This window comes from Mercenaria mercenaria, chromosome 1 (assembly GCF_021730395.1).
Source record: "Mercenaria mercenaria strain notata chromosome 1, MADL_Memer_1, whole genome shotgun sequence".
In the NCBI taxonomy this organism is placed as follows: Eukaryota; Metazoa; Mollusca; class Bivalvia; order Venerida; family Veneridae; genus Mercenaria; species Mercenaria mercenaria.
The window spans coordinates 4542963-4687141 of NC_069361.1; the positions used below are offsets into that span (position 1 = coordinate 4542963).

The 144179-nt window shown below is 32.7% G+C and overlaps 1 protein-coding gene across 1 annotated transcript; it reads right to left on the reverse strand.

Moving 5' to 3' along the window:
- Nucleotides 1–49476: 49476 nt before the first annotated feature.
- On the reverse strand, nt 49477–115006 carry LOC128555605 (uncharacterized). Its single transcript, XM_053538406.1, has 13 exons — nt 114542–115006; nt 110502–110624; nt 64768–64978; nt 62129–62344; nt 60845–60967; nt 59085–59291; nt 58571–58728; nt 57432–57562; nt 56627–56789; nt 56104–56308; nt 54132–54300; nt 53021–53213; nt 49477–51751 (listed from the first exon to the last, which is right to left on the reverse strand). The coding sequence occupies exons 1-13, from the start codon at nt 114725–114727 to the stop codon at nt 51470–51472; spliced, it is 2367 nt and encodes a 788-aa protein (XP_053394381.1). The 5' UTR covers nt 114728–115006; the 3' UTR covers nt 49477–51469.
- Between the last annotated feature and the right edge of the window lie 29173 nt (nt 115007–144179).

A 144179-nucleotide genomic window follows, 5' to 3' on the forward strand; every position in this document is an offset into this window, starting at 1 on the left:
ATAAAGAATGATGATAACGAATGTTTTAGATGGTGTCATTTAGCTTACAAATTTCCTGTTGAAAAAAATCCTCAATGAGTTTCAAATTATAAAAAACATATAAACGATCTTGATTATACTGGAATTAAATTTCCTGTTACATTAAATCAAATACCTAAAATTGAAGTTTTAAATGATATTTCATTTAATATATTTGGATATGAAGAAAATAGTATTTATCCATTGTACATATCAAAATATCAATACGAAGAACACTGTGACATGTTGCTAATTACTAATGATAAAATAAATGATAAAATAAATGATGATGACTGTAAGCCCTCAAGAACTGTAGTCCAACATTATGTTTGGATAAAAGACTTTAATAGATTAATGAATAACAAAACAAAAAATACAAACAAGAAACATTTTTGTAGATCTTGTCTGTAACACTTTACTCAAGAAAGAATATTAAATGAACATATTCCAAATTGTTTAGCTATTAATGGTATCCAAGGCGTAAAAATGCCAAAAGAGGGAAGTAAAGTACAATTTAAAAATTATGATAAAGGTTTAGCAGTACCTTTTGTAATTTATGCTGATTTTGAATCAATAACTAAAAAAGTTTTAACTGCTTTACCATCAACTGAATCTTCATTTACTGAACCATATCAAAATCATATAGATTGTGGTTACGGCTATAAAGTTGTTTGTTGTTATGACGATAAATATACTAAACCAACCCAGATTTATAGAGGCCCTAATGCAGTTTACAAGTTTATTGAAAAAATGCTTGAGGAAGAGGAATATTGTAAAGAAATATTTAAAGAGCACTTTAACAAAGAACTAAGAATGTCTAAAAAAGATGAAAGTGAATTTAAAAAACAAAAGACGATGGAGAATTTACGCAAGAGGGTTAATATTAAATTAACTCATGATGAAAATATTTTATTAAAATACATAGCCAAACCTTCATTTGTTAGTTCAACGATGTTTAACAAGCATTTGTTTGGTATTCATAGAATAAAAGAAAGTTTGTTATTAAACAGACCTTGTTATGTTGGAATGTGCATTCTAGATTTATCAAAATATTTAATGTATGATTTTCATTATAATTACATTAAAGAAAAGTACGAGGGTAATTGTAAATTACTATTCACTGACACTGATTCATTATGTTATGAAATAAAAACCAAAGATGCATATGAGGATTTTTATAAGGACAAAGATTTATTTGATAATAGTGATTACGATAGTAATTCAAAATTTTATTTTGATAATAATAAAAAAGTAATTGGAAAATTTAAAGATGAAGCTGCTGGCATTCCCATTGTTGAATTTGTCGGATTAAGAAGTAAAATGTATTCATATTTATTAGAAAACGAAGTTAATATTAAAAAAATGTAAAGGAATTAAAAAACTTGTTGTTAAGGAAACAATAGTTCATAAAAATTATAAGGATACTTTGTTTAATTCAACCCAAAGTAATCACACCTTTAAAGTTATTCGTTCTAATAAACACAATCTTTCCAGTTATGTTATAAATAAAACATCTTTATCATGTTATGACGATAAAAGATATATTCTTGATAATGGTATTGATACATTAGCTTATTCTTAAATTAATTAACTCTTAAATTATAGAACCATAAATTGTTAACTGAATATTCATAACGTTTAAAGAATTAATATAAATAACATCATTTATTTTAAATTCATTTGCATAATTAATAGAAATAGATTCATTTTTTCTACTATTTTTTACATTATAACTTTGAAGAATTACATTTTCTTTATTTTTTAGTTGTAATTTAGCTTCTTCTTTATCTAATTTAATTGCATCAACAAGAATAATTAAGATGCAATTTTGTTTAATTGTTACATTATTACCATTTTGAACTAAACCAGGACTAGCATTTACAGTTTTCCATTGAAATAATCCACCATCAGTATCTTGGGTATAACATGTTAAAAACAATGGAGGTTTTCTTTTAATTTGTGTGAGCTTCCAGCTCTCAAGGACTGACGTCCATCTTTCTATTTTATTTACTTTTTCATTTATATTATTGAATATTCCCATTATATTAATTATTCCAGTTAATTTACATGTCCTTATTAGTTAAAATAATTTATAATAGTTTGTTCATTTTGTTTTACATTATTAATTTTTAGTATTTTATACAATAAATCATACAACGGTACTTTATCTTGTAACATTTTAATGAAAAATAAACAATAATATCCGCAAAGCATACTTGTTTTGTCTTGATATTGAACATTGTTGTATTTTACATTTGGTATATACTTAATTACTTCTTTCGGCGGAGGAAGTCCAAATGGATCGAAATACAAAGCATTTCTCAGAAAACCTCTGGTTTTATCGAAGTACATATTATTTAAGTAACAAACCCAATGTGTTCCAGGACCAACAGAGTCATCTAAATTGATTATTCCACACTCGTCCTTTACTTTTAATTTTAGTAAATTATTTCTACTAAATACACCCCTAAAGTTTTTAATTTTTAATTGTTTTACCCATTGTTCAATTTCAAAGTTAGATATTGGTTTGTTTATAAATTTTTTTTTTTTTACTATAGGAATTCGTCTGTAAGGTCTCCGTTGTGAATCAATCTGTAGTCCTTTTTCACTTAACAAAGATGTAATCAAAGGTATTCCTAGACTAGCAGCCAACATACCTAAAAAGCCGCCATTTTGTTTTTGTTTTTGTGTTAATTTAATCACTCCAGATCCTACTAATTGCTTTCTTTGATTAGGTGTAAGATATGGTGATATCATATTTCTCTTATCATTAGCTACTGAAATTCTTCCCCCTGGGAGAAGAGAGGACCCATTGGGTCCGATCATACCATTTCCAAGTATTTTACTAACACCAGTACTGGCCAGTCCAGAAAGGGCTCCAATGCCTAGAGGGGCTAATATTTTTGGAGCTATTTTTGCTGCCATTGGAAGAATTGTTTTTCCTAACAAACCAGCCAAAGCTCCTAAAAATCCACCATTTTGACCTTGACTGGACATTTGTTTTTTTGAAATTGTAGTTTCTAATCCCTTATTATTTGCAACAGCTTTTTTAATTTGATTAATTTGTGTTTTTGTTAAAAGTAAAGGGAAGTTTCCACGTAATTGTTCATGTTTTAATCTAAAAGTATGTGGAATTTTATTATTATAAGCTTGTGCTAAATTTTTCTTTTGTCCATCTGTTAGGTTAACTTTATATTCAATATAATTTGATGTCATTATATATAATTTATATTTATTTTATTTAAACAATAACAAGTTCATTTCCAATAGTATTTATTTCAACTGTTTCCTCATATAATACAATTGCGTAAATACGATATCTTGCAGTGGGAAGTGTAGTTAACTTAATTGTTAATGTAATCTGCTTAGGATCTTCTGTTATTACTTCCTTTTTATATTCCAAGTTAAAATGAACAAATCCATACAAACTCTGAAAATTAAATCTATTTAAGAGACTTCCAGTAGTTTTGTTATTTTGTTTATAATAATAATTAATTACATCATCATATATTCTTGATATACTTGTATATTCTGTTTCTGGATAAAAAACACCATTACCAACTTCAAGACGACAAGAACTCAAAGTACAATTATAATCATCATTTGCTGCATTAAGTTTAAATGTATCTAATAAATGTGGATTATGTTCTTGTGAATTACTTTTATCAGGTCGTTGTAAATAAATAAATACATGTTGTGGTTTTGTTACACCAGCCGTTATTCTAAAAGTTGTATTAATCTGTTGTGTATCAGTTGATTGCGTCATCATTTCCCGAAGGTATGACCATCTTGCTTTTGTAAATCTTTCAGAAATTAAATTAAGTCCAAATTCATTAAAAACCAAACGTGGAACTCATAGAATTAATTTTGTTACAATAACCCTACCTGGATCAGCAGCATTAGCTCTAAAAATTAATTCATCATCATCTGTCAGCTGCAGTGTTATTTGAATTTGACTTGGAGGTAAAATATTAGTTTCTAAACCCTGAAAAAATGAATAATTATTTAATGGAATTTTAGTATTTACCTCAGCACCACCTTGGATTAATCCTTTTCTAAAAGCAAAACCTGAATTATCAGCAGTAGCAGCAGTAGCAGTAGTATCTAAATAGATAAATTCATTTGTTCCAGTTGATTTTGCATAATCCTCAGACAATTCAACCAAACTCTTTACATTTACTACCTTATATAAATTATTACAATCATAAACAATTTTTCCATTTTGTTTAACCACTAACTGATCAATTAATGAAGCTGCATTATTAATTAGAGCAATTTGATCTCCGCCAGCATAATTATTACCATTAGCAAGTTTATTTACTTTAAAACTTAGTTCAAAATAACCATTAAACCAATCAAAATATGAACTTCTATCATTAATTGTAAAGTGATATCCGTTTTTTTGCTGCTTAACATTATTTCCCAGGACAGATATTAAAGCTGTATCTAATTGAATAGGAGTTAATTCATATCTTTCACAATATTGTTTTGTTCTAAACATGTATATATTATATATTATTTTATTTTTCATTTTATTTTTTATTAAAGTTAAAACTTTAGTTTTTATTAAAGTTAAAACTTTAGTTTTTATAAATTAATCTGTTAATACGTTTATGTGTTCCAGATCCTGACAATAATCTATTTAGTCTTATATTAATATCCTCCTCCTTCTTACTATTTTTACTGTTATTCTTTTCTTGTAATTCCTTAACAATTAAATCACCAACTGCCGGAGCAGGTTTCTTTTTAAATTTTTCAACAATTTTATCAGCAGCTAAATTTCCAACTTCTGTTCCAACCTTTTTTGTTCCACTTTCTAGTGCTGCTTTTCCTGCTGTTTCCAAAGCTTTTTTTCCAGCTGTGCTAATTGAAGATGCAACTCCACTTGAAAGCAATTTTGTTAAAGTGTCAAAGATACCTGTTCCAAGGACCGCGTCCTCGGAGACCACAGGTATTCCATGTATGATTTCTTTTCCCGTGTGAGCATCAACATAAATAAATATTCCTTTATTTTTGTCATAAATTTTTGTACATTATATAAAACTAAAATTTATAATTTCATAATAAAAGTTTTAAAACTTTAGTTTTAATTAATTTCTTTTAAAATTAGTGTAAAACTTGTTTCAACCTCATTAAAATTAATTATTCTACCAAATACATCTGTAATATATATTCTAATTGAATTTATAATATATTTATTAATTTCAGAATATCCAACTCTTTGTGGTTCTTTTGTAAAAGGATAAGCTCTTGTTAAATCTGCAGTACTTAAAGCATAGATAATATCACTGAAATTACCATCAACAAGTGAATTATCAATAAGATCACAATGAATGTAAATTGTATCCACAGAGTTAGTTATATTTGGTGTTGTAGTTCCCCATTCAGTATTTTCCAATTTTATTTCTCAAATCCAAGTAATGTGTGAAAATTTGATATCCCCAAATCCAACTTAAAATTATCTGTAATTGAAATCAAAATCTTAAAACTACTTAAATCAAATTCCAAACTTATTGGAGCAATTTCTGATTTATCAAATTCATAATCACCATTACTTATTAATGTTTCCCTAATATAATTATTAATATCTGTGTAACTGTAAGAACCATTTGTAAATATGATATCTTTCCAATCCTTACCATTATAATAATGAATTCTTTTATTCTCATATTCATCACTAATATTATGCCAAGAGTAGGTCATAGTGTTAATACTATCCAAACCAACAACATAAGTTTTATTTTTATCTAAAATTAAAGAACGACTAAATCTGATTGTAAAATCACTCGGTTTATTTTTATCATCTTTAACTGTTTCAGAACTTAATACTATTTTTTGTTCCATTTATATATAATAAAAATTTAAATTCAAGAAAAATAATTTTTATATAACTTTTCATGTTGTTCTGGTAAAAGGGAATTCATTTTTAATAGTTCATCAATTATTCTAATACCTTCATTTTTTAGTTCTTCATTATTATTTCTAGCATCAATTGAACCACAAATTAACTCCAAGTCATTAACCAATTCTTTTGGATTACATGGACAAACGTCATAACCTTGTCCCCTAATTACTTTTTTAAATTTCATAGATCTTTTATTGATAGGTAATCCTGACTTTTCTGTTAATTCTTTAAATATTTTTCTTGAATGAATTGAATGCTTTTTATTATTGTTATATCTTTTATTAATCAAATCAATTAAATCATCATCTACTTTAGTGTTAATGACTTCTTTTCCAGTTATTCTATCCTTAGCAATTAATTTGTTTTGACTATAAAGTTTATTTAAGTTAATAATTAAATTACCATATTGTCCATTTGGCGAAACTTTATATGGGTTATGATGTTTTATTTCTTGTCCGTATGTAGAAGCCATACCAAGAATATTATTTAACCGGTCTTTGTACTTTATAAGTTCACCTTGATCATGTTTTAATTCTTTTACTTCTTTTTGCTTATTTGGATTTTTTGAATTTGATTTGCCAGTTATTGAACCATTTAATTTTTTAATATCTTCAGTAACATTATTTATTGTATCTTTAAGATCGTCTTTATTTATCTTATTAGGATGAAGTATATTTGCATTTAAAAGATCAAATATTTCAGACGGTTTGGAATATTCATATTTTTCTATAACATTATTATCCAGAAAAGCATCTAAATCTACTGTAGGTATTTCCTTTGCTTTCGGTCTTGTTCCAACAATTTCAGGAAATTCTTCAGGAAATTCTTTAGTGTCTTCAAACTCATCATCTTCATCATCCAAACCCATATGATCTTTCGGTGGTAATAATCGTATTGGTTCTTGGAATAGCTGTGGTAAACCCTGGTATGTTTGTATGTCTTTCATTTCATCACCTAGTAATGCTAATTGTTGTTTTATTCCAGGTAATGCTTTTAACTGACTTGATAATTGTTCTTTTTGACTTTCTATTCCTTCAGTAATTGGCTTATAAATTTCAGTGTACATATCCCGATTTGTAGCTTTTCTTATTTTTTCTCTCATTATTTCTTCTCTAAGAGCTCTCATCTTTTGTCCGACTAATTTTTTTTCTTATTCTTATTTCATTAAGTTTTGATTGCATTTATATAATAATGTAAGATAATGTAAGATATTGTAAAATAATGTAAAATAATGTAATATTATATAAATGGAAATTCCAAATTATGATACAAAAAGTGATAAATCCAATAACTTTAAACAATTTAAGCAATATCCTTTTATGCCAGATTCATGTTTTAGAATGTTAATATGTGGATCTTCTGGATCTGGAAAAACAAATACATTAATGCATATACTTCGAAAACCTCTTATATATTATGATAAATTATACTTGTATGCTAAAAACCTAGAACAATCTATATATCAAGATTTAATTAACAACTTAAGCCAAATTGCAAAAAAAATTAAAGTAGATCCAAATGAAATACTTGAATATTCGGCTGATTCCAACCAAATTGAACCTTGTGAGAATCTTGAATCAGAAAAACAAAAAGTAGTAATATTTGATGATTTTGTTTGTGAAGATAAAAAAGTTCAAAATGAAATAACAAAATACTTTATTCAAGGACGACACAAAAACTGTTGTGTTATTTATTTAAGTCAGTCTTACTATAAAACACCAAAAGATATTCGAATAACCGGTTCACATTATATTTTATTTGAAAGTCCAGGTAAACGAGAAAATGATATGATCTGTAATGAACAAAATATTAACCCTAACTCTTTTGCTAATGCAACAAATCAAAAATATGATTTCTTATATATTGACAAACCAAGGAAGTTTTTAAGAAAAAACTTTACAGGAATTATATAGATGGGAGTTTTTAATGATGTAAAACAAATAAGTGAACCTGAAAGTATAAGTAAAGTTAAATTTGATATTGATTTAAGTGAATATGCTACTATAAAACAATTCAAAAAGCTTAGAAAGGACATGGAATCATATCTTCACAGAAATAAGGAACTTGATAACACAATGAACAGAGCATTAGATATGGGAGGTAATAAAATAATCAACCTAGGAAACCCAGATAAATCCACCGATGTAGTTCCGAGACGGTTTTTGTATAAAAAAATTCAAAGTGTAATAGATGACTATAAACTTGAAGATGTCAAAAGTATAAAACAAACACTAGAAGCAGAAGTAAAGAATATTGAAGAATTAACAAAAGATTTTAAAAAGAATTCATTATTAATAGTTGAATTACAAGGTAAAATTGAAGAAGAAATGAAAGCTATGGTTGATTCTATTAAAGAACTTCAAGAGAAATCTGATTTGACAGATGATAACATGAAAGAAGTATTTCGAGTTAATTTAAACATTTTATTCACCCAAATTCAAGAATTAAAAGATAGTATGATTAAACATGAAGAACTAAAAGACAAGATTATTGAAGCTGAGAAAAAGTTACAAAATATGTATCAGTAAGAAATCAGAACAGAAATAAATAAACTAAATACTGAAACTGAAAATAAGCATAAAGATTTATTAGAATTAATTTCAAATAAACTTGCAGAATATAAATCTGAACTGGAAAAGGCAGCTTCACAAAGAGGTGATGATCATGACACAGCATTAGAGGACTTTAAAAAAGAGCTAAATTCTAAAATAGATGACTTTAAAAAACAAATTCGAAATTGGATAAGTATTGTTGACAACCGTCACAATTTAGAGTATGCAGACTTAAGTAATATTACAAAAAATTACAAGAAGATATGGCGCAGCTTAATGCTAAAGTTGAAGAACATAAAAATGAACTGGACTTTGTAGTTGAAAAATCAGTTAAACAAGGAGAGTTAATTACTGCTAATACTGAAGCAATTAACATAATTAATGATCAGCTAGAAAATTTGAAGAAACAACTTGTAGACATGATTAATAATGTTGATGCACGTCACAATATAAAATAAGAAGAGTTAAGTAAACTTAAAGGTTTATTACAAAAAGATATTAATGAATTTAATGATAAATTTAATGATAAAATTAAAATAATAATAAATGATTTGGACTCTGTAGTTGAAATATCAGCTAAACAAGGAGAATCAATCACTGCTAATACCCAAGTAATTACTGCTAATACTAAAGCAATAACCGCTAATGTCGAAGAAATTTCTACTAATGCTGAAGAAATTACAAAAGTAAAAAATGTTTTCTTAAAACAAGAAACACAATTAGCTAGAACAAAGAATACTATTGATAGTTTATCTGCTTCTGAAGTTGCTACAACAAAACGGCTTGATGATTTAGCTGAAATAATTCTTAAACTTAAAAAGAAAGACAGGAAAAAAGAAGAAAAAATAGAAAAAGTAAAACGTGAAGTGTTTCTTTTTGGATACTATTATAAACATACTTTTGATTACATACAAATGAAAAAGTATTTTGACCGTCGTGGTGCCTGGATATATTCAACATATAAAAATATGGCCGGTTTGAACTATTTAAATATATTTCAATTAAGACCTGGAATTATCGTAGATTATAAAGATTTTATACACATAGACCAACAATATAAAATAGATGTACTAGATGTGCTTTTGAAGGATGTGTTTATAGTCAGAAAAACCGGAACTTATATAATAGATATTAAGATTTTATTAAAGGGTGCGAGCCCTATAGGTGAACCGGATAAACCGACTAAAAGCCCAATATCACATTTTATATTTAGGTGGCGGAATTATAGGCCTCAGGATGATGCTTTATTTTTTGATATATTTGATAATGTAAATATAGCAGCTGAGGCAGCTGAGGACTTTGACACTGATCAGTTAATATCTATGTATAAGAAAAAAATTAAAATTTATCTAAAACAAGGGACAATGTTTGACATTCATCCTTATAACGATTCAACATCTACAGAAGTAACATTTATGCTTTTGATGGGTAGTTACATCAGATTCTACATATTGGATGAACCTGTACCGGATGAATATGCTATAAGCAAACTTTTGAATTAAAAGCTTAATTAAAGTTTTAATTACTATGTGTACCCTAATAATATACTTATTAATTGAAAATAAGATCAAATACATTACATTTTATTAATAAAAATAATCTGCCAAAGTTTTGCCAAAAGTCTGCCAAGTGGCAGGAATGTGGCAGTGTCTGCCAAGTTGGCAGAAAAATGGCAGGCTTTTGATTGGTTGAATTTGTGGTTTCCCACATTATCATTTTTAAAAAATGCACTTAATTTACCTTTGACACTTATATTAAATCAGCTGTAAAACGTAAATCGATCACAAGGAAGTTTAAACGAATTGTACTACAAATGTAAACATATCGGTTTTATGAATGAAAATAAATCCAATAAAGCGACACCGGTGTCGCTTTACAAACGATATTGATTGATAAGCTTGTTAAAGAAAACGACACCGGTGTCGTTAGATTTTGAGGGTACAAGTGTACCGAGTGCAACCGAAGACTGTAGGTCTGACTGGATCAAAGACCCCGAAGGTTTTAGCTTCGCGAGTTAGTATTATAAGTTTAGGGTTGGGTTAATTGCTGGGTTTAAAACCTGTGGATTTTAAATTGTCCGGCATTGGTCAGTCCGGACCAAAGACTAAATCTTTTTTTGGTTAAACCAAAGGTTTTCATTCGGTTTAACTAAAGATTTAAAAGATTTTCAGCTTGTATCTTTGATAAAACCTGTGGGTTTTAAAGTGTCCGGCATTGGATTTTTTAGAATAGGGGCAAGGGGTCAGGGGGGGGGTCAAGGTTGTTTTCGCACAAACAATTACTATACTACTGACAAACATTGACTGTCAATATTACAGAGACCACTACAATTATTTCATCGAATAAATGCTAGTTTCATTTAATTAGAGGTACGCACAATATTTAATAAGAATAACATATCAAGGATGACTCTCTGTCAAAAGGGGACGAGTGGTTAGTCGTTGGCTTTGAATCTTTTGCCTTTACCGCTTTTGGTTCATTTTCTCGCAAACGATTCTATGTGAGGAAGACATACAGGGCTGTGGTGCTATTTTTGCTGCCACCCGAGCTTAAAATAATGGCCCGGCGGGAACTTGGGGTTTTCCCCCGTCAATGGAAAGCTGCTGTACAATAAAAAGTCGTGTCATTGTGACGTAAAACCGAATGAAACAACAGAGACGACAATAAGGCTATTGCATTGTCTTACATTTGAAATAAATCGATTTAACTAAGTCCCTTGTGCAAATAGAACGCTACAAAATAAATAGCATTACACAAACATATAAAGGATGGCGCAAACATGAGTTATTGTCGTCCAAAATATAACGCACTATTGGCATTTTTTAGTACGTGGGCTTTTCGTTCAGCAATGTTCATTATTACTCCGTTTTGGACATGTGTCAGGAACAGGAAGAATTCCTGATAATCTGTTCCTTCCTATACATAACAGCTTTTACTATATTATAGTATGTATCTAGTTATCAAGTACACATTATAGATATTCAGTGCTGGTAAAAACATACCAACACTGAAACTAGACCAATGGTCAAACTCAAAAGGCCATTACAACAAAAAAGTCGAAATCTGAGACTGTGTACATGGGCTAACTTCAATATCACAACCGTCAACAAATCCTGGAAAAAATTGCCCAGTGGTCATAGTGTGAAATATAAAATGAGAAACGCAGTTTCAGATTTACGGAACTCTTATTGCGGAGTTTCTTATTATTTTCAGTAAACATTGAGTAGCCTGGTTATTTGCACATTGATAAAGATGCCGAATTCCCCGGAAGAACGTTGGGCGTCCGAAACACCACGAACTGCAGACCAGCAAACGTCCTTATACATACACATGGCATTTCTGACGCATAGGCAGGCATGTTGATCTGTAAATTAAAAACAAACAACGAATTATTCACTCTTGAATAGTGAGAGCGCAGATCTATGGATCGCGGGTAATGAGTTCGACTCAGTGCGAGGCGTATGAAAATGAGAAACTAAAAAAGAAGAAACATTACAAGAGTTGGTATAGGCTGACCCCCACCCCCTCCGTTTGAAGAAAGCACCATGTCAGTGAAAGAGACATAGGATTCAGCCTCTTTTCTGAATGTGCAATTGACATTGGTGCCTACATTTGTGAATATAAAGGAGAAGTTTTGACTGCAGATGAAGCAGAGAAGAAAAGTCACCTTAATTATCAATTCTTTTTTTCAACATGATGGCTGGTTTAGCTCGATATGCAAATGATGAGTGGAGAAAACTTCTGTGTTAAGTATGAAAACTGTAATTTTTGTCTTTTTGGAGATTTTAATGCCAAAAGTGGTAAATTGTCTGATTTTTGTGATTTTGTCAATTACGTCATAGACGATATTATTGATGTTAATACCAAGCAGAGTCTTGGGTTTAACAATTATGTTGATTTCGGGATACCGACCGAGCACATTTCTAGTGATCTTCATCGCTGTAATAATTATGGTCGTAGACTTAAAGATACGAATTTACGTATTGCCAACGGTCGTTGTGGTTCAGATACTTACGTAGGAAAATGTTCTTGTATCAGTAGTTGTGTTATTGTTTATGTTTTATTGTCTGAAATAAATTTCCCAAAAGTTAAACATTTCGATATTTTAGATTTTGGCCCATTGTTATCTGATGTGCATCGTGCACTTGAACTATGTTTAACAGTTGAGTCTATTAAAGTAAATGACTCTATATTGAATCAGGATGAGTTCCTGATGTGAACTTATTGTATACAAGTCCTGTTTGGGATAAAACCTTAAAAGAAAATTTTACTGGTCACTTCAACGTAAATGACATCAATAATGTGATTTCTGAAATGGATGATATTGTACATGATAGAAATTATAGTAATATTGTTATAAGTGATATAACAGAATCAGTTTCAAATATTATTATTCAACTTTACAATATTACACACTGTATTAAATCAATTGCAAACATTATATGAAACAGACAGAGCTAATACAAAACATAACTGAGCCAATATGTGAAAAACAGGGCCAATACGAGAAAAACAGGGCCAATACAAAATTTAAGCATTTTGATTGGTTCAAAAGGGAGGGCCAATACGGAGAAGCCACTTCCGTTAGATTTTTAAATGACGCCATTATGTTTGACATCAGAGTTATAGATTACATTTTTTTCACATTTTGACAAAAAAGTCATCTAACATGTTCATTTAATAACCAAGTATGACTGAGAGGGATGTACGTCTTCAGAGATTACAACGATACTTTCGCTTATTCGGTATTGTGTAAAATGCAGGTGTTTCTTGTCAGAAATTCTGTCAGTTGTCAAGGAAAATAATAAGAAAATATGGAAACTCAGATTAATTAAAAGGATGAGACTTATCTTTAACAGACATTTTGATAGTGTGGACTATTTGTGCAATGAAAAATAGCGATTCAAATGCTGCAAAGTGGATGAATAAATTGGCAAACAAGAGTGTCAGTTGTGAACTGCAAACAATTTCGGATCAGAATTAAACGAGGCATGTGACTATATAATATGTGCTTTGTTGGTTGTTTTATCTTGATCAACACGTATGTGTATAATTTTGTGTCTCGTTGCTTGCAGCTTAAAAGGAAATGACTTTTAAAGTAGTTTTTATCACAGTTCGCTAAAGGAAATAAAAAGGAATTCCAAAAGATAAGGTAAGTTCAAGTTACTCTTGATTATGTCGCATTAAAAATATTTCTCAAAATTTTTCTCAAGTACCTACATACAACTCATTCTGTTTTACTGGCGAAAATGATCATGATTTCTAAAATACGTCTAAACAAATTGTCAAGATTTTCACCTCAACGTAAATAGCTGTCATAAGGTAACTCACAGAGTTCTTACGGTGTTACCGTCAACAGTTGAAAGTTGAATAATAATATTATCATTAATCAAGCAATTTCATATTGGCCTACTTATTTGTCTTTGGGCAGTCGTATTGGCCCGAGGACAACGGCCTTGGGTCAATACGATAACCCTTGGACAAATAACAAGGCCAATATGAAATCGCTTGATTAATAACATTATATTATCGTTAATGATGCTGAAACATGTAATTTAATTCAGCAAAAAAAGGTTTACCAGAAGAATAAGTTTTCGAATTCTCATAAACCATGGTTTGATGATTGTTGCAAAAACAATGAGACTTATTATAATAGTAAAAATGTTTATAGACGATCTAAATCAGATGTGAATAAGAATAATATGATAGCAATGAGTAAGCAGTATTAAAAGGAAATCAATAAAACATTTAAGTCATTTAATGATCAAATAGTTAAAAAAACTCAGAGGTCTTAAGAATTCTGATCCTAAATCTTATTTGAGTATGTTAAATAGATATTTTGTACACAAAATTTCTAGTGAAGTGTTTTATGAACATTTCAGTTATTTGAGTACAGATTTTGCTATGCAGATACTTTAAAAAAGGTGGATTTGGATAATATTCCTGAATATAATAAGATGCTTAACTTTCCTTTTCCTGAACCTGAAGTTGAAAAGGCAATAAAAAAAATTGCTAAAGAATAACGAGTCATCTTCTATTTTTGATACTATTTTGAATGAATACCTTAAAAATCTTCATCCACTCATGTTACCGGTGCGTAAACTGTTTAATATTATTCTAGATTCTGGTATTTTTCCAGACCTTTGGAGTAAGGGTATTTTTTTACCGTTGTATAAAAATAAAGGCGATGTTAACGATCCAGATAATTATAGAGGAATTACAATACTTAGCTTCTTTGGTAAATTATTTACATCTCATTTAAAAGGATTGTTAACTTAGGCTTAACGACCAGTTTATACAAAACTGGAACGGTATTTTAAATAATTCTAGTAAATGTTTGAATTACAGAATGTACAAACAAGAATTTATATTTGAAAAATATTTCAAACTTCTGCCAAATGATCTTGCTGTTACACTATGTAAATTCAGGTGCATGAATCATAAACTACCTATAGAAAAAGGAAGATCTTATAATATTGCTAGTGAACAAAGAATCTGTCAATTATGTAATGATAACCTGTTAGGCGATGGATTTCATTACCTCTTCAATTGTACATTCTTTAATAACGATAGAAAAAGTATATTGATGACTATTACTTTAAACAGTTAACGTCCTAATGCTTTTAAATTCTCCAAACTTTGAATTGTGAAAATAGAACGACTTTACTTAAATTGGCAGACTTTTGTAAAAACATGTCTAGTTTTAGATAATTTGGTAGTTTTGGCGTGATGGACCCATAATCAAATTTATAATAACCCAGTGTTTGCTTGTTCTTCTTGGGCGGCTCGGCATAATTTGGGTGCAGATTATTTAGAGGGTTTATAATTTGCCAATTGTGTTTCCGGGCCCAGTACCTGAATAACATTTCTCTTCCTGGACTTTACTTAAATTGGTAGTCTTTTTTAAAAAAAATATATAATGTCTAGTTTTAGATAATTTGCTAGTTTTGTGGTGATGGACCCGTAATCAAACTTGGTAATAACCGAGTGTCTGCTTTTTTTTCTTGGGCTTGTAGATTATTTAGAGGATTTATAGTTTACCAATTGTGATTCTGGGTCCACTACCTTAACATTTCTCATCCTCCTTGTACATTGTTCACAATAATGACATCTTGTTTAATATGCCATGTTTTTGTATGTTAGATTATATGTTATGTTTATGTCAGATACCCATAAGGGCCTTGACTTCAAAATAAACTTGAAAACTTGAAACATGACAGAAACGACTCTCTTAAAACTACATAATGCAGGATTTTTTGTTTATCCAGGACCACTGATGAGGTTAATTTCCCGCCGTTAAATAACTGAAATATACTGTTGAGAAACAAAACAATCATAACAAACCCAAAACAAACAGATAACTACCATCAGGCGGCTTGTACCTTGTATAAGGTTTAAACAGTTATCACTTTTGATTTACCCAAAAGCAATTATGGTGAAATTGGCTTGTATTTACACGAGATACACCACAAGCCAGGACATGTTCATGCTGTACACCGATATAATTTATTACATAAAAGAAAAGCCAAACGTGGAAAGAGCATACCAAAAATACATCATAATGCACCAGCTGCCCATCAACCCATTTTTCATGAGAGCATGCCTCCCCCACCCCCACCCTACCAAAATAATTTGTTCCTGTCAAAATGTAGTTTTGGCTGAGTGAGTGAGTTGGGTTTTACGGCGAATCGACACAAAATGGTCAAATATCGCCGAGAAGAAGCCACATTGCAAACGCCAACTGTAAAGCATAAACATTTATGTAAAAATGTAAAACATACCTAAAAACATCCATGTAAAAATGTAAAGCACATTGCATAATGTAAAGCATATCTAAAATCATCCATGTAAAAATGTAAAGCATATATAAAATCAGTTACGTAAAAATTTATATACGTATGTGTTAAAATATCAGCTGCAAACATAATAATATTGCAAAAGATGTAAAAAAAAAAAATATGAAATGTTAGATTTTTTGATAAATTCCTATCTGCTTCAAGTTTTGGCTGGCTTTGCCCCTTGGGCTATTTATCTTTAAGGTATCAAGTTATATATATCCTGCGAAGATCACGTTTTTGTTCTAAACAGTATAGTTCGTAATAACCCTTCCGTGTTCACAGCGTATATCGACCTCCGGAAGTGTTTTGACTTTATTGACAGGGACATGATGTTATACAAGCTTCTTTTAAATGGTATTGACGGGAAAATGTATAGTACTGTTAAGAGCATCTATCAGCATACGGTTTCATGCGTTAAAATAAACAACAAAGTTACTAACTGGTTCGATTGCATGACAGGGGTAAAACAGGGAGACAATATTTCGCCGACAATCTTTTCCATCTTCATCAATGACCTAGTGAAGGAGGTCAATGACCTTGACCTCGGTTTTGACTTTGGAGAAAGAAAAGTTTCTATGCTGCTCTATGCAGACGACATAGTCATGTTTGTTAAAACCGAGGAAGATTTACAAAGCATGTTAAACGTCTTACACAACTGGTGTAAGCGGTGGCGTGTCCTCATAAATACTGACAAATCCAAGTGCATGCACTTCAGAAAAGGTCGCACATCACAAACTGATCAGATATTTACTGTTGGTGGAAACGTTCTAGAAATGGTTGAGACATACAAGTACTTGGGTGTTACATTTCATTATAAAGGTGATTTCTCCATAAACGCCGAGATTCTTGCTAAGGGCGCGGGTAGAGCACTGGGAAAGATTATTTCGAAAATTCATAATTTAAAGGATATCGGTCTGAAAACATTTGAAAAATTATACGTATCTGGCGTTACACCCATTTTGGACTACTGCTCTGGAGTTTGGGGATACCGGAAGTTCCAGACTATAGATAACATTCAACACAAAGCTATACGTTATTTTCTTGGTGTACACAGGTTTGCTCCCCTGATTGCTATTAATGGAGATATTGGATGGCTTCCCAGCAACTACCGTCGATGGTTGAACATGATCCGATACTGGAATAGACTTATAAACTTTGATGACCACCGTTTAACTAAATATGTTTTCAAACTTGACTATACGAACGGTCGTAGTAACTGGTGCAGTGAGTTAAAAGACGTTTTAATCAAATTAAACCTAAATGTTCACTACGAAAACAAAAGCGCCGTTAATCTACAGACAGTAAGTGAAAAGCTGAACAATTATTTCAGTAACATATGGAGAGAAAGTTTGCCGAATGTATCAAAATTGAGGACATATGCTAAATTTAAAAACGTTTTTAAGACTGAGAATTATACAATGCTTAATCAGAAAAAATATGAACGCTCTATGTTCGCTCAATTTAGATGTGGTATTTTGCCCCTTAGGATTGAAACTGGATGGTACATTGGTGAACTCCCGGAGGATAGACTTTGTTCATTCTGTCAATCACGTTGCATTGAAGACGAGTGTCATTTTCTCATTAACTGTACATTCTACAGGGATATACGAACTGATATGTTCAGTGACCAACTTAACAACAATAACTTTACCGTATTGAGTGATAGTGATAAACTGGTACATCTCGTAAGCAATTATCCTCGTAAAGTTGCAAAATTTATTGTTAAAAGCTACTTAAGGAGGAGAAAAGCAATATATAACACCAGATAAATTAAAACTAAATAATATGAGTAGAAAATTTACTTATTTTTCAGTTTATTTATTTATATGTATTTCTGTATATTTGCATTTACTTTCAAGATACGGTGATAAGTGCTTGTTATTACTATGTTGTAGTAGGGGTGATATTTAAATTATTGATTGTCTCTCTTTAAAGTTTCAGAAAAATGCTCATTTCATGTGACATTACGCATGTTCTTTGTATTACATTGATTGGTGACTTATAGGCCCATTGGGCCGGGTGTGTTTAACTGTTAAATATTGTATGTTATTATGTTTATATGCTCACACAGGTCACGTTAATAAACAAATTTCTTATCTTATCTTATCTTATATAATTTATACATATGAACATTAAAAGAATACTAGACCCAAATTTCATATTTGAAAACATGGACAAATGCTATATATAGTTTATGTAAATTATAAATCAAACAAGTTTAATTGTATTAACAGTACTATGCATACGGTTAATTATAGCACACTCAGTCAACATGTATAGCACAAATGTGTACCACCACGCAAAGAAATAGATCGGTTTTTTTTAAAAACAATCGACTGTTATTGCATGATATTTAATTATGAATGTAGCTCTACATACATAATTGATTTATATGTTTAGTAAAGTTGAATATATTTGATAAGGATTTTCTTGAAGAAAATCGCTAAATTTAAACTATTTTAGTGAAAGATCGCCATTGGATATCTTTAAAAGTAATTATTTTACTTTTTTTCCTTAGAGAAGTATTTACTGTGCTGTACTGAAAATTAGGAAATATAATTTGGGCCAGATTAATTCTTATTTAAAAATTTAATCAATTTAGCTATTTCATGTGTATTTAAATTGATTGTTTTTCTTTATCGCGCTTGTTAGTTTTGAATGGCATAAAAAAAGATCTTTGGTTTACTATGAAAAAACGATATTCTGGCATTCAAGCTCTGAGTGAGTGAGTGAGTGAGTTGGGTTTTATGGCGAATCGACACAAAATGGTCATATATCGCCGAGAAGAAGTCACATTGCAAACGCCAACTGTAAAGCATAAACATTGATGTAAAGATGTAAAGCATACCTAAAAGCACCCATGTAAAAATGTAAAGAACAATGTAAAACATATCTAAAATCATATATAAAAACAGTTATGTAAAAATGTATGTACGTGTGTGTTAAAATATCAACTGCAAACATAATAATATTGCAAGATGTAAATAAAAATAAGAAGTGTTAGATCTTTTGTTATTTATACTATCTGCTTTAAAAACGATAAAATATTTCCGACTGAAACGTTGTCAAATAACTCTTTCAAAAACTGAACGTCATAATATGTACTGCGTTGTGTAGCAAAGTCCACATAGTCGATTAAAATATGTTTAATAGTTAGCGGTGTTTGACATGGTACACATTCGGGTTGATCTTCTTTATTCAAAAGATAAGAATGAGTCAAACGTGTATGACCTATTCGGCAGCGAGAAAGGACAACTTCCCCCCGCAAACAGATCTGTTACCTTGGTGCCATTCCCCTAGAGTAGGTTTGATATCATGAAGTTTATTGAATGAAGCATTGTTCCATGACGATTGCCATTTTGATAAAATGTATTTGTTTATAGTGGGCCTAAAATCGCTATGTGGTAATTTCAATTGGATTGTGATAATGAAAGGGATTTCTTTGCTGCAATATCAGCATCCTCATTTCCATGAATACCAACATGACTGAGAATCCAACAAAATATGATATATTTTTTTAAAGATAGCTCATGAACCCTGAAAAGAATATTTTGAATAAATGGATTTTCCATATTTCGGTTATGAATTGACTGTAAAACAGAAAGCGAGTCGGAAAAGATAATAAATTTTTCTTCACTATTTTTGGATATAAAATTTAGAGCTAAATCAATACCTTTGGCCTCGGCTGAAAATATTGTTGCATTATTTGGCAAACGTAATTTTGATTGATCAAGTTCTGAAAAAAAAAATTCTGACTTTTATAGAAGGCAGTAAAATTCCACCGTCCGTACCCCGCAGAAGTTCAAACAGTCGTCCACCTCACCAGTTTATTTTTTATAGGTGATGTCAGTGCTGCACTTTAAATCAAATTTGGGAAATAATTAGACTTTTATTGTATAAGACGTTGTCGTGACATTTTACAGACTTTTAATAACAACTTGAATGCCACTTGTTGGGTGAATATTTAATTTAATTAAAGCTCATGTGCGGATGTCATTAGTTCTTAAGTAAAAAAAAAAAACCACCATGATTATAGAAACTCGTACATATTGTGAATTACATAATGATTTATGGCTTCTTGACCTTTGTTTCCCTGATCAAGCAACCAAGAGCGTTTATATAACTTCATTAACTATGTAATTGAAAAATATCTAAAGCAAGTCGCATCTCACTTTCATCTGAAATGAGATCAAAGGATATTAAACGTGGTATGTAGACTAAATAGAAAATCTGGGTTTCTCTTGCACTTCGAGTTTTCTACAGCTACACGTTGTTTTTTTGTTGTCGCCATTTCTGAAATTTCTTCGTTTTGGAGATTAACGGGAAATTCCACGTACTATGTTTCGAAATAACACATTCGACAGATAGTTGTTGCTCCTAGAAAAGTTAATGAGGGCCGGAATCCATGTCACCTGCTACCCCAGCTGCAGGGACATGTTTATGCGTTCGCAGGTAAGAGTATGACAGATTATATACATGTAAAATTTTGGGTGCCCTAAATGGCTTCTCTGTATAAAATGTGTGCTTCACAGGAGTTTGATATATTTTAAAAGATTCAACATTGGGATGTTTCTCTGACAGTGCATGAAGTATTTACAAAGTTGTTACAACAAGCATCAACATCACTCAAACATGTATTATTATTACATGACTGTATTCTATTGTTTCTCTGATTGGCTGAAAACGGTTCGAAACGTACTGAGTACATATCATATCAACTTATCTTGGGTTATAAATAGAAAACAAAGACAAATATCAAACAGGGAATGCCACGTACCAAAATCGCAGCCTCCCCAAAACGAAACCTACAGCACGCAGACGTGCACATCACAAACACACACACACATACACGCGCACACACACAAAGTCAACACACGACAACAAAAGTAACAAACAAAGGAACACAGTGGGGCACCGTCTTGAAACGGTCAGTGGCAAAAACACCACTGGGGAGCTTAAACCGGTTTATGGTGCACACCCAACCTCACTCTTACCCCCACCATGTTCCAAAGACACGAGACAGTGTAAATAAAAGTAATCCGCTCCAGGTGAATCTCTAACACACGTAATGGAAACAAAAAGGCATGGCATGTAAAACACAAAAATGCTCTTGTATAAATATATAAAAAGCAAACCTTTAGAACCAAAAACATATGAACCAAATGTCTTTTCAGAAGACAGAGCAACAAGAGAAACACCCTTAAGGGCCCGACGAAACAGGCCAGAAGACAGATATCAAAACAGTTCAGTCCTGGTGGGATTTAAAAACTGCTTATCATAGAGTCCTCCCCCTCTTCCGTCAGACACAATCAAAGAGGGAATCGTAGTACGAAAATAAAAATAGATCAAAGTAGGTGCTTGGAAAACCAATATCAACCTGATTTGGTCTAAATTTATTCCTTATTTCTTTATTAAAGATACAGTTGTAATAACAAGACTGACTATACATTTATTCATGTAATAAAACAATTATTGACTTTTTCATAGGTTGATATAAGGATTTATCAACCCGCAAAAAGTTATATTCAACGAGCCGAACGATAATTGTATAATATCATTAATTACAAGTATAATAATAACACCAACTGTGAATATTCACTTTCAATGTAATCTTTTCCTCACAGTGCCCATCTAATCCGCAGCTATGGCTCAATTAAGCTAAAGCTGTTTTACTTTCATTGAGTATATGTACTTACTAGCGCTCTTTTAATAATAGGTGAAAATACACAAATTTCCCACACAAATTTTAGTAATATCATTGCAGTGATAAATGTCAAGTAACACACCACATAACACGACTGTGGATGTATTGCATGTACTAAATTTTAGAGTGAGTCAGTTGGATTTTACGGTAAACAGACACAAAAAGGATATATATCGTCGAAAATAAATTATATGTAAACATGTAAATTGTACAGCCTCTGTAGAAATTATTATATATAACTATTATACATATAAATGGCAAACAATAATATTGAAATGTTACTCAAATATTGAATGTTCAGATTTGGAAATGACTGCCTATATGCTTTAGAAAGGATGAAATATTGCCGACTGATACCTACTCAAACAACTCTTACATAGATTGAACGTCATACTGTGCTGTGGAGAGAAGGCTACACATTCGACCAAAACATGTTTAATGGTAAGCAGTGTATGAGTCTGTGAAATGTTAGTACAGATAGGTTTGGTACGGCATCTTTCAGTGCAAGAAAATCGTCATTTCTGAGGACACACTTTTATGAAAGAAACGTTGAAATAGGTGCAGCAATTAGGTGAAACCATGTTAAATTGAGTGTAAGTATTTCGTTATATTGTTAACAACGTCTAGACCACTGCAACCATAGCTGGTTTATGGAAGCAGAAGCATATAGAAAGAACTCGAATGCCTCAGAACATTCTGCAAATTGTTGTACGGAACGACTACACAATGACCGAATTTTGCAGGTTTCCAAACTTTTGAAAATGCGTTAACAATATCAGAGATATTTTTGCAAATGTTTCTCAATTACAAAACTTTTAAAGCAAGACAAAACAAAAGCTGCGCAAACAGCACCGGGAGAAGTTTAAATACAGTTGTCCTGTTTCTCAAATATGGAAACTCGAAAGATATAATTAAACAAAATCACAACATTCAATTGAAGCCCATACCGTATAATAAGCAAACCACAACATATTGAACAACTGCTAAGAACAGGTCACATGATTACATCATTTTCGTCTGGTTTGTTCAAAATGAGAATTTGGAAATAAAATCATTTTCTACATTTTGACTTGCAACAATCTGAAGCTGTACATTAATTGCACATTGAAAGAAATTGCATGACTTGATACATCTAGACTCCGAGAAGAAAATTTGATAGCAAACGCTCTTTATTTTTCTTCTAAAAAAATGGACTATGAAATTATGGCGACGATCTGTATTAAATACGTTTTATTTTTATTTACAGCAATTACTTCAGATATATACATATATGGACAATTTGGTATTATGGGTTAGCAAGCCGATTTTTTTATGTTTCATTTGAACCAAACCAAATGTAATAAATATCAACAAAATAATGAAAGTTTAGACGTTTCTGAACAACCAAGTCTATTTACAGTGTTATATGCTTTCTTGGACAATTTAAGTCAATTACTAGTTTCAGTTATATTTGTTAATGCATGTGTATGGTCTACAATACTGTGGCCTTCCATAAAACCATTTTGTCCTTCAAAAATGATATTTGTAAACATCCGCCAACTCAGTAAAAGTCTTTTGTTTAACTAGGTATAATACACAATAACTTGAGTTATTGCAATTCCTCTGTTAGATAATGGATCCTTTGATACACTAATAGAACACTAAACAATTGATTTTATGAACTTAACAGTATATTCACTATACTAGATCCCACACCTCCTTGGAAACAAGTATAACATAACTTATGCAGCAAAGCCACTACTGCATCATTTTCAAAACCGCTCCAGATATTTCGTAAATGCCAAAAATGCCAACGTATCTTTCTTTCGACATAAAAGAACGGCTTTTGTTACTTCACTTATGGACAACTATTGTGAAAAATACTTTAATTTTGTGAAGTGGTACTAACATCAAGGGGTATCCGTGGCCAAGTGGTTAAGGTAACTGACTTCAAATCAATTGCTCCACACCGATTTGGGTTTAAACGGAATGTCGGTGTTCTACCAAAGTGCCTACCGTTGATAATATCTGGATGGATAACTGGACAAGTGCCTACCGTTGATAATGTCTGGATGGATAACTGGACAAGTGCCTACCGTTGATAATGTCTGGATGGATAACTGGAAGTATTCCGCTACCATGAAAAGCTAGAAAGTCGCCATATGGTCTGACATTAAAAAACTGATAAAACGGCGCCCAAAGGCCAAAACTTCCGTGTGGCTCAAAGGTTTAGAGTGTCTAAAACATATTGATTATGCCAGTGAACTGGAACTAAGCTCCATACAATAATTATCCAATGCGGAATAAAACAAAAGCTATAGACATGAACATGGATTGACATTCACAATATCATCTGACCGTAAATTTACGGTTATACCTGTCTGCGTGTAGAAGAAACAGGTATGTTTGCTAATAAGTGATCTTCACTTTGACAATTGTATTTTTATAGGTACACGGGAACGATAATTTGTGACCTATCTCGACAATTTGTGGATTGGGTTTACCCGCTGCCAGCGTTATAAGTATACTTTTGACAATCATAAAATCTTTATCTTACTCCTAATAAAATCAAAAAGATATTCATGCACTACACAAAGTAGTTCCATTCATGAACATTGCGGAAGAAATTATCAATGATTAAGCTGCCCTAATTTTATACTGACCATTTAGATTATGTTAAATCTATCCATGATAAGACTGTCTAGCAATTGGTTGCACCACTATATTTCAGCTACTTCAATAATACTTAATCATGGTTCATCACAGATTTAATGTACAAGTGAATTTGTTTCCCTTACATGTATATTTGTTTTGTTACAAATAGTGTTAAAATAGAACAGATGTATGTGATTAATAACACAATTTATAAGCGATATATTTGTAGTTAATATTTCACGGTAAAGTCGTTGCTTTTTCTCATTTTGGTGCAATTTGTTTGTTTTTTCGAGATAGAATGTGCCGTCTGCTATGTTTTTTTTTTTTACAAATGGTAGGATATAATGTGAGCTCGGCTCAGTCCAGCAAATAGCATCTTGATGTACAATCACTGTCATAAAATAAACCTATCAAAACCAGCCCCCTACAGCCATCTTATATCTTATAACAATCTACCATTACCTTTAATCTTTGATATTCTTTACTAAAAGTGTGAGTGTACCTTTGAAAGTTATTCAATTAAGCGTACAAAAAGAAAAAGCCCAGAAGCACAGAGCAACACGAAGACGATAAAAGCAATTATTTTAAAGTGTGGTGCCATGATTAATCTAGATGCCGAATAGATAAACTTTATTGAACGTTTCGCACTTTTAAATCTTTTGAGATACTCATGTCATGCAACTTGCCTTTGTCGGATTAATAATTGCATGTATAGCAAACTCGACAAAACATTATTGCGACATTCACCTTTTAAAGTATTTAAGAAATGTAGTCCTTATATTTCACAATACATATGATAACACAATTTTGTATTTATAAATGGCAGCTTAGTACTGGATTTTTGCACCAACACCATGCTAGAGTAAATATTGCAGGAACCGGAGGACCCACCGCAACCTAGTGACCTACTCCTCCCCACCCATATAATTTAGGTAATTCACAAGAATGACGTCAGACATTGTTCAGAAACATGCCCCTCTGAAGGAAAGAATTATTTTTTTATTTTCAGAATGAGATAAGCATGATGACTTTTAGCAAAGAAATTTGTAAATCTTAAATTATTTAGCATTATTTAGCATTATTTTTGCGTGATTGTCTTTTTTTCTATTTCTGTTATTGAACTAAATTATCAGTTTTATTTGAGGCTTATTAATATGATGTGATGTGATATGTTTGTATAAAATTGTATTGCACTATATAAATTTTTGTTGTATGATATCATCATATAATTAATTGCAGTGTAGTTATATTATTATAACTTTAACATCCACATGGACAATAAGTCAGATTGCTACACTAAACAATTCCATCAATGAAATCTTTTGGACTTTCTCAACATGTCTATGCTCCAACTCACAAAGCTAGAAGACAAACGTGTGAATGTCTCAGAACCTTTTTCAGACTTTTACATCTCTGACCACTGCTTTGTTTGTTTGTTGTAGCATTGAACAGTGTCGTCCTCCCTTGGTCAGGAAAGAAATCAAATCTAGCAACTGGAAATCTGTACCCAGTCACATCTTACAAGCAGAATTCAGCCAATTTCAACATTGAAGTAAACTCGACCAATGTCATTGATCTTGTGTCTGAATTCACAAGAATGACGTCAGACATTGTTCAGAAACATGCTCCTCTGAAAGAAAGAATTATTTTTTATTTTTTTTTATTTTCAGAATGAAATAAGCATGATGACTTTTAGCAATGAAAAGCTGCGTGCTGCGGTTCCACTAATTTGAATTTACCCTGGTAACATAGTAACCTACCTCCTTAACAATGCATAAAATAACTAGAAAATTCGATCGTTTTAGTATAAGATCGAAATATATTTCACTCGTGAACACCATGATTGACATTTTCACTCGTGGCTGCGCCACTCGTGAAAATATTGCATTATAGTGTTCACTCGGTGAAATATATTTCGATCTTAGAAACAAATATCCTCTATGTAATAATAATGCTTTACTTAGAACGGAATAAAAATCAATATCTAGTTTCTCTTTTTTCCTTATGACATATTTCTCGATTAAAAAAAAACGTCATTTTTTACGAAATTATTTTTTTCGGTGTTCATGCGAAATGGACGACAGAAGGATCGGCAAATCACATTTTAATGCAGTTAACATTTAATTCAGCTTCTCGGCCATTCTGTTCACCACCAGACGGAACAACTGCGACCCCATTTAAGGAATGTTTTCCCTGACAATACCGGATGTCAAAACAGCGGCCCGTTATCACTAAGCAGCGTTGACGTAACTTTCGCGTCTCTCCTTTTGCTGTTCATACGAAATGAGCGTAATGAGCGTAAAAATTTCCAATGAACCAGAATAGAGCGAATGTAAATGTAGGGATAAGGCATGTTTTTTCGTGTTATAACATCTGCAGAAACCCGAGGGATAGGTTTGTGCCAAAGCATGTTAGGGCGAGGGTACCAATGTATCCCGAGGGATTCTGAAGTTGTTATAACACAAAATGAAATGCGCTAACGCTATTCTAGCATAATATGTGTAAAATAAATGAAAATATTGTTCCTCGACGTCCTTAAATATCCATAAATGCACGGGAATGTTGGCGCTGTTTTATAACGTTGACGCCATTTCCTTTTGAAATATACGTTGTGGGACTGTAATACGTTAACGCTTTGCCACGGAACGCGCAATATATAGAAATGTGTTTGAACAGCACGTGAGCGCGAGAATCTCTCTGTTAACACATGTTTACTCTCTTTGTGAACTTCAACTGAAAAATGACAAAAACAGCAGTTTTATGCTAGAATATACGGAAATATTAAAGTTTCACTGCAGATGATAAACAAAACCGGAACTATTACGTTGTGTTTGTTATCATTTGTTTTTCAAATATCGTAGAATTTGTTCGTCTTGAATAACTAAAATACAGAGTACTAGCGTCTAGTTTCTGTAGGAGCGCAACAAACACAATGATTTCAAAGTATTTTTAACTATTGAAAAAGGAAACAAACGCCACAAGCTTTGTCATATCTCCTATATAATTTTGAAAAAAATAAAAAGAAATGAGATACAGACAAATTAGGAAATAAATTTCGCCATTTCAATTTAGTTACGTCGGCGGAATTAATCCAAGAATAAACTAATGCAGTTGTCTTACTCAATTTCCCTCTAATAGAAATATATAAATTCCAGCGTGTTTAGAATAATCTGATAAGTATATATGAGATACTTAACTCTTGTGCTGTTCTGGTGGCGATTGATTCAATTACTATATCACCTTTTTATGATAGCCACTGCATTTTTTCTCTAAGAATGATAAAAAAAAGATAAGAAAACAATTTATTTCACTTTTCTGCTACCATGGAAAAAGAAAGGAATTATTAACATTATACAAGGATCAACTTGGAGTTATTTAAACAACTAATTGCCAATGGCAAATGGTAAGCTGACACTGAGATGCACTTATTCTAGGCCAGAGCAATGAGTATATAATTAGATATATACATAAAAAGTCATGATCCTATTAACTCAGCGTGATAATTTCGCTGTCTATACTATATAGATTCATTATTGCTTAATCTAGCATCAATAACGCTAATATTGCAGCTTTTTTATATCACCAGTTCATATAGTGGTTGTTGGGAACGACTTTGTTTTTGTTGGGTTAAACGTCGAACCCCAACGATGAGGGGTCACCGGCCTTAACCACTCGGCCATAGAGGCCCCAGTTGTTGGGATCGAAAGAATTCGGCTGAGAAACATGTAAACAATACATGGCCGCCTTTTACAATTATTTTATCAATGGACCGTATATAACAGGGAATGACAGCAGCCATTAGCAAGACGCAAAATCATCGGCCATTTTAAAAGAAACCAAGAATAAATTTATTAATGACTGATGTTAATATCATCATTTCGTTGGCAGATGAGTTAGCGTCCGACCATATACGTCTGTCATACTCACTACAACTAAATTATCAGTATAATTGAAAAGTACAACACAGTTTAGTGGGAAAAGGCCGCGACTTTATTTAAAGATTTCTCATGGCAACTGGCAAGGTGAGATAATGTTTAAAATGCACATACTATACAAACAGCTAAAGATGTACATTGAAAATAACCTAATTTCATTTGCCCCAGCGACACTGCAAACGTACAAACAAAATACATTAAATAAATAGGAATAAAATTTGAATCAATCGAAAGAACAATTATCCCCAGCAATGGCTGCAAAAGGGGGAAAAATTAACTGTACATAAAAGTTATTAGAGTACAAAAGTATCTTTCTTATAACAGAAAACAGTAATCAACAATTTTACATTCTGATAATAGAAAAGAAAATATACGACATCAAAATGTAAATGTTATTCAAATATGAACAAATGTTCATCACACTGAGACGAAGTGCAGAGCGAATGTTTCGGATGACTTGCTTCAAGGTCAAGGTCACATTTAGGGGTCAAAGGTCATATATGACTTTACTGTGTCCGCTCTTGAACTGCTTGAAGGATTTCAAAGAAACTTGGCACAAATGTAGATCTTTTTTTTTTGTTCACTTACAATAATTCTTTTTTGATTTACTTCCCTTTCTTGTTACTATAAATAGCTTATTTTGTAACTCTTTTATTATAGAATGTAGGGAAAAACTGAGACGACTTTTCTGTGGTACAATATGGATGGTAACTCCAATTTTAGGTGTATTTTGACATACCTTTTCCTGGTAAGGAGTTTTTTGTTGACTTAGAATTATTTTTTTTTTGGAATTTCTTCCTTTTGTTGTTCAACTTTGCTCCCAATCCTCTGATGTCACCCTTCGGACGTATATTGCCCCACTTGGCGAAGCTATTGTTATAAAACGGTTGATAAGATGGGATTCATCAATGTTTATTGGTGAAGTTGTTAGGGAAAGCTTTTATTGCCGAGACAACCCGTGGTTGATTCTCAACAAAGACATGTTTATTTTTCTTTTGTTTTTGAAATAGCCACAACAAAACGCAATTTGAATTCAAATGAAAGGAGACCTGTAAGCGTACTCATCATACTACATGCATTTCCGAGTTATTTTCTTAGCTTGCAAATATAGAGCACTAAGGTTATACTCCCTCGAATTGTCTATTTTTCCGTTTTACTTTTCTTTGGTTTATGTAGCCATAGATGAAAAGTAAACTGTGAGTGAAAAAAAGAATTGGAAGACACATTTCTCTGTATATAGAACGCATTCAAAGTGTGAAAGTACTGGCTGTTTCTACCACAAAAATCAGTAACACATGTAAGCAATTTTATCCATCACAACTTATCAAGTTTCAAGTAAATATCGCGAACTTCCATTGGCAGTGAAGTAGACTTTTTGCTCTGCGCTGTAAAACAAGTAAAATTAGGGGAAAACGAATTTCAGCAAAATTTAGAGGTAGAAATTATTCCAATTACTTTCATTCAAAAGAATCATTTCATTGATTATCTCAAAATTCAGGTTTAGTCTTTCCTTCTACACAAGTACTGTTTTTTTTTCAGACTGAATCAAATAGGCTTATAGCTTTCATCACAATCGAGCTAAAATAAATAAGTATAAACCGCACGGTTCCCATGGTACCGGAAATCGGGTAAGGTCATTGATTCTTAAATCTACGTCCTTCAATTTCAAAAGTAGAGCAGAACAGATAAATGGAAAATTTTGCCAAATTTAGGTCGCTCATTTTTTATCTGTACTTGCTTATTACATATGCATGGTCGTGCAACATATTTCCAGTACACGTCACTAACAGGCCGATGGCATAATTAAAAAAAGCCTACTTGAAGTAATAATGATATTTTCACGAGAAGTGGGAAAGTGAATTAAAATATCAGTTATTTAAGAAGTGACTGTACTCAACCAGAAAGCATTGCAGTTACGCCTTTGACATTTCGCGCATTATGACTGCATTTATTGTTTTAATTATTTAGTAGTGTTCAGCCTTCCTTTTAGTATAGAATTTTCGTTCGTTAATATTTTACGTCTGCAACCGTGTAATGATAACATGTTGACCCAGAAACCTTCACGCCGCTGATATTTAAACGCAGTGGTAAGGTTTCGTTTTGGGGAGGCTGCGATTTTGGTACGTGGCATTCCCTGTTTGATATTTGTCTTTGTTTTTTTATCAATATCAAATGTTTTCTAAATGAATAATTTGGTCAATCTTTAACCCTTATCTTTCTAAATTTCTAGAATGAACTTGTCCATCTTCCAATTTGGACAGTGCCATTAACTTTTAAAAGGGGAGCTTACCAAAACGGTACTGACTGAATAGCAAACAGTGCAGCTCATCAGACTGCACTGTTGTGCAGGCTATCATGATCTACACTGGTTGCAAAGGCAAAACCAATCGTGTCCAGCATGGTAAGGGTTAAGGAAATGCATAATCGGGCCAAAGCTACTCCCTATCTTGATTTTGTGATGGTTTAATTGGGTCATACTAATTTGTTTTAGCTCGGTTGTGATGAAAGCTTCAAGCGTATTAGAACCATTCTCGAGTCCGCTTCCTGGAGAAACCAGTACTGGTGTCATATGAGAAGTCATGGTCGTGACCCCAGTCGGGCTCGAACCCACGACCCCTGGATTGAGCGGCCGACACCTTATCCACTAGACCACCGCTCCCCTGACGGTTTAAGTGATTGGAGAGATACATATCTCACTTTCAATAAATCAAGAAAAATAACAAATATTTACAGAAAATACAAGTTAAAAAAACAACTTTGAATAGAATTTATGTTATAGATTTAAATTTATTGTTTTTTTTATTGTCAAAACGTAAAGAAAGGAAATCTGAATGTTTACCTCGGAAGTAAAAGCTCCACTTGTTTGTCCAAACATTGCAAATCTGAATTGAATGACTTAAAGGGATGGTAAGAAGTAGCACACTTTTTGTTTTACAAATCAGAATAAAATCATTAAACTGTCCGTCTGTAATACAACAAATCAATAAGGTATTTTAAGATTACTTGGCATAAAGTACCCTATAATAAGACGACGTGTCATGCTCCAATACCCCTACCTCAAAGGTCAATGTCACACTTTGAGGTCAAAGGTCAATAGGCATTTTTTTCTGTCCTGCCCATTGAAGGTATTGTAATATTACTTGTCACAAATGTTTCCCGTAATGTGATAAAGTGTGTTGATATGGGGCCTGCTTTTTTTTTCTTTTGGCAGTTTCTGTGATATGCAGGCTCCATAACGACAGATCCTCTCTCTAAATTCCAGTTTGTTTAGTTTTGCCCCTTCTTTTCATGTTTAGGGCACAGTCATTATTTTATCTGGTAACCATACGCCGCTTTTTATGGAATTTCACTCTGTGCATCATTGAAGTTTCCATGTGCATTGCCGTATGAAAACATCTGCGGATGTCTCTAAATTACATTATGGTACTTGTAACATGTGTAAATATTGAATTCTGCTCAACCCGGGGCTAGAGGGCATGGGCGGTAGCTTGCACTTCCACTACCGTCCATGAACAGGCTCAATCAAACCGAGCCTGCAACACTTTCGTTTATGTTGTGTTGAGCGACCTGTGGTAATCCACATTTTTATTGTAAAACAAATTTATCCCTAACTCAGGGTTTAAAATCACGATCAGAGGTCGAATGTTAGTATGTTTTTTGCTATCTGATCAATAACTCTGTCATTCATTAAGGGATTTTAATATTACTTTACAAAAAATATTTCCCATAATAAGACAATTTGTTCTTCGCAATACCCAGAACCTTAGCTCAAAGGTCAGGATCACACTTAAGCATCAAAAGTCAACATGGATCTTTTCTTGTCCAGTCTGTAAAATTTTAATATAAGCTCGTATGTCGTATGGACCAAGTAAAAACACTGTTGCTGTATTTTCTCCAGAATGTCCCCCTTTAATATCATCATATCTTCCTACCAAAATCAATATGCCATGTTATCAAGATTGACATTAAATACTTTTATGCACTTATAGATGTTATAAGCAATCATTATCTGTAGAATTTCATATATGCCAAGGACTTCGAGCCCTTTCTATATGAATTTGCCTACTACAAAAGTGAAAAATAAACCACTCAGAAATAAATATTTAATTACAAATACCTTCAAAATACATACTTGAGATTATTTCTTAAACTCACATTTTCAGTATGCGTTTCGCAAAACGGTGATTGTTTGCTCTAAATGGAATTACGTACCCTGTTATATACATATAAAAGCTATTATTCTTTATATAACATTGCTCCCCCCGTGCATCAAAACCATATTTTGCCAGCATATGTAGATATTAACTATACACATTTTCTGTAATTGTGTTGATGCAAGGAGGGGAACAATACTTTTAAACAAAAAATATAACTACAGGGTGTTCCCAAGTGTAAACTAACCAGTACCATTTATATTCATTTTAAATAATTTGATAGTCACATATTTTTACATTTGTTTGTTACTTAAATAACATACAAATATTTGCAAAGCATGCACATAGGTATGTTATACACGTATGGTAGTGAGAGATGCATATACTGTGAATTTCAAACTATTATTATTCATTTGGTTGAATTTTCATTGAATTTGACTTATCCTAGTTGTTTGTTGCATTAGATTGGCAAATGTGTGTTGTAAAATACTAGCAACACACCTGCATGCCCTTCTCGCGACGCGCACTAGCGATGAGGAAGATATTTGTTTTCCAGTGTTTTACTTTTTTTCTGTTTTTATATATTTTTCTTTTTTTTTTTTTTCATCTTTTTTCGTGCGTTCATATTCATTTCTTTTAGACACACGCATTCATTAGTTCATGTTCTTTCTTTTGTGAAAACTTAACTGAACATTGTTCTTTGAGGCGGACTAGGCCTAAACACCACAACAAAGATGCAATATGTGCACAGCAGTTAATCTGATCCTGACTATAGTCAATCAAACAGGAAAAATAACGTTTGGCTGTGATGCATAGGTCAAGAACAGTAGCTTCTTGGCAGGTCATATCAGTGACAGTTTCACATTCAGCGTGATGCCATGAAAGTGATGTGTCAAGTTGCTTTCCTTGCAGATGGCATATACAAATACGGCTAGACTCGAAAATGAGCTAAAAGGTCCAGCCGAGCTTCAAGTTGAATTTTTATGCAGTGGTATGCTTCTACTTTAGCCCTACAAATGACAATTTCGAATGTGTTTTGCCCACAACTTCAGCCCTGATTTGCACAACATTATCTTTAGCGGGGTTGCAGTCAGACTTACTATGAATTATCTTTTTCCGATACAGCTTCCTTAGGCAAGCCCCACAAAGAACTGTCATTTCATATACATTATTATTTATTTGCATGATTTAGCCAAATATTGTCTGTGCCACTGGTACTTATCTCCAGCGAGAACCCTACGGCCTTGATAAGGTGACTGCCTTTTTTTAATATTAAAGTTATACACCACACACATATCTGCCATCACAATTATAACAGAGCTATACAGACATGTACATGTACTTGAATAACCAAGTGCCCACTGTAGTAAAACTGACCGGTCACTTTTACATGTATATCTGAAGCATTCCTATACACACATGTAATACATCAGTAACCTTACATTATGAACAGTGTACAGATAAGAAAGTCAAGTAAGTTTAAATCAAGTACAGGTTGTTTGCAAAAATATTGTTCTCTTTTTAGCTCACCTGTCACACAGTGACAAGGTGAGCTTTTGTGATCACCCTTCGTCCGTCGTCAGTCCGTGCGTCCGTCAACAATTTCTTGTCTGCACGATAGAGGTTTCATTTATGATTTTATTTTAACCAAACTTGCACACAACTTGTATCACCATAAGGTCTCGATTCCTTTCTTGAACTGGCCAGATCCCGTTATGGGTTCCAGAGTTATGGCCCCTGAAAGGGCCAAAATTAGCCATTTTGACCTTGTCTTCACAATAGCAGCTTTATTTAGGATTTGATTTTTACTAAACTTGCACACAACTTATATCACCATAAGATCTTGGTTTCTTTTTTGAACTGGCCAGATTTCCTTATGGGTTCCAGAGTTATAGCCCCTCAAAGGGCCATAATTAGCTATTTTGACCTTGTCTGCACAATAGCAGCTTCATTTATGATTTTATTTTAACCAAACTTGCACACAACTTGTATCACCATAAGATCTCGATTCTTTTCTTGAACTGGTCAGATCCCATTATGGGTTCCAGAGGTATGGCCCCTGAAAGGGCCAAAATTAGCTATTTTGACCTTGTCTGCACAACAGCAGCTTCATTTATGATTTGATTTTAACCAAACTTGCACACAACTTGTATCACCATTAGGTCTTGGTTCCTTTCTTGAACTGGCCAGATTCCTTTATGGGTTGCAGAGTTATGGCCCCTTAAAGGTCCAAAATTTGCTATTTTGTCTTTTGCAGCCATATAGAGACTTCATTTATGGTTTGATTTGATTCAAATATCTTCAACAACTATATATCTGGATTCCATGATGAATCTGTCAGATCCAATCGTAGGTTCCAGAGTTATTTTATATCTGATAACCTCCCCTGGTTGTAATCAATATGGATTTATACCAGTAAGTACTTACAGACTTACATGAAATTTCATTATTGTCATTAGTTGGACTGAGACAATCAGGGTAGATAACTATGGACTGATTTTATTTATCAAATTACCTCCCTTTATTTCAAATTAAAATGGGTATATCTCCGTAACTATTGAAGATACTGATCTGAAATTTCATTTATGTCAACAGATGGACTTCGACAATCATTGAAGATACATATTGACTGAATTTATGACAAATCACCTCCCTTTATTTTTTATCTAAATGAATACACCTTATATAGCTTCTAATGAGATTGGTTTGAAACGTTATTTATGTCTTCCATGGTAAGAAATAGTCATATTAGATAACTCTTGATTGAACATTTATCAATATGAATACTTTACTAATATATTGTTGTATAGGATTGTACTCTGTATCTTCTACATGCATATACCGATGCATGATTACCTCCCCTGATTTTAATAAAAATGGATTTATCTTGGTAAATATTTATGGTACTCATTTGAATTTTCACTATTGTCTTTAGTTGGACTGAGGCAATTTGGGTAGATAGCTATGGACTGATTTTATGTCAAATTACCTCCCTTTGTTTCAAATTAAAATGGGTGTATCTCAGTAACCAATGATTTGAAATGTCATTTGTGCCATCAGATGGACTCAGACAATCAGGGTAGATAACTTTTGACCGAATTTATGACAAATTACCTCCCTTTATTTTATGTAAATGAATATATATCAACAGATGAGATTGGTTTTTAAATGTTATTTCAGTCTTCCAGGATAAAGAATAGTCATGTTAGTACAAAAATGCAGCATTTGAGCCTAGGACCCTCAAACTTAGTATGGAAATTGGCCCTTACTAGGTCAAAAGGGACTGTTACAAGAAAATGTTTATCCTGATGATATTTAGTGTGTATGCCTATGTGCTCTATGTCAAAACTTGATCATATCATTTTGAGCAATGGTACTCAGGTGAGCGATACAGGACCATCATGGCCCTCTTGTTATTTATTTATAGGATTTTAATCTTAAATTAAATAAACAGATTTTGCCACTTTTTTCAATTGGAATTCATATATTTGAAACTTCCGTAAAGTGATGACATCATATTTTTACGGAAATTAAACATTTTATTTTTTCAAAAAAAAATATACCCTGGCCTAGATTAAATAAACAAAAACCATCTTGATAAGAACGGATACAAACCAGTTTCTGCTGTAATATGTTAACTAACACATTGGTTTATATGTGATTCGAAACGATTCGGGTATTGTATAAATACTTAATGAGAATTTTGCATTCAAAATGTAGGCCAGAAGCATATGATAGTATCCAAAGTCCTTTTAATCCAAAGGTTGTTTTATAGAATACAATATTGTTTATACAGATCAATATAAGTAGAGAAAATTAGTTGCCTTCCAATAGGGGACTTTGTATCGCATGGCAATACATCATTCACTTGTCCCCATGAAATAAAAAGCACATTTGTTACAATAGCATCTGAACAGTGTTCTAGAAAACTCAGACACTAACTCGTAAGTAGATTCAAGCATGCTGCAGGACTCCAATTTCACTTTTCTAACAAGCACACACTTTTGATTAAAAATTCAGTATTTAACTACTAGATATCATTCTCATAAAGACTCGGTATTGATCTTTTTTGAAAAGATGAATAAGTCATACAATTCAATCCTGCTGTGATTATGCTTAAAGGCAACTGTTATCTTTTTCATCTATCAGTATACAGTTGATTACTCAAATTAGAAATACTTAGTAGATTAAAGCTCAAAAGCTATCATCATTATATACTGAAAATTAAAGGTGGTATGTAGTTTATGTAAACTGGTTTCCTGATATTTCATTCATCTATTAGTACTGCGTTGAGTTTGAGCAGACCTGTTCTCTTTAGTTCAACATAACTCTAATGCAACTTTGATGTTAAGTTGTACCGGAAGCTTATATATTTAGGTTAACACAAGTAAACGTTCATAAAGGCAATATACCAAAAGGACTCTGCATTGAGTATGCAAATTTAAAAAAATGGAACTTTTATTTTTAAATTTGTTAAACAGCAGTAGAAAAGTAGAAAAAAGCGATTATTTGTAGTTGTGAGCAATAAGAAGTTACTGCAAAAGTAACAGATATATACATAGATACTGCTATATGACTAGCGTTCAAAATTATCTGTAAATCAAAACGATGCAAGCAGATTTTAGCATGCTTTACTGCCGTCAGTCATGTGCGTTATACCTGCTTTGCTACAATACAGTTTCAGATATTCAGATAAAAATCTAATTTCATTAAAAGCCGCTTCAATCATTATTATGTTAACGTGGTTGACATGAAAGGTTATTGCGCTTAAGGAGGTTGGTTACCTTAATTTTTGTATGTGCACATGCCCAACCGGAAGCTAAAGTAAGGATTTACGACAACGTTTACGACAAACTAAATGTGTTTCTGAAACAAAATCAATAACCTGTCTTTGATCTAATGCTTAATGGTTTGATAATGCTGAATTAATGAATAAATCACCGCAGCAGAAAAGCTTCAAAACATTATTGCCTATAAATGACGTCATCGACGTCATGACGTTACGTGTCAGTTACCGCGAAAAATTAATAGCTTTTATCTTGAAAGAACGTAATTCTAAGCATATGTTTTTATATGAACTATTTTTAAACAACCATTATTTGCCAAAATATTTTTATGGGAATATAGCTGGGTGAAAGGTTACTTATTACGGCTGGTTTCAGACAAAAATTGGGACGTTTGATTTTTGATACCTTTTTCCCGTTTCCATTGATAACTTGGTACTTATATACTCAAACTATGCTCTAAAATAGATTCAAATTTCAGTAGAAAATAGTGATTTCTTGAATTAAATTAATGTTACCATAGAAACGAATCCTATAACCTATATATCTAAATGTAAAATTCAAAGGCGTCGACACTGGTCTATTTAAGGAACACAGCTTCAGCGTTTCATCTGTATTTCGACACTAGCCATGAGAATAATAATTGCAAGCACAATGATTTTTCCATAAAAAAAGATGAGATGTACTGCTGTAAGAATTTTAAGCTTTGAAATTTGTTTAAATATTAAATGCAAATAACACGAACATATTACTTACTTTAGAAATAAAATATTTTGAGGCTAAATTAAACGAGAAAGGTAATTTTATTTAATCATTTTTTAAATAAATTGCGATAAAAAGCAAGATATAAGATATTTTAAACATCTCTGTTGCCATGGTTAGTTTAAACGTTAAGATGAATAGGGTACCATGTAAAGTGTTGAGTAGTCTGCTAATAATATTACCTTAATATTCCATGTTGGTCATTAACAGAATGGCATTGGAGCCGTCGAAAAACCCGTTATCATATATAGTTGTTTAAATATGAGAAAATGCGTTACCATGGAAACACGAGCCCCGAGACGTTTACATTTCAAGCCTATTTTAGAAAGCTAGCGCGCATGCTAATGAAATTATAAACTACGCAGACTTCTACGGATAAACAGTGAAACCGAAATGCACTGAAAAGTGTTAAATATCCGTATTTTCCTTCCTTCTTTCAAAATAAAATACCTCTGGAGGGTCATGTACTTCAAACCTGGATAAAAGTTGCACTCAAAGGGACAGCTAAAACATTAACTTACACGAACTACAATAAATTGCTACGGTTCACCTAATTTGAATTTACCCTGGTAACAAGGTAAACTACCTCCTTAACACAGTATACTGCATTCTAAATGTGTTTTGGCTTATTCCTCTGTCAATATTTGACTTTTCATTTACTATTGTCGTTCTTAATGGAGTAGGTGCTTAATAAGTAAGTAGATTCAAAAAACCTTCGATCCTTTAGATAAAATAAGTGGGAAGATAGGCTAAGCCGGAACTTTATTGTACAAATATCTCATTTGTCAAGCATAATGCGTTTTCAGTATCAATTTATGAAGTAAAAGAATTATCAGGATATCGTACAGTCGAGAAGCTATCGCATACAATTCTATTTTATATGTTTTATTCTGTAGACAACATGGTATTATAAAAGAATGAGAAGACGTAACAATTATTGCGCCAAGGTATCTCTTAATAAGTAAAGTAATAATAGGAGGTCCGCAATTATGAGCTATAAAAGATTTTCACCAGGAAAAGGCCAATTATTCTAGTATCTAGTACACCTGTTCAAGTGTTCAATTAATTCAGTTTACATTTTCTTACAGTTTAGAAAATATTTCTATATGGACAATGTATATAATGATTATCTAAGATGTATTCGGGAAGAGCGTTTGTTAGGAATGTTTATGAAAAAAAGATTTGACTTTTGAGAATCTACAATTTTTTATGACTGTTGATCGCTTTGCAATTATTTTATCCAGTGTTGCTGACAAGCCTAGGAAATGAAACATATGAATAAACCATGGTATAATGATATTGTAAGACTACTGCTTGGAAACTTAGAACGTCAATTAAAAAATAACTGCACGGCTTACAAAAGAAAATCTACAGTCAGTTATGACTTTGAGAGCTAAAGCGCGCAGAGAATTTAAACAAGTGACCGAGTATTGCAGTTGCAATACCGAAGGCACCTTCCGGTGGCCTTGACCTTTAACCGTCAAGCATAGAACATGTGTTGACACATTGTCTCATCATGGGGAACGTTTGTGTGTAGCACTTAGATAATCCATCAATGCACATAAAGGTTATGGAGTAGAAACAAGTTTTACTTGACCTTCAATAGTGACCTTGACCTTTGACCTACAAGCTAAAGTCATGATGTGCATAATCTACATATTGCCCGCTATTCACATAACAAGTGTAATGAGCCTAGCTTGAATACTTTTTGAGTAATTGAAGGATTCAGATTTGCAGACGGACGGTGGACATTCCTATAGTCCCCTCCGGTGTTCCACCAGTAGGGGACTAACAAGCGAAGAAAATGTTTTGAATTCATACGTTACTAAACTAAATTCAACGTCAGCGGTAAACTAGAAATATATTTTGAAAAGATGGTCGACGCAGTGGTACGATGACTTATAAGACTTCTTGATGCTTTTCTCCTAAATCCTACAAAAAAAAAACGGACAGAGGGAGTGGAATTTGTCTTGCAGCTTGCTTAGTCGTGCCCTTAAAAAGTTAGGCTTTGGTGCTCTGACTTCAGACAGGTTGTTGAGTACATTGGTGTAATTATACCTTAGATTGACCCTATTTTTATGTTTTATATGATCTGGTATTTTGTCACTGATGTTAGAGCTTTTCTTAGCAGGGAGTGATTTTATTTACACTGTCTTGTCTAACTTGTTTCAGATAGGGTAAGTGCGAGGTTGGCATGCCGTAAACGCGTTTAAACCCCTAGTTTCCTTTTTAAAGGTTACTGACCGTTCTAAGGCCCTATTCTCAACTTGTTTTCAGTCCGTCTCGTACTCTGTGTTGTTAGCGTTTCTTTCCTCTTTCTCCTCAATACCCCATGTGTGTGTATGTGTATTTGTGCGTGTTTGTTATGGGCGGTGCCCCACAGTGTTGTTTTTTCTTACTTTTCTGTGTGTGTGTGTGCGTGCGTGCGTGCGTGCGTGCGTGCGAGCGTGCGTGTGCGTGCGTGCGTGTGTGTGTGTGTGTTTGCGACGTTATAGGAATACTGCGTGTAAGTAACGTGGCTTTCCCTGTTGAATATTCAAACTTGCTCCCCTACATCCGGCCCTTTTATTTACCCCTTACCACCCAACCCCCATTTTTCTGTTTTTTACATATATTTATAATGTTTGGATTTTTGAAGCAATACATCTACAATATTGTTCCGTTACAGCTTCTTTTTGTTGTGGGCCTACTTTGCATGGCTCTATGGCTGTGTTTGGGGTACTCTGTCCTTCCGGGAAATCTAGCCTTACATCTTATCTTTTTGAAAATAAGTTTTATATAAATTCATGAAAAACTTGAATTTGAAGGTCTGTTTCTAAAAAAGGGATCTGTCCATAAAGAAATGGAAACGTTACGTCCAAAATTGGAAAATGTAGTGTTTGAACGTCAATGTGAAATAAATGATTATATCAGTGCTTTTGAATAACTTTGTACAGTTTTCGTTTTTCCATTATTTGTAGTAAAACTAAAAGAGATTATTAAGTCGGCTCGATATTAAAGCGGCCGCGATACATTGATAAAGAGATCACAGCGTTTTACATATTAAGTTATAATTTTTCCAAAGAATGACTTTTAGTAATTGCATAAACTGAGGGAAACAACCTCAGTATCAAAGCGTTAAAGTGATAACAGAAGCTTTCGAACATTTCCTGTGCTCGAATCTAGTTGCGAGTTAGTACCGCTTTCTATTCAATCGGCGTATAAGTACCACGCAGTATCATGGCGTTTTATTTGTAGCAGTATGTAAATACACAACCGGTAGCATTCCCGTCCAAAATAAAATAATACGAAGATCGATCTTTAGTTGGTTTGTTGGCACAGCCGGTAAGCAGAAGGAATTTTGATCTTTTTGTAATGGTGCTTTTTGCAAAATCAATTTATTTTGTATACATACTTTGTGTAAGTTTTTTTTTGTTTTTGTGTGTGTGTGTGTGTGTGTGTGTTAGTTTGCTTTTTCCTTATTTTTAATCCACTGCTTGTTTTTATTTTCGCATAAAATCGACAGTACCTTTACATTTCTGAAAACAGAAATAACGACCGGGCAATGTTGTTATAGTGGAAATACAAAATTTCAACTAACTGAATTATCACAGTAGCTCAAAAACATATACCTTATTTAAGGCAGTGTATTTAAACAAAACATCGCGCTGGGAATCGAACTCATGATGAGAATTTTGTTTGCTTGCATCAGAATAGTATGTTTATGAATAAAATCTGAAAAGTAGATCCCTCGGAAGCGCCGAGAACAAGGCAAACAGTGAAAATTGCAGACTCGATTTGATTGAGTCTGTTCCTGAGCAGTAATGGAAAATGCAACATTGCCCACACGCACCCTAGCACCGGCTTAAGCAGTTTTTAATCTTCAAATCTAAATTAGTTAAACTCAATGATCCCGAAAGACCAGAAAATAATGAAGTTAATGCAAGAAAACTGCGCAATAACATTTTATTTGTTCACATAGATAGGTCACACACATTGAATGAATAAATGACAAAATTATTTTCAAAAGAAGGGTTTAAATTTCTGTAATATGAAAAGTGGTAACATGGAAAGTGGATACTGCTTTTTACGCGTTATATGTGTATGTTGACTGAGTATGTCTATACCGGATTGCTATTAATTCTTATTGCCTTAGCTTCTACTTGAATCTTCAAAAGTCTATCTTTGCGTGTGACCTATGAAAATTCATACAAAATATTACAAATACAGCAGTTCCATTAAATAAGTAATAAATGAATTAAATAAAGCAACACAATGACATTAAAGTGTATTTCAAAGAGCGTCATGTTGTTCCTTAAAGCTTCAGAAATTATGTTTACTGTCGTACTGGTAAAACCAACAGCTTTTGTATTTAATGCGGACATCCATATATTGTTTGTTGTGATAGCTCTTTAGCAACATGGTGCTTAACATCATGTCTTCTGCAGCTAAATTAACTGAATTTTAGTATGGCACTGCTGCTAATAGGCACTGACATATAACAATTATAATTTGTTCAATGTTTTGTTTGTTTTGTTGGGTTTTACGTCGCGCCAACACAATTATAGGTCATATGGCGACTTTCCAGTTTCGATGGTGGAGGAAGACCCTAGGTGCCAATCCGTCCATTACTTTATCACGACGGACACCTAGGTTCAATGTCAAGTCAACAAATTGCAAGTGGTCATGTGTTGACGTTCAAGCTTTAAATGGTGATGCCAAAACAGCGATTCAGGCAAAGGACTTCCGCATACTGGTTTGTTATCTGCTTACAACGGAAATTACAACATGGGCAACAATAAAAAAAATCGAAGCAGACAGATGAAAATAATCAAAGTCCTTTTAGATTAAGCCTCATACCGCAACAGATTTTATTAGAAAACTATACAATAAATTATTCAAAGAAATTTGATATAAAGGAAACAAATATTTCTTCCAAAAACGTTAAATGGTAATCAGTTTAAGCTTTTAGAAAATGGTTTTAAACTTACCTTAACTCTAGATAGGCACAATCCTCAACAATGGAAAGCGACATCCAAGAATTTGTAAGAAAACTTCGGCTTGTTGAATATTTTGATAGCGAAGAAGATTCAGACCCATCACTGGTAAAAAAACAGGAGTGATTTCATTCCGCCAAGGAAAAGGGACACTGCCTTAGAAATTTTTTTTTCAATATAAGATAATTACTGTCGACAAAGTAGTATCGTAGTAAAATCCAACATAAAAAGGACAGAAATAAGTCATCAACACACTGGTCTATCAATTATCATTAAAGAATCAGACAGAGATGGTGCAACCGTAATCATCGTAAAAACGGACGGATAGGATGAAATGCAATAAAATGATTCTAGAATTTGAAAACTGCTTTACTAAAAAAGAATATGATTACTTGCATAATTTTGAGGTTAAACAAAGAAGTTTCTATGGCCTGCACAAATCTCATAAAAGAAGTCAGTGCAGCGTGTAATAGATCTACAACACCAATGGGCGAGGTGAAAAATGTTTCCGATTTGAAGTTGCGAGAAATAGTTGCAGAACCTTTTTGCCAGACTAACAAGTTAAATAATTTGATTGACATCTTATTACGGCCACTTACTAAAATTTTGGATCGAAAAAACACAGAGATGATATTAAGGCACGTCTCTCAACAGAGTTTATAATAGAGGTAGTAAAATGTGTATTAGAAAATGACACGTTTTACTTTTAAAGATGGTAACAACTATCGCCAGTTAAAGGGACCAGCTATAGGAACAAAGTCCGCTCCTGTCTATGCAAATTTAGCTCCGGGTAAGTCCCTTGCCGACGGGGGCTGAGGGATAGAAATTGCCGGCTGTATCTCCATGCAGAAGGGTACGACTCGTCCGAAAATGGTGTTATATTGCATCTACGTTTTTTTTTTCATACAATGCACAATTATCTGTTTTAGGCAGATTACCGGTACTCAAAAGCAAATGTAACTTCATTCTATTGTCATATTTTATTGCGTTCAGCAAACTTCTCATAACATTCACACAAAATTATTTAACATTTATCGGAACATGTGTATGAACTGGATATCCGCTCTGTTCACAGGTTCACTTGTTGTACTCCGCGGCGGGTAAAGGTATTTCCCGGTCTCATCTCCTGTAAGGAGCTGTGAAATTGTGCGAATATATCATTGGAGAGCTTTTTCAGCGCTTCTTTAGAATAAGAAACTGCTGAATGACAGTTACAGTTTAAAGACACTTGATCTGTCCATATCAATAATCCATCTAATAAAGGTCTTACTGTTCGAACTGCTTCATTTATTGCATATACTACAAAAACAAAATATAATAAGAGAAAATGGTTTAGCAGCATTTGCTAATAATTGTTCAGTTGAATACGGCGTTACCAATATTAGGTGCCCATATTTAGTTACTTACTTTTCTGTACAGTCATAGTATAAAACCAGATGCGCTTCAAAACATCCTTTGGTCACATTAGTTTAATAACGGGCTATTGAAACACGTTGGCATTTTTGTCCGTAAGTGGAAGTACAAGGTATTCATGGAGAAGAAATTTGACAACTTTTTTACCGTTTCTTTATTACATTTGACTTTATTGGCATTTTGCTCCTTGGTTAACAAGTACCCGTCGGGCACAAAACTTTCTTAAACCAAAGTGCAAGGTGAGATTTTCATGAGTTCTCCACGTTGACATGCCAAGAAAAGACGCTTCTCGGACACCGTGTTCCTGGCGTCTTCGTCATTAAGACGTCTTACAGCAGCAATTTGCTAGACGTCACTGATGTTTTGGGCCTGTCATGAGGAACCCTGCCTATAAGGACTACCTGACTATTTCAAATTTAAGTACCCACCTGTGAAAGGTTTTCTCTGATACTGTAGACTTCCCATATGAAGGATGCACATCACTGAGTATCTGTCTTGCAGGTATGTTTAAAGAACCGCGTATTGTAACGTACGCTCATTACAAATACGAGGTATTCACGGAAAAGAAATTATTCCAGCTTTTGTGGTCTATCACATGTCAAGCAATATGACTAGTTAGGGATCGCGCATCCCGTGACATTTAATCTATAGGGCAAATTATTGTGCCTATAAACTTTTCACTTTATCGTTACAAACAGTTAATTAGTGACCGTTTTGAAATAAATGAAAAAGTATGAGTGTACTACACTAATCAAATGTCGATATATGTTTTAATGATATAGATCTAACGAACAAAACTTTCCACTAGAATCAGTATCATCTGTTTTTTCATTAACTTATTTGAAATTCTGCACACATTTTCACGATACATTTTATTTAAAATTGAATTCACAATGACAACTGATGTACACCTACCATATTATCTAAAAATCACAAAAGCAATATTTGTTAAGAAATGTCACAACTATTGATCGACCTACGTTGTTAAAACAAACGAGCTTAACCAATAAACTGATTATTAGCTCGATTATTCGGAGAATAAGTAAAGATATTGCACTTGCCCGTTCGCCAGCGTCTACGTTGGCGTCCACTGTTTTGACAATTATCTTAGAAAGGACTTGTTGCAATGGATTATTAGTTCACACGTTTTTTATTGTAATGTTCAATGAAAGTAAGTAAGTACAGATATATGAGGTCAAACCACATCATATAATAAACCGTGAGCCCGGGTAACGTCTACCGTCGCGTCAAAATGTACGCTTTCAGTGAATAGTGCTAGGTACAATGCACTTGTCTCGAACCTACGTAAACAGGCCGTCAAAGTGAGTGATCTATCTTGCTTCAGAAATGCTCGTTTTTTGTATTTCATTTGAACTTCATGTCAGTTTAAGTGATATAATTTTAAACACTAACAGTTCTTATTCTGAAGGATAGTCAGAGATTTTACAAACTAATTATTATTTCAATAGCAAATTACAGTGTTAAATGTTTATTGAATGTAAACAAAAGCTCGTAGAACACGAAATGCACCCCCGTCCTCACCCTTATGCATTCAGTAACTGCACAAGGAACAGAAATTATTTGGTCGCTATGCACTGGACGTATGACGTACTGACCACAAATCAATAATTATGGGTCATTTACCAGTCATAAGTGAACTCCGTATAAAATTTGATCTTAGACCAAAGCATTCTCTAGTTATTTGCCAAAAAAAGTTCTACTGTTCAGGGTCACTGTTAACTTGACCTTTGTCCTAGTGATCTCAAAATCAAGAGGGGTCATCTTCTGGTCATGATCAGCCTCTCTATTAAGTTTCGTGATCCTAGGCCAAAGCTTTCTCAAGTTGTTGTCCGGAAACGGTTTAACTGTTCCGGATCACTGTAACCATGACCTTTGACCTACTAAACTCAAAATGAAAAAGGGTCATTGGCTTGTCATGGTCAACCTACCTATTAAGTTTCTTGATCCTAGGCCCAGGCGTTCCCAAGTTATCTTCCGGAAACGGTTTAACTGTTCCGGGTCACTGAGACCTTGACCTTTGACCTACTGATCTCAAAGTCAGTAGGGTCATTTGCTGGTCATGATCAACCTCCCTATTAAGTTTCTTGATCCTAGGCCCAGGCGTTCCCAAGTTATCGTCCGAAAACGGTTTAATTGTTCCGAGTCACTGCGACCTTGACCTTTGACCTATTGATCTCAAAATCAATAGGTTCATTGGCTTGTCATGGTCAACCTACCTATTAAGTTTCGTGATCCTAGGCCAAAGCGTTCTCAAGTTATCATCCGGAAACGGTTTAAATGTTCCGGATCACTGTGACCTTGACCTTTGATCTACTGATCTCAAAAGCAAAAGGGGTCATTTGCTTGGCATGACCAACCTCCTTATAAATTTTCATGATCCTAGGCCGAAGCGTTCTTGAGTTATCATTCGGAAACCGATTGGTCTACGACCGACAGACCGGCCGACCGACATCAGTAAAACAATACACCACTCCTTCGAGGGTGGTGGGCATATAAGTGCATTACTAAAATGTTTATATGTGTAACTTCTTTCTAGGTTTGGGTATAGTAGCCTTATTGGCGCTCGTATGATCAGTCTTAAGTACTACCGCTGACTCATTTGAACTAAGTTTATATAAAATTACAGACAAACATAAAACTTGGTCATTAAATTCGGATACTTTACTTTTCCTTCTAATTATGTTATGAATTTATTTACCTTAGTTCATGTAAAACTATATATTTGTCCCCCTAAATTCCAAAGTTTGGAAAAAAATTTATGTGTTCTCATTTTTAATGACGAGCTAATCTTAAATAATATAACATGTTGTATTAAGGAAGAAAATGATAAAGGAAAATAACAGGATTTAAATTTATTATTTGCGAACTCTTTGCCTTTATCACAAAGGCATTGTGCAAAAATTATTTACTGGAATGTTTACGGTATTTAATGTATGAAAGAACAACACCCTATATCTGTCCTTTAATTCTGAAGGTGTTATCAGCGATACAATTTGGACATATTTTACTTTGTACAGTCAAGAAAAAATGCTATATGTAGGAAAAACGCAACATAATTTCAGATTAACCATTTCAATGTAGTGAGATTTAAGCAACTACATGTAAATCTGAATGTATTTTTTATGAGATTGGATATATTATCAAAATATCTAAACTTATTGCTGTTACAGGCAATAAGTGCATATCACATATGTATGAATAAAAGATTTTGCAATGAACCCAAAGAGAATTATGTCCGATAAGTACATGACAGTATCAACGTATCTACTTGTTTTGCTTTCGCGAGCATTCTCGTTAAGAGGTAGACTTGAAATGTCGAGATCTGAATATTGATCTGTTTGCATCATGCTATACTTTCATACGATTTGTTTTCAATTATACGAAAACTTATACCTGCGAGTGTAATCATAGTGGAATTAAATGGAAACCGTCATTGAGAAGATAATTATTCTGTCCTGTGACTGAGACAAAAACGTAATTATGTATATTCTAATGATATTTGTTTTGTTTCCTATGTTAAAGCTGTCTGGTGTTCTGCAGCTAGAAAGCTTCACTGCGTTTTGCTTAATAGGGAAACTATGTATGTTCTTTCCTTACGATCTAGACGTTACTAGTCTGGGTAGTTGATGTCAGTATTAAAACAAAACTAAGTAATGTATACGTACAGAAGTCTTACTAAAGTGTTTCCACATTTAATTTCATTCAAAGGGACACGCTGGTCACTTGCTGCTTATATATTGCTTTAACCAATTATGTTTTCCAGGAGGTTACTTCTTTACTTATCTCTATACATTTTTTCCTTTCTCTAAAACGTTTTGCTTCATTTCTTCGAGTCAAATATGAAACTATTTTGAGAACAACCGAACACATTACATTCAACGGTACTGTTTACATTCTAAATATTTGTACTTACTGCTTCCGTTGCCGTGGTAAAGACGATTGTTGTATAAACAATAATGTACGTGAATTATTTGTTGTAAAGATTAATGTTCATGCAGTGTTTTCATGGAGAAAAAACATGTTGATCAAATGGACATCGCCTTTGAAGATTAAGTACCCGTAAATATAAGTGGGGGTTGAAACGTATCCGGGCATGTCATCCACATTTGATAGACGAGATATGAGGTAACATGAATGTGAACAGTTATTTATCTGAAGTCAAAGCACAAAGAACACGACTGGGCAAGTTGTAGATACATACTGGCCGTCCGTTACAATAGGATTACACATGAGTCGCTTTTTTATTGGTTTTAACATCACACCAATTACAGGTCATACGGCGACATTTCTTGGTGGAAGAACACGCCAGCGGGCACCTGGGTAGAACCACCGATCTTCCGTAAGCCCGCAGAGATGGCTTCCTTTCATGAAGATTATCTACGCACCGAGTGAGACTCGAACCAACATGGGTGAGGGACAAGTGGTTTGAAGTCAGCGACTTCATTCACTCGGCCACGAAGGCCCCTCTTTGCCTTTATCACAAAGGCATTGTGACAAGATTAAGATTACTCAATCACCAAGCATGTATTAAAGTATGCAAATGTCATCTGATGTTTTAAATAACTGTAATTATACCCTCACCAAACATGTTGGTGGGGGGGGGGGGGGGGGGGGGGGGGGGGGCGCTATATAGGAGTCAGTTTGACATTGTCATGTCATGTAATGTTGACCGTAATCTTAACGCCTTCGTCATGTTTGTCTTTTAATGTAATGGTTTAGAATAATTGAATAATATGCAAAATTTATTCAAGAAAAACACGTTGGTATGTAAATATTAGTTTTTTTATTCATTTCAAAGATTGGAAATAAATTATACATTAATGAAAAATACATGTACACAGTATTTGTCTAACTGGTAATAACAAAAATTTAGGGATATCGTTCATATAAAAATATAAGACAAAATGTTTGAATAAACGTACACTGTATTCAAATGTATAATGTAAATTTTGTTATATTCGCGAGGATTTTATTTTCGCTAAATTTTGCAATCTGAATGACGCGCGAATTTAAAAATATCACAAATGATAAATAGAAGATTATTATCAATTGTAACAATAATAACTACAAAGGACGAATTCTTAACAGCACGAATCAGTATGTGTTCTATCATATCACGAAATAAAAGTGACGTGAATATAGCCCAACTTACAGTAGCTCAATTTACTTTCTTTTTTATTGCGTATTACAACTGTGAAATATTTATCATTATGTTAAACGCATGTAAATGTATAGCTATAGTGTTCACAACCAGAAGAATTTTTCTTCATGACAGAATAAATACGTTTCAGAAGTATCAGGTCCGATTTGAATAAAGTTTGATGTACTGGTTTTCTGGACACATTTTCATATTTCGGCTCCATTATTCCCTAAAAAAATATTTTACATAAATGAAGCCCACACTGCACAAACTTCAGCTCCTTCCACATCCGATGTTGTAATCAACATCGCATTTTGACGTAAAATGTGTGTTCCATGGGGCCTCAAATTGGATCACTAAAATAAGTTATTTTACCCGTCAGGTAAACCAGTATCCGGACAAATATTTGACAGTGTTTTGTTGTTAATTTGATATCAAAATAAGTAATTAAACTATTTCTACACAGTTCTTTATCATTCATCTCTTCAGAATTGCACATGAAACATAAACCGACGTTCAATAGCAGCTAAGAAAGCAAACCGAGGTTGACTATAAAAAACTCGAATTTCATCTTATACGAATTCCTGATAATTCCAATAGATACAGAATAAAATTTGTGCAAAAATCGAAAGCACTGCATCTTACTTAACTTTTAGCGTGAAATTAAAAGTAGAACATGTTATAAGCAGACAATCATTATGTAGTTTGATTATTTCTTCCCCACTTGATACCTCGGCATGTGTGAACTACTGCGCATGCGCAATGCTCTCTTCCTGCCCCGTTAAGACAGAAAGTTGTTTTGTAAACGCAGGTGAGTTATCATCAAAAACCCAAACATTATACAGCCTTATAAAATAGTGGTTTGTTGTAGACATGAAGAACAAACATCTAAATGATCTAGATGAAACAATTACATGAATAACAACGAAATAAAGCAGATATTACATGTGTCCGGAAAATGGTCCTGTCCGGAAAATAGTTCCCAACCAGTAAATGGAAAACTGACTTTCGAGTAAATGTATTTGGAAATGCAATATATAAGGATGGTAGTGATTTTTATTAAATTCTTACAATTCTTGGTCAGATTCATTAGTATAAGCATAACTGTCCTCTGGATAACTCTTTTGAAATTCCAACACTAAGCTAATGTGAAGCTTTCTTTTTCTTTCCTTTAATTATATGCTTTGTCATGTCACTTTAAGACATATACGCCATCTGTAAATTTATTGTTGTGTAAAATTATGGCATATTTACAAAAAAGCTATGTCATATAATTAAATACAATGCATGACTGAAACCATGGTGATATATTTTCAAGACTTAAGTCACTCCGTACTGCTATTAATTCTGGATTTGAGATAACTCGAGTCCAATCAATATCCCTGTATAACAGCATTCCCCTTAAAGCAGTGCTTGGCGGTATGAAGGGTGTTGGACAAGCCGTAACGTCTATAAAATGGAGTCTACTATTAACTTGGTTGCGTTGTGTGATTCCAAAGATCCTGTCATAGAATACTTGTAAGTTTTTGTACTGAGACTGAATGTTCTCTGAACAGTTTCTGGTAATTTCTGCACATAATATACAATTATTAAGTATTTAGATCACAATTTGTACAAAATTGGCGATAAGTACTTATTTTTCAATTTCAGATAAGCGAACGTTTTCCATTGTTATATTATCATCTGTCTTTACTTTTTCATTGCCCTCTTCGACATTGTCAACATTACTGTTACTAACGATATTTCCGTCGTTGTGTGATGATGAATGAGCATTCATTTTATCGTTCGTATGTGGACTTGGATGTACCCGCCTATTTGACAAAAATGCATTGTATATGTCCCAAATTTCGTTCACAAATGGAGCAATAATGATGAATATTGCTGCAAGAAAGGCCCACACTTTAGAAACAGCTACCTGAAAAAGAATTCGCACGTTATATTTCTTAAATGTATACGATGTCAACTGACGTTTTCTGTTTAGTTTTGGCTGCACTACTTCTTTTCAATAAAATCCCACACAAACGTCAATGACGCCTGTTTCTTGAATCATAAGACACTTTAAAATATCTCTGCTTCTTAAACTGACATGGCATTTAACCACAGTGTTTCGTTTATAATTTAACAACCCTTTCCTTTTGTCGAAATGATATGGAGTGGTTTCTGATATTTCTTATAGAAGATTTCGCCAGTTTCTATTTCTCTGAATTCCGGTCAAGATCTTTATAGATATTTGTAGAGCCTTAACATACTATTCATATAACAGGTAATCGGGTTTGTTCTAAATTCATTGCATTTTCTAAATATTTCTAAAATGCAAGATATTTGCAGTGTTATAAAAATTCATTTTTCTTAATAACAATCGAATTGATTTGCTAACATAATGGTAAATAATTGTGATGAAAATTACATCGTGATGGTGACATATGCTCCTTTTCATACAGTTATAAAAGTTAACTGATATTTTTTCACAATTAATCCAAATATACCAAAGAATATTAACCTCGTTATTTGGTAAAAAATCCTTTTTACGCTACCTTCTCGGTATAAATCTTAACTTTGATTTTTCCTAAATCAGTATATCTCATATTTCAGTAAAGAACTTCTGAAACGTCACGATAGAAAACTATGATTTTGTAAACAATGTTTTGAAAAGCCATAAATGGATAAATTGTTATTCCATTAGAAACGAATTCGCATAATCGATTTAAGTTTTCTGTTATCTACACTTTTGACCACTCAGAATGCTTTCATATTACTCTACAGTCATTTTAATGCTGAGTGTATGTGCTGTCTTTTGCATTTTACACATACCAGAAATAAAGATTACCGTGTTTAGAAGTTTTTATTTATATTCCTCTCTGTATCTTTAGTTGGAAAGCAGTTTTCTAGTGTTAGTATAAATAACTATTATAAGCGTCGGAATTTATATACTGGAATGAAAAGAGTGTTTTCTTTATAGACTATTGTGAGACACAATACATAACCAACATGCCTTTTCCAGTACACGTGGAATGGTGGCGAATATTCAGCATCCATACGTACACATATAATCACTGTTTGATAAATTACGTTAAACATGGTTTACTTTGCCTTGGAACAACCACTCTTTCAAAACGTATTATGAACAACAATTCGGTTAAGGTTTTAAACAACAACGTGGTAACGATAATTTTGTTTTACGTACCCATTGGTAAAACGAATTTAAACTCATCACGGATACACCAAACATCATTATTAACGGCCAAATTACTATCATTATAACTGTAAGGGTAATTGCTCCTATAAAGCCAGCAATCTTTGCAAACTTGAAGGCCACTTGTACTTCTTCCAGGGATGGTCGACTGTCTAAACGATAGGCACCCGTCAGATTCAAGTCTCTGAAAATGGAGATTTTTATTACGTACACATCCTTTATATTGTTATATTGAAACGGCAATTTTTGTGCATAAGTGGCTGTTAAAATATAACCGTGTGTTTTACAAACAACGGAATATTTTGTCCTAATTTCACTATGAACATGTTGTAATATGTTTCACTAATATCCATGTCTGTTCTATGTTATACAGCAATTGATATATCGATTTCTATAACAAACTGTCACAGCAAACGAGCTTTGTTCACAACAAGCCAAGACTACGGCTGCTTGCCTAATATTTAAGTTCTCATCCTCTAGATAATGCCTTTGTACATTCTAGTTGACACATTCCTTTACATATGTTGTTAAATATTTTGAAATATATAAGCTATCATTTAACAGATATGGATGTGTTTGCTAACAATACATTTATTTCTTATTTATAAATGTAAAGCGGTGTGAACATGTTTATATATACTAATTTACGTCACTTGTTTTCTTTGAATTAATTGATGTTCCTTCCGTTAAATCTGAGCATTATGATGATCATCTGAGCATCTCAAAATACAATACTGCCTGTAATGTAACTTCTTTATAATCATTTACATGTCCAGCGAAATTAACATGGTTGTAAAGATACAAATTTTGCAACGTGCAATATCATATTCTTTCGCTTTTGGTCAAGTGATCATCACAATTATATATTGTCGCCATATTTATATGTATTGTTATATTGCCACATGGGTCTCAGACCTTCTGGATCGAAATGAATAAACTAAAAACAATTATACTACAGTTCTGTTGTAACTACTTACTATTCATATACATGTAGAGCGGTAGTAACATGTTTGTACGCGCGATAACATGTTCTGCCTTTTTTGGTTTTAAACTGCAAATGCGGATTCAAGAAACATAATATTGTTCAACTGTACAAACTCACTTTTCGTAAAGTTCAGTCCATGGACTGAGCGGGTTGTCTATATCTCTCGTTTTCTCCCATACCTCAGATCCTTCCTTGTTGTTACCTGACAACATACTGACAGAAACAGATATGACAGCACCCGAAATCAGTGACACTAGGTTTCCAGTTAACATTGGTGATTCCTTTGCTGAAAAGTGTGACAAAATAAACTGGCAAGATATTCGTTGAATAAATTCATGAAGAAAAAACTTAATCTCACATTTGTCTTTTTACATTTGCATCGTTTTACAAACATATGAGAATATATTTCTTTTCAATTAACTATTTTGTGAAAGATTATTGGCATTGTAAATCGTGACAGTCTCCGATATTTGTCCTCTTACATTTTGCAAGAATAGTTTTACAATACATGTATAAAAGAATATAGTAATTTTCAATTTACTATTTGTGAAAGATTACTGGCATTGCAAATCGTGACAATCTCCGATATTTGACATTATTCAGGTTTTTGTAATTGGTAACATTCTGAATGTCTTGATTTCCAGTGATACCCTGTCAAATTAATTCGAAAATGACGGTTTTGTTGCGGCCAAGAATTAACTGCAAAATATGATTTCGATTGGAACGGAAATTGAATTGTTATAAGAATATGTGCACACACATTGCTGAATCCTGAGGATTCCTGACTATATTTTTTTCAACCGATTGAATTCACCGCGTTTTTCCTTTTTATGATAAGTTAACCTATGTGTCAGAAAGACGTTTGTTTTGATTTAGATATATTATTTACCTATAAACGATATGCATTAACTAGAACAGGTATACGCAGCCCCGTGTAGCATTTCATATTTTTTATTTCACCAACTGACAAAAAAATTAAACACTTTTCTGTTTAGTTTCGATTCAATTCTCGATTTCAAAATGAAGCAAAATTAGTATAAATTGTATGTTGTAGTTCTGTGTGTATATATTCGCTTATTTCCGAAAAATTAATTATTGCAAAACATGGCTTACTTACACTTATTATAACTTCCTTATTTCCCATCAGTTTTTGTACAATTCATACATATATTATATACATGAAACCTTTTAAAGAAATGCATCTAAGAATTTCAGATAAAATCTTTTCGACGGATTGAAAAACAACACCTTACAATAATGCATTCAACAGAGTGAAAAGAAATCTTCACAGGACAAGACTTGTTCATGTACATATTCATATTGGTGAAAACATTACCTTTCAAACCATACTCTTAATTTACTATTACCTCTTTGATGCAATTAATTTCCTCATTAAAGCCCCTTTTGATTATGATAAGTCATACGTTTTGTTAAAAATGGAAGGAGTTGTGAAAATGATGTATGAGGTGAAATATTGGGAACATGAGCACAATTTATACGTATAGTGACGCCGAGTGATATAGATCCATATGCCGACAAAATCTGCTCAGGGACCAAGGACATGACGTATTACTGTTTAAGTGATATTTTGTAAAATAATTGATATATTTTCATAAACAGTCAAAGACAAACTTTGAATAGGCTTGTACAACTTTGAATATATTGATAAAAACATCTCATGTCGTAAACTTTTAATGCGCTCTTGTAACTGAATTATGTCACATTGTGTTTAAGCTTCCGAATATAAAAATTTCAAACACAATGAAAATGAAATAGTTATTTGAGCCGTGCCATGGGAAAACCAACATAGTGGCTTTGCGACCAGCATGGATCCAGACCAGCCTGCGCATCCGCGCAGTCTGGTCAGGATCCATGCTGTTCGCTAACAGTTTCTCTAATTCCAATAGGCTTTGAAAGCGAACAGCATGGATCCTGGCCAGACTGCGCGGATGCGCAGGCTGGTCTGGATCCATGCTGGTCGCAAAGCCACTATGTTGGTTTTCTCATGGCACGGCTCATTTCCACAATGTTCGTGCAAACTTTTAAACAATTTCAGAGTAATCTTACATAATTTGTGGAATTTACTTACTAGCATTATATTTGAAGTCTTGCAGTCCTCCAGGATACGAAGCAGCCACACTGATCCACGAGATGAGAGCTAACACTGTTCCGCCTATACTTCCGGCAATCATTGCAAGCCCCGTGAGACGTTCCCAGAACATAGCCAACACTATGGGGATCACTGCTGAGTTAATTGTGACGCCCATGAACAAGTATACAGCTGATAAGTTTATCTGACGAAGAAATAGTTTTTACTGGATATTAGTTTTGAAATTACAAATAAACAAAACTTCCCTATACTGTTATTGTGCGATGTTAGACCTTAATTTCATTGATGCAAAACTTTTTATTTTTTAAATTTTAAATAGACACTACTTACTACTTCTGGCGTTAAGCTCTATTATGCGTTTTTCTTAAATTTTCCCAATGTTGCCTAAGTCATAGCAAAAACGAAGTGAATAAATTAATGTCTGTGTCAATCTGTTTGTGACTGTATGATAAATGAGTGATGTTGAGTCAAGTAATTCCATATTAAAGCTAAGAACACTCACTTGCAAGGTATGAAGTATTATAGTGAGAGGTAAAATGCCGAGTGTTGTCCAGAATAAACCCCAGTTTTTCATATGTGAGAGATAGTCCGTGTATTCTCGGTATGCCCCATGTTTTCGGCATGTATAAGTTGGCAAAGGAACCCTCTGGGATTCGCTACGTTTTCTGCAGTATAAATGTTAAGCCGTTAAGTGATGTGCTACTAATGAAAAGAATCATTTTTACTCACAACATACGAGTGTAGCATTAATCAGAATAGCATTTTAGTTATGGTACGAAGGTAGTAATGGCAAAAGGCCTATAAACGTTATTGATGCTTGATTGTAAAGACGAACGACTGCGGATATTTTTAAGCTAAGTTTGTGTCGATGCTGTTTAGCAAGATGAAAGTGAAAATAGGTATTTCCCGATGTCTACCTACGCAATATTAACGTTTTCATCACGTCATGTTTCATTGCATAATGGTCAACCCCAGTTTTTGGTATTTTTTGATTGCCTAAAGACAGATCGTCAAAATTGGGTAGTATCGCAAGAATGGTCTTACTGGAAATGCCAATAAAAACATGTTATACATTGGTATTTTTACATTGAAAATAGTAGAGGAAGCATTTAATACTTTCTAACTTTGTGCTATATGCAACAGTAGGATGTATTAAAAGACGCGGGTTACATGAGTTAGGAGAAAATATGACAACATCATATACGATGAAACACAAAGATTCAAAATTCAAAAGATAATTATTCAAAAATTTCATACTCATCAAAATTATGATCAATTGTAAAATAAACAAAAATCTTTTGACTTGCTTGTTGTCCTTATCGCAATCAGAGCATACAGTCATACTTTCACATGTACATTTGTCACGTGGACATGCTTTGCGACCACGGCCTCTTCCACATAATATACAGCAGTTCGCATCAAGAACCTTTCTGTAGGGCTACATGAAATAAAATAGACTTATTCTTGCAAAATATTACAATTCATATATAATATTGAATCGGTCAAGTCATAACGTTTTAAACAACATAACGTCAACATGTGGCATCAATTATTAAATATATGCAATCACTTTTGAAAGTTGAGTTATTTATGGAAATGCTGATTTCAATGTATAAAATAGCAGATAGTTTACATCTGCAGAACTCTTAATGACTTGTTTTATTTTACTGTTTCATATGGTATTAATACAGAAGATCTTTTGACGCATATAATTCAACCAAGCATAATAATAGCTTAATCGGTTTGATAATGTCAGTTTATGAGAGGTAACACATTTTGTAAAACCCATCACGCTCACTTGCAGTGGTTCAAGTTACATTCTATGCAACCACTGAATGACACTTAAAGACTACTATTTTGATACTTGATCTTTTGGACGGCATAGAACGCAAAGACGCAATAAAATAGCAGATTCAGATCGAGCATGTTCACGAGTCAAGCCTCTAAATACCTGTCTAAGTAATAACCTTTAATAGTTTGCATGTGTTTAAGATATCAAAAAAATGCATTTAACATACCATCAACGAAACGCTCAAGTCAAACAGAACAAAGTTAGAATATCACGACGTTGAATAGAAATAAACTGACTGATAAAGTTAAAGTAGTCGCTAGAAATACCAAATAGGTAAAATATACGCTTGGATTGAATTGAAACTTAAAACTTATAGAAATTCTCTCCACTGTATAGTTAATATTCGTACAAAATACGGCAATCTAATAGAATAATATCATCCTATAAGACTATATGATAAAACTGTTTTTTTTTAAAAGAAAGAAATTAACACATACATTATATACTTTATTTTCATTTATGTGTTGCGATTATCTGATACACATACCGATGTACAGAAGCTGAATGTTATCCTTTGCTTCTTTATTAATCAAGTCAAAAATATCATCATACTTGGCAGTATCATTGATTTTACAAAGTGCACAAGTCATGTACCTTTAGATACAGTTGATATATATCGTAGACAAGTATTGATGTAGCTGCCAAAACTTCAGCTGAACCTGTTGACACAACAGCCATCATTACCATAACAATTACCATCATCTCACCAGCTTTACCAAACACTCTTTGTGCTACAACTGGTAGTACCAAACCTAAACATAATCATGTACAAATAAGAGTACATTAGCAGTACATATAAGGTGAAACATTGAATACTCACTACATGACGGGATACATCAACAGGATATTTCTCCAGTTACTTCATGTTAATTGTATCATAATTAAAGACTGCATTGTACATAAGCCTGAGGTGTATTTACTGGGGAAAAAATTGCTACTGTAGCAAAGTGCTATACAAAGCAGTATATATGTGATTTCAATATTTTACTGATGTTAAAATATTGTGAAGAATAAAATCATATCTGAAGTTTTAAAAACAATCAGTGATAAAACGTAAATATATGTTTACGCTAAAAATGACCCCGATATCAGACAATTTTACTGTTACCTGAATTGACATCATTTTCTGCAAGCAGTGGTTGGCCCTGTTGTGCACTCAATGCAATATATGCCAAACCCATCGTGGTCGCTAATGCAAAGGGTATAGAGAACCACACAAGTCCCCCTGCCAAGAAACCTAACACTCCCTGTCTGGGTTTGGCGGCCACGCTACTTTGCCAGTATGACTGGTCAACGTATGTTGTTCCGAAGCACCCTATGAAATAAAAATGATTGGTATGTTTATGTTGAGTGGCTGATATGTCTTGTTTTGTTTGTTTTGGGTTTAACGCCGTTTTTCAAAGGTATTTCAGTCTTGTGTACAATATATTGTTAAATGGATGCAGACAGTACTAGCATACTTGACGGATTACCTAATGAGGCCGAGCTGATATAATCAAAACGCTACTATAAAAACCAATTCTTACTATCAACATAACATAGAATTAATTGATGGTAAACTAACAAATATATTTAAACCTGTTGCAGACTCTGTTTATCTCGGTTATAATTAAACAATGACTTCTGGGTATGATGTATTACGGACTTGTCCTTATTTTCTTCTGGGTATGATGTATTACGGACTTGTCCTTATTTTCTTCAATAAGGTCAGAGACAAATGAGGAATAATCAAACATATATGCAAATATGACGATACAGTACTATTGATCTAACAATAACAACAATATGATTACATATAAAAGTTATCACTTTTAGACATGAGCGAACAAGATCATCAAAATTATTTATACATCTTATCCATTATAGTTGCACGTTCTTTTTTTAAAGTACTCGTACGTTAGCGTTACATATTTTTCTAGTTTTTGTAAGCACCTGAATGGTCAACATTATCATGTATAAATGATATTTGTTTTGCAATTACTGCACGTTCTTGTAAATGTAATAACCTCGTAACATTTAAGAAGAACATAAACGAGTGTAACTGGAGTTTCTGCATAAGGAAAATTGATCATTAGTCTACATGAAATAATCTTGTAACATTTAAGAAGAAACCGCCTCGGTAGCCTAGTGGTAGAGCGTCCGCTTCGAGTGCTGGAGGTCGTGGGTTCGATCCCCGGCCGCGTCATACCAACGACGTAACAAAAAGGTACTAGCAGCTTCCTCGCTTGGCGTTCAGCATTAAGGGGATAGTGCTAGGACTGGTTAGCCTGGTGTAAATATAATGTGACTGGGTGGGGTAGCATGCCACGTGTCTACGGCATGATATTCCAGTGAGGCAGCACTATAAAGTTGGGCATTGTGCTCACTGCTACAAGTAGACACCGTCGTTTATATGACTGAAAAATTGTTGAAAAAACACCCGAACACACACACACATTTAAGAAGTACATAATACCCCAGTCAGACATACGGTGAGGATAGCTACGTTTAGCCACGGGTATAAACGTAGTAATCCGTATCGATCCGTACCTGAACCGTAACTTAAAGTAGTAAACCGTATCAATTCGTACCAATCCGTACGGCTCAGGTACGGATCGATACGGATTACTACGTTTCTATCCGTGGCTAGACGTAGCTATCCGCGCCGTATGTGTGACTGGGGTATAAACGAGTGTAACTGGAGTTTCTGCATAAAGGAAAATTGATAATTAGTCTTAAAATTGGAAAATCTTCAACGGTATATGAAGGACTTCGGGCATAAATAACAAGTACTTCCGTTAGTGACTATGCTTTAAGAAAATGAGTGAATGAATGGAATATTATTGTATTGCATGAACTGTTTAAAGGTAAGAAAAATCAATATTTTACCTGCCACATTAATTAATCCAAACATGAGTCCCGAGTTCGAAAGAAGCGTAAGATAACTGCGTTCTTCATTCCCCTCAGGTCCTTCACTACATGCTATGTATTCATACACTTTCTTCTCAGACCCTGTATTATAGAACATTAATACAAAAAAATGAACCTTCTGGCACTTAAAATGTCACAATTTTACGTGCATTAAAAAAGAGTTAACAGCTATTATATGATAGAAATCGAAAGAATATGCGTAAAAGGTGTAGCTAAAGTAATGCTTAAATAGTGTAGCTACATTGATACAAAACTGATATGCATTGATTATATTTCGTGTAGGCGTTTGTGATATCTTGTATGATAATAATACTGCTTATTTAAAAATTAAAGATAAAAATATGAATTGTGGATTACTTTTTGTGTATTATTAAGTTCCATGTGTTTTGTTTATCCAACTATATTTGCCGTAAGAACAAACTACCTTTGTTAATGAAAAGGAACTAGTGCAAGTGATTGAATTTCTATACAGGTAAATTCACACCGTCTATATTGAAGCATTTCATTTATGTTTCTCGGGGATGGGGAATTGGGGGCGAGGGGGTTCAACTGCAAAATTGGTAGACTTACATAAATAAGTCTTAAGCGATAAGAGATATATTTTAAATTTAAACACGTTGTTACGATTACAAAATTGTCCCACCTCAATTCATGAAATATTCAAAAAGAAGGACGGTGTGACATTACATCTGAATAGAGGAAATTTTAATAAATCATTTGCTTAAAAAACGTTGAAAATGAATATCGCTTCATGTTCGACAGAGAGATATTAGCATGCAATATTTAAAGTCATAATTGGCATTTGTCGATTCTGTATAAATAAAAAAAGTATGTTGTAGTCTAGTTCAAAGACCGTTATCTTCTGTTGAAACGTTTTTTTAGAAACGTAACCAGGTGTGCTGCGTTTGAGTAAGAAGATAATCCTTGCTGTTTCTATTGTGGTCTATTCAAAAAAGATATTCTATTTTTATCCCTAGTGACCCCTACAAGGGACCAAGTATAGCTAACTGAACAAACGTAATGGAGAACCGTGCACAAATTTGGTGACAATCCATTTAGTGGTTCAGGAAAAGAAGTTGTTAACTGTGTTTTCTATCTTTATGTTTTTGCTCATTTGTACTTCATAACGTTTGGTTTAATGCTAACTAGCAGCTGACTCAAGACGGGTGACGAATCATCCACCTTGTATACTAACAACTGGCACTGAACAGAATTCAGGTGAGCTATAAACAAGAAACATACCCAGGGTATTACTACCATCATGACCAGTATCATCATATACACGTATAACAAACATAAGCATCATCACCATGATCATTGCCGTGTTAAAAAATGAAACATAAAAAGTTGCTCCAAGTCCACCAATACACGTGTACGTCCCTATTACAGCTGTCATCAGCATAGCGGCGTACTCTGTACCCATGTCTTTCGTCAACCCTGATAGGACTGCAGAACCACCTAAAATGCATGAAAAATTGTGGTGTATTTCCTTGCGATAAATTCTTAATGCCTAACAGATTAAAAATTTTGAGGACTAGGCAACGTAACGGAAATAAATCTAGGGGCAATCACTCACTGGCACCAGAACAGAAAGAAAATGCCTCTGTGCATGTTATACCCTACCCCTAGATATTCTATCAGAACCATGTTCATGAACGGGAAAGTGCACTAACCCATTTCAATCGTACATTTCTCACCTAAAACGCACAGTTCGGTGAATGGGTACCCAGCATATTGAACAAGTGGTAATCTATCTTACATCGTGTACCAGTCACTTTGTCTCAACATTTCATATTGCAGAGATACTAGTACTCCACATATTTTATGCTTTCGTACACGTTACAGAAAAAACTTGCGTGAACTTCCCTATTGAACATTCGGTATAGAGGTCACAGCAGTGCGCACATGTTAGGCGAAATGTAAACAAACAAAAACAGAATGCAAAATATTCACAGTTTTACAAAAAACTCGAAATGATGAATGAAATTAATCTTATATATATGATTTTGAATTTGAAGTCATACATTTGTATATATCTGTACTGTTTACTTAATTCATATTGCACATTTATGTTGCATATACACACATTGGCGTACACGTGTGGTTAGACAACGACTGACATACATTTTCACATCAGCCAATCAGAATGGTTTTGTAATCTAGACCGGAACTTCATTAGGGAAGTTCAACGAAGTTTTTTGTGAAACGTTGAAAATCTATAACTACGCGTTGTTTCTCTCAAGTAAGAAAAATTGAAAACATGTGACAGGTAGACAATGAAAGATACATTAACTCTTGTTCAATATCAATAGTACACATTTACCGAACTGTGCGTATTAGGTATGAAATGCGAAATTGAAATGGGTAAGTATATTTTCCCGTTCATGACCATGGTTCTTATAGAATACCTATGGGTAGGGTATAACATGTACAGAGGCATTTTCTTTCTGTTCTGGTGCCAGTGCAATCACGTGGTTAAAACGTATTTTATATGTATTGATTTTCATTTGGTGTAATACGTTCAGTAATATTTTATTCTTTACAATTAGAACATATATGTATAATTTTTTTCAATTATGATCAGGAAGACAAAATGCATTTTAAAGTTTTAAAACAAATACAAAATAATCACAGTCCCTATTTTATCATTTATTTATCATTTTAGGGTATCCCACTGTTCAAAACATTAAACAGTGCTGTATACACATTTCCCCGAACAATAAAAAATGTCTCACAAACTATTTTGCCCAATAGCTCGGAAAAACGATTGAAACATTTTTATACTGACTTGATAATAAGTACTAATAACTAGAAAATATCTCGTTTATCTCGTTTACCATAAACCAGTTTAAACTGCCCAGTCAAGTTTCTGACAAAGACCGTTCTAATGCGGTGCCCCCACTGATTTCTTTAATTTGTTCGTTTTAAATGTGCCATGTGTGCATGCTAGCATGTATGTTAGTTGCGTGCGTATCCACGTGCTGTGATTGCGGTTCACATTGGGATGTTGTGTTTTTGGAACGCGAATTTCCCTGTTGGATATTTATTCTTGCTCTTTTGTACTTTCATCTTTTCTTCTAAACAAATAAAAGAGGCTTGCAAGCAGTTGTTCTCGTGAAAAACGGAACTGTAGGTTGTCTGATTCCTTTGATGACGTAGTTAATTAGACTACCGGTTCGTTATTTCTAAAGCGCTGTCATCAGGTTATGTGATTTATATAGCACGTTTATTCTTTTTCGGGCACATTATTTTACCATTAGTTGCCTCTATATAAATCATTTAATTGGTGAGCTTTTTGTTTATTTTGTAATGATACAATTGACCCATTTCCGAGCTTTACCTATTTCTATGGTTATCTGTTAGGCAAAAGCATAAATGCAAAGTAGTTCTGTATCGTTCCTTGGGCATAATATAATGCGACTATCGTCTGATCTGCTTGTACCATACTCCTTTACGCTTCCATTTAATTAAGTAATGGCAATATATCCAAGCACATGAAAGATTGCCACAACATTTCAGATTTGCCTTCAGTAATTAATTAAAAAATCTGCTGGTACAGTCAGGTTCAGTGTCGTTACTCATTTACTCGCTAATGAAATCTAAACTTAATTATTTTGCATCTTCTATGCGCGTAAAGAAAACGAGTAAAACTGATGTAAAATAAAATATATTCTTTTATGTTATCACAGTGAAGATTAAATTAAAACAGTCATAAACCTTTAAAATTACTACTTCAAAGAAGATTGGGAAAGATGTCTTAACACATCTATTGCTATTCATTAAACAAAACCACCATAAGCAAAAGAAATATGAATTAGTAACGTTACTAATAATATAATAGAAACATTGAATCAGAGACGTAGCAATCTGCTTATACAAACCTGTCATTGAGTTAGCTGTTACAATGATGTTTGTAAGCAGTGCATAAACCACGAAAACTTTATGTGTATTGGCACCATATCGAGCCTTAATGACTTGTAAAAACGTTTTTGCTCCCGGGGCTCGAATCTTCAACTGAACAGATACCATTGCAAACAGAAGAATCTGTATTGTTGCTCCTGCGGCATACCAGAATGGTCCACTTATTCCATACTGCGGAGGAAAAAGAGATAACTTTTATGAACGGTTGATTGGTACATAATGTGCAAGCCTGAGCTACAATTTCTCTTCTTCCAGTTAATTTTAACCATGTTAAGAGAGAACAAAAGAAAATCAAAAGAGAGCCACGATGGCCCTTCATCGCTTATTTGAGTTTGACATATTAATTAAACGTTTTGATAGGTGACCTTCCAAGAAATACTCCTGAGAAATCATTTTGAAACCTGGCCAGCAGTTTCTGAAAATATTTTCATAGTTTTCCATATAGCCATATAGAGAAAAATAGCCCGTTCCCTGACGGCCAAATTACAATAAATTGAAAGGACACGCAAGGATTATTGCTGTGAAATTATTTTGAAATTAGACTATTAGTTACAGAGGTAATTTTAAAAGGTTTCGTACAGCTATATCGGGAAAATTAACCCCGCGTTTAACGAAATAAAGAATTGAAGTAATGTGGTAAAGGATCACAAAACGAAGATTGTTATTAAATTATTTTGAAATCGGCCGCCGGTTGAACCGGAACATTGTCAAAGAATTCCATAAAGTCATAAAACACTAGCCTCGTCCTCCAGTGATCAGATGTTTACAAATATCAAAATAACTTGAAGGAAAGTTACTTTGTATTCAGGTTCAGAGGAGAGTTTTTTAAGCTTGCCATGTATTTACCATGTAGTGAAAACTAGGTCCGCCTTCTGTTGACATGTTTTACGAAGCAAAATGATTTGGAAAATTCTGTAAGAGTCGTCCAATAAATATTTCTGTGATTGAAGTTGTTTTGAAATTCTGCAAGCGATTTGTAAGAAGACGATGTGTCTTTCTTTTCGGTTACCATGTCATCCAGAATTTTTATAGATTATATTTATTTGAAGATATCCGAAATGGACCACTTAACGAATAGAAGATTGTTGAAACTGGCGGCTTGTTTGTTTAGGAGTGCATGTTCGACGACGGACAGACGAGGACATGCAACGATCTTAAAAGCTCGCCATGTTGATATGTAAAATTAATTTGAAAACCTTTTATAACTGAGTCGGTTTCATAACTGTGTAGTATTTTACCCACAGTATTATGAACTAAAATAGCTGAGTTCATACTGACTTTTAAAAGCTACTAAGTGTAACAAGTAAATTCAAAGGGTTTCTTGAAATTGAATATGTATGTTTAGAACAAATATCAGTATATGATTTTCATGGTCATAAAAGCGTTAAATTGTAGATCTACAATATTCATTGAGGAACTTGATTACTGTAAAATAGTCAACAGAAATTAGATTTTAAACGGTATATGTCAGCTTCTCTTTGATGTCGCAATGAAGTTTTTTTCTGAAAAACAGCCTATACACATAATAACATCGAGACGTTGTATCAATTAAGTATTGGCTATAATAGATATGTATTGTGAATAATAACTGACAGATTATAGATGTTTAGAAATTTTACGAGACTTTAATTTGGTTACAATATCTAACGAAAATTTTATTAAAATTATACAGAGCTTGGGTACGTCTTGATAAATCAAAACTGCCAAAATTCTGATTTATTTTTAAATGTGAAGCGGTTACGACCCTTCTCAAACATTAACGGTTGTGAGGATATTCCTAATGTTCAAGAAATTCTTAAAAGCATATCAATATTTCTTTTATATCGCATGAATTTTGAATGGAACAGTTAGTAAAAACAACTATCCATATCATATAATCTGTCATTAACTATGTTTTAAAGTCTTCTTAAGAAATATAAAAAACAATTCTGATATCTAAAAATTCCTTTTGTTGTTATCGTACGATCTGGAGGTCAGTGACTTTAACCACAATAGATATGGCAAATACGCACACAACAGCAGGTCACTTTCTTCATGTATTCCACTGTTCGTTTTTTGTTTCAACTTTTAAAGTCATAACGGTATCGATTGTAACTGAAGTAAATCCCAGGTACTTGAAACTGATACTTTATGTGTTCTGGGTGGTCTTTATATCATATAACTAGTTTTAACATTTAGCCTGCTAAATTTCTAAAATGGACTGGTCCATCATTCAATTTTGGCAGTACCTTATATTATTCGAAGGGGTGTTCACTGAAAATTTACTGACTGGATAGCGAACTGATCTTGGTCTGCACTGGTCGCAAAGGCAGAATCACTTGCCATCAGCAGGCTAAAGGTTAAAAATATATAATACTGATTAACTCAAGCAAAAAAAAAAACACATTCTACTCGATCCTCGGAGGATGACCAAAACAAGTACCATAACTCCGACCCGAAGTTTCTTCGAGTCAGTCATTTTTCGTCTCTGACTCTGAGGATTCTCGGAACAGAACAGAACAGAACAGAATTTTATTAAAGACTTGTACATAGTACATCGTCATTCATAATAAACAACACAATATTATAATACATTGTCATGTTATCATGACCTTTTAAACAAACAATGATGATTATTCAATTAATAGTAATGTTTGATGATGGAGGATGAACAGTTATAATATAACATTTATAATATATTTAAAATAATTCTATCAACAAATAGGCATAAATATGTCCTTTAAATTGCTAATATAAGGCGAGAATGTTAATATTAATTGTTAACATTCATAATCATATTTCTAGTTTTAATAGATTCTTTAATATACTTTGCAAGATTTAATAATGTAGTCTTTTTATTTGTAGTAATAAGTTCAATAAATTTATACATTGATGGTCTGCTGTAATAATACTTCTTAATTTATTTTCTCCTAATATCTATATAACATGGGCATATCAAAATGAAATGGTATTCATCTTCAATATCTATCGTGTTACAACATAGATAATATCACTCATTACGAGGTATTCTATTTTGCCCGTATCGGCCAGTTTGAATTCTAATAGTATGTGCACACATTCTCATTCTTGTAACAAAAAATCTATAACTTTTAGGTAATAAATCTAAGTAACATTCATATACAAGAGTTGTTTTACAATTTTTAAAAAGTTCTAACACGGCACTATTTTCAACAGATGCACGCCACTCTTGCATGTAATTATCAATAAGTCTTTGTTTAAAAATCTTTGGAAACGTTTTACAATCTAACAAACATGTATTATTGAAACATTCAGAAAAGCCATACATATCTAATATTTTTTTTTTTACATTCGATACCCAGTTATTCTACCTATATTACAGTCGGATACGCCCAGCTCATAGACTTTCTTTAATATAATATTATCAGTGTTTATCAATTTGCACCAATATTTTATTATTCTCACATACCTATTAATATACAGGGTGCCTACCTAACTCACCATAAACACTTGAATTACACGTGCTACTTCTAACGTTTAATATCCTTTTACAAAATTTCATATGTACACACTCAATATCTTTTGATTTATTGTGGGCCCCATACTTCAGAAGAGTATGACAAAATAGAGCCTACAAAAGAATCAAACAACTGACATAATAACTTTGGTTTAAAATCAAAATCTTTACAGTTACATAATAAAACATTTAAAGCTTTTAATGCTTTACCAATCAAATGTTCTTGGTTTAAAACAAAACTCCCTGTGTAGTTGAACAATGTACCAAGATAATTAAAACAGTCTACAACTTCTATTGGTTGGTCATTGTAAAACCATCTTTCTCTAGAAAAAATAGGTCCCCTTTTCCTAAATACAACAATTTTAGTTTTCATAACATTAACTTCTAATCCCCATTGTATACAGTATGTGTGTAATAAATCAAGGCTATTCTGCAAATCTTCCGGAGTTTTACCCATAATTGCCATATCATCGGCAAAAAGTAATAGAATTAATACAATGTCATCGATCAATAAACCCGAATTAAAATTGCCTTGCAAATACAATTCAAGGACTTCTACAAAGAGAGAAAAGAGTATGGACGAAATTACCTCCCCTTGACGTAAGCCTATTGATTATTTGGAAAATAATCAGAATATGAATTTCAGCATCTTACGCATGATTTTACTTTATCATACATATCCTTTATAATACGCAAAAGGTTTCTTTGTATGCCACATTTATACATTTTCAGCCATAATGAATGTCTACAGATGCTATCAAAACAAGATTTTAGATCAATAAATCCTACATAAAGGCGTTTATTATTATTAAGGTAATGTTGTATAACAGAGTGCAAAATAAACACAGCATCTCGGAGTGACTAAAGCTAAAATTCAGTTAGTGAAAAACACCTGTATTGGGACACTGTGAGTAATTTTGTCGATTGACTCCCGAGGCGAAAATATAATTTCATAGATTACCTGTATCAATTTTACTTGGTTTTGGAGTAACTTTGAGGACATACTTTACATTACTAGGAGCAGGAAAAATAAATTTTATGCAATGATAGTGTAAAGATCCCATATTTGTGAATAATAATATTACCTTAAGTCTTTATTTCACTCTAAGATAAATAAGAAAATGGACTAACTAAAGCTTTTTTATTCGCTCAATAATTTATGAATTGCTGCGTCAGTGTTATTTTTCTATTTGTTAATTAATTCCTACTACATGTATTATTTTAAAGCAACAACAAAAACACAGTAATCTCTTCATATACATCCTAAGTTTTCGAAAGCTTGGTTTTTACAATAAACATTACAGAAATTCCTTGCAAGTCATATTTGCTCGTAAACAAATTACGTGTCCTTAAATCAGTGAATGATTATCTTTAAAACAAACAAAAATAATTAAAAAGTCATTACACTACACAGCGTAATCAATAAAACGGATTAATCAACTGGTAAACGTCAAAGGAATCGGACAGTAAATCTAACTTCTATAAGTTCCTTATTTATGCTAGCAAATTCTTAATTTTCTCTGTTTTGGATTTAGTCGGCACATACTGTAATTTAACAGTTTGCAAAAAGGTAAAAATAATCGATTTATTTTGTTTGGAAAATACCTATATAAAACCCTGTATACCTGGCATTAGTTCATATTTGTATATTACATACAAAATACATTAAGTTCTACACATTCTTGTGTAGATTTCATTTACATTGTGTTTTGGCTGTGCGACAATGTCAACGGAGGGTAATTCTTCACTTGTTTGATACTATAAAGACGGTGCATTTCATGGCATTTAAAAACGTATAACAAGATAATTATGTTTTCATATTTGTCATTTTTCTTTGATATCAACTACATATTTTTACCAACTATAAAATACGTCCACAATAAAGAATATGACCAAGTTACATAAATATTTCACCAAGTCTTTCATGAACGGAAGCCGTTTAAAGACATTTTAGCACTAGCGGCTGCTAGAAGGGATTAACCTATCTGATTTGTCCGAAATTGGTATAGGACCTTACATTGATGCTACAGACCAAGTTTGATGAAGATCCATCCAACGGCTCAGTTTAAAGTGTGTTTTTTTTCTCAATTTACCACTAGCGGCTTCTAAAATTAACCCAGCACGTCTATAGAACAACTTTGCGAGTAGATCTAATGGTGACGCTACAGACCACGTTTGATGAATATCCGTCAAGTGGTTCGGATGCAGAAGTTTCTTTTCTAACACAATTGGCCCCTAAATAGGGCCAAATGTTCCTATTATAATAACATTGACTGAGGATCTCTGAGTGATGCTACAAACCAAGATTGATGAAGACCGATCAAGTGCTTCATCAGAAGTCGCTTAAAGTTGTTTTCTTTTTTAGCATTAGCGTCCGCAGAAAGAGCCCATGTGCCCCAATTTTAACCAAAGAGAAACATATAATGCTTCAGACCACGTTTGATGACGATTAATTACAGTTCATTCGGAAAAACATATTTAAGGAGTTATCAATGTTTAGCTCTAGCGGTCCCTAAAAAGGGGAAAAGTGCCCCGATTTGAAAAAAAAAATTGGAGAGAACCTTATAATTTTGCTACAGACAAAGTTTGATGAAGATCTATCAAGCGGCTCTTAAGAAGAAGTTAAACACTTTCTATTTTTGTACAAGCTGGCCATTAAAGGGTTCAAGTTCCCCCATTTGAATAAAATTGGGAGAGTACATTGTAATAATGTTAAAGACCAAGTTTGATGACGATCCAACAAGTGGTGTTTTACGGACACAAACATTCTTTTAAAGATTCATGATGACCAGCGAGAAAATGGTTCTTTTTTGTTGTTGGGTTTAACGTCACACCGACGCAATTGCATGTCAAATGGCAACTTTCCAGCTTTTTATGGTGGAGGAAGAGCCCAGGTGCCGCTCCGGGCACTATTTTTTCAGTGGCGGGCACCCGAATACGACCACCGAGCCGGATGGGTTCTTCACAGGTAGAAAATATGGCCGCAAGAATGTTAATAACAATTTTGATTGATTTAATCTAGCGACATAGACTTACCTAAGACCCCGTTTTCAACTTGACCTAGATTTCTTTTAGAGAGAAAAATACTTGCAAAGTTTAATGAAGATGAAGTTAAAAATGGCCTGTAGAGTGTTAACAAGGTTTTTTGTTTATGTTACCCAGGTTTTGATCCGAAATTTCCAAGACACAAACTCATCAGAGATTTTACTATTCTGACCAAGTTTCATGATGACTGAGCCAAAATTATAGCCTCTAGAGTGTTAACAGTCAAACTATTCATGATGGACGGCAGTCACGTGGCTATAGCAACTGATGTTATATTAATGAATAAATCACATACTATCTGAGAAGAATAATTATCAAAAGTGCAGATTCATTTATATCAAACCTACATTTATATTATGATATTAATTTGTATTATGTATCATTTATCGTAATTTTCAAACGTGTTTTAAAGACATCGAATATTAGTGTCACGAAAAAGTTTACAGTGTTATATAATAATATAATCCTTGCGTGTATCAGTGCTATACAGTGGGCACGTTAAAGAATCAGGCTGTCTATTCGCAAAGAGCTAGGCTAAGTTAGCCGGACAAGCCTGTATCTGATTTCTGATCTCTCTGTCGTTGGGGCTTTGTCTCACTCTGTCCCTCTGGTCAGATCGCTCTGTGTCTGTACTAGTAGAGGATGAATTATGCGCCCTGTGTGGCTGCATTTGAACTATGTAAAGCACCTTTGAACGTGAAATTGATCATGAAAAGGGCGCTATATAAATCTGGTATAATAATAATATAATAATAATTAGCATTATTTTTTACATATTTTGAAAAGTTTGCTGTTGAGACTGGTTGATTGTCTTTCGCATTTAAGTTGATAAGACGTAATATAAGTTATTGTTATATTTGTAAATACTCGACTTTTGCCCTTTTTTATTGTTAGATAAAATGGTAAACTGTAAAACACGTTTATTCATAAACCATGGTTAACCATGTACACATTACCTGGTACTGAAAGGGACATTTTATGTAAAAACAACACAAACACATCTGCCGTGTTATGTTATAGAAATGGTTATGTAAAATTGTTAATCAATAATTTAAGCACAAACGTAGCAATGAACGAGTGTAATACTTCACCATCAGTCCTACTTGAACAGAGTCATGCATTTGATTTCAGCATGTATCTACCTTCTCTTAGACTTAGCTTTTTTTCTATTTATTTGCACTCCACCTCGTTAAAACATCTAGAGAGGATGAAGTACCACAACGAAGAAACTCGGTTTACCTAGAGTTTTAATGTACAAAAAATGTGGATTGGAATTTTATTTTGTGGTGTGTAAGTCTTTGATATTGGTAAAAGGTTTTTGTTGCTTTCCAGCGTTACAGTTTCTGCAGCATTTACATATAAAAATAAAAGGATTAAGTTTTATTATGAAACGTATCAGTACCAGTATACATTTTTTGTTATAGCCTAGTCTGTTGGATATCACAGAAGCCAATGCCTGAACGGTTATGCCCTGTCATCTTTTTCTTTTGATCTTTTCAATGGCATCATTAAGAACCTTTCATCACTTTACTTTTTAACCGATTCTCTTTGAAATTGCAGGTATGAAAGTGGGTTTTATTACTTTATATGCAAATACAACTTAGCAATTAGATACATGAAAGAAATTTAATAAAGGGTAAATATTTTGTGAAAACTGTTATAATTCTAGATATACTGATAAAATGCAATCATATTAACAAATGATCTAACAGCATTGTTGCCAATCATATTAATACAGCAGACACGAAAAACAGGTAATTTACTCGGATAAATGGAATAACAGACCAGATCAGACTTGGGGTGACATATCTTATCTGATGTGTACTATATAATTCTAAAGATACAAGACGCAGTAAGTTTACTAACATAAATAGAAACGACCTCGTACTAATGGCCTTTAAAGGGCAAACAAAAATGCAGACTTTAGTTTATTATTCATTTTCTTTCCATTTTTCCCCCATGTTCTTGACTTGCGGCCCTTTCAAAGAAGGTAAGCGGAGCCGCTTGACAAAAACTGGAGAAAAACATGCTATAGACAAAATTAAGCGATGATTCATCAGGACATTGTTACAAGTTTGATTTTACAATTTGAATAAAACTAAAAGTGATCTATGCAAGTATGTTTCTGGCCAAGTTTGGTGGAGATTTATCTTGTGGTTCACACAGGAAATTGTTAAAAGTACATAGTTAAAGCCACACGACAGTAAGTTGAATTGTAAGTACTTAAAATCACCAAAATATCTTAAACATTTGTACGTTATGTCGTTCATATTAGTTGAATAAGTTTTGAGATAGTTGTCATACCTGGTTTCGCAAATCAGACAGGTATTTATTAAGGATTGATCGGGAAACAATTGTAGATTATTTTGCAACCGATGTAATAAACATGATAGAAGAGAAATAAATGAAATCGCTTTTAAATCAATATCACTAAAATATATAGGATATATTCAGCTTGGTAAACATGGGATAAATCATTGCAGATGGGCTATTGACTACATATATGCACAGTAAATATTTATATCTTCTATCTAACGGTGTCTAAAACTATGTCTAGATATAGATCACGTGGCTGCAATATATATATAATGATAAAATACAAGGTTCTGTCCGTCTGACCGAATTTTATAAATTCAATGTGGAAAGACACCGATGTTATACTCCTTTTATCACATTTGCGTACTGCTGAAAATGCGAAATTTCTTCTTTCTTAACCTATTTTAGGAAAAAAGGTAATTTAACCAACATATATACTAACAGGAACATCAATGCCGAAATATCTTTATACTAGTTTACTACCAAAATTATGTAATGGTTTTATTTGACTTCTATCAATATTGATAAAACATGTGAAACGATCCTTTGGAAGCATAGATCGTAGTCAAGCAACATAATAGCAAACTCGATTTGACTGAGCCTGTTCATGAGAGAAAACGAAATGTACAACACCCCGCACGTCCCCCAGCACCGGCTTTAGCAAAATTCTATTACAGCAAAACTGTATGTACTTCATAATCCCAAAGGACCAAAAAATATAACAACACAGAGTCCAAGTACGGGGCGACCTTCTACTTTCTGTGAAAAAGAGATCTTTTCGCCAAACGAGATATTTTGTCATTTCAGATGAAATCAAGCAAACATTCATGTGGACTATTTTATCAAAGAACTGGTGGGAATGAGATAAATGAACGTACTCCATAATCCCAAAGGACCAGAAAATATAACAACACTGCGCAACATCATCAAGCCAGACATATGAATAATTGCATTAGATTTATTTATTAATGCAATGCAAAGCAGTAAAATATTGATAGATCTCTAATGGATGTAATGTTATTGATCCCAAATGGATATAATGTTTCATGCTTTAAGCCATATTTATTCATCAATCATATAGCAGTTAACCTAGTTGATATCACACAAGTGCATCTGATTTAATTTAGATTTAAAGTAAAACAGCGATCGTTTGATTTGTATGTTGTACCCAATCTAGGGATATGCACAATTTTGAAATTGAGCAGTTCCTCAGTTAGCGTACTCAATACAGATAAGACCCTGTTGTCGATAGATAATCATGCTGGTATCTCTTTTAATAAATGATTTAATTACTTTAAGGTTGTTGGCCCTGGATTATATCGCTATTGATCTGCCTTCGTAAAAATACTAACGTATGTGCTGTTCTGAAATATCTGGAAAAAATGTAGAGAACTCATCTAAAACTGTATTGTATTTCATGCTAGAAGTGAAATATGTATATCTGAAAGCTATAAATATTTTTCTCCACTTTATATGATTAAGACTTATTCAAGTGTACCTTTCTTGTAGAAATTCATTAAGGAATATTGTTAAGACTTGTTCTATATTATTCCTTTAAAAAGTGTAGTCTCCGAGCTAAGGCGTGAATTTAAAAAATGAAAACAAAACAATTTTACAGATTATTTTTGCTAGCATTTTTATCAATATCAACTTTTAAAACTAAACATATATTTCTGGTCTTCTAGAATTTATGTTATCTTTTAATTCCTAAAGAAGAGCGTTTATTTTTTTGTCGTTTCGTCTTTTTAAACATTAGCACAGATCAATCTGTATTGAATAAGTGTAATGAAAAGTACTATACTCGTAAAGTCTTGTGAATATTAGTTCCCAAAGACATTATGCACATCTGTCTACAAAGAACATGATCACAAGTTAATAAGATGAAACACTGGCGCAACGTTATAAAGCATACACAGAAATACCGATATCTCACAAATGTGTTTCAAGATTAAATTAGTTCAAGGCCGTTTGTTTAATATCCTGCTATCGTACAATCGCTCATCCTATCATCCTATTATCCTACAATCTTGTCATCCTACTGTTCTACCATCGCATAAACAACAAATGAATTTAGTGCTTTAGTTCAGATTCGTACGGCGGCACAGAAGGGATATAGAAGATAGGTTTTCTTCAAAGTAAGATATTTCAAATAGTGGCACTTGACTCCTCTCAGGGGCAACTAGACTATGCTAGCTACACAGTTATTACCATTCATGATTCAGCGTGTCATAAATACATTCAAGTTCAAACAGTCAAGGTCAGGTGAGTGACTTAGGAACACTGCTTAGAAGCCCTCTGGTTATACTAAACATAGTTGTTACCGTGTTATGTGTATACTTCAACGTCAAATAGTTAGTTTCAGATAAGCCTCTTCGGGTACTTTGACCCTCTTGTATTCATTATTGTGTTCGGAATTAAATACATATTGTTTTTATACATAATAGAATAGAACGAAAACTGAAGAAAAAAATTATCTTAGTATAAATTTTGGAAATCACGTTCTATGATTAACCGTTTATAACAACCTGATAACGATCGGGCTGGGTGTTGCTAATTACCAGTTATAATGTAGTCGTAATCACCGGTTAATTTAAATCAATAGGGGCAATGGTATTGATGAGCTATTAAATTTCCGAGTGCGTTAAGTGCGTTTAGATATAAATAAGTCAAATAAGAGATAATCTACTCCAAATGTAGAACTTTTTAAAAGTTTTTGAAATTATGTTTTCCTTTCATTTCATTTTATTTTTTTGCATTTAACCATCGGCTTTCAAATATTCAAAAATGTCTAGATCATTGTTAGAGTTCATTTAACATAGAAATCAGTATAATTAAAACGTTTTGCATAAATGTTTTATATTTAAGGCTACTTAGCAAATTCGCCAATTTAACAGAGATTATTTGATTTTATTCATTTGTTTTGGCAAATGTAACAAGAGGACCATGATGGTCCTGAATCGCTCACCTATTCCCACATGACCCAGTTTTGAGTATGACGTCTTTTTTCTATTATTTGACATAGTGACCTTGCTTTTGAGCTCATGTGACCCAGTTTTGAACTTGACCTAGATATCATCAAGATAAAAATTCTGACCAATTTTCATGAAGATCCATTGAAAAATATGGCCTCTAGAGAGGTCAAAAGATTTTTCTAATTTTAGACCTACTGACCTAGTTTTTGATTGCAGTTGACCCAGTTTCAAACTTGAACTAGATATCATCAAGATGAACATTCAGACCAACTTTCATATAGATCCCATGAAAAGTATGGCTTCTAGAGAGGTCACAAGGTTTTTTTATTATTTGACCTACTGACCTAGTTTTTGATGGCACGTGACCCAGTTTCAAATTTATACTAGATATCATCAAGATGAACGTTCTGACCAATTTTCATGAAGATCCATTCAAGGGTATGTCCTCTAGAGAGGTCACAAGTTTTTTCTATTTTAAAACCTACTGACCTAAGTTTTGATCGCAGTTGACCCAGTTTCAAACTTGACCTATATATCATCAAGATGAACATTCAGACCAACTTTCATACAGATCTCATGAGAAATATGACCTCTAGAGAGGTCACAAGGATTTTCATTATTTGACCTACTGACCTACTTTCATGATGACACGTGACCCACTTTCGAACTTGACCTAGGTATCATCAAGATGAATATTCTGATTAATTTTTATGAAGATCCATTAACAAGCATGGCCTCTACAGAGGTCACAAGGTTTTTCTATTTTTAGACCTACTGACCTAGTTTTTGACCGCACGTGACCCAGTTTCGAACTTGACCTGATATCATCAAGGTGAACATTCTGACCAATTTTCATACAGATCCCATGGAAACTATGGCCTTAGAGAGGTCACAATGTTTTTCTACTATTTGACCTACTGACCTAGTTTTTGATGGCACGTGATCCAGTTTCGAACTTGACCTAGAAATCATCAAGGTGAACTTTCTAACCAATTTTCATGAAGATCTTTTGTAATATATGGCCTCTAGAGAGGTCACAATGTTTTTCTATTGTTTGACCTACTGACCTAGTTTTTGATGGCACGTGACCCAGTTTCAAACTTGACCTAGATATCATCAAGGTAAATGTTCTGACCAATATTCATGAAGATCTTGTGAAATATATGGCCTCTAGAGAGGTCACAAGGTTTTTCTATTTTTAGACCTACTGACCTAGTTTTTGACGGCACATGACCCAGTTTCAAACTTGACCTAGATATTATCAAGATGAACATTCTGACCAATGTTCATGAAGATTTTATGAAATATATGGCCTCTAAAGAGGTCACAAGGTTTTTCAATTTTTAGACCTACTGACCTAGTTTTTGATGGCACGTGACCCAGTTTCGAACTTATACTAGATATCATCAAAGTGAACATTCTGACCAACTTTAATAAAGACCCCACAAAAAATGTGACCTCTAGAGTGGTCACAAGCAAAAGTTTACGGACGCACGGACGGACGCACGGACGACGGACGCTGCGCGATCACAAAAGCTCACCTTGTCACTATGTGACAGGTGAGCTAAAAACAAATCCGTTTACAACGCACTCATATTACACACAAAATTATATTATTCCGATACATTTGTTAAGAGAAAACGTAAAATAGTAAAAGAAATGTACTTTTGTTAATTCGAAAAATAAAAAAAACCCTAACTTATCCAGAAATAATTCACAATACAGTGACACAGTTAAAGATAATTATTCTTGTATGCATATATTGCTAATGAGTTGAGGTTGATCTTACTGTGTGCAATTTTGAGATTGCGCACGCATTTTAGGGATCCGTAAATTGAGCAATATCCCAAGATTTGGTACTATATATACATGCATTTTGACCCCAGACAGGGCTAATGTATTGTGGTACTGTCATGAATAGTTTACTAATCTTAAATCAACAGTTTGCTCTTCTACATTCATTTTTGTTGTATGTACAAACTTTAATCAAAAAATAAATATGGAATGTTATTTCTAGTACCAGTTCTTGTGTTTTGAGCGTAGTAGAGGTACTGTTTTTATTGTTTTTCGTATTATATTAGATTAGTGTAAATTAACAAATATGTTTTAAATACAACGCGCAGTGTAGTCGGTCCGAAGTTGTGTCGTTCATATCTCAAAACGTTTTTGACCTAGTTACCAAACCTCAATGTTTTATTAAGCGTGTGAATTCGTGCATCTGATGTTTTAATTTGGATTCAGAGTTATACCTCTTGACTTGGTCAAAAATATGCAAGCAGTGACAAGAGTTGGGGCACCATTGTCATATGGACACACATCATATTTTTAGTTATTTTCCTAAAAATATTATGTATCACGTGTTTTGCTTTTCTAGTTTTCTTCAGTATTTTTTCACGATTTTACTGTAGGGATAACGCATGTGTTTTCGTGTTATAACATCTGCAGAATCCCGGTAGGGCGAGGGTACCAACGATTCCCGATGTTATAACACGAAAAGAACATGCGCTAATGCTATTCTAGCATAAAACGCGTAAAAAGGTGTTTTAACAGTACGTGAGCGCGATAATCTCTCTGTTAACACACGTTTTCTCTCCTGTTAAATCACCCCGAAAAGTGACAATAACAGCAGTTTTATGCTAGAATGGACTGTAAACGCTTACCGTTGCTAACGCAAAAACAACAATAATATTTCAAGTTAAAAGTCCAGTATTCATGTACTTCTACAGGATTGTATAAGGTTGTATAATTCGAGAATCAAGTCGTGGTATAGCCGTCTAAGTTTTTACACTTGAAAGACTCGATGATCGCCTTTTAGAAAAGGTTATACCTCAGATTTATTATTTTTGTCACAAAAATCCATTAGTCATAGCTTCTATTCCGTCTAAACAGCTGATCGCATGTATTGGCATGCTGTCGTTTGACGCCATAGGCCACTCCTGTCAAAAATGTCAATATAAGAAGGAAAAATGAGAATGCTCTATGGAACTTCATGCAAAAAGTTCGGAAAATTTTGTATAGAAAGAAAACAACATAAATGATCCTTTTATTGTAATGAACATCTTTTGAATCACTGTAGACGCTTGTAATTTACAAGAGTAACGTTTTCCCCACCCCTATGATTCTGTCATGTTTTCAAACAGCGGTCGCCATTTTATGAATTTCCCTACATATCAATGTCGTCATAAATATGCAAATCACCTGGGTCAAGATGCGGCCCCCACCAACCCCCACACACATGTTTCTTTGAAACTTGCGGAAAATGCCACTGATGTTGTCGAACATAAATTTACCTTGTTTTTAAACACAATCAGAAAATAGTGATAAATGTTTTTTAAGCATACAAAGATAGTTTGTTGTGTTACCATCCGGTTATGGTAAGTGTCTGTTGATTCTTGATTGTTTATATAAATCAAAATGCCCTGGTTATATGTGGATAACGAAAATGAGGCCTTAAACGTTTTTTTTCACTACATGGTGTTAATAATATTTACAGCATCGTTACGTTGCCATTAAACTTACAACTGGAGACAGCATGTTAAATAGTTGTCTTCTTCTTTCAAATGCTTTGTATACATAAGCAGCTAACGATATTATATATGCTGTGTTTTCGCCTGTTATTAGTTCTATGATTTCTAACAAAATTTGGACGAATTCTAAAATAAGGTTTAATGTATTGTTTCCTAAGATCTTTGTAAAGTACACACTCACATACAAAATGATATTCATTATATTCAATGAGCATTACATATATAACACTTACGTTCAATGAAAATTGTACTAGGTGTTTTCCAACTTCTAACTTATGTGAAGATGTTATTCTTTTAATGAGACAAATTTCATCGAGGAGACGATTACAACTTTGGAAGGTTAAAAGTGAATCACTTACCTTAAAAAAGTTCATTTCTCCTTTTAAATAACTTTTATATTGTTGTTTATTCTGAAAACGACAATTGTAAGTACAATCGCATATATTAAAATAAGTTTGAGTCGCTCGTGAGTCGTGGAATTTCCCGTAATTATGATTGTGATTGACCTTCCTAATTTGCAGACTTCCCAAGATGCCTTGTGGTCAAATTCAACATGGCGTCCCGCAACGATTTTGGGTCGCGACTGATACGGAAAAACAACAAAAAGTATTCATTCGGACATTCGCGAACGAGTCGGTTTGGCAGAAATATAGCAAACATGTCAATCAGTTAGACAAGTAAACAGTTTTTTTGGCAAAATAAGTATATACGACTTATATAAGCTAAAATTTTATATTGCATATTTTTGAATGGAAGGGAATAGAGCTCTGACTGAGGCCCGGTAGGGATAGCCGAATTTGGAGCTCTATGTATACATCTAAATTAAGATTCTATACGTGTCATTGATTAACCGTGACATACACTTGTCGAATAAATATTAAAATCTGTATTTTCACTACTTGGAACTCGATATTACGTATAAGAAGATTAAAATCACGAACGTTTATTAACTAAACACGAAAATATATCGATGTTTTAGCAAGAAAATGAGGTGAATAAACTGTTTGCACCAAAGTGACTTTAATCTATATGAACCAATTAAGGAGACCATCAACTTCCCAAGTAAGCACTTTAAAACGCTTTAAAACACTATATATTTGCTGCTAGTAAAGCATAGTCTGGTAGGAATTACATCATATGAAAATAAATTGCTTAAGCTTGTAACAATGCCATAAAAGGTGTTTATTTCAATATTTTGTCGTTTGTTTTCTTTGTCGGCAGTTGTAATACCATTACTGCTTTTTAAGGATCTACTGTCGTTTATGGATTTACATAGTAAACTCGTACCTTTCATTTTATTTGATATTCCATATGCATCGTAAAACATATTTAAAACTGCATAAAATCGTAGTCTGAAAGGTTAGTAGGTTAGTAGACTACATTGTCTAGTGGTTATGGTTGCTGACTTCGAATCACTTGCCCCTCACAAATGTGGGTTCGAGCCTAACTAGTGGCGTTGAATTCCATGTCAGGAAGCCATCCAGCTACCCAGACGCCCGCCTGTAATGAAATAATGCACGGAAAGCTGGAAAGTCGCCATATGACCTGTAATTGTGTCGTTGCGACGTTAAACCCAACAAATATAGGTTAGCATCTACTGCTACTCCAAAAATGAAGAAACGGAAACCAAAGAAACATACATCAGAAACAATTTTCGACGTCACACAGATTCGATGCAACATAGAAAAAGCGAATTATACCTAATACTTTACAGTAGCTAGGTCTGCAAATGTTTCATACAGCACATGAATGTAGACTGTTTTACATACGAAGCTTTACAGTCACACATTAAACAAAGATTGTAACCCAGTATCTGGAGCACCCGTAATGGAGACACAAATAAAAATATAAATGTGTAGAACATCTGCATTGATGTACCACTTCTCCTACCAAACAGATCGGTATACTTTATCAATGAACGGTCGATCGAATATACCCTACAGGTAGCAACAGAGAAAGCTTTTACACTGGTTAGAAACGGTAGATACTAAACGTGCTTATGTCCATTAGAGTGAAATTTGTATCGATAAGACATAGGCGTATCAGTAGGAGCGGTGGATTGTGGGGGTTAGGCAAGGGGAGACTGTGTCCATGTGTCTGCAGCAGTTAAAGTGGATGGGGGCAGCATATTGTTTGCTTACCAACTGACAGTTATTTAAATATCTATTTTTTATTCAGTATAAATGAGTACATACCGATCACTCTTTCATTAAAACCCGTTACAAATCAGCATTTCAGCAAATATTCTGAACTATTCGTAGTAAATCTTCCTACAAAACTTTCGCATCAAAAAATTTTCTGTAGTTCCTGCTTAAAAATGATTTTTTGAAGGTTTAACAACATGCATTTCACCTGACGCCAACGACAACAACATTTCGTCAAAATCCTGGAGAGTTTAGGATTTGGCGGTTGGGGGAATTCCTTGTAATAAATACGATGGTAGTTGATTTTTAAAACACCTTATACGCAATATCATTATTCATAATCTCTGTTCATGTCTCATAAGCATGACCCCAACAATTATCGTGGAATTTCGTTGATAAATGTTTTATGTAAAGTATATTCGTCAGTATTAAATAATAGATTGTATATATGGGCCGAAGAAAATGGCAAAATCGATGAAGCACAGGCTGGCTTTAGAAATGGGTACTCGACCATTGACAATTTATTTACACTGCAAGCTCTTGTATAGAAGTATTTGTCTAAATCACGTGGCAGAGTGTATGTTTTATATGAAGATTTCGCTAAGGTCTTTGATAGCCTTAGTCACCCTCATTTGTTTAACAGCCTGCTAAGAAAAGGCATCAGAGGCAAATTTTTGTGTGCATTGAAGTCTATGTATGATAATTTTAGTGCTAAAGCATGAACAGGTCAAGGACACTTGACAAATAGCTTCCAATGTTTAAAGGGTACGCGACAAGGAGATATAAGTATTCCTCTGATTTTTGTTCTGTTTATTAATTATCTTTGTACTCATAGAAGAGATCACTGTGGTAGCGGTATATTTAAGAAATAATATATCTCATTTAGTTATTAATTATGGAATTTCTTACAGTAAGAGCTTCTTTTACAAACAATGATAGTTTCACATGAATATTTTTATCAGTTGATCTTAACAATTGTAAATACTTATAAACAGACGGACGGATGAAGTTTAAGTTACATATATATTTTCTTCTTATATCATTATATGCAGGACAAATACATACGAAGTGATATTCATCTTCTATATCAACACATATTGTTAATCTACTTTTTGCTGATGATGTTGCAAATCCAGCTGATACTGTTGTTAAATTGCAACGCCAACTTAACGCTATTAAATCATTCTGTGACAATGTCGGTATGAAAGTAAATACAGCCAAGACGGAAATCATAGTATTTCGAAGAGGGTGTCCTCTAAAACAGTCCGAGACATGGAAATTTGGAGATGTCCCAATTAACATTACTTCATGCTACAAATTCATGGGTCTCATATTTACACCTAAATTATCGTGATCCAGAGCACAATATAAGTTGGTGTCGCAAGCAACAAAATCCGTCAATTGCATAAGGGGATACCAAAGGCAATTTGGGTATTTCGATTATGTTGAAAATTTTAAAGTTTTTGATTCAATGGTGAAACCTATACTTTTGTATGGATCGGAGGTTCTTAGGTGTTAATAAAACAACAAATAATGATGTAGCTCTAGGTGAATGTGGTCGTTTACCATTATATGTTCACTATGTTACTAGATTTATAAAATATTGATGTAAATTGTTGCGAATGGAGAGATACAGATATCCTAGAAATTGCTATCTGATGCTCAAAGACTTAAATAATGCAGGTGGACGAACATGGGCTTCTGAGGTTCTGGAAACTCTCTTTAAGTTTGGTTTTGGGTTTGCAGGACTGGCACAATCATATAAATACCTCCTCTAGATGTGAGCACTACAGAGAGTTTAAATCTCTATTAGATGTAGAGTTCTACCTGAAAATGGACCTTCCATTTTACTTGCGCAAAAGTTTTGCTAAATTTAGATGTTCAAGTCATAAACTGGGTATTGAACTTGGTAGACACATTGGGATCCCCAGAGATGAAAGACTCTGTACCTATTGTCTTGAGCACCAGATAGTCGTTGTCGAGGATAAGTTTCATGTGTTCTTTGAATGTGGAAAATACTCACAAGCAAGAGACTTCTATCTTGGACAACCTTCGCATAGCACACTAAATGTGTTCTATACGAAGATGTCCACTGATAACAAAGCAGAATTGTTAAAAGCATGTGGATTTATTCACAATATAATGATAAAATAGGCAAGAAAGTGTGTTCTATGTTTAAATACTCCCAAAATGATTTATTGTATGGGTGCAATTCTCTATATTATATAATGTTTATATTGTACATGTATTATGGGCTGGTGGCCTTTCTTTACAAAATAAAAAAGTTGAATTGAGTTGAGTTGAAATCAGCAGTGGCTTTAACAAGCCTTTTCAACTGACCCGGACTAGAGAAACTTCACACGCAGGGATTATTTTTAATCTCTGTTCATGTATCATAAATCAGCAGTGGCTTTAACAATACTTCACACATGAATGTGGTAGTGTACTGTATAGCTAGGCGCTTCGCCGTAATTGGACACTTACAGTGCGTTATATGCAATAGTTTGGTCATAGTCTCTGAATATTCTTTTCTCATTCCATTTCGGTACACTTAGAAAATCGATTTAACGTTATATCTGAATAAAGTACTTTAGATTGCTTTCAAATTGCTTTGCTTTCTTTCTTTATCATATATCATTATCGCTTTGATACTCCGTTAATTGAATCTCCCTGGTCAAATATAAACTTAAAAACATATCAATAAATATATATGTTTAGACGATAATGTAAAATATCGTAGCCGCTAAGTGGTGTGTTTTTATGGTTCACTCTTTGAAATTCAAGATGTCAAGATGACACAGCGTGTAGGTCATTGTCCTTGGAAAACAAACAGACCAAATTTCGTTAGTTATACTGTTAATGCTTGTTATTTTCAAGTTATACCGGTGGTGAAGACACGCACCAAGTAAATGGGTTTCATAAACTGCAATTATAGGTTAAAAACTAAGTATTGTAACAACACATTAGTGAACAAAATATGTTGCACAGACTGCTCGCTACTACATTCAAGTTTTTTCAAGTGAAGTTTGAATATCAAAAAGAAAACATCAAAGTGACATTCCATAGGCTCTTGAACAATGAAGAATACAAAGCAAAGTCGTGTTTCTAATTATGAGGTCATGTAGGATTTCTTATCACAGTTTAACTGTTTCTATCACATACATCTTCAAGCTAAAATAATCTTAAATTTAGTACCAAATGTTTGTCCATGTCAACACACATGCAAGAATAATTTGAAAACAAATATATACATTGACATTGACATTGACATATTCATGTAGTTTTCATTGGTTTAAATATAAGCCGTCTCAATAAAAAAAAGAGAATAAATAGATTTGTGATGAAATCTTATACATTTGCTTCGTCGTCATATCAAAACACACACCACATTACACTATTTATTCCGAATCTTATTATTAGACACCGGAAATATATTCGGAATTGTCTATAATGATTACGAATTATTGACCGGAATTGTATTGATTATTCCTTTTTGATATGGTAAGGATAACATTTCTTCAGAAAGGAAACGAATCGAAAAAACGTCTCTCAAAGTTTTTACAACACAACCGTTACAGTGATATAATTGCATAGATGTTTTCTTGTATGTTTGTTACTAGATGTATACTAGGTTCTAATGAGTAGCATCTTTAATGACAATTTATCTCAATAAATCATGCTAAGTTATCTTAAAACTAAAATGGTTACAGTTCTAAAAACACAATTGACCGTCTTTGGATTACCACCAAAGGCTCAAGCTATACAATGTATATGAAAATGTATATGAAAAACAGGCGGGGCGGAGATAGTAGATGCACCTCTTCAGTTTCACATTACTTGCATGTCCATTTAATATCTTATAGGAGAATACTCGCAGAAATGCTTCGTTTTGTCAACTTCAACAGGTACAAAAAGACCTTACGAACACATAGAAGGGAGGGTCAAAGTGTTTGTTTGTAAATTACAACGCTTCCAGATCGAGAATAAGACTGAATCTATGAGAGAAAAGAAACAGTAAAAAATGTTTAGAAACTTTTTTGAAAATACACTGGTTATGTGGAACTTTCAATGTTTCTTCATTTAGGTAATACAGAGTTATGACGTAAATAGTATACTTTACAATGTGCCTATTATCAAATGAAAAAGAGTCGGCGATACTTCGCCATATATACTGACGAACGAGAATTACTAACATTGTTTAATAGTGTTGACAGTCTGTTTGGTCTGAACTCTCTCTCTCTCTCTCTCTCTCTCTCTCTCTCTCTCTCTCTCTATATATATATATATATATATATATATATATATATATATATATATATATATATATATAGGCGAAGAAATCAACATTCGAACGAATCCTGCACATTTCTGTCCATTCGTAGCTTTTAAACATCTGTATTACACTGATTGCTTTTTAAAGTATTGTTTCCCTTCTATCATTTATAAATTCGTATTACAGTCATCACTTTAAATTAATTCTTTCTGACATGCTTTTAATATAAACCAACGGTCATCCCTGGACGATAATATGACAACAAGCAGTGCGCTTAGTTTTCTCTTCCAGTATATGGCCTTAAGATAACATTGCATTTTATTGTTCCCTATGTAAAGTGATTTTAATTGAACCAAAAATGTGATATCACTAAATTGATCCCAGAAGAATTTAATGTTTAAACACTTGAATAAATGATCGTAGAGATTATCTTTGTAAAAAAGCAAATATAATGTAGCTTTTTAAGTCAACGTGCGATTTTTTACATATTGTAACAATTACTGATGATTAAATAGGCAATACGAAATAATCCGCATAGCATCAACAACATGTGTACATTTGTACACATAAATTTATAGTAACGTAAATTAAACAATTACATGTATTCCGAAAAAAAAATGCTACCATTGTAGTACATGTGTATGAGATTCGCCGGGTGAGGTTGGCTTTAGTTACTGCCCATGGAATTGCAAGCATTTATATCTTTTATTTACGAAATTAAACTATACAAATAGCAAATATATGATTAAATTTATTTTTGTTACTTTGTTACTTAGAATACTGAAATTCTATATTTAGAACGTGAAAGTGAAAGTGCAGCATTTTCGTCTGTATTCCCATACGTCAAAAAAATCCACGGATGTAAAAAATAAACAAAAGCGACAGAAAGCATTAGTTCCGAGATATCAGTAAGATAATTTGACCGTAACTTGTATGGTTTTGGTTAACGAAGTATTGATTATTTTCCCACATAATCGTTAATCGTTTGTGTTTCGGTCTTTTACGCCCCGACATCATGACACCATTCACGTTAGGGCATAGATGTCTGCGCAAGCGCCGATGTTAACTTTGCATGTTTCATAATTGCTTAGTGTTGTTGACAAAAGTTATTTGTTTCATGGTATTTCGAAGTAGTAATGTAAAATAGCGCTTCTAGGTCAATCTGACCCCATTTAACCTTTTGACCGCTTCTAAAAAAAACAAAAAATAAACAAGTTTTCATAGTACTATATGAAAATCTATAGTAAAATATGATTAAACACTTCCACCAAATATTTATCAAAATCCTACCACGAAAACAGAGTACACCGAGAGATAAAATGTAGAATAGGTTTGGCCTAATATAACATACAGGAAGTAAAATATAATGTGGTTGAATTTAGACCACATTTATTTTCTGTTTAAATAACTCTTCTACTTCCTTGTTTTGTAATCCTTTTACATAGATAAAACAACTGTTAAAGACATTAGAAATGACACAAAATGTACACAGTACCAATAAATACATTAATAATTATCCATGAAACAAAAAAATTCAAACTAAAAATAACACAGACCGGGAAAACCAAATGCTAAATATAACAAATATAACAAGGTCAGGTTATTTACAAATCTATCTCCCTTTAATAATTGAAATTAAAAAAACAAGTAATATCTCCCTTTGATAACTGAAATTCATACAAATTATTTTAATTAATATTGGAAGAATAGAATTACTTTAAGAGTTGTTATTATTTAAAAACAAAAGTAATTGAATAAATTATAACACATGAAAAATAAAATTATGATAATTTCAAAACCATAACATTATTATAATAAAGAATATACACTATATAAAACCGGTTTCAACTTTTATATCATTGAGTCGAGTTGTGTTACGCTTAGTTCCGGAAGTTTATCTGACGATTCCTTGTCTGTTTAAAGGTAGCTTGCAGTATGGTTTGTGTACTGGGTCGTCTTGTCTGTTAACGGTTACAGCCTGCTGTTATGACATTGACTGGTTGTGCACCATAAAGAATTCTTCCGTCAATGTCGTGATAGCACTGAATTGCCTTACTTCGTTCTTGTCGAAGGTTTCGGGAGGCAACGAACAATGGGGTTGAAGGTGATTCTGGCTGCAAAACCGGGCAGGTTTGATGATTTAGGAAAGACCAGCTGTATGGTGAGCCTACAGATGAAGGCTCTTAGGAAAGACTAACGGTTCACTCCGGCGTCGGGTGTGCACGTAATAAATTCTACCTGGCGTCGGGGTTAAAATAAATGTACGCAACACGGTTTTTGCACTTTTTAACAAACAAACAACTGAAATCACTCAACCGTTTGAGTATGCCATAGGCATATGCATGATTGAACATACGCTTTTGAATATTGTTCAACCATGCATCGTCGAATGGTTTCAGTTGTTTATACAACATTTACGAACATAGTTCTTTAATGTTATACAACATAACCGCGTTAAGGTATTAGAGCATTTAAGTATTATCATTATTCTGTGTTAATCACAATTTTAGGAGGGCGTAGGTTCGAGTCCTACCAGGACCCATTTTTTAGTAAAAATGTTTCTTTAATAATTTTAAATACATATAATATAAATGAATCAAAAACAAATATATTGTGTAAAAGAAAGGAAATTTACTGATAGTATAAATCCTCAATATGTTACAACAAAAAATGGTAGACTTATGTTAAGAGCTCAATGTGCATCCTGTGGTAATATAAAAACACAATTTGTTAAACGTTCTAGAGGTGCAATTGATATTCACAAAGCAATGTTACCTTTATTACCTAAAAAGGGTTTCACACTTCCAGGTTTTCGCTATTGTGGGCCGGGAAATCCCCTAGATAATGGACCCCCTGTCAATGAACTGGATGCAGTATGCAAAACCCATGACTTCTGCTATAATGATACTAGTACAAATAAAAACAAATGCGATAAGCAAATGCTTTCCGACTTAAATAAAACTAAATCAAAAACATTTGGGGAAAAGATTGCAAAACATTTAGTTGTAAAATTAAAACGAAATACAAACTTGGGCTGGGACAAAAGTCAAAAAACGGGAAAAGGGGGTAGAGTATACCCCCGGAATCACATGGAGCGATGAATTAGCAGAAGAATTACACAAACCACTTAAAAGAAAATTTAGGAAACGAAGAGTGATATGATCATATATCATGATATTGAAGATACTTGGTCAGTTGATTTAGTTGACATGCAAGCTTTTTCAAAATATAATAAAGGAGTAAAGTACTTGTTAACCGTTATTGATATATTTAGTAAACATGCTTGGGTTATTCCATTAAAGAATAAAACTGGAGAATCTGTTACAGAAGCATTTGAAAAAATAATTTCTGAAGATAGAATTCAGGAGCGAAAGTCCCCGAAGACTGCAAGGATTCCAACAAATTTATGGGTAGATGAAGGAAAAGAATTTTATAATAAAAAGTTTGAATCATTTTTAAATAAAAATAAAATTAACATGTACCATACATTAATGAAGGAAAGGCTGTAGTAATAGAAAGATTTGATAGAAGTTTAAAAAGAATAATGTGGAAATATTTTACAGCAAATAATACTTATACTTATTTAGATAATTTGCAGGAAATGGCTGATAAATATAACAAAACAAAACATTCTAGTATAAAAATGACACCAACCGAAGCTAGTAAAATCTTAAATAAAGGTACTGTTTACTTTAATTTATATGGTAATTTAAAGATACCAAAAAGTAAAGCAAAATTTAAAATTGGTGATCGAATTCTCTTAAGTAAACATAAAAGACATTTTGAAAAAGGATATACACCAAACTGGTAAGAGGAGATATTTATAATTTATAAAATTAATAATACAAATCCCAGAACTTACACTATAAAAGATTTAAATGATGAAATAATTCAGGGTTCATTTTATGAACAAGAACTTTTACCTACTACACAAGAGGTTTTTAGAATAGAAAAAGTTATCAGACGAGACTATAAGAAAAAACAAGCTTGAGTAAAATGGAAAGGTTATAGTGAAAAATTTAATAGTTGGGTACCATTTAGTGAATTGGAAGAAATTTAATTTAAAAAAATATTAATAATATTAATTATATAAATGAGTCATAAAAATCTAATTTCTAATAACGGAATAGAAACAATAGATCAGTTAATCATTCACTTAACTAAACTAGCTGCTGCTTACAGAAAAAGTTATAAATTTTGTGGGAGAGTAAGTACTGGGTTATATTATATTACAGCAGGTATCTTTGGTTGTTCAGCTGCATTAGCACTTGTTCCAGCTATTCCTGTATTTGTAGCAGTTGCTGGCGCTGTTCCATCAGTAATTACCATATTTACTAATAGACTAAAACTTGACGACAAGAAATTTATTTTAAAAGCACATCATCACAAAATAAAACAACTAATAACAAAAGCACGGATTGGAAAAGTAAATAAAGAAGATCCAAATAAAGGTATTCAGGATATTTTTACAATACTATTAGAAATGCAGAAAGAAAAAAATTATTCAACACCTCTTTAAATGCATATGAAGGAGTTTAAACCTAACGAATATAAAAGCAAAAAAGAAGAAGAGTTGTATTAAAGATTATTAAAGATTATTAAAGATTTTTTCTATAAGTATTTTATATATAAATGAGAAAAATTATATGGACCCAAGTTATAATTCATATAACCTTTTTGAACTTGCTGCTCAAGAACCTTCCAAATATTTATTTCCTTTTCAACTAACAACTTTAAATAATCATATAAAAATGTTATCTTCTGCTAAACAGTTTGATGGTGTTTCTGTCCTTGAACGTTGTTATTTAACTAACAGTAACGTTTTTACAAAACAACATCACGACAACGGTGTTATAAATGACCCCGAGTGGGCAGTATACAATCTTTTCTTAACTGATCATATTATAAAACCATACGGAAAAAACCCAGTTGACGGATTTGTTTATGTTAAAACCGACCCAAAATATGTTTAAAAGACTCCAAAAAAGAAACAGAACGGAAGAAAACAAAGTTGGTTTAGATTATTTAGAAAAACTAAACAAATTACACGAAGAATGGTTAAACAGAATGTCTCAAGAATGTATTAAAATTTTAACAGTTGATAACAATTTAGAAAAAATGACTTTAAAATCTTATTCAAAAGATATAGATAATATAAACAAATTTCTCAAATCAATATAATTTCTTTAGGTGCGTTTTTAAAGATTTTTTTCTATAAGTATATTATATATAGATGGTTAATAGAAAAGTAGATAGAATGATTATGCCAAAATTATCTAGCACTTTAGGAGAAATGATGAATCCAGACAAAAATTCATATAAAAAAGTTCTTAAAAGAAGAAATGTTATTAAATCAAAACTTGATCAAATAGTTAGCGATGAATATAAAAATCATGTCATTGATAAATTACAAAATGTTATAGATCCTTATCTTTTAAAAAATCATTTATTTGAATGGGACTGTGGTTGTCTATCAACTGAAGAAGAAAATGCTGAAAGATTATGTGATTGTCCCAGACCAAATAATATTCGAAACAATCCTAAAAAAGTTATTGCAACCGATTGTGATACTAATGAAGACAAAACATATAAAAGCACTTATGCAGCATCCAAATACCTTAATATTAATTCAGGGTTAATAACAATGTGCTGCAAAGGAAAAAACCAAGTTAAAAGTGGAATATCAAAAACTAATGGAAAAAGATATAAATTTAAATATTTTATTTCTCCTTAAACTTTATTTATTCTATTATTTTCAATCCTTTTTTTCCTTAGTGATTTTTTTTTCTAAATATAATATATAGATGGAAATTGAGAGATCTACAAAACAATATTATAGGAAATTTGAAATTAAAATTACATATAGACAAGATCCAAAGAATCAATTATATTTAACTATAAACGACTCTTATGAAATACTTAAATCTGAACTTAAAATTTCAAAAGGTATAAAAATAAACGTTGTTTTAAAAATAACTTTTGCAAAAATGGATAAAACTGATACAATATATAAATCAGCTTATTTTCAATCAAAGGCTTTAGAAATTATTAACACAAACGAAATAAAAAAAACACTTTACGTCAAGCTTTTGATGAAATAATAAATAGAATTGATAATTGGATTTCTGAAGGAAGTGGCTGGAGAATAGAGGCAGTTGATGCTCATTATATAAATAGATATAAGTATAGTCCACTGGCTGCTTCAAGTTATTTAGAATTACCAAAACCATTACAAAATTCAATGAAAGGATTAATAAATATAAAGAATGATGATAACGAATGTTTTAGATGGTGTCATTTAGTTTATAAATTTCCTGTAACAAAACATTCTGAAAGAGTTTCAAATTATAAAAAAAAAAACATATAAACGAGCTTGGTTATACTGGAATAAAGTTTCCTGTTACATTAAATCAAATACCTAAAATAGAAGTTTAAAATGATATTTCATTTAATATATTTGGTTATGAAGAACCTATGGGAATTTAATCATTGTACATATCAAAATATCAATACGAAGAACACTGTGATATGTTATTAATTAATAAAGATAAGATAAATGGCGACTGTAAATCACCAGGGACCCCAGTTCATCATTATGTTTGGATAAAAGATTTTAATAGATTAATGTTTAAAAAAAAATATATCAGCATCAAAAACATTTTTGTAAAAGCTGCCTGCAGCATTTTTCTCAGGAAAGAATATTAAATGAACATATTCCAAATTGTTTAGCTATTAATGGTACTCAAGGTGTAAAAATGCCAAAAGAGGGAAGTAAAGTACAATTTAAAAATTATCATAAAGAATTAGCAGTACCTTTTGTAATTTATGCTGATTTTGAATCAATAACTAAAAAAGTTTTAACTGCTTTACCATCAACTGAATCTTCATTCACTGAACCATATCAAAATCATATAGATTGTGGTTACAGTTATAAAGTTGTTTGTTGTTATGATAACAGTTATACTAAACCAACCCAGATTTATAGAGGTCCTTATGTAGTTTATAAGTTTATTGAAAAAATGCTTGAGGAAGAGGAATATTGTAAAGAAATATTTAAAGAGCACTTTAACAAAGAACTAAGAATGTCTAAAAAAGATGAAAGTGAATTTAAAAATCAGAAATCTTGTCACATTTGTGAAAAAAAAATATAAGGAAAATGAAAATCCTGTTCGAGACCATTGTCATATAACAGGAAAATTCAGAGGAAGTGCTCTCTCAGAATGTAATATTAATTTTAGACTAACACATAAAATTCCTGTTATTTTTCATAATTTAAGAGGTTATGACAGTCATTTTATTATGCAACAAATAGGGAAATTCAAAAAAGAAATTAATGTTATTCCTAACAATATGGAAAGATATATGGCTTTTATGATAAGTGATTTAATTTTTATTGATTCATTCCAATTTATGTCTCAATCATTGGATAACTTAGTAAAAAATATTCCAGAATTTAAATATTTATCTCAAGAATTTAATTATGAAAACATTAATTTATTATAGACAAAAGGTGTTTATCCATATGATTAGATGGATTCATTTAAAAAATTCAAAGAAACAAAATTACCTCCTAAAAATGAGTTTTATTCAATTTTAAATGAAACACACATATCTGACAACGAATATGAACATGCTAAAATGTTTGGAATAAATTTAAAATTAAAACAATGGGAGAATATCATGATCTATATTTAAAAACTGATGTATTACTTTTAGCTGAGGTATTCGAAAATTTTAGAAAATTATGTTTAGAGTACTACAAATTAGACCCTTGTCATTATTTTAGTAGTCCTGGTTTAGCTTGGGATGCAATGTTAAAAATGACTGGAATTAAGTTAGAAAAGGGATTGAGAGGAGGAATAAGTTATATTTCAAACAGATACAGTAAAGCAAACAATAAATATATGAAAGATTATGATCCTAAACTTGACAGCAAATACATTATGTACCTCGACGCCAATAACCTTTACGGTTGGGCCATGTGTCAACCTTTACCCTCTGGAAACTTGAATGTGATCTTGAATATCGAAAAGAATTACATACTATACATAATGATTATCCTTTAGCTCCTGAAAAAAATTAAAATACCAGATCAATGGCTTTCCAATTATAGTAAAAATATTAAAACAGAATTTGAAATAGGAAAAAGTAATGTAAAAATATTAGTTCCAACTTTAATGAAAAAACAAAATTATGTTGTTCATTTTAAAAAAATTGAACTATGTACACAATTAGGGTTAAAAGTAACAAAAATACATAGAATACATAGAATATTAACTTTTGACGAAAGTCCTTGGTTAAAAAAGTATATTGATTTTAATACTCAAAAAAGATCTAAAGCAAAAAATTCATTTGAAAAGGACTTTTTTAAGTTGATAAACAACTCTGTATTCGGTAAGACGATGGAGAATTTACGCAAGAGAGTTAATATTAAATTAACTCATGATGAAAACCTTTTATTAAAATATATAGCCAAACCTTCATTTGTTAGTTCAACGATGTTTAACAAGAATTTGTTTGGTATTCATAGAATAAAAGAAAGCTTGTTATTAAACAGACCTTGTTATGTTGGACTGTGCATTCTAGATTTATCAAAATATTTAATGTATGATTTTCATTATAATTACATTAAGGAGAAGTACGAGGGTAATTGTAAATTACTATTCACTGACACTGATTCATTATGTTATGAAATTAAAACCAAAAATGCATATGAGGATTTTTATAAGGACAAAGATTTATTTGATAATAGTAATTACGATAACAACTCAAAATTTTATTTCGACAATACTAAAAAAAGTAATTGGAAAATTTAAAGATGAAGCTGCCGGCATTTCCATTGTTGAATTTGTTGGATTACGTAGTAAAATGTATTCATATTTATTAGAAAATGAAGTTGATGTTAAAAAATTTAAAGGAATTAAAAAACTTGTTGTTAAGAAAACAATAGTTCATAAAAATTACCAAGATACTTTGTTTAATTCAACCCGAAGTAATCACACCTTTAAAGTTATTCGTTCTGATAAGCATAATCTTTCCAGCTATGTTATAAATAAAACATCTTAATCATGTTATGATGATAAAAGATATATTCTTGATAATGGTATTGATACATTAGCTTATTCTTAAATTAATTAAAACTCAAATTAAAACTTAAATTAAAACTTAAATAACAGAACCATAAATTGTTAACTGAATATTTTTAACGTTTAAAGAATTAATATAAATAACATCATTTATTTTAAATTCATTAGCATAATTAATAGAAATAGATTCATTTTTTTTCTATTATTTTTTACATTATAACTTTGAAGAATTACATTTTCTTTATTTTTTAGTTGTAATTTAGCTTCTCCTTTATCTAATTTAATTGCATCAACAAGAATAATTAAAATGCAATTTTGTTTAATTGTTATATTATTACCATTTTGAACTAAACCAGGACTAGCATTTACAGTTTCCCATTGAAATAATCCACTATCGGTATCTTCGGTATAACATGTTAAGAACAATGGAGGTTTTCTTATTAATTGTCTTTCTATTTGTCTTTCTATTTTATTTACTTTTTCATTTATATTATTGAATATTCCCATTATATTAATTATTCCAGTTAAATAAAAACTAAAGTTTTAATTTTAATAAAAACTAAAGATTAACTCAAAAGTCTGTTTCCATCATAAGATACATATTCATCCGATATGTAGAATCTGATGTAACTATCCGTCAAAAGCGTAAAATTTATTTCTGTAGATGATGAATGTGTCATAAGGATGAATGTCAAACATTGTCCCTTGTTTTAGATAAACTTTATTTTTTTTCTTATACATAGATATTGTTTTGTCCGATCCAATGTCAAAGTCCTCGGCTACTATATTTACATTATCGATAAATATACTAAGAAATGGATCAGCATTATCATTCCACCACCTAAATATAAAATGTGATATTGGGCTTTTATGGTTTTAACTCGGTTCCGCTTTAAACCCAGCCCCCGCTAATAAAATCTTAATATCTATTATATAAATTCCGGTTTTTTCGACCACAAACACACCTTTTAAAAGTACATCTGGTACAGCTAGTTTATATTTTTGGTTTGTGTTTATAAAATTTTTATAATCTACGATAATTCCAGATCCTAATTCAAATGCATTTAAATAGTTCAAACCGGCTATATTTTCATATGTTGAATATATCCAGGCACCCCGACGGTCAAAATACTTTTTCATTTTTTACGTATTCATAAAAACCGTATTTAAACCTTGGATCTGTTTCATAAAAACTGTTATATTCAAAAAGAAACACTTCACGTTTTCATTTTTCTATTCCTTTTTCCAATTCTTCTTTTATTTTTTTGTCTTTCTTTTTAAGTTTAAGAATTACTTCAGCTAAATCATCAACTCGTTTTGTTGAAGCAACTTCAGAAGCAGACAAATTATCAACTGTATTCTTTGTTCTAGCTAATTGTGTTTCTTGTTTTAAGAAAAAAATTTTTACTTTTGTAATTTCTTCAGCATTAGTAGAAATTTCTTCAGCATTAGTGGTAATTTCTCCGACATTAGTGGTTATTGCTTTAGTATTAGCAGTAATTACTTGGGTATTAGCAGTGATTGATTCTCCTTGTTTAGCTGATATTTCAACTACAGAGTCTAGATCATTTTTATGTTCTTCAACTTTAGCATTAAATTCATTAATATCTTTATGTAATAAACCTGTAAGTGTACTTAATTCCGCGTACTTTAAATTATGACGTGTGTCAACATTACTAATCAAAACTCGAAGTTGTTTCTTTAAATTTTCTAGCTGATCATTAATTGTGTTAATTGCTTCAGTATTAGTAGTAATTGATTCTCCTTGTTTTTTAAGGTTATCTAATGCTGTGTCATGGTCATCACCTCTTTGTGAAGCTGCCTTTTCCAATTCAGATTTATATTCTGCAAGTTTATTTGAAATTAATTCTAATAAATCTTTATGCTTATTTTCAGTTTCAGTATTTAGTTTATTTATTTCTGTTCTGATTTCTAACTGATACATATTTTGTAACTTTTTTTCAGCTTCAATAATCTTGTCTTTTAGTTCTTCGTGTTTAATCATACTATCTTTTAATTCTTGAACTTGATTGTATAACTTTTCAAAATTGACTCTAAATACTTTTTTTATATTGTCATCTGTCAAATAAGATTTCTCTTCAAGTTCTTAAATAGAGTCAACCATAGCTTTCATTTCTTTTTCAATTTTATCTTGTAATTCAACTATTAATAATGAATTCTTTTTAAAATCTTTTGTTAATTCTTCAATATGTTTTACTTCTGTTTCTAGTGTCTGTTTTATACTTTTAATATCTTCAAGATTATAGTCATCTATTACATTTTGAACTTTTTTAAACACAAATCGTCTTGAAACTGCATCGTTGGTTTTATCCGGATCTCCTAGACTGATTATTTCATTACCTCCCATATCTAATGCTCTATTCATTGTGTTATCAAGTTCCTTATTTCTATGAAGATATGATGTCCTTTTTAAGCTTTTTGTATTGTTTTTTAGTAGCATAATCACTTAAATCAATATCAAATTTAACTTTACTTATACTGTCAGGTTCACTTATTTGTTCTATATTATTAAAAACTCCCATTATATAATTATTATATATTACCAGTAAAGTTTTTTCTAAAAAACTTCCTTGGTTTGTCAATATATAAGAAATCATATTTTTGATTTGTTGCATTAGCAAAAGATTTAGGGTTAATATTTTGTTCATTGCAAATCATATCATTTTCTCGTTTACCTGGACTTTCAAATAAAATATAATGTGAACAGTTAATTCGAATATCTTTTGGTGTTTTATAGTAAGACTGACTTAAATAAATAATACAACAGTTTTTATGACGTCCTTGAATAAAGTATTTTGTTATTTCATTTTGAACCTTTTTATCTTCACATACAAAATCATCAAATATTACTACTTTTTGTTTTTCTGATTCAAGATCATTAACATCAATTATTTCATTATTAGAACATTCATGTATTTCATTTGGATCTACATTAATTTTTTTTTGCATTTTGACTTAAGTGGTTAATTAAATCTTGATATTTAGATTGTTCTAGGTTTCTAGCATATAAGTATAATTTATCATAATATATAAGAGGTTTTCGAAGTATATGCATTAATGTATTTGTTTTTCCAGATCCAGAAGATCCACATATTAACATTCTAAAACATGAATTGGCATAAAGGGATAATGTTGTTTAAAGTTATTAGATTTATCACTTTTTGTATCATAATTTGGAATTTCCATTTATATATAATAATACATTATTTTACATTATCTTACATTATTTTACATTATCTTACATTATCTTACATTATTATATAAATGCAATCAAATTTTAATGAAATAAGAAAAAGAAAAAAGTTAGTCGGGGAAAAGATGAGAGCTCTTAGAGAAGAAATAATGAGAGAAAAAATTAAGAAAGCTACAAATCGGAATATGTACACTGAAATTTATAAACCAATTATTGAAGGAATAGAAAGTCAAAAAGAAAAATTATCAAGTCAGTTAAAAGCATTACCTGGAATAAAACAACAATTAGCGTTACTAGGTGATGAAATGAAAGACATACAAACAAATCAAGGTTTACCACAGCTATTCCAAGAACCGCTGCCATCATTACCGGACTCCTCTGAACGTGTCAAAAATCTTGAAAAAATATTGGCAGATTTTGAAAATAAAATAAGAGAAGAACAGGCTTTAAAACCAGCTCCCTATACACCAATAGATTGGGGAGATGAACCGGCTGAACGGGTTTCTCAAGACGAACTTAAGAGATTTCAAGATGAATTTCAGAAATTAGATGATTATGGAAGAAAAAAGATGGGAATAACTGAAACAACTGATGATACAACTGAAGAATTTGAGGCAAATTTAGATATAAATATCGATAAAAATGTATTATCAGATTGGAACTTACCTGTATTATCAGAGTTAGCAATAAACAAAGATAAAGATGATTGGATAAAAACAAGAAAAGAGGTTACCGAAAAATTAATGAAGTGTACTCGTAATATAAATAAATATAGTAAAGAAGAACCAGATGAAAAAATTGAATTTTCAGATTCAGAACCTATGGCTGCGGGTGAGTATGTTTCGGAGTTAAAATCAGACAGAAAAAATCTTAAAATATATGGTGAACGCTTATCAAAAATGACTAATGACTCAGAAGTATTTGGAAAAGGAATAAAATATTATAACCCATATAAAGTTTCACCAACTGGACAATATGGTAATTTAATTATCAATTTAAATAAACTTTATGGTCAAAACAAATTAATTGCTAAGGATAGAATAACTGGAAAAGAAGTAATAAACACTAAAGTAGATAATGATTTAATTGATTTGATTAATAAAAGATATAACAATAATAAAAAACATTCAATTCATGCAAGAAAAATATTCAAAGAATTAACAGAAAAATCAGGATTAGCCATCAATAAAAGATCTATGAAATTTAAAAAGTAATTAAAGGACAGGGTTATAACGTTTGTCCCTGTAATCCAGAAGAATTGGTTAATGACTTGGAGTTAATTTGTGGTTCGATTGATGCTGGAAATAATAGTGAAGAACTAAAAAATGAAGGTATTAGGGTAGTAGACCAATTATTAAAAATGAATTCACTCTTACCAGAAAAACATGAAATGTTATATAAAAAATATTTTTCTTGAATATATAAATGGAACAAAAAATTGTGTTAAGTTCTGAAACAGTTAAAAACGATAATAAAAATACTCCGAGTGATTTTACAATCAGATTTAGTCGTTCTTTAATTTTAGATAAAAATGAAACTTATGTTGTTGGTTTGGATAGTATTAACACTATGACTTACTCTTGGCATAATATTAGTGATGGATATGATAATAAAAGATTCGCTATAATAATGGTAAAGAATGGAAAGATATTATATTTACAAATGGTTCTTACAGTTACACAGATATTAATAATTATATCAGAGAAACATTAATAAGTAATGGTGATTATGAATTTGATAAATCAGACATTGCTCCAATAAGTTTGGAATTTGATTTAAGTAGTTTTAAGGTTTTGATTTCAATTCATGATAATTTTATGTTGGATTTGGAAATATCAAATTTTCATACATTGCTTGGATTTGAGAGAAAAAAATTGAGAAATACTAAATGGGGAACTACAACACCAAATATAACTAACTCTGTGGGTACAATTTATATTCATTGTGATCTTATTGATAATTCACTTGTTGATGGTAATTTCAGTCATATTATCTATGCTTTAAGTACTGCAGATTTAACAAGAACTTATCCATTTACAAAAGAACCAAACAGAGTCGGATATTCTGAAATTAATAAAAATATTATAAATTCAATAAGAATATATATTACAGATATATTTGGTAGAATAATTAATTTTAATGGGGTTGAAACAAGTTTTACATTAATTTTAAAAGAAATATAAATTTTAGTTTTATATAATGTACAAAAAAGTTTATGACAAAAATAAAGGAATATTTATTTATGTTGATGCTCACACAGGAGAAGAAATTATACACGGTAGACCTGAGGTCTCCGGAGATTCCATCTCTGGTACAGGTATCTTTGACACTTTAACGATATTGTTTGGAGTTGCATCTTCAATTAGCACAGCTGGAAAATAAGCTTTGGAAACAGCAGGAAAAGCAGCACTTCAAAGTGGAACAAAAAAGGTTGGAACAGAAGTTGGAAATTTAGCTGCTAATAAAATTGTTGAAAAATTTAAAAAGAAACCTTCTCCGGCAGTTGGTAATTTAATTGCTAAGGAATTACAAGAAAAGAATAACAGTAAAAACAATAATGATAAAGAGGAGGATATTAATATAAGATTAAATAGATTATTGTCAGGATCTGGGACTTCAGCTCAGCGTAAACGTATTAACAGATTAATTTATAAAAAATAAAATAATATATAATATTTACATGTTTAGAACAAAACAATATCGTGAAAGATACGAACTAACTCCTATTCAATTAGATACAGCCTTAATATCTGTCTTGGGAAATAATGTTAAGCAACAAAAAAACGGATATCACTTTACAATTAATGATAGAAGCTTATATTTTGATTGGTTTAATGGTTATTTTGAAGTAAGTTTTAAAGTAAATAAGCTTGCTAATGGTAATAATTATGCTGGTGGAGATCAAATTGCTTTAATTAATAATGCAGCTTCATTAATTGATCAGTTAGTGGTTAAACAAAATGGAAAAATTGTTTATGATTGTAATAATTTATACAAAGTAATAAATGTATAAAAATTAGTTGAACTATCTAATGATTATGCAGAATCAACTGGAACAAATAAATTTATTTATTTAGATACTACTGCTACTGCTGCTACTGATGATAATAAAGGTTTTGCTTTTAGAAAAGGATTAATCCAGGGAGGTAATGAGGTAAATGCTTAAATTCCATTAAATAATTATTCATTTTTTCAGGGTTTAGAAACTAATATTTTACCTCCAAGTCAAATTCAAATAACATTGCAGCTGACAGATGATGATGAATTAATTTTTAGAGCTAATGCTGCTGATGCTGGTAGAGTAATTGTAACAAAATTAATTCTATGGGTTCCACGTTTAATTTTCAATGAATTTGGACTTAATCTAATTGCTGAAAGATTTACAAAAGCAAGATGGTCATACCTTCGGGAAATGATGACGCAATCAACTGATTCACAACAGATTAATACAACTTTTAGAATAACGGCTGGTGTAACAAAACCACAACATGTATTTGTTTATTTACAACGACCTGATAAAAGTAATTCACAAGAACATAACCCACATTTATTAGATACATTTAGAGTTAATGCAGCAAATGATAATTGCACTTTAAGCTCCTGTCGTCTTGAAGTTGGTAATGGTGTTTTTTATCCAGAAATAGAATACACAAGTATATCAAGAATATATGATGATGTAATTAATTATTATTATAAACAAAATAACAAAACTACTGGAAGTCTCTTAAATAGATTTAATTTTCAAAGTTTGTTTGGATTTGTTCATTTTAACTTGGAATATAAAAAGGAAGTAATAACAGAAGATCCTAAGCATATTACATTACACTTTCGTTTAAATACACTTCCCGCTGCAAGATATCGTATTTACGCAATTGTATTATATGAGGAAACAGTTGAAATAAATACTATTGGAAATGAACTTGTTATTGTTTAAAAATAAATTAAATATAAATTATATATAATGGTATCAAATTATATTGAATATAAAGTTAACCTGACAAATGGACAAAAGAAAAATTTAGCACAAGCTTATAATAATAAAATTCCACATACTTTTAGATTAAAACATGAACAATTACGTGGAAACTTTCCTTTACTTTTAACAAAAACACAAATTAATCAAATTGAAAAGTCTATTAGAAATAAGAAGGGATTAGAAATTACAATTTCAAAAAAAAACAAATGTCCAGTCAAGGTCAAAATGGTGGATTTTTAGGAGCTTTGGCTGGTTTGTTTGGAAAAACAATTCTTCCAATGGCAGCAAAAATAGCTCCAAAAATATTAGCCCCTCTAGGTATTGGGCCCTTTCTGGACTGGCTAGTACTGGTGTTAGTAAAATACTTGGAAATGGTATGATTTCAGTAGCTAATGATAAGAGAAATATTATATCGCCATACCTTACACCTAATCAAAGAAAGCAATTAGTAGGATCAAGAGTGATTAAATTAACACAAAAACAGAAACAAAATGGTGGGTTTTTAGGTATGTTGGCTACTAGTCTAGGAATACCTTTGATTACCTCTTTGTTGAGTGGAAAAGGACATGGTCAGGGTATACAGACTGATTCTCAGAAAAGACCTTACAGACGAATTCCTATAGTAAAAAAAAAATAAAATTTATTCACAAACCTATTTCTAACTTTGAAATTGAACAATGGGTAAAACAATTAAAAATTAAAAACTTTAGGGGTGTATTTAGTAGAAATAATTTACCAAGAGTGAAACTCTCGGAGACCACAGGTTTACCAAAAACGAAAGAAAAGGTTGAATGTGGAATTATAAATTTAGATGATTCTGTTGGTCCTGGAACACATTGGGTTTGTTAATTGAATACTTTGTACTTCAATCCATTTGGACTTCCTCCGCCGAAAGAAGTAATTAATTACATCCCAAATGTAAAATACAATTATATACAATATCAAGACAAAACAAGTACACTCTGTGGTTACTATTGTTTATTTTTCATTAAAATGTTACAAGACAAAGTACCGTTGTATGATTTACTGTATAAAATACTAAAAGTTAATAATGTAAAACAAAATGAACAAACTATTATAAATTATTTTAACCAATAAGAACATATAAATTTTTCTTCTCGGTTTTAAACTTTGTGCACTTACAAAATAGAAACAAGAGGTTAAGTGAGGTTAAACTGACCCTGTTTTCGTGGCAGGATTTTGGTAAAAATTTGGCAGAAGTGTTTAATCATATTTTACTATAGGTTTTCATATAGTACTATGAAAACTTGTTTATTTTTTGGATTTTTTAGAAGTGGTCAAAAGGTTAAATGGGGTCAGATTGACCTAGAAGCGCTATTTTACATTACTACTTTTCGAATTGAAAACTTTGAAAGTATGCCAAATGTAACAGCTCCTCCAAGCGGGACAATACAAGCCGGAGATTTTATCATAGCAGAGGATGAGGGAAGGAAACTTTAAAGAAAAAACATATTTAAAACATTTTCTGGTGGGGCATGTGAAGGGATGGGAGGGATGGGGGAGCAGGGTGTGTGTGTGCAGTGGTGGTAACTGGAGACAGGATTCTAAATGGCAAGAAATTAAATGAAAAAAATATTTTGGCGGGGGGTGAGGACAGAATAGTAAAGGGCAAGAAGATAAATGAAAAAAAATCGATGGGGTGGGGTCATGGGGATTGCAATGTAGATTGTTGCAGTGTACATTAACACCTGGCTATATTCCACTATGCACCTCGTCTTATCACCACCTACCTACATCCAAAGTATCAATACCTCGAATGGTTAATAAGTTATGTTCCGGACACGAAATAAAGCAGGCAAACTTGCGCTTTGAGCTCTGATGTCAAATTACTAAAATCCTTAACTACTTACGCATCCGAGCCAGATATAAAAGCATATTAAAGCACCTGTGTTTAAAGGTTAAACTTGTCTTTTGATTGGACAGATAAACTACGCTATCCTTCTTTTATCAAATCCTCGATTCATTCAACACTACAATATACATAATCACGAAATTCAATACCTTACAGAAGGCACACACATGTTAGATATGTTTGAATTTTTAAGTGTTTGCTTGAAATCATTAGCCACTACACAACTTGGATTAAATAAATTTTTAATTAATACCTCGACGTTGGACCATGTATATGCAACTAAATATTAATTCTTTTGCGTTTTGACTGTTTGTTTGCAATGTATCGTCACGCCGAAATACAGGTTTCAGGTAGACGAGTTTATTATGACTAGATTCACATTAAAATGATAACTATGTCGTAAAAGCCTCGGGGAAATTATGCATATCGTTACTGTGCGACTGGGAGGCTCTTTTACGTACTTTTAATGTCTTGTAGATATAAATAACTTTCGGCCCATCGTTATTGGATTTCCTCAGGTGAATTACGTATTTGCCATGCAATACAGTGTCCTTTACCGCCAGAAGGGAACTAATTACATTACGGTCGAATGCGCTTAATTTGAAGTTGTTGGGTTCCGTTTCGAAATTTTGTTTAATGTAAAATTCAACATATTCCTCATATAATGCGTATTTTACATTTTTGATATTTCTGTACCTTTTTTCTCTACAAACTTTAAAAACACAACCATTGACGTCCATTTTTGATGAACCATGATTTCACGTCCGTCAGACTGTTTTCGTAAATCGTTCTGTACAGTCAACAAGTATCCATTTGCTTGTTTCTCATCATATTTTCATTTAAAAATGTCTTTGAAATGGTGTATAATGTGTGGACATCATTTTAATGTTGAGGTCGCTATTTTCTTTAAAGTGACGTCAGCGCGACAAATATGACGTTTAGTTTTGAATAAAAAGTTTGCGTTAATCTGGTCTCATGTAAAATCCAAACGATAGAATTTGACGAAAAACTAACATGATCACGAAAACTTTATTTTCTGTCGATTGAAGGAATAAAATTATGGGGTCACCGAATTAATTTTCGCGTAAAAGTACGTTACGCTACCCAAACCCCCAAATCATAAGATAGCGCAATTGAGTATTTTTACATGTATCTCCTCCTTTTAGGATAAACTCTACTATTTTATTTTTCCTAGTAGAATTAAATCAAAATAGCCTTTAAAACTCTGTTACATTAGCGAAATAATTTCTGTGTAGAATTCAGATTTTAATGTTTAGATTATATTCAATATATGAGAATGCAACAAAATCAACACCCCGTTACCCTTTGCGCTGAATAACATTACTCTACTCCTACCCCAGATAAAAATGCGTAATTCAATGGATTTTCTGATTCTCGTGATCAAGACAAACTCATTTTAATCTATTTTAAGTAGAATTTAAGCAAAAGAGACCTTGATATTTTTGTTTGTTTTTACAACTATTAATGATTTCATTCAACGTTACAAGTGAAAAGATTTATCTCGCAAGTTAATAATAATACATGAAAACTCATGTATCGATGCACATTACATTGCTAACATTTACAAATAATAATAATAATAAAACGACAGAACATAGTGAAAATCCTTTATTTTAATTATTTCAACCTTTTAATTTTAACAAGTACCTGTATAGAATTCCATCACAGGCCGCTATTTCCGTGCATAAAAAAATTGTTACATAAAGAATTTTATGCATCTAATAGCACTGTGGCAAACAAATACAGGCCCACATTTTAAATATATGCCATAAATATCTTATTAGTTAATATAGGTGTCTTCTTAATGAAGCAGATTCGAACGACAACCAGTCTTTAGAAAATAATACTGGGGTAAACAGAACCTGGCCAACCTCGGTACAGTATGAAAAAATAAAACATAGGTGAAAATGAGAAATATTCATTTTAACATAACACATAACTCAAAAAAAGTGCTGATACAACTTTTTAAAATTTAGAAAGCCTTTATGTAATTATAACATCATGCTCGAGTAAATATTATTTTATCTAACTTTATTACAGAAATATTTCGATTGTTTGAAGAGTAGTCGGGCACCTCGATTTCGGAGAAAGTGCATCCTCCTGAATAACCGCGAGAAAACAGTATATTTGTTGTACGGAGGCTGTTGCTCCGAAAAGGTTAATTTATTTAGCAACTTGGCTAGATAGAAACACCATTCCTTGCAAAGATGTTTTAGCTCTCCGGAGATGTGTTAAAATGTTATCCTTGTATTCATAGACACATAAACAAAACATATTCCATACATAAGAATACTGTTTCATAAGAAATACGAGTAAAGACTCTCCTCATAAACATTCCATGACATAAAAAAGAAAGAATGTTTTTTTGTTTTTGTTTTTTTGTTGTTGTTTTGTTGTTGTTGTTGTTGTTGTTGAAATTAACTCTGACCTGTAAAACCAAATTCAGCCATCAAATTATGTGAACATATTCGTGGAGCGGGTAATTAACCGGGCAAACCAATGGCAACTTATCTTATGGTCAGATGTTACTTGGGTGGTGAAGTAAGAAACGAAATAGTAAAAATGTAAGACCTTGGGATGTGCGTGCGTGCATGCGTGCGTGCGTGTGTGCGTACTTAGGGAGGGTTAGGGATAATATTAAGAAAAACAAGATACAAACAACCTTTACTCCCTTGGAATTTAGAACTTTAGAATATTTGAATCTGTTGTATAATATTGATCAATGATATTGTACAATAATGATGCTTTCTGTTTGTGTTTCAAGTGTGAAAACATGTTTATTGGTACATTGAATAAAAAAAATATGAAAAAGTAAGCTTTATCCTATAGAAAGTATATTTAAAGCGACTTTCAAAAATAACATGATCAGTATTTTAAGCAAAGTTGTCGTATTTTCGTATGTTATACATTTTGCATTCAAACGATTTCGCAATGAAGTTGCCAATTTTACAGTTATAATGACCTCTTTTGAAAAGAAAACACTCTTTCTCACGTTCCATCATTCGTTTCACGCATAGTGAACAGTTGATGGATGAGAATGTAAAATACTAAAATTTGAAAAGATATATATCAGAAAAACACCCAAACTAAGCTATGTTGTGATTTGGATGTAGGGGAAGCGTAATGTAATTTTACGCGAAAATTAATTTGGTGACCCCATAATTTTATTCCTTCAATCAACAGAAAATAAAGTTTTCATGATCATGTTAGTTTTTTGTCAAATTCTATCGTTTGGATTTTACATGAGACCAGATTAACGCAAACTTTTTATTCAAAACTAAACGTCATATTTGTCGCTCTGACGTCACTCTAACGTAAATATCGACCTCAACATTATAATGATGTCCATAAATTATACACCATTTTAAAGACATTTTTAAATGAAAATATGATGAGAAACAAGTAAATCGATACTTGTTGACTGAACAGAACGATTTACGAAAACAGTCTGACGGACGTGAAATCATGGTTCATCAAAAATGGACGTCAATGGTCGTGTTTAAAGGTTTGCAGAGAAAAAAGTTACAGAAATATCAAAAAAGTAAAATACGCATTCTATGAGAAATATGCTGAATTTTATATTAAACAAAATTTCGAAACGGAACCCAACAACTTCAGATTAGGCGCATTCCACCTTAACTTTGACGCAACGTAATAATCTGCCTTATTTCGATGAAGCTAAATATATATACACCTGTATAAGGATAGTACGTTGAGTTTTAAATTATGAAAAATAGATAAAAACTACTGTTGAATGCTAATATATAACATTTATACTAAGTAAAATGCTACAGTTTCTTGATTTGATTATTTTTAACATGTTGTTTAAGCTTTTTTGAAACTTCTTATTTTATTTGCATGTAGTGCCTCTTGCAGACCGTCTTACCTATCAAGCCTTTGATAGCGAGCTCGAAGAGCAGGCCCGAAGGGCCTGCTCGAGAATCGAGCTTTACGGTAACGCAAGTATACTTTCACACTTGGTGATGGATTTGAAAAGTTTCGTCGGAAGTGTTAAAAAAGCGCACCCTAGCGGACTGGTGCTCACTGGAAGTACTTCTTTCCGGAGTGAATACAGAACTTCATTCAATTGCTAAAAATTATTCATCACTTAACAATAATGAAAGAATGATTTCCAGTTGTTTGAAAAAAATATTGTTTTCATTTAAAAGATCAAGCATCGGCCAGAAAATGGAAAAACTGTCATAATAAGCAAAAAGAAACGGGAGCGGTAATGACGTCACCGTGACACCGTCTTCCCATAAATTTTGCAACGTATGATATTCACTGTTATAGGTATGGTGACACTAAATGTAGACTTTTCAGTGAATATGTTCTCCTAAATTCTTGTGACTAGTGAATAGTTTCTTTGTGACAAATAAATGATGCATAATTTTAGATGAATCCGATTTCTTTGAGCTCGCTTTGAGGCTTTGTCTTATTTCATATTAGAGAATCGATCTTCGCGACGAAAATCGGGATCGATCCCTCTACAGTAACATGCGATATATACCGAATGAAATGAACTATCGAATTAAAAAATGTGGTCTTCCGGCACGTGCACAGAGCGTCTGACTTCGGATTTTTTGGAAGAATACGCTTTTTCCTTGTGCGTAATAAGCGTTCACATAACTTGTCCGAACCGCAGCGTCTTGCACATCAGTACAAATATGGGCAGTATTGTTTTTTATTCCGAAATCTACCATTAAATTGATACAAACGAATACTTCTGGGTAAGCTGATGGACTGTAATGATTCCCGATTGAGGCATTGCCTTATTTCATATTAAGTTTATAATTCTCAATATTATAATTGGATTATTGTGGGAAGAACTTATATGACTGTAAAAAATGGTCAAATACATACACACTGTATGACAATAGTTATATAACACTAATGATATATAAGTCCAGATCCACTTTTTAAGCTGAAAGAAATAATGTTATGAGTAACCTTACACACGTCACAAGAAAAGCTCTTGCAAACTGACATTTAAATGAAACGGCCTATCATCGAGTTTTTACCATATAGCTAGTTTGTGGTTACTTTTTTGTTTTTTTTTTTTTGTTTTGTTTTGGGTTTAACGCCGTTTTTCAACAGTATTTCAGTTATGTAACGGTGGGCAGTTAACCTAACCAGTGTTCCTGGATTCTGTACCAGAACAAACTGTTCTCCGCAAGTAACTGCCAACTTCCCCACAAGAATCAGAGAGGTAGAGGACGAATGATTTCAGACACAATGTCTTTCATCAAATCGTCACGGAAAACATACGCCCCGCCTGGGAATCGAACTCACGACCCCGCGATCCGTAGACCAACGCTCTCCATATTGAGCTAAGCGGGCGGGCTCGTGGTTACTTTTATCTGGTGTCATACAGATGCATAATTAAATTCCAAGGAGGAGGATTATCTGTATAATTGATTGAACTCTAGAACTATGGTTTGAATGGTAATGTCTGAATATATTCCACTGTTAAATGCTTTCAAACATCTATTTAGAAACCTTTTATTTTCAATATTTTTTTTCTTAAACTGGTTTGGAAAAAAGAGAAAAGTATGTACAATCACGGCCTCTAATATAAAACATGCTTATAAAGGACACTAGTTTTCCTCCCTGATTAACAACAGTAAAATTACTTCTGTTGAGAGACTACTTGTCAATAACATTTATGTTTTTTTAATATCCCACCCCTCACCAGTTAACTTATGTTAAACCTTATACAAAACTTACCTCATACCCTTGCAACAACACCTATTCAAATAAATTATTTCTTACCTTGCTTGCTACCACACAGGAATACAGAAGTGTTGCAGCCCAGGTCCACTGTGATACAATAGTTGTCGCTGTCAGGCCAACGCTCACTTTTCCTCCAGCATCAAACGCTGTGTCTAAGGTATTCTGCAAATTAAAGAGAAAAACGATGTGGTCGTTTGCAAACGGCAATACAAAAATATGTGTAATAAGTTTCAGCAAATATGTTGCAACCCTTGTGGTATTGCTGAATGTTCTTTTGAATATATATTTGTCTAGATTTATCCCGCAACATTTAATTCGACACGTTGGGGTTTTTAAACTAGGACGATATGATCCAAAATATCAACTGACTGCTCTTTTGGTATTGTTCAGACATTGAAATATTATATGAAGTATGTGAAACTGAAATCTGAAACAACTGCTGTTAATCAAAAGAACCGTCTGTGAATATTTGTAATGTGAGGTTTTGAAATGGTTTCCTTGTCGCTAACAATGTTGTATTCATAAAGTAAATGATAGGGAAGAACTTTTTTTTAAGCACGCCTTTCCGTGAAACATAATGTATTGACTATGCTATGTAATGATAACGAAATTCAAACGTTTATGACAGACTGTACATTGGTTTCAGCTGTACAAGGCAGGAAAATCTCTTTTTTTCTGTTTGGAAATTCATCCGAGAGGGGTTATTGATTATGGAATAGACAGATTGTACAACGAATCGAGGCATTTAATGTATCCATAAATAATTAACAGTACATGATATCAAGGTATATAAAATTACTGACACACTAGACAATTATGGAATAAAGTACGCAACGCTTCATAGCAATATTAATCATTAACAGGCACGCTATATGATGAATCAGTTTGACCGTGGATCATGGTAAGTGACGGAGACAGATTTCATGGAAGTATATTTGCTTAACACATACTATCAGGAATAAAGAGGAACTGGCATAGTTTACTTACCCTCCACGTTAACTCTGTAGTTGTCACTAGTATGATTTATGTAATTAGTTAATCTAGCTTTTGGATGTTTAGATGTAAAATATAAATGTGCGTTAAACTTGTGAAAATTTTATGCCAGAGACAAATATTAGGCAATATATTTAAGCTAGAATATTTCCCCAGCAAATCAAGTGTCATATTTTATCTCTAACAAAAATCAAAACCCCACCATCCCTCCCTAGAATTCAAATCTATATCGGTGATGGACCCTTATGAAACATTTTGCAGTATATAAATATTATTTCAGTTTGTGGCGACATATAAAAACACTCATTAATTATAACCAGATGTCGGTGCGCATATTGCAAAGCAAATGTTCGAAGTTTATTTATTCGGACTTTTAAATTCATTAATTAATTAAATCGGTTCTCTTCTAAACTCAATCTTTGACATTTAATGTTACAGTCTTGTATATAAAGATACATAAGAAACAAAAATGTGTAAAAACAAGTACAGGTGAAAAGAGAATAAAAAACACATTATATTCAAGGAACGCAGTGTCACACCCTATATGACTCCCTTCGGATAAAGCTCCTATGGGAGCTGTATTTGGAGCACGTTTTCTTATATAGGTCCTGCTAAGCTATATTCTCCGTATATAGCTCCCTTGCTAAAATTGGAGCTATACACGGAACAGCTGTACCTCTGTTTCGCATATAGCTCCTCGGTCTCATTATGCTACATCTGAAAAGCGACTTGAAATATCCAGGTTAGTACAGGGGAGCTATATCCGAAGGAACCATATAGGGTGTGACAACGCAGTTAGTTGTAAAACATGATGCATAGGTGTTTTATTATCTTAACGTGTTGCAACACTTGGCATTTCGTAAAATGTATTCGCATATTATACAGAGAAATTTCATTAGTACGTATTAGTCAATAGTATTGTAGAAAAAAGTTTGTTTAAATGAGCACAAAATTAACAAAATTTGTTTTCTTTTGTCTAACAAACTTATTTTGTAAACGAGTCGATTACATTTCACCAGATTCTACATGTTTAAAATATATATTATTGTAATGCCGCAGGCAAAACTAAAAATTGACGCTCATTTTAGGGTAAAAAGGGTATATAGAAATGAATTCTAAATAGCAACTTTTCCAATGGCTGCTTTGAATTTGAAAGAGAAAAAGCGAGTGAATCATCATTAAATACTCAAACATGGGATACTGTGTACTTTGAATCATAGATAAATTCTGTATTGCAAGTTGTTTCTACCAACAGAAGATTACGAATATACTATAACTTGCTGAGTTACTGAAAATAAAGGTTATGTCTTGTTGTAAGTAGTTCCGATATAAGGATATTGAATGCACAGATGGATGACATGTTTAATTATGTTTGTATCAACACTGTTACAAGCTAAACAAGAAATATCTTTAAAAATGATGGTCGGCGAATTGTAATAAGGAAAGAAGTTTATGAATTTTTCATCTAACATTCATCTTTCATCTAACATTTTTCAAATTGCAAAACTAAACACCGCACTTTAACAATTTAAATGGTTCTCTTTTAATTTTTCGCAAAGGTTTCGTAGGGTTGCAATTTTGTTTCGTTTATCCTTAGACGAATAATTACAGCAGTAGTTTGATGAAGATTCATGAAGCGGTTCATGAGAAGAGGTCATTAAACGTGTTTATATTCTTAGCTAAATTGGTCACTATCCACATTTGTAGCAAAATAGCAGGAGAACTTACGATATTGTTACACATCGAGTTTGATAAAAGTCCATTACATTTAAGTGGTTAATGCGAAGAAAGGCATATCTACTTCTAGCTATAGTGGTCCCTAATAGGACCCAAGTTCCTATATAAATAAATTTGGAAGAGGACCCTGTAATGATGCTCCAGACCAAGTATGACAAAGATCCACCAAGCTGTTCATGAGACGCTGTATAAAGGCATTTCTAGTTTTAGCTCTAGCAGCCCCTAAAAGGGGTCAAATGTCCCAGCTGAACAAAGTTGGCTGCGGGCCTAATAAAGATGCTACAAATCAAGTTTGATTAGAATACATGAGAAAAAATCAATTAAAGGAATTTTATATTTATTATTTTTATTTATTTCTAAAATAGGCCAACTGATCCCGCTTTAACAAATGCATATTCGCTATTAAGAATCTTTGGACAATGACGTCACACCTATAAAAAGTGAAGGTCAAGCAAAACATACAAATGTAATTATTTCAATATTTCTGTTTCATAAACAAAGTTTGACCGTAGTCATGTCACATAGATAAACTGTATGCAGCATACCTTCATTTCAGTGTAATCAGATTCAGTCATTATATAGCATATATATAATAAAACAGATTTCAACTGAGTTCAATATTTGCATACCATACTAAAAAAAATATTCATATATAATAAATTAGTTAAATAATTTATAACAAATATATCAAAGCAAACAAGTACTCATTTTAATATGCAATCTGAATAAGTCACAAAAGCAAGAAACCTTTTCATATACAGACGACAATTGTAACAAGGAAAATCTTTTAAAAAGCACTTCTCTACATAAAAGACTCTTATCACACCCTTACTTATGTGATACGCAGACCGTATTCAGCTCTTTCTTTAATTTGATATATGTTGGTATTTGAACAGGTTTTTATCATATTTATTAAACTTACTTATCTTTTTGCGATATATCAATATTCTTGCTAAATATACTGAGCCAAAGTTAGCTTTAAAACTGTGAACAGCGTCGTTTAAGATAAACGCTTTGTCTACATTTCACTCAGCGTAGCACAATCAACAGAGTGAAAGAAATTGACACTCTCGTCCAATCAGGCAGAGTGTTGCATAAATCTTCCATTTTGATAAATTATCTATAATGCGTTATCAAGTAGTTTGATTTGCAAACTGAAGTCACGTGGAATAGGTAACGAAAACGAATTTAGACGGCGTTCGCCGAAAAACGTTAAAGTAGACATAAAAACTTTCGCTGAAAAGAATGATACAATTTACTCACGACACGTTTAGCTTTCCCTGTGACATAGCATGTTCGAGGCAACAAGATAGAAAAATTGGAAAACCAAAAACTTAGTATTTTCACACCTTATCTTTGTAAACATGCTTTCTGATGAATTTGAACAGTACGGCCACAAGTGTCGCAAAACATCCAAATCCGACAACTAGTAACAACGTCTCGTGCATTTCAATTGAAGGAACAAGACCTTGCACAGCACTGTAATTTCCTTGTGCAAACAGAGACTCACAATCGCTTGAATTAAATCTCGGCATTTTGAAAACAACACAAAAAGTTTTGTATCTTTCGGTTGTTTTGTTTTTTTTTGTTACAATATTGTTTCTAAATGTCTTAATTTGATTGATACCATCACCTCTGATATTCCAACCATGACATTGTAGTCCGAAAGAAACGTTAAAATGAAAGTTCTTGAAAAAAATCAGTCAAACAATGTTCTTTTGTAAACTTGTAACAATTAATAACCGCATGCATGTCTATGACAATTGTATTTGAGTTAAAGCGCTAATAAAGCTTTACACTGAACGGTGTCCTTTACTTTTGAAAAGCGCTTGCAGAATTACAGCTGAATAATTCAAATATCGGAAAGTTTCTCGGTATTCTAAAACACATTTTCAAAGGCAGCTACATGATACATTTCAATAATGTAGTCAACATAAAGTAATATACTTTAATATGCAATTATCCGTAGTTGATAATTCAGGTTTAGGTTGATTTTTTTCAACTATTCATTCGCAACAGTTTTAAACCTGTTTTTCTAAATAGAACTGTTGTTTGATTAGCTTCCCATACAAAAACGGTCATTTTAAGGACAAGAAATCCATGAATAAATATTTAAATTTACATATGCGGTGCACCACAAGAAAAAACAAAAACATTACTTTGTACTAGAAATCGCCAGCAAACTATTGTTTTCAGTAAACTTCATATGTTTGTTTACAGTTATAAAAATGCTTAAATAATGTTAATAAACATTTAAAAATTAAATCAAACTTAAATGTCTACCGTCAACGACGTAATACGAAACTAAATGCACTCTTGACAACAGAAAACGATAGATTCTTTCGTGTGATTTGATATAGGTATAACTGCATGGAAAGTTGTATGGTTCATGCAGGTTTAAAAACAAGTTGATTCATATCTTAACAAATATAAATAATTGTCTCCTGCAAGCAAATTAATTAAGATGTAAATAAATCAGGTAATGCAGGCAAAGAAAGAAATAATGATATTGTGTTTTCGTTGCACGTATTTCACGTTTTATTGTTTGTAGCTGTTGTAAACATCATGCGAAGTATTTCACATTTTATTGTTTGTAGCTGTAGTAGAAATTATGCTAAGTATTTCACGTCTTATTGTTTGTAGCTGTAGTAGACATTATGCTAAGAATTTCAAGTATTATTGTTTGTAGCTGTAGCAGACATTATGCTAAGTATTTCACCTCTTATTGTTTGAAGCTGTTGTAAACATTATGCAAAGTATTTCACGTCTTCTGTTTGCTAGCTGTTTAAACATTATGCTAAGAATTTCACGTTTTATTGTTTGTAGCTGCAGTAGACATTATGCTAACTATTTCACGTCTTATTGCTGTAGTAGACATTATGCTAAGTATTTCAGGTCTTATTGTTTGTAGCTGTAGTAGACACTATGCTATTTCACGTCTTATTGTCTGTGGCTGTGGTAAATATTATGCTATTTCACGTCTTATTGTCTGTGGCTGTGGTAAATATTATGTTATTTCACGTCTTATTGTCTGTGGCTGTAGTAGACACTATGCTATTTCACGTCTTATTGTCTGTGGCTGTAGTAGACATTATGCTATTTCACGTCTTATTGTTTGTAGGTGTAGTAGACACTATGCTATTTCACGTCTTATTGTCTGTGGCTGTGGTAAATATTATGCTATTTCACAACTTATTTTTTGTAGCTGTAGTATATATTATGCTATTTCAAGTATTTTATTTTTGTAGCAGACATTATGCTAAATATTTCCCGTCTTTTTGTTTGTAGCTGTTGTAGACATTATGCTAAGTATTTCATGTCTTATTGTCTGTAGGTGTAGAAAACATTATGCTAAGTATTTCACGTCTTTTTGTCTGTAGCTGTAGTAGATATTATGCTTAGTGTTTCACGTCTTATTGTTTGTAGCTGTAGTAGACATTATGCTATTTCACGTCTTATTGTTTGTAGGTGTAGTAGACATTATGCTATTTCACGTCTTATTGTTTGTAGCTGTAGTAGACATTATGCTATTTCACGTCTTATTGTTTGTAGGTGTAGTAGACATTATGCTAGTTCACGTCTTATTGTTTGTAGGTGTAGTAGACATTATGCTATTTCACGTCTTATTGTTTGTTGGTGTAGTAGACATTATGCTATTTCACGTCTTATTGTCTGTAGCTGTAGTAAACATTATGCTATTTCACGTTTAATTGTTTGTTTCTGTAGTCGACATTATGTTATTTTAAGTTTTTTGTTTGTTGTAGACATTATGCCTATAATTTCACGTCTTATTGTTTGTAGCTGTAGTAGACATTATGCTAAGTATTTTACTTCTTATTGTTTGTAGTTGTAGTAGTAAGCTCTACGACTTTTACGCATATAACCATTAGTTCAAATTCAGTGTAGATTTTATTTAATCCATTATAAAGTAATTTTATCGATATGGTTTTATTCTTACATCATTTTGTTAAACATGTTATCATACTGAAGAATTGGATAAAAATCGATTCTATTATCTTCCCTTGTTTATTAAGATCAACGCTCAGTTGTATGCTAGGTATTTCACGTCTTATTGTTTGTAGCTGTTGTAAACAGTATGCTAGGTATTTCACGTCTTATTGTTTGTAGCTGTTGTAAACATTATGCTAAGTATTTCACGTCTTATTGTTTGTAGCTGTTGTAAACATTATGCTAGGTACTTCACGTCTTATTGTTTGTAGCTGTTGTAAACATTATGCTAGGTATTTCACGTCTTATTGTTTGTAGCTGTTGTAAACAGTATGTTAAGTAGTAGACATTAATATAAGACAGTGTAACAACTAAACTGAAAACAATAAAAATAGAAATTAGATAAAACACACACTAACTGACATGTAAACATATTAAATTAAACATTTGATGAGATTTAACTGACTACATTTTCCTTTAGAAGAGACTTTTTGGTTTCTAACAAATTAAAAGGTTATAGTAGATTCGCCGGAAGCACAGATTACACCAAACAGAGCCAGAAAGCCATGCATCGCAACGATATAAGGTAATTAAACTTTCAATAATGGCTTTGTTTCTTGTTTTTTAGTTCGAATGTTTGGTTTGCAAAACAATTCCTCATTTGTCAGTCCTCCAGGTATGAATAATGGTGGAAGGCGCCTGATGCACTCTGATCAATTGAAGACATTCTTTCCATTCTTCCGAAAAGTACGAGGGGTGTTCAAAAAATACCCGGAAAAGTGCTCTTATTTCTTTATTTCTGTTCTCATTTTGCGAAAATTTGAAAATATGACGGATATGAACAAACTGAATGCAAATACCTAAATTACAGATTTCAGAACATGCACAATATTTATTTGTCATCTCCTAGGCAACGCCATCACCTCAAAAGCGGCCCAACGTCATAATGATGCTGCCATATCACACTTAATTAATCAATACTACTCGTAATTACCATTGGTTCAATGTTTATCACCATTAAATGCATTTTACACCTTCCTAAGAATAAATAAATGCTGTTCATATGATGTTCCTGTCGTATTGAAGAAATTGGACACTGAACTGATGCCCTATCAAGGAGCTCTTTAATTTATTAAATGTGACTGAACGTTATTTTTCATGTCTGTAACACAAGTCGCCAGAAATATTCTCCTGACCACTTTTAAACGTCACGTTCCACTAATAAAATTTTGTTTTCTTCAGGGCATTGTCCCTTAAACCTTCTTCAGCATAGCATTTGTCTCTTTCCTTGATTTTCGATTCAAAACACAAAATGTTATCTCACATCTCCGTTCAACACTGATTTTCAAGCAAAGACCAACTCAATATGCCTGCCAAATATTTTAATGATGTCCCATTATTGGCGTAACGCTTACTTTTCATATCAATATTCACCCAGTTTAAGAACATGTAGCTTGAAAAATAGGTAAGTGGCAAGTAATGTTTTAGCGCATGTAAAAAAGAAAAAGACACAAAATTGGGCCGGATGACGTCACATGACGTTGCTATGGGGACTCGCATTTACTTATTATTTATCCAAAGACAATCTAATTTCGTCGTATCAACTCAGTATTCCCTAGTCTTCATTTTGTAGCATTTTCATTTATTTTTGATAATACATGAAGAATTGAGAGCACTTTTCCGGGTATTTATTGAACGCCCCTCGTATTGTTCTAATACTGTCAGTTTTACTACACGATTAAACTACTTTGGTACTTGAGTCTCTCAATTACTTATGCTACGTATACTTTTATAAGCTACTTTTTATGATAAGACTTAATATATTACTCTACTTTTAAGAGAACATATCTCATTTCCGTCTTCTTCATACATAGTGTTTGGCCTTCAACCTACTAAGCCTGTAATTAATACTGATATGTTTCAGAGGGACCCTTCATTTGGTAACTCGAAAATTACCTTAATTGACGTTGGTACTTATTAGTTTAAATGTGCACCATCTTGCCAGTCAGCACTGATGTAATCTTAAATTACTGTCTATTTGTGCAACATTAAATGTCGCAACACCGCTAAATGTCGCAACCAACGTTAAATGTCGCAACCACCGCTAGATGTCGCAGAATCATCTGCCGCTATATGTCGCACCTTTAACGCTAAATGTCGCAAGACTTTGTCCACCGTTATTTGTCGCAACACCAACGCTAAATGTCCCACAGCCAAAAAATTAAAAGAAAAAAAAACAACTAAAGGAAGTGCAACGGTCTTCACAACTTAGATATTACATTGTACTTTGAACCCAAGATAAGATAAGGTGGGTGCTTCCGTGCCTGTATGCATTGTGTGAATTACGGGAAGGGCTTAGAGATAAAATACTGTTTGCTTTCTTAATGATGCCGCGCCACACATACTTTATTGATTTGATATTTAAAGGTTTGATCCTCGACACGGTATTCACCACAGTACTTAAATGATTTAAGGTATAAACTACGGAATTCTATGAAGTCGTGTTTAGGTCATGTAACATTAATGTGGCACGTCGTGTTGCTCGTCTTATCGTATTTCGAGCTTTGTGTTTTGCGTCGTCTCTTTTTGTCGCGCGTTGTATCGCATGTCATGTGTCGACCTAGAAAGTTAAAAGGTCAGTATGACACGACATCGCTACATTGATGTCGCGCGTCGTGTTTTATTGTCGTGCATTGTGTCGTATTGTCGTGTTGTAAAATCTGTTAGGCCGACGCAGACTTCAATCTGTGTAACTCATGTGATCAATCTAGGACCAACATAACTCTCCGATTTAAAGGTAAAACTATCTCGAGCGCACGGCATCTTATCTCTAGAGTACGACATTTTATCTCGAGAGCAAGTCATTTTATCTGAGCGCAAGACATTCTATTTCGATCACATGACATCATACCTCGAGAGCACGACATCTAATCCCGAGTGCATGACATCTTATCTCGAGAGCATGACATTTAATCTCGAGCGTAAGACATCTTATTTCGATCACGCGACATCCTAACTCGAGAGCACAACATCCTATCTCGGGTGCACGACATCTTATCTCGAGCGCATGATATTTAACCTCGAGAGCATGACATTTTATCTCGAACGTAAGTCATCTTATTTCGATTGTACGACATCCTATCATGAGAGCACGACATCTTATCAGAAGCCCTCGACACTTTATCTCGAGCGAACGACATCTTATCTCAACCACTCGACATCTTTTCTCGAGCTCACGACATCTTATTTCAATCGCGCGGCATCTTATGTCAATCGCTCGAAATAATTTAATTAAAAAATATAAGTGTATGTCCTAAACGTTCCACCGTATTTTTATGTAGGTGTCATAAACATAAAGTATGACATTTGTATTTAGATAGTAGCCGACAACTTCCCCACACGATTCCAAACATAAAAAACCAGTGATCTTCTATCAAAGTCATAGGCAAAACTAGCGTAGCCCAGCAGTCTGACTCATTTCAGTAAAAGCTGCTACAAGATATATTTTTGCAATAGGAAAAAGTATGAAGAATAAAACACAGATATGTTAAAAGTAGAACTTGAAAGACAATTAATCGAAAACTGCTGCCAATGTGAGTAATGCTAATGCACCGACAACGATAACGCCTGTGCCTGTGCACACGAGAGACTTAAACCTGTTAGTAAACAGCTTATCTGTGTTTTGTACCAGTGCAGCTGCAGAAAACGAATGATTTCCTATTAAGTGGTCATGGATTCTATTTATGTGTTTAAATTTACAGTGAAGGTCATAAGGCGACTATATGGCGGGGGAAAATCCTGTGTGCCCCTCCGTGCATTATTTCAAGCATCGAGCGGGCACCTTGATATACTTTTAGTTTCTTGAATTTGTCTCTTAGTATTACATCACCATCCTCCCTGCCCAATTTATGCCCCTTACACCTACACACCCAGCCCTAAATATTAAACAATCGACCCTAAACAATACTTGTTTACTGTTTGTTGGTATTGTATCTTAGATTTCTGTATCATCATTCTTCCTTTTCACAACACCTACAACGTCCTATCTACCCGCCCCCCACCCCGACCCCTCAAACACACAATGTCATTATCAACCCGTATTTATTAAGTGAAAACTTTAAAATCTTCCTGTCAGAAAACATTGTCCCTATTTCAAAATAATCACATAAATATTTTTCTTGGGTGACCCTCTATCAGAACTGTTCAAGCAAACTGTTAAGGTTAGGTGAGCGATCTAGCACCATCATGGTCCTCTTGTTTCTATATGTACATAGATAATTATTTGTATAACATTGATAGTAAAGCAATCTTTATTAATATGTTAATATTGCTACCCTCGAACAAGTATAAAAGAACATATGAGTATGACTTCTGTCGGGCTTAAAGCTAACACCACATTATTTTACTTTCGAAGATCCAGGTCTGTTACATTAAATAAAATTTAAAAGAAAAAATGAGCAATGCATTGTTAATATATGCCTTAGTTTTAAATAGGTAGCGTTTGCGTTGCGAAATATAACGGAGGACAAATTCTTGCGACATTTAGCGTTAAAGGTGCGACATATAGCGGCGGATGATTTTGCGACATTTAACGGTGGTTGCGACGTTTAACGTCAACCTTGCGACGGTGGTTGCAACATTTAGCGGTAGTGCGACATTTAACGGTGCCACACTATTGTACGTATGTATTGACCTGGCACTCGTGAATCTTCTCCAATATTTTCGGGCGAAGTCGTCATTCCTCAAAATTCCTTCGGTGACTTACTTAAAAGCATTGTAACTCTTGCAATAGTGAAGATAATTACTTCAAACTTTCAGATTTGAAAGGTAAAAGAATGTTCTTCATGAATATTTTGTTTTCTCAATTTTGATTTTCTTTTGTCACTAATACAGATTTTCTTATGGAACGCCCCAAATGTATATTACTGGTTTTTCAATGGTTATAATGATATTTAGGTTCGGATACCGAAAATGTATTTACGGAAACGTACGTAATATTCACAAACAAAAACAACATACGGACGTTTTATATACAAAATATATAATTAAAACACATAACAATAAACGCGATAAAATTAAAGTTATACGCCATGTGGTAGCTTACTGAGAGTATGAAAATAATTAGAGGGCTATTAACAGAGAGAATATGTTTACTGCCCTGATGAATCATATTCAATATGGTCAGCAAAAAATGTGAACACTAATCATCGATTCAGTTAAAGCGTTAAAGTAAATTTATAGATGGGACCAGCAGCAAATAAAGCTATGCGCATATTTGTCTATGATTCTTCTTTTATGAAATGGTAATATAAATGTGGTATGTTTATTTTAGCATGGCATTTTACCCTGGGTCGTGTTTGAATGATACTGGAATAACAATAATTCCTTATGTACACGGATAACATTTTTAAAGAAAGAAGAAACAACTGCTCCTTGTCTTTCCTGTCACTTATTGTATTATAACTATATAAAAACTGAACCAATAGTTTAGAGTAAAGAGCCAAGATTAATGTAGTTTCCTCTGAAGTAGAACTGTGTTACATAACAATAAATGTCAAACGTTTGCTTTGTAATTTTAAGGTTAGAACATAACTTCCGTAAATACAGTCGTGTAAAAAGTGGCGTGTATACTCAGTTCCAAAAGAAAGTGTGCACTTTTTAAGTTTAAATATTTTCAAAAATTCCCCGACGTTTTTGTTTCATTTTTTCATACACTAACTCTCAGGTATAACTCAAAATCTAAAATGCACACCAATTTGTTTACGAACTGATATAAATTTTGATACCAAACATTATAAGTTTTCATGAAAATAACCGAGAAAAAACAACAGAAAACGAAGTGCACACTTTCTTTTGGAACTGAGTGTACTTATTAATACATCGAAATCTAAATGCATGCATTTTCGAAAGGATCGGCATTCGCGGTCAGAGTTTAATTTTCATATCGGTAACTGTACCTCGGAGTAATATTCAGTGAAACATTAGACTTTTCAAACCATTGAGACGCTTTGAGTAAAGGTGCAGGTAGAGCCTTAGGTGGTGTACTAAGTAAAATTCAAAGCATGAAGGACTTCGGCTTTAAATCGTATGAAACACTGGTATACAATTGTGTCGTCCCTATTTTAGCACTACTGTTCAACCGTATGGGGATTTAAACAGTACCAAATATTAGTAATGTACAACATCGTACCATACGATTCTTTTTAGGTGTACATAGGTTTGCACCTATCGCAGTTATTACAGGTGACATCGGTTGGCTTCCCAGTAGATATAGACGCTGGTTGAACATGTTACATTTTTGGAATAGATTGAAGAAAATGGACAATAACATAATTACAAAATTAGCCTTTGAGTTTGACAGTAGTAAATGCTGAAGTAACTGGAGCAATGATATAAAAGTCGTTATGGAGACTCTTAATCTCACTGATAATTATAATAAAAAAGTGTTGATGATTTACGAACGGCCAGGTCAAGAATAAATGTATATTCCTAAGCTACGGACTTACAAACTATTTAAAGATCAATTTGTTACTGAAAACTATGTGTTGCTAAATCTCTGCAAATACGAATGTTCCATGATTGCGCAGTGTAGAAGAGGTATACTCGCGTTGAAACTGGTAGGTTCATTGGAGAGGCTCTCAACGACAGACTTTGTCGTTTTTGTGAGAACAATGCTGTAGAAAACGAACTACATTTTCTAGTCGAATGTTCGAAATATAATGTTTTATGACTGCAATATTTTGCCTATATTTTAGGAGACGATACTTTTGCTCAATACAACCCTGTACAGAAAATGAATGCCATGCTTAAAGATCACACTAGAAGAACTGCTAAATACTTGGTCAAGGCATATCTATATAGACGTAGCTTACGTTACAACTCTTCTTCTTAATTATCTAACTAATAACAGACTGATTTATGCAGTTAAAACACAACATAACAATAGAGTTATGTATAGAATTAAGATATAGATAACTGAATATATATTTTATGATTTGTGCCAATATCAACATCACATGTCACTATAATAAATAAATTTCTGATCTTATCTTAAAGACACTGATTCTGGTATGCCAGGTATGTGGCCTATGGGAATGATAAGGTCTGCATATTGGTGGTAAGGGCCAATACACAAGACTGGACCATTGATAGACTTGCTTCTGTTTATCATAATAAGCTACTGTATAGCTACTGTGCAGTACATAAATTACAGGTGATATTTCTCACCTACATAGCAAATCAGTTCTCACCTTTATAACGAGTTTAGAAAGCTTGATTGAATTAGGGCTAAATAAACAAAGTGATAAGATACAACAGTGTTTTTTTTTTCATATTTTCAATAATCAAGTTTTTTAACAATTAAATTTCATCATTGCATTTTTTTTTTTTGTTTGTTTTTTAATCAAAAATACAAAAAATGCATTCAGGCACATAGCTTTTATAAATCATGTGTATCTTGAACAATGATATCTTTTTATTGCTGGATTTTATTATACATAAAAGAATCGTTATTTAGACAACACAAGGGGAATTATGCATTTTTAATGTATAAAATCCTTCTGTCCATAATTCATTTTATCTATTAAAAATGCAACTGAACGCTTCTTTAATTTCTAATAAAATCCAGCAATTATCATTTCTTTTCTTGGTTTTATTTTGTTACTTTTGATAAAAAGATCATAATCATTGAATAAACAAATTTTTAATTTCTTTTATTAAATTTTAAGTAATTATTTAATTGTTAAGGAGTGAGAAGAATTGCTTCGCTATAAGAGTTATTATTTAATTGGTCGGGACATTACTCAACATCAATTAAAATAATTTTGTGTACATTCTAAAATAAACAACAACAAAAAAACAGCATTTTAATCAATAAAATGCAAAACACAGGAAATAACCAATTTATCTGTAGGCAATAAAATTTATGATTCTCTGACAATAATTAGGCTACATGTCAAGTCTACAGGGGTTTTATGGACCCTTATCAGACTGGACCAGACAGGATCTTGTATATTGGGGATTAAAAAGTCTGGTATTTGGGGGGGGGGGGGGTCACTTATATAGGAGATTTTCTTTGCCTTTAAAGTTTCTCGTGCTTCGTGCTGCATCGCTCTATTCAAACTAGTCCAAATTTCGTAACACCCAAAAAACAGGTTTGACAAACGTGTTCTAAAATGCATTTTTAATTCAATACAATTTTATTTAATAAATACGTTTGCAACAACGGCTGATCAAAATATTTAACATTAACTCATTTATGCAAAAACACGTTGTCAACAGAAACCAGGAATCAGTCAGTTGTTTTTTACTTTATTTTAATGTCAGTTTGATCAGAGTATTTATAGGATGATGGTGTGCAGATTGTGCAGGGACAGTCGATGGGATGATGCTTATCGTGATATATCAACATAGTTTTCTTTTCTATAATAGCATATAATATTCTCGCGTGATTTTGCATTATTAAAAGCTACAAAGATGGTTTGATATTGTTGAATGTCCACGTCTACAAACGTTTTAACGAGTTACGTATTTGACAGTATGCGTACATTGTTTTTGTGGGTTTTTTTTTCAAAATCGTTCCAACACTATAGGCGTTTGGACACACTAAATTTTACTGAACTTGGATACTGTGAAATCATTAATATTCGTGAGGGACTAATTTTCGTGGATTTCGTGGTTGAGCCAATCCAAGAAAGTTAATCTCAACGAACAAGTAAAATTCCCATTCATTTTATGTTCAAAAATTGAAATTCACGAATTCATATCCCCACAAAATTGCCGTTTTGACAAAAACCACTAAATTTCATGCCCACAAAATTAAATGATTTCACAGTATTTTAAGAGTAATATGTCCGTAAGTCTATAAAACAATTTGTCAAAAGAATATATTTTGAAAGGTTTTGAGAAAAGTATTGCTTTGAAATGAGTAGATTTTTTTTTTGATCTTTTTTTTTACAAAATTTAAATCAAACTTAATACTGCTTAAGCCAGTGCTAGGGGGCGTGGGCAGTGCTGCATTTTCATTACTGCTCATGAACAGACTCAATCAAACCGTTTTTGGGTCTTCCGAGGGATCTACTTTCCAGATTTTATTAGGAATGGACATATAGTTATATTATAGAGTAAATCATAGATTGATACATATTAAAACAAAAAATGTAAAATGTATGTATTTGCACACCTTATCTTTGTAAATATACTTCCTGAGATATCTAAACAGGACCGCCACAATAGTTGCAAACGTTCCGAATCCCACAACTAGTAACAATGTCTCGTGCAATTCAATAGAAGGAACCAGTCCTTGTTCAGCACTATAATTTCCACGTGCAAATAGAGCCTGACACTCACTAGTGTTAGACCTCTGCATTTTTGTTGAAAAGAGTTTTTCTCGATATTTCTTTTCTATCAATATTATCCAACTACTTATTCCATCTGTCGTATGTCTGTACTTCAGAGCATATCAGTCATGTATTTTCAACTTTTACTATCCTTTTAATTCGGATTCAAATAGCGGCAATCTTTTTAACTGAATCAAATACTTTCAGCTAATCGTATTTAGTATCACAGTGATAATGAATTCCTATACTTCGTACAAGCACTAGCAGAATAAATGCGATAATTAATATATCGGGTTTATATAGTACAGCCGCTACTTAACTTGGTAACCCGGAAACTACTTTGAGGTGCATTATTCAGTAGAATCTCATTAGTAAGGAAAATGACCGTCTGCAATATTAGTATTTGATGTGAAATCATGGCATTGATATAGTTTGGTCACAAGCTGAATCAATTGAAAACGCAAAGACAAAATAGATAAGAATACTATGCTAGTAAAGGTATATAGTACAAAGATGGTAATACTTACCGGTTGCTTGAAAATGCACCACCGCCCCATTACATATTAATTGGATAGGTAACAACATGAGCATAGAAATTTACGGCATTATTTTCTTCGCGATACCAATTTGGCAGATTACATTATTTTAGGGGTGTGTTCAGTATAATCAGTTCAAATGTTCATAGATTCTTTCTGATATCAATAATTAATATATGCACACTAAAAATGAAATAATTGGTACAGTCAACAAAGTCTTCACATATGTAAATTGTTTACATTTTATTGTCACATTACTCTTCATACAACACCCCCTGAACTGATAATAGACTAATAAAATGCCTGGATGAAAGCGAACCGTCCAAAGGACCCGAACATATAGCGTTTACCAATCGTTAGACACTTTGTATTTTCCTCCTTGTTTTGCACATTACACGATTACACTTAACTACATTCGGGTTGCAGAATAATCGAAAACAATATAACGGCTTGGAGTCGTAGTTCCAAGCACAAAACGTAAGTACCATATGCAAAGGGGTGATTAAACAATGCCCACAAACTCCAAATTTAACGGTATATTAAAAGTAAGGCACTTTCAATAAGCAAGTGAAAATGCTAAAATAAAGTCTGTCTAGGCTAACGGCAAAATAAAATTCCTGTGACTTGTCTATATTTCAATAGTATGGTTCCGGATAAGCAAAGTACATAGAGAAAAAGAGGGGCGTATTAAAAATAATTGATGCTATGGTTATAGTTACTGCGGACTACACTTCGAGGAGGAACTGCCAAAAAGCATACATTTTCTCTTAATTTATTCACCATATATTCCAAAGAACAAAAACAAAATGCAACGAAGACTAACAGTAGTAAAATGCTTGTCTTCAATATATTATTATATAATCAGGTAAAAGATGTCTTTCGTTGATAACCATGGTAATGGTTTTAAGCGCACCAAGACTAATATTGAAACGCAAAGAATAGGCTCTAATCCCTCATGGTACTAGTCATTAATAATAACTTGTGTTCTTGCTTAAAGGCACTGGCCACCAGATCGCACGACAACAACAAATAAAACATATAAAAAACAGTTATCTGGAAATTAATGCGAAAAAGTCACGTGATCAAGGTGAAAGCAGGTGTTTATGTTGCTCGAGAAAAAATGGATTAAATGCTAAATTTTGGATATTTACAATAAAAAAAACATATGGAAAATGTTAAGTAAATGTGACTTTAAGGTGTGTTGTATGTTTTTTTGGAAATTTATAAGCTAAATGGGAGGAAATAGACGAAATAAAAAGGACAATAAAAGGAAAAATAGTGACGAATCTATGAACGATGAGCGGAAATCAGGTCGGTTTACGCAAACACCCGAGGGAATAACTGTTGTAAGTAACATTTTGAAAGAGACAAATTCAGTGTTATATAGTGGCGATGAAAACGATTTGGCATTAAATTTGAATAATTTATTTGAAGATGATCAGGATAGGGATATAACTACTGATTGTACACTCAAATCCAACAAAGAGTCCCCAAAACCTGAAAATATAACCAAAATGGCCAGTAGCTCTCCATCAAATGCTGACATTATGAAATATCTTGAGAAATAAACTCACGTTTAGAAGGTGTTGAAGCAAAATTGTCATCTCTGGCGACATTGGAGAAGAAAATTGAAAATTTTGATAAAGATTTGGTAAAATTGTGGAATTACATTAAGGACCATAATGATAAAACTAATTCGAGATTGAACACTGTAGAAGAGAAGGTCGAGAGTGCAGATTTTAGCGTTGGTATTGTCTCGTCAAAGGTTGCGGATCTTGAACAGAAAAACAAACAATTAAATAATGATCTTGTATATATGCAGTCGCAGTCAATGAGAAATAACTTGATTTTCTGTAACATTGAAGAGGCCCAGTCTGGGGATAGCGAGGATAGTGAAAATGTTGTTCGGGATTTTTTAGTGAATAAAATGAAAATAGCTCAAGACCTTGTATCAGAAATAAAATTCGAAAGGGTGCATAGAATGGGCGAACGGAGGTATAACAGACCAAGAAATATAGTTGCCAAATTCAATTTGTTTAAGGAGAGGGAGCTGGTGAGAAAATCAGGTGTTGCTTTGAAGAGCACTAATTACTTTGTCTATGAACAGTTTCCTAAGGAGGTCGTGGCTAAGCGCAAATCTCTTGTACCAAAGATGAAGGAGGCCAGAAGCAAGGGTCAAAGGGCATGGGTGTCTTACGATACCCTATATATAGATGGGAAGGCACAGAGGTAAACGAGTTAGGAGCGCGAGGAGGGTGAATTAAGTGTTCTTTCTTGGAACGTAAATGGTCTGACAGAAGCTAAAAAGTGTAACCAGGAATTTGTTGATATTATAAGTACCTATGATATTGTGTTTTTATATGAGACATGGTCCAAAAGTAGCAGTAAAATTGATATTTCAGGGTATATTTCATACAATTATTATAGAAAGTTTCAACACAGAAATGCCAAAAGATGCAGTGGTGGTGTGGCTTTATATTATAGAGAATCTTTAAAAGACGGAATTGAGATCATTCGTAATCATCATGACACAATAATTTGGTTGAAATTGAAAAAATCATTTTTTAAACTTAAGGAAGATGCTTATATTTGTGGTGTTTATCTTTGGTGCGAGGATTCGCCAGCTTATACTGCGTGCAATGTTGACCTTTTTGACCTTATACAAAATGATATTTATGAATTCGAAAATAAAGGTAGCCTTTATCTCATAGGTGACTGGAATTCTAGGATTGGAACTAGAAATGATTTCATTGTCTGTGACACCGTGAATAATGACCTTGATATGGGTGATTATGTTCCTGACGAACCCCTCAGTAGGGCCTCATTGGACACACGTTGTAATGCGTTTGGCTATCGGCTGTTAGAGTTATGCAAGTCCACGAGTTTACGCGTAGTGAATGGAAGGATCAATGATGTTAACGGTAAATTTACCTACATTTCAAAATTGGGCGCATCGGTAATTGACTATCTTTTAGTAAGGGAATGTAACTTTTCCCAAATCAGTGACTTCTCAGTTCATGAATTTAATGAATGGAGTGACCATTGTCCTATTTCGTTCAAACTAAGATGTGACGAGGTATTGAGTGATCAGTGTGGGAATGATAATGACAGTTATATCTCGTATAAATGGTCGCCTGAAATGAAGGATGTATTTAGATCGAAACTAATTACAAAATTACCAGACTTAAACTATTTAACATACCATGTTGATTTGAGTGATCGCGCCTCTATAGACTCGTTGTTGTTGGGATTTAACAATATTGTACAGGAGGCCGCAAACCCGTTATTTTGTAAAAATGTAAATACGTTTAAGAAACCTGAATTTATAGATAAATGCATTATTAATAATAAAGACTGGTTTGATTATGATTGTATTCAAGCCAGACAGAATTACCTTGATGCATTGAAAACTTTTAACCGAAACAAATCAAATATAAATAGAGAACAATTGTGTTTGTCTAAAAGTGTATATAAAAAACTTGTTCAGAGAAAGAGGAGGCTTTTCAAAATAAAACAAGTACAGGAGATTGAAAAATTGCGCTTTTCAAAGCCAAAAGATTTTTGGAAGCATTTTAGAAGTAATAATAAAATAAACCATGACATCTCAATTGAATCTTTTTTTAAGTATTTTTCTGAATTGGGTAATGATATTTTTCAGAGTACCAATACTGAATCTGAAGATTTTTCGGGTAATAATGATTTTAATAATTTTGACAATGCAGATATTGTTTTAGATAGAGCTATTACTGTTGAAGAAATTTTAGAAGCAGTTAAAACTTTAAAACCCAATAAAGCACCGGGGAATGATTGTTTATTGAATGAATATTTTATTGAATGTATCGATATTTTATCTTCGCACATTTGTGATATATTTAATTGTGTACTGAATAGTGGTTATTTTCCAGAGAAATGGACTGAAGGTGTTTTAGTTCCTTTGCATAAAAAGGGAGATAAAAATGATGTAAACAATTATAGAGGTATAACATTAGTTAGTTGTTTGTCAAAATTATTTACTTCTATTTTAAATAAAAGAATTGTCAATTATTGTGAAGAAAATTCTGTCTTATCAGATGCCCAGTATGGTTTTAGAAAAGGAAAGTCTACGATAGATGCATTATTTGTGTTAATGACTATGGTGCAGAATTACATTAATAATAATAAACGTTTGTATTGTGTTTTTGTCGATTTTAAAAAGGCATTTGATTGTATATATAGAAATGCACTGTGCTAAAGTTATTTAAGTTTGGTATTAGAGGCAAATTATTACGTATTGTTAAAGATATGTACAACAAAGTTAAATCATGCGTAAAGCTTGTAATAGCTATTCTGATTTCTTTGAATATGCTGTTGGCCTACGTCAAGGGGAGGTAATGTCTCCTATCTTATTTTCTCTTTTCATAGATGATTTTGAGCTGTTCTTGCAACAAGACATTAATTGTGGTCTGACTATAAATGACATAGTACTTTATACTTCTGTTATTTGCCGATGATATGGTAATTTTGGGGAAATCGCCTGCAGAAATTAATAAAAGCTTAACACTTTTAGAACAATATTGTAAGAAGTGGAGTTTAGATGTAAATATAGATAAAACCAAAGTTGTTGTTTTTAGAAAAAGAGGCGGTTTGAAGCAAAATGAACAATTTGTATATGATGGTAAATATCTTGAAGTTGTAAATGTTTTTAAAATTACCTTGGAACTGTTTTTAATTATACTGGAAGTTTTACCTTAAATCAAGAACAACTTATTGGAAAGGCGACAAAAGCTCTCAATGTGTTATTACTTAATTGCAATAGATATCAAACTTAAGCCAAAATCTTATGTCAACTTTTTAATTCATTTGTTGGATCAATATTAAGCTATGCTGCTGAAATATGGGGTAATAGTAAGCCCAAAGAAATAGAAAGAGTCCATCTCAAATTTTGTAAAAAGATACTTAATGTTAAACAAAATACATGTAATACTGCTGTATACGGGGAACTTGCACGTTACCTTTGTATTATATCAAGATATGTAAAAGTCGTTAAATACTGGTTTAAATTGTTAGCGACTGATAATGTTATTTTAAAAGAAGTTTATAACATTGCATTTGCTGATTGTAGTCTTGGAAAGAAAAATTGGCTGTCAAATATTAAAAGTTTACTTTGTAACTACGGTTTTAATTATGTGTGGGAATATCCCGAATCTGTAAACGATAAAGTTTTTGTACCTTTATTTAAGAAAAGAGTTATAGACTGTTTTATACAGAACTGGCATAATGATAAAGAGAACAGTGCTGTATTGAATTTATACAACCATGTAAAAGATTCATTTATATACGATAGTTACCTTGATATACTGCCAAGTAATCTAAGAATATATCTTACTAAAATTAGAGTATCATCTCATTCGCTACATGTTCAAACTGGCAGATTTTGGTGTAAATAGAACTGTTAGAGGTGAACGATACTGTACATACTGTAATCTCCATGACGTTGAGGACGAGTATCATTTTATTTTAATATGTCCATGTTACACTGATATAAGAAAAAAATATATAAAACGATGTTATTACATAAGACCCAGTATGTATAAGTTTATTGAGATGTTAAAGACAGAAAATAGAAATATGTTAATTAATCTATGTCTATATCTTAGAACTGCATTGTCACATAGATTATCTTTATCAACAATTATTACAGAATAATTCATCCTCTGTAGCTGTTAAATGTGAACATCCTGTATAACTTCGATCATTGTGATTTTATTTATTCATGTTTTATTATGTTCAATGTATATTTGACGATGTACACATGTACAAGTCTGAATAAATTATCTGTTCTGTTCTGTTCTGTTCTATATTTCTTAAGAATGCTTAATTACTGAAAGACTATATAATTATGGAAACACATGCGAATTAATTGTTATTACTAATTTTTTACAATGGAAATCGAAAAGTGTTTGTAACACTTACTCGAGGTAAACTGCCTTAATTATAGATATCTATATTTAACGGTCGTTAAATACATAATCCTCCATGGCGGTATTGGTAACGACAGCGGAAAATATTTTATTGCATCGGCGGTCCGGGTTCAATCCCGACGCAAGCATCTTTTTTTCTTAATTGAGCATTTTTAAGATAGTTAATATGACCTAACTTCAATTTTAAAGAAAGATCATGTTTAGCCAAACTCTGGAGGTCAGTGCCTTTAATAATAACCTAAGCTATTTTAATTCATTATAGCATTGAGGAGGGGAAGAATGCTTTTTACCTGAGCAGATTTTCGATGATATAGTAGATTATTCAAATAGAGGTATGCCAATAACGTTGACGACATGTCACTTGAAGAATTCGAATTTTTTAATCAAAAGTCCATAATTTCAAAAGAATTTAACACATTCAATCAAGTGGAAAGCGAAACATATGTTGGTTGTCTGTGTAACGTTGTGCATTATTACTATTGCGCCTGACAAAACTTTTAATAAAATTGCGCTTTAGTTTATCATTGAAGGTTCGATGCATGTACACTGCGGTATGAAAACATCTGCGGCTGTCCCTATATTCAGTATGGTAGTTGTAGCATATGCTCAACCCAGGGATAGAGGCATGGACGGAAGTATGCATTTCCACAACTGTTCACAAACAGGCTCAGTCAAACCGAGCCTGAAACGTTTTCTCTTTCTGTTGGTTTCTACTTTTTCTGTCTTATAACATTATTACAAATGAATATGAAAACTGAATATATCTTGTATCTTCAGGGTGAAACATATTAAATACATTTTTTTACAGGTACAGAACCTAGTATTCGGTAAAATGTTGTTAAAATCACAGAAAGGAATGAAATAAAAGTATATTTGCTTTTGGCAGTTTAGCTTCGGTTATTATGAAAAACTCTGTCAGAAACTGAGTTTCAAAAATATCAATGACTTTCTGATACTTTAATATGTTGTTTTACGGTGTGGCCAACCCTTGATTTGATAATTCATATCTCATTGTATAAATGTGATATTTCTTATTTGTAAAAACACGCATTGTGCAATAATCTTCTAAAAGCCTTGGATAACATTGAGATGAAATCATTAAATTAATCAATAACTTTATACATTATATAATGTTCTTATGCTTGAACATTGATACCATACATCCGTTTTTACATTTCGTATGCAAATGCATTCTGCATTTATTCATGGTAGAATACTTCCAATCAACCACTGAAAAGCTTTTATGAAGCATAAAACAGACAAGCAATCTGAAAACAGACTTGATTTGAGTCTCTTTATGAGAAATAATGAAATTCACAATGTCCCTCAGACTCCCTAGTACAGTATGTCTATTGTATATAATTTATCGTAGATAAAATAACCCTGTCCAGCATGACTGAACTATATTGAATTGAAGTGCTAGACATCTGTCACGCTACAAATGCAAGTTCATCAATAATTCAAATGCTTAGGACGCAGCTTTTAGTAGATTTAATTCGTTTGGAGCCTCTACTGTGCAACCTTTTGCACAGTTGTCGATCTGTTACTTACTAATTCTCCTTTGGGGTTAAATATGTACTTGAATAATTGCGGACATTATCGGACAATTCAAATTTATCCAAACATGTTTCAGCAGGTTAAAAATAAAAAGCCGATTAATATCTCATGGAAATGCTTATTCGATAAATTGTTGTTGTTACTGATTACTTTTTGCATAATGTATGCATATTGTATGATAGTGAACCTGGTAGATATATAGAAAAAGTAAAGCATATTGACTGCAAGCTCAATATGTATAAAGGAATATAGTGCAGCAACGCCTTGAAACAATCGTTGACCAGTTTTAAACCTGTTATTTGGCACAAACCCTTACATGTGGACCCTGATTGATATCTATTCTGGAAAATAGCAATTTCGATTACATTTTCGGGAACGCTTTGTTTTCTACAATATAGATTTTATAGAAACTTCTTACAACCTCAAATGAAAATATTATCTATGATATGGCGACATAAAATATATAGGTTCATGTGCTTTATTCAGATATTATATCAGATATGATTATAGAGATCGGCACATTTCAAGCTGATTTTAAGACATTATTGTGTCAAACAGTTTTGTATCGTATTTTACCTATCGTTGCAACTTTAATAAATTTACTCACTGGTTGCAATTAATGCATGTAGAATTGGATTTCTTTTGTCATTCACATAACTGGAAATCATAAAACAATCTATTCAAAGGTGTATTATGCCTGATCAAGTTATAAACTGTAATGAAAATGCTAATGGATGACTTGGCTATCTTTTATGATAGGTCAACTAAATTTCTCGTTTCTATAGTAATTAAGAAGTTGCTGAAGTTGTTTTTCTCAAGGTCTTGTACTTTAATATTTTGCTCAGATTTCTAGATGGTTTTGTAACGTTAATTTTATGCAAGACCACGTATTACTGGACAAAAAGTCTAAACTATGGGGCCGAGGTATGAGGATACCATGAGGTGTAAAGAAATTGATATAATTTCTTTTTGTTGAAAGAAAGTACACTCTCCTTATATCTTTTCATAAGTTAAGAAACACATTTCTTACAAAAAGACGAGACTAAACAGGTTAAGATCTAGGTTAATTAATAAATGCGTCACTATAGAAAAACATGTTGTTTTCTTACGGAGTGCACATAAAATGCATCTAAAGTTATTAGTCAGGTCATATAAGTGCTATACTTCAGTAAAATGATGGACATTGGGTGTAACTTGAGTGACAATTTATCTATATTTTACGAGAAATATTTTTATTGTTTATTACTTTCGGTTTGTACCAGAATTCATTAATTTTGCTTATGTAAATGATGTATTTGACCAATCTGTATAAATATGGCGACACAATGTGTATTGTCGGACTAAGCTGAAAGGGGACGCCCGCTCACACAGCCACCACGTGGTGGCTCGGAAGCCGGCCATGGTTAAGGCCTTGCTCTGTTTACAGCCCGAGAAGGACTGAAGACGGAGACAGAGAGTTATGAAATGCTTAAAGGCTTATTTTGTGCTGGATGGAATTTTGTTAGCTCTGTCAGTCTGAAGTTATACAATTGGTGACGGAAAATAAATTAGTTAGATACGAAAAACAGTGTCTTAAGTTATTTATTCAGAGGACTTAAGGAGCGGCTACGCTACACTGTTGATTTGGTGGTATTGAGTTATTTATCCAGAGCACTTAAGGAGCGGCTACGCTACAGAGGGCCGGGATATTGAAACTATACATTCTAAATTTTGTAGAAAACTATTATGTGTTAAACGTTCCACTAACTTAGACACACTTAATGGAGAACTTTGTAGAACCCCTATGTTTGTTAGAAGAAAATTATTGATGGTCAAATATTGGCAAAAATTGTTACAATTAAATAGCCAGTCTTTTATATTTAAACCATTTAACATGCTTAAAATAGATGCAGACAAAAACTGTCTGTATATAATAATTAATTATTAATTATAACCAATTAAAACAAAGAATTCTAGATATATACTACCAAAGCTGGTATTCATGTATCAATAATTCAAGACGTTTGAGTACATACTGTCTATCTAAAAATACATTTTCTTTCGAAAAACACCTGGAATTCATTAAAGAGAATAATTTTAGAATAGCCTTAACGAAATTCCGAACTTCTTCACATGACCTATGTATACAGCAAGGAGGGTACCAAAATGAACCTCGAAATCGAAGAGTATGCATCAATTTCAATACAGGTATGATTGGGTCCGAGTATCATTTTCTTCTCATATGTCCTAAGTATAACACTCTCAGAAACAAGAATTTAAAACGATATTATTATACGTGGCCAAATATTCAAAAATTCACAAATCCAATGTCGGAAAAGGCCAGAATAATAATAAGAAATTTTTATTTTTTATCGTCCGTGTCCCGGCTCTGGTTGTACATCTAACTGCACAATGCAAAACAAACTCGGATCGATTCTACAGTTCCTTGAACAAGTAAATTGTGTTGAAACACTCAAAGTAAGTTTACTTTTTATTGCAGTGGCAGTAAATGGTTATTTTAAAAGCATGTTAAATTTTAAAAAGTTCCGCTAACGCCGGTGTTTAGAGACATGAATGGTGCTGCACATTTCATTACCTGTCATGACCCGGTCATACCAAGTCTGCTATTAATCTTCTTAGTTGAATACAGTTTTAGAATATTCGAGAATGATTTTCATGTGTTGTATTTTGTATGAATATATTTATGCATTTCATTTTTGTAAAGAAAGTTTAGGACAAATTAAACAAATTTCTCATGAATATAAATTTCAAAAAGGTCATGCTCTTAAGACCTGTGGAGTTTCCATTTTTTCTATTTTATCCTATCCGTACCTTTCAAACGGGTGGTATTCCCTAATAATCGCTGAAAATGATAAAGAATAGAGAACGTATTAATGGTTTCATTTTAAAAATCTATCCATAGAAAAACAATTCAAGAAATGTCCTTGAATTTTAGCAGTTACTAGCTCTATATGAATATATTAGTGGCTATCAATACACGTCACGTAAATCACAGAGAGAGTTAATTTGCTAGATAGAGATATTGTGGTCTTTCATTTAAACAAGTATTCTAACAAGATCCGCAGCAATTACTATATAAACATATAGCGAAATCGCCTTAACATGAATCTACGATAAAATATGGTTGGCTGTTACATTTCACCCCCTACGATTGTGACAAAAGAGATTCTACTTCTGTTCCATTACATACGAATTATTTCAGGGCTAAACGGTTGAAAACAACATTTAAAAAACATAGTTATGATAGAAAGCCATACTGACTTATGTCTAGGACCGTAAAAAAACAAAGACAAATATCAAACAGGGAATGCCACGTACCAAAAAAGCAGCCTCCCCAAAACGAAACCCACAGCACGCAGACTTGCACACCATAAACACACACACACATACACATAAAAACGCAGCCTCCCCAAAACGAAACCCACAGCACGCAGACGTGCACACCACAAACACACACACACATACACATACACGCGCACACACACAAAGCCAACATATGAGGACAAAACGAACAAACAAAGGAACAAAGCGGGGCACCGCCTTGGAACGGTCAGTTGCAAAAACTGCACTGGGGAGCTTAAACTGGTTTATGGTGCGCACCCAAAAAAAACAAAGACAAATATCAAACAGGGAATGCCACGTACCAAAATCGCAGCCGCCCCAAAACGAAACCTACAGCATGCAGACGTGCACACCACAAACACACACACATACACGTGCACACACACAAAGCCAACACACGAGGACAAAACGAACAAACAAAGGAACACTCACACATACACGCGCACACACACAAAGCCTACACAAGAGGACGAAACGAACAAACAAAGGAATACAGTGGGGCACCGCCTTGGAACGGTCAGTGGCAAAACCACCACTGGGGAGCTTAAACCGGTTTATGGTGCGCACCACCCTCACTCTTACCCCCACCATGTTCCAAAGACACGGGACAGTGTAAATAAAAGTAATCCCCTCCAGGTGAATCTCTAACACACAAAAAAAACAAAAAGGCATGGCATGTAAAACACAAAAAAAATGCTCGTGTATAAAAATATAAAAAGCAAACCTTTAGAACCAAAAACGTATGTACTCAATGCCTTTTCAGAAGACAGAGCAACAAGAGAAACACCCTTAAGGGCCCGACGAAACAGGCCAGAAGACAGATATCAAAACAGTTCAGTCCTGGTAGGATTTAAAAACTGTTTATCATAGAGTCCTCCCCCTCTTCCGTCAGACATAATCAAAGAGGGAAGCGTAGTGTCCAACTGTAAACGGGTTTACAAATTTAAAAATCATTTGACGTTTCTGCATTTTTGTGTTTGTATCATTGTTCCGACAGCTTAAGATTTAAGTAGGCGATTTTGAAAATAATTTGAACATAGGAGAGGAAGACTGGCCAAGACGTTTTATATCGATTTTTATGATACGAACGACACTTTAGCCATGACAGGATCACCGTTGCCTTAAAGTCATTATAGCATTATGTCCACAAAGAGCAAGAACAATCTAATGCCAAGACATATAAAAGCTATTCAAAAATTGCATTTTACAGCGAATCATCTATCGGAAGCACTTTTGCAATTATAATGAAAGCACCGGGAAATAATTGAAACTAACCGATGTATTCCAGAAAACGTTAACAGGCAGCTGTTCTATTACCATGTTTTCATTGAAATCATTTCAGTCTGATACTTCACTGTAAAATCGTTTAGAAAGTAATAATATACTGTTACACATTTTATTTCCTGTTTATTTTTTATTTTATGGAAATGATTAACGGCAAATTATTGTTTAGTTTTTATTTATTAGAATAAAACATTTTCAATTTACTAATGGTGTATACAAAAATGAATCTCTCCTTTTTCTAGGACCGTTTTGACATGGTTGTCATATACCTTAGGATTCTGATAATAATTACCTATAGTACTCGCGGGAAATATGACCTTCGGCCGCTAGCCTCATAATTCCCAAATGCCATTACTCTAATAATTTTGTAATAAAGCCGATTTTTCCTGATTTTACAGTAATAATTTTATTTGTTTTCAGTTCATATTGATGTATGTATCATTCGGTGGATATCCTTAAACTTCTGACAAGGGAATGTTTAAACAGCTATTATAAGTGCATCTCGTTTCGGTTTTAATAAACTAATGTATCACACAGCTTCAGGGCTAGTTGCTTTAATGAGCTTGAAATGCTGTCTGCTGTATAAATCTACAGAACATGTCCATGTATAGATTTGATATGACATTATTCCTGGTTCATTATAATTTACTTAATTGCCCGTTGCTGAGAGCAACGAAGGAAAACTCAGATAAATGTTGAAAGAAACAACGTTTACGAGCGTACTGTAGTTGTAGAGACAAATGATCAATGTAATTTTCTACAGAGTATTCTGCGAAGTCGGCACTGGTATTTGTGCATTGTATCGTTGTTTGGTTCGTTACTCTCCAAGCGCACGAGTTCTTTGGAATAGTCAGCAAGAAATTTAATGTCAGGAAACCTTAAACATTTTTTATAAGTTTTAGATAAACATTTGAGCCGCGCATTGAGAAAACCAACATAGTGGCTTTGCGACCAGCATGGATCCAGACCAGCCTGCGCATCCGCAGACCAGACTTAACGAGACTGCGCGGATGCGCTGGTCTGGATAAGATCCATGCTGTTCGCTAACAGTTTCTCTAATTGCAACAGGCTTTGAAAGCGAACAGCATGGATCCGTGCTGGTCGCAAACGCACTATGTTGGTTTTCTGATGGCGCGGCCCATTTGTTAATTTTATTATAAACTTTATAACGGCTAGAATTGAACTAGACTTCGACAAAACATGAAAAGGGCAGACACAAAACATACACTTGAAGGCAGACATTTATATTTATGTTTGAATGGTGATTTTAGGGGATCTTTATCTAAAAAAAAACCAATAAAAATAAATAAAATTGTAACAAACTATGCTGAATCTTTACAGACGGACATGTATCGTACACAAAGACATAAAATACAGTAATAGCAAAAAGTTTAAGGTAAAAATGTTTGAAGTATCGTTCGGAAATGCACGATTCTGGTGTAATTGTGGTGTGTATTGGTTTTAAAAACAATAAATAGAATTATTAAAATATAAAGTTTTTTAACTGATAGACTTGGTCTAGACTTCGACATTTGTCGAAACTTGCAACGACACACAAAGATGGACACAAAGACATACATTTGAAGGCAGACATGTATATTTATGTTTGAACGGTGATTTTAGGGGATCTTTATCTAAAAATTAATATCAATAAACAAAATTGTTACAAATTATGCTGAATCTTAACAAAGGCACGTATACACAAAGACATAAAATACAGTAATAACAAAAATGTTACCGTAAAATTATTTTCTTCAGTATCGTTCGTAAAACGATTCTGATGTAGGCCTAGTTGTGGTGTGTATTGGTTTAAAAAAAAATAAAAAAAATAAATGAAATTATAAAGATATACACTTTATAAAAGGCTAGAATTGGACTATACCTAGACATACACAAAAACATATATCTGAAGGTATAATTATATTTAAAAGGTGATTTTATGACACATTTATTTAGAAAATGATACAAATAAGTAAATTATATTGTTACAAATTATGCAAAGACAATCACAAAGACATGCAAAAAAACAGAAACAAAGGCATTCAAAGACGGACATAAATGCATTAATTTGAAAGTGCATGTGTATATCAATATTGTTAAAAGAAATAAAAACAATGAATAAAATTCATTGTACTGATCTCAACAGAGACACACAAGTTTTGCAGTAAACACTAGAGAGTCCATGGGGGTGCACCCGGCATGCACCCCGCTAAAATCGCCGGGGCAAAGGTAATTTCTCTTTCGGTCTGGGTAAAATAAGTGCAAAATATTCATTTTTCTCGCTTGCTACGCTCGAGTACATAATTTGTCTTTTGTTCTAACTGAAAAATATAAAATATGCATTTTTTTCTCGCTCGCTTCGGTCGCATAAATAATTTATCTATTGTTCTGGGTAAAAAATATGCATTTTCTGGCTCGCTACGCTCGAATACGTAATTTGTCTTCTGTTCTGGGTGAAAAAATATATAATATGCATTTTTTTCTCTGTCGCATAGGTAATTTGTCTTTTGTTCTGGGTGAAAAAAAAATGCATTCTTTTCTCGCTCGCTATGCCCGCACATTTAAAATCCGACAAAGTTTGCACGAGCTTTAATAAAGCTTCATAGTCCTCGAAAAACCCTCCCCATAGAAATCCCCAGAAATCGGGCTTAGAAATTCCATGATACCTGCGCAAGAATAAGAATAAGTCTGACATTTCATAAAACATTACTATAATTAGCATGTTATTTGTGTTGATTTTGTCAATACCAAATAAAGTACGTCAGAATGCACCAGATGGATCCATTGTTTCAAAATTTTCAGGGATGAGCATACCCCCGGACCCCCTAGTTGCTCTGCACTACAAATATTTTACGCCCCCTCTAACACCAAATCCTGTATCCGCCACTGGTAAAATCCTTTTCTAATATATCGCCCGAAAATGATCATGATGTAAAACAAAATAATTTCTTATTTTCCTTAACTTTGGAATAGATACAAACATGTTTTGATATTTGGCTATTTTAAACGAGTTTTGTTTTTTAAAGGCACTATTTTCTGTGACTTGTAAAAATTGGGTAGTGACCGTAAAATTTAGCCTGATTTAATCTTGTTGAAATTTCAATATGTTTTTAAACAACATATCTAACTACAGGGGGGTCAATAGAACTTGCAATATATAAATTTGACCATATGACAGGAGATAGGAGTGCCCATGTTCAATATCGCAAATGCCGGTCAAATGTGACCTGATAACAAGCGGATTTGGTTCTCACGTTGTTACTAACAAATGTTCAAAGTTTGCAAATTGTTTGATCCAAGAATACAAACTACACTAGCAATGCATGTTGGTTTAAAAATATTTTATTCAACAAATAGCATGTGATTACAATATATGTTACAAAAGCAAAGGATATTCAACAGGTCTTTGGTATTCAATATCGGAAATACAGTTCGCAATAAATCCATTAATACTGACTTCATTAAAAAAAGTTATGTTTTTTATGACTGCCTTATCATATACGTTTTATAAGCTTTATGTCTGTCTTTTTAATCTATGGGGAGTGCCTGTTCAACTTCATATAAACTCGGCAAAAAAATATACAGGTCATGTATTCCAGTAACTCGGACCTGTTTATTGAATGCTGGCCATATTATACTGTGGTTGTGTATTGCGTCTGGCAGGTGGTCATAAAGATAGGCGGAACCTTCAGCTATTTAATTGACATCGTTATTGACCAATCAGCTATCACCAATAAAACATTTCATTCTGGAGGCGTTTCCCTGTGTTGTGGTGCCTTTTCCCCATAAACAATATTTATAATATTATCCAAACATATCATGATTTAGGATCAATTGTCCCAATCTTTTAGTCTAAGAAAGAATAAAACAGAAAAAGGAACACTGCATGAAGGCTTTGGATTTAATACAAAATTAAATGTAACTTAAATCATATCAAAATTTGAATGCAATTGCATTACATTGAAATTAATATAAATTAAATTTCAAACTTTACTTTCAATTTACTTTGCGCTTAATTGTTCATGAAATTCTTAAATTTCCTTTGCATTTCAGTTGCTCTTAAAAGTTATGAATTTTTTTATTTGGTGGTAATTTTAGCACAATAAATCTGATAATTTATATGAAGTTAGTAATTCTTCATGCAAGAAAATTTTGAATGCCACTGATCAAATGTCACACAATGTTCAAGGGCTTTTCAGTAAAGGTATAGTTTATGTTTAAAACCCAACCATAGGGTCGTCCGGACTCGAATATAAGTGCCAGGTTCAAATGCGAAAAATGCACCTTATTTGTCTAAAAAATCTATTTTACATCAACCAAGACTGAGTAGTAACACGCTTTGGTGCATAACTATTTTTTCTATGGAAATAAATACTTTTGTGTAAGTCGTGTCCGTCTGTACGATCTGTAGACTTGTTATTAGGACCGTTAAACAGTAATTCTGGACGTTTTTTTCCATTAAATTTCATTAACTTCAATTTGATATAAAAACTGTTTGGAATAACATGTCAGACTAAACTGTCTTTTAACGTTTAAACGATTATACAATAATGATAAAATAATCCCCGACGGTTGCCGTCGGGAACATTTGCTGAGTTTTGGCCTTTCTGCTGTAACATTTTAGCCGTATAACAAGGAATAAATGCCTCTAAATTGATTATTAGGTACAGATAAATACAAGTAAACATTTCCTTTGATAGAAAATAATAAAATCTAAAAAGTCAAACAGAAACGTACGTAATAAAGTCTGACATAATCGAACCGTGCGATAAGCAAGATCAGTTCTTCCTCGGGTTATCTAACTCAGCTGTGCCATGACTATGGTGCTTGGTATTCAATATGAACTAATGGAACGGTTTTCGTTGAGAACAGAGGCATGCTCACTTGATGTTGATGATTTATCCAGGTTTATTTCATTTTAATGAGAACTGTAAAATGAGCCGCAAACGACAGATATTCACGGTGAACGACCGACGGACGACGGATACTGTACGCCTCACGGGTCTTCGACAGCCAGGGAAT

What these genes read in the sequence shown, in the direction of transcription:
- LOC128555605 (XM_053538406.1), bottom strand. Translation starts at nt 114,727, where the DNA reads ATGCCGAGATTTAATTCAAGCGATTGTGAGTCTCTGTTTGCACAAGGA. An exon ending in CCTGTGTGGTAGCAAGCAAG is followed by an intron (nt 64,979 to 110,501) that starts GTAAGAAATAAT and finishes TTTCCTCCGCAG; the next exon opens with TATGGAATAAGTGGACCATT. An exon ending in AACAGCTAACTCAATGACAG is followed by an intron (nt 62,345 to 64,767) that starts GTTTGTATAAGC and finishes CATGCATTTTAG; the next exon opens with GTGGTTCTGCAGTCCTATCA.